General features: G+C 38.7%; 8 protein-coding genes and 1 non-coding gene across 19 annotated transcripts; 4 read left to right on the top strand and 5 right to left on the bottom strand.

Moving 5' to 3' along the window:
* Window positions 1-2,370: 2,370 nt before the first annotated feature.
* On the bottom strand, window positions 2,371-39,262 carry eif4g1b (eukaryotic translation initiation factor 4 gamma, 1b). 8 transcript variants are annotated; one of them, XM_032590634.1, is made up of 33 exons: window positions 39,212-39,262; window positions 33,763-33,819; window positions 33,557-33,678; window positions 32,756-32,842; window positions 32,056-32,088; window positions 29,130-29,150; window positions 28,505-28,693; window positions 28,297-28,396; window positions 23,338-23,474; window positions 17,128-17,220; window positions 15,323-15,413; window positions 14,195-15,187; window positions 14,017-14,105; window positions 13,062-13,239; window positions 12,840-12,973; window positions 12,575-12,700; window positions 12,053-12,472; window positions 11,038-11,184; window positions 10,602-10,838; window positions 10,383-10,487; window positions 7,856-8,149; window positions 7,673-7,784; window positions 7,473-7,578; window positions 7,112-7,365; window positions 6,881-7,008; window positions 6,558-6,730; window positions 6,053-6,178; window positions 5,877-5,958; window positions 5,600-5,698; window positions 5,031-5,162; window positions 4,692-4,773; window positions 4,472-4,612; window positions 2,371-3,802 (listed from the first exon to the last, which is right to left on the bottom strand). In XM_032590634.1, the coding sequence occupies exons 3-33, from the start codon at window positions 33,629-33,631 to the stop codon at window positions 3,621-3,623; spliced, it is 5,166 nt and encodes a 1,721-aa protein (XP_032446525.1). In that variant the 5' UTR covers window positions 33,632-33,678; window positions 33,763-33,819; window positions 39,212-39,262; the 3' UTR covers window positions 2,371-3,620. The 8 variants fall into 8 exon arrangements, with proteins under 8 accessions (XP_032446525.1, XP_032446526.1, XP_032446527.1 ...); XM_032590635.1 differs by having other exon boundaries at window positions 13,062-13,245; window positions 28,306-28,396; XM_032590632.1 differs by having other exon boundaries at window positions 3,621-3,802; window positions 13,062-13,245.
* Window positions 11,259-11,333, bottom strand: LOC116708387 (small nucleolar RNA SNORD66). Its single transcript, XR_004336674.1, has one exon. It is a non-coding gene; the product is annotated as a small nucleolar RNA SNORD66 (small nucleolar RNA).
* A 2,004-nt stretch (window positions 39,263-41,266) lies between the features above and the next one.
* psmd2 (proteasome 26S subunit ubiquitin receptor, non-ATPase 2) lies at window positions 41,267-54,135 on the bottom strand. The gene is made up of 21 exons (XM_032545460.1): window positions 54,013-54,135; window positions 52,279-52,335; window positions 52,024-52,188; window positions 51,377-51,498; window positions 50,589-50,813; window positions 50,327-50,485; window positions 50,020-50,164; window positions 49,718-49,778; window positions 48,812-48,958; window positions 48,583-48,689; window positions 48,157-48,284; window positions 47,316-47,403; window positions 47,068-47,230; window positions 46,849-46,950; window positions 46,592-46,743; window positions 44,910-44,993; window positions 44,502-44,670; window positions 44,199-44,293; window positions 43,967-44,093; window positions 43,723-43,841; window positions 41,267-41,993 (listed from the first exon to the last, which is right to left on the bottom strand). The coding sequence occupies exons 1-21, from the start codon at window positions 54,133-54,135 to the stop codon at window positions 41,811-41,813; spliced, it is 2,721 nt and encodes a 906-aa protein (XP_032401351.1). The 3' UTR covers window positions 41,267-41,810.
* Window positions 54,136-54,632: 497 nt separating this feature from the next.
* prss59 (serine protease 59, putative) lies at window positions 54,633-70,421 on the top strand. Of its 2 annotated transcripts, none has more exons than XM_032545045.1 (9): window positions 54,633-54,893; window positions 56,020-56,201; window positions 57,325-57,557; window positions 59,342-59,477; window positions 61,583-61,706; window positions 65,339-65,540; window positions 66,694-66,784; window positions 67,758-67,960; window positions 68,884-70,421. In XM_032545045.1, exons 1-9 carry the CDS (start codon window positions 54,681-54,683, stop codon window positions 68,988-68,990), a joined length of 1,491 nt encoding a protein of 496 aa, XP_032400936.1. In that variant the 5' UTR covers window positions 54,633-54,680; the 3' UTR covers window positions 68,991-70,421. The 2 variants fall into 2 exon arrangements, with proteins under 2 accessions (XP_032400936.1, XP_032400937.1); XM_032545046.1 differs by having other exon boundaries at window positions 54,634-54,893; window positions 61,583-61,697.
* Window positions 70,422-71,303: 882 nt separating this feature from the next.
* serpine2 (serpin peptidase inhibitor, clade E (nexin, plasminogen activator inhibitor type 1), member 2) lies at window positions 71,304-81,187 on the top strand. Of its 2 annotated transcripts, none has more exons than XM_032545048.1 (9): window positions 71,304-71,534; window positions 74,217-74,486; window positions 74,590-74,817; window positions 76,357-76,554; window positions 79,489-79,684; window positions 79,770-79,867; window positions 80,259-80,345; window positions 80,463-80,546; window positions 80,642-81,187. In XM_032545048.1, exons 2-9 carry the CDS (start codon window positions 74,225-74,227, stop codon window positions 80,677-80,679), a joined length of 1,191 nt encoding a protein of 396 aa, XP_032400939.1. In that variant the 5' UTR covers window positions 71,304-71,534; window positions 74,217-74,224; the 3' UTR covers window positions 80,680-81,187. The 2 variants fall into 2 exon arrangements, with proteins under 2 accessions (XP_032400939.1, XP_032400938.1); XM_032545047.1 differs by having other exon boundaries at window positions 71,305-71,534; window positions 74,208-74,486.
* A 1,646-nt stretch (window positions 81,188-82,833) lies between these two features.
* On the top strand, window positions 82,834-99,492 carry wdfy1 (WD repeat and FYVE domain containing 1). The gene is made up of 12 exons (XM_032590228.1): window positions 82,834-83,049; window positions 84,223-84,290; window positions 84,415-84,488; window positions 84,604-84,658; window positions 88,245-88,395; window positions 88,480-88,592; window positions 92,727-92,853; window positions 94,081-94,186; window positions 94,323-94,424; window positions 94,547-94,677; window positions 94,881-94,989; window positions 96,000-99,492. The coding sequence occupies exons 1-12, from the start codon at window positions 82,913-82,915 to the stop codon at window positions 96,057-96,059; spliced, it is 1,233 nt and encodes a 410-aa protein (XP_032446119.1). The 5' UTR covers window positions 82,834-82,912; the 3' UTR covers window positions 96,060-99,492.
* A 61-nt stretch (window positions 99,493-99,553) lies between these two features.
* dhrs12la (dehydrogenase/reductase 12-like a) lies at window positions 99,554-108,971 on the bottom strand. Of its 2 annotated transcripts, none has more exons than XM_032590229.1 (10): window positions 108,816-108,971; window positions 107,180-107,313; window positions 105,189-105,271; window positions 105,004-105,099; window positions 104,845-104,926; window positions 104,705-104,766; window positions 104,393-104,497; window positions 102,420-102,510; window positions 102,176-102,313; window positions 99,554-100,398 (listed from the first exon to the last, which is right to left on the bottom strand). In XM_032590229.1, exons 1-10 carry the CDS (start codon window positions 108,956-108,958, stop codon window positions 100,283-100,285), a joined length of 1,050 nt encoding a protein of 349 aa, XP_032446120.1. In that variant the 5' UTR covers window positions 108,959-108,971; the 3' UTR covers window positions 99,554-100,282. The 2 variants fall into 2 exon arrangements, with proteins under 2 accessions (XP_032446120.1, XP_032446121.1); XM_032590230.1 differs by having other exon boundaries at window positions 102,176-102,310.
* Window positions 108,972-109,620: 649 nt separating this feature from the next.
* Window positions 109,621-112,832, top strand: ap1s3a (adaptor related protein complex 1 subunit sigma 3a). The gene is made up of 5 exons (XM_032590232.1): window positions 109,621-109,741; window positions 111,150-111,328; window positions 111,514-111,622; window positions 112,229-112,366; window positions 112,446-112,832. Exons 1-5 carry the CDS (start codon window positions 109,739-109,741, stop codon window positions 112,479-112,481), a joined length of 465 nt encoding a protein of 154 aa, XP_032446123.1. The 5' UTR covers window positions 109,621-109,738; the 3' UTR covers window positions 112,482-112,832.
* scg2a (secretogranin II a) lies at window positions 112,640-116,159 on the bottom strand. The gene is made up of 2 exons (XM_032590226.1): window positions 116,027-116,159; window positions 112,640-114,891 (listed from the first exon to the last, which is right to left on the bottom strand). Exon 2 carries the CDS (start codon window positions 114,881-114,883, stop codon window positions 113,012-113,014), a length of 1,872 nt encoding a protein of 623 aa, XP_032446117.1. The 5' UTR covers window positions 114,884-114,891; window positions 116,027-116,159; the 3' UTR covers window positions 112,640-113,011.
* Window positions 116,160-121,896: the final 5,737 nt, after the last annotated feature.

Genomic DNA, 121,896 nt, shown 5'->3' with positions numbered 1-121,896 from the left:
CTGACTCCAGTCCAAGCAGAAACAATCTTTTTGATTAAAAAAGTTACAATTATTTTGAATTGCAAATCTAAATCTGCCTTGGATGTAAATAATTTTGGGTTAACTGTATATACGAATAAAAAATAATCCAGTACACAGTGCAGGCCTAATCATAACATATACACATTTTACAAAAAGGCAGAAAGCAGACCAAATAACTCCATAATTCATAACTCCAGTCTGGTGTGGGCCAGGACTGGTGGAGAAACGCTGAGCTTCCTCTGGGAGTTTACATGAATCAAAGACAAATAGATGGACCTATTAGGTGGAAACACAGGAGTTCAAATCCGAAAATTCACATCTGTCTTATGGGAAAACTGCAACTAAAAAGCTCAGCTTTGCTTATGCACATCATGGGTTGTTTTAGTCAATGGATTATGGAACCCAATGAACGGTTTTGACCACAAAGTGTTTAAACACTTATTAGGCTCACACTGTACCTTAGGGAGTTATGGACGCACAGCCAACAAGTATTCCTGCTTACCATGCTGAAGAATTGACTTTGGTTTAGTAGCAGTTGTCTGACTGGTCTCTGCTCTAGTCCACACTGTGTTGTTGCATCAAGTCAGTTCTGTAACAGCAAACATGCAAACCAAATAAAACTGCAGATGTAGATGAAAACAAGGAAGAAAAAGTTCTCCAATTAAGGGAATGCAAATTGAGGACTGCATGTGAAGAATGGGAACTGAAAACTTACCATTTATTTTAAGAATGTCAGAGTGTAAGCACAGAAGCATAAAACGAGTGGTCCAATAAGTGATTAAGGGCTACAAGTTTGGAATAAATGCTTCATAGTGGTGATGTCATTTGGAAAAACTATTTAATGTCTTTTCCTGCCACAAACCAGCATGATTCAGATACAGGATCTGAATCATGCTACCCAGCTCTTTCTCAGTCTATAGTTTTGTTTCTGTAGCGAAGGAAACGAGCCAGGCGACTGCAACATCATGAGCTACAACTCAGCAAGACTGGTAGAGTGGTCAGTCTTTCCTCTGCCTACATCCCCCAGAATACTGCGTGGTTCTGGATAGTAGTTCAGTGAATATTAATTTTCTTTAACCCAAAGCTTTAGTTTTAGGCCTTAGAAGTTTTGGGTATGTTGAAATATGTTGAAGTTTTTATTTTTATTTTATTTTATTCCTAAATGGGATTTTTCCAATGAATTGGGAGAAACACAGCAAATGTGAAAAATCATATTTTGCAATTTGATATTGAAAAACATGCAGACCACTTCTGCACACCATTGCAGAAGTGGCACCATTGCATTAGAAACACCAACGGTTTCTAATGTTTAAGATTAAAAACACAGGATCAATGCAGCAATTTATACATATAAAAAAACAGCGGTAGTCTAAACTCGTTAGCTGTTGGTTCACAGCTCCTGTTGCGATGGTAATTTTGGCTTCACATCTTCAGAAAATCAAATTAAAATCTGTTAAACTGAAAACTACTGGAGCCAAATGATTGAAACAAAGTAAGGTTTGATTTCTACAAAATGTCACTTCTACAAATGTCTTATGTCCTTCAGAAATAAGCAATTTCTAATAAAACTAGAATTTAAGTCCCCCTTTACATTAAAAGTGAAATATCCTCACCAGAATGACCTTAGGCCAGGGTTGACATGGGTGTAAAATAGCTTTAAGGAGGAAAGAAATGGCTGCACTTAGGAAGAAAATGACAAAACATCTGATTAACCCACAGACTAAATTTGAAATAAAATATACAACATGCCTAATTATATGTAGAACAAACCTAGGTTTTACATTTATGAATTATTGACACATTGTTATAAAGAATAGTGGCACATATGGCTCTTGTAATAATTGTAATTACAATTGCTCAGGCTACTTTCATTTTAGTCTCACGAATAGAAAATTGCACAGCTTGAAGCCCAAAATGTTAAACTCTACAATCAAACTCTCTCTTTCTTGGCCGGCCTTCCTCTTCAACAATCTTTTCCTCAGCCAACTTATAAAGCCAAATGCTAAGGGGATTTTTTTTTTTGGAGTTCCCCAGGAGTTCCAGCAACAATTAGTTCAGTGAGGAACCAAAACACAGGGGTGACGTAACAGACGCTTTGGCCATGTTTTTTCAGACTGGTGGTCCAAGTTAGCTGTTATACAAGCTCTCCCACTGACGGCAACTCTGCAACAAGAACAAATCCAGCATCTTCTTTGCAATCCAGCAATAATTAATAGAAGTTTTTTAGTTTTAGACGCAATGTGGGGCTCAAACCCAAACCTCATGTTTCTCTGCAACAAAATCAAAGGACATAAGCTCCAAGGTTTGAGCAGCAAAAGGAAGAATCATCAGCTTTCAACTGCAACAAGATCCATTTTCATTTTTCTTTAATTAAATATCTTTTTAATAAAGAAAAGCAAAAAAGTATTTACACATTTTCAATTAAACTGTAATCAGTGGGTTGGATAATTACAAGCACCTTCTGCCAGCTGAGGAGAGAAAAATATAAATACAGGGAAAAACTGAAGCTTCATTTCAGAGGAGAGGGGTTACATTAGCATCTTTTCTTTGAAAAAACAGGAAAAACTAGCCATCTTGTATTTACAGAGCTCTCCTGAAATTCCACTCATGGAAGCAACAAAAGGCCTTAGAATTTACAGTTAAACTTTTTTTTTTTCGTATAAGTCCTATCTCAAAGTGATTTTGTTTTCTCTATAAGCTTTATTGAAGTTTTATTTGATATTTTTCTTTTTAAAATCCGATGACAAGCTCTGGAGGGGATTGCAGCTGCAAACCAGCTCTTTCTCAGTCCATGGTTTTGTTTCTGAAGCGAAGGAAACAAGCCAGGCGGCTGCATCGGCAGGTCGGGATGCAGGTTCAGCGGGTCGTTGCAGGAAGCATTGTTATCCTCCCGCCACCAGAGGCGCAATAGAGTCCATCAAATCTTTCCTCAATGATACTGTCCCGTGTCAAGCCTAATGTTCAGAACCGTCGCTGAAATGTCTGAAATGTGCCAGACGTCCCTCGCCGCTTCTCTTTGTAGTTTTGTTATTTTATTATAAAAAAAAAAACACTCGATTCACTCAGCCAACACTGGAAATAACAAAAAGCTACTCATCTACATAAGCCCACCATGCAGATCGGACGCACTGAATGGCTGCGGCCGGCCTACATGATAAAAAATGAATTCATCAAAAATATAGATGGGATCAACATTTCGCTTTTCTCTTTAAACGCTTATTAGGCAAATACGATTTGAATAGTGTTGCTGTGTTGAGGAAAAAGCCATTCGCAAACAAGCTCAAACATCACTACAGCATCTTCAACAGCTTGTAACAATCATCTCTCATATATCCTCTCTATTTAAACCTGTAGTTTTCTTATCAGAAAAAAAGACATTCTGTTGCTGGGGTAATTACAAGAAACCCCAAAAAGAAAAAAAAAAGGAACAAAATAAAATGACCGAATGTTCGATCCATAATACAATCTCTCCCATTTGAAGAATTTTTTTTCTCTTTTTTTCGGTTTATGCAGAAGGTTTTGCCCCATCAGGCGCTTCTGAATCGTCCATGAAACTTTCCCCACCCTTCCAAGGAGCCTCCAGGTTCCCTGAAGCATTCTTAACTGTTATCGGATTCGTCCTCCGCTTCCCGGAGCCACGTGAAGAAGGCAGTGACGGACTTGAGGGCCACTCCCTTGCCCTGCTGCTCGGCGGGGTCTTTGCTCGACTCCCACTTGTAGAAGGCTTCCTCTTTGATCACATCCTCATCGTAAAGGGTGTCGAAGAACATCCGAAGCAAATCTGATGGAGGGTAGACATAAAAAGTTGTCAGAACCAAAAGTGTTGGAAGTTTAACTTTACATTTAGAACTGGGAACAAATATTGGATGCAAAAACATTCATGACCTTGAACCTTTTAGTGTTTAGTCACAAGACAACCACAAATTTATGTGAGGTCAAGTCATGCATAAATGACGTAGAAGTAAAGAAATACAAATCAAGAGTTACAAAACTGGTTAACTCTTGATAAGTTGCAGAAATCCACAGCTCAGGTGATAATGAGGAATTTACTCCATAAATCTGGTAAAAAGGAAACTGCTTATCCTCACTCTGAAAGGTGATGTTAGAGGGCAGAGTTGATGGGAAAACCTGAAACCACTGAAGAATCTATGACAAGACTTGTTCTAAGATGCTTTCAAATGAGCTTGAGCTATTTTTCAAATGATAGGCATCCAAGTTTTGACTCGGGGTGATACAAAATACAAAGTTTCGTCACCCCTTTTAGATTTTTATTTGTGGGGGGAAAAAAAGGATATTTTCCATTCCACTCTACAATTTTGCACAATTTTACAAATCCTTATAAAATCTTTTGAGGTTTGTGGTTGTAATGAGACACAATGTTGAAAAATTAAAGGGGTAGGAATACTTTTGTAAGAATAAGCGGTAATGAAAAATAATTTGAGGAGCTTACTGGCAGGCTGCTCCATCTGCACCATCAGGGCCTGCAGGCCGTAGAGAGCCTGCAGCTCCCTCTGCTCGTCCTTCAGGTACCTCTGCAGCAGTTTGGCCCTCTGCTTGATTACTTCACCGTCCACTTTGTATGGGTTCTCACCTGAAGGGGAAACAAGTTCAGGGGTTGGCTTAGTGGGAATTTAAACTCATCGGCTTGTTTAGAATAGTTCAGTACTCACAGATAATGGCTGACTGACAGACGCAGGTCATCAGTGTCCGGACAAACATGCTAGACGACATTTGTTGCTCATCTAGATTGGCCTACAAAGAGAAATAAATATTCATCCACAGATGAACCAAAGTGATATAAATGCATATTTTGATAGAATAACCCTGCTGACTTAAAATAAAGAAACATGTTCAAAAAACTAAAGTGAAAAATGAATATTTTGGTGGCCCTTCAGGATCAGGGCTCTTTTCTCCACAGCATATTAAAACATAGCAGCATTTACACTACTGTCTTTAAAAACAAGCCAGAGAAGACTAGAACTGAAATCAAGATGATGCTGGACACGAACCTCGATCCAGTCAAAGATCCTCTCATTGTCCGCCTTGTCCTGATGAAGTCTGTCCAGCTGCTTGGTCAGCTCTGCTGAGCTCATCTCCTTCCTGCTCTTCTCCGACTCTTCGCCCAGAGTGAACTCAACGTTCTGCAGAAAGAATAACGTTATGGTCAGCATGCGCTGTCAGGGTTACAGAAGAGTTCGCCTCATGACTCCAGTAGATCGCAGTGGAAACACTGCGAGCTGAAACCACAAACATTAGTCACATAAAATGGTGGAGTTAATAACTCAATGTTTACATATATTACTATGAGGAGCATGAAGTTAAGAGCTAAGACTTACACAGAGATAACCAGTTATCTATTTATATAACCTGATAAGATCCTCAGATCTTCTAAATTATTCAATTACTTTATTATTGAAGCAGTGAACAACAAAGCTGTTCTGAGAAAAAAAAATCAGATCACAAAAGACCATACAAACAGTTTGTGGCTACATGTTAACAAGAAATGCACCATTTAGGTTTTTATCGGCTGATACCAATTTTCTCTGAAGTTTGATGATGATGCACTGATCAGACTAACCTTCTCTGTCACAAACTTGTTAACGTCCACGTCTTCAGGCAGGAAGTCTGTCCACCGAAGGCCAGCTTCTCTCCACATGGTGCCAGCCTTTTTATGGCTCTGGTGAAATCAAGATGCACATGTTTTTTTGAAGTGTAATTAAAGATTTTACCAGGACTATTGTTCATAGATACCACATTGACACCAGTTTACAGTGCTCAATCACCTGTTTTAGTTTACTTTGACCAGTGTATGTTTTTATAGTTCGTACTTCGGAAGGCGTATATGTAGCTCTTACCATTTCTTTGCAAAGTAAAGTGAGGATGTGGACCAGCAGGACTCCAGCTTTGGCCATTGGGATCAAAGGCTTAGAGATCTCCCTGCAGAGGTCAGCAGAACATTAAAAACATTAAAAAATACAACAAAAAAGTCCCAAAGGTTATCAAAAAATATATAAATAAGAGCGGTTTTTACCCGAACAGTTCTCCCATGGGAATGCCCCCCTCATGCAGCATGGGAGTGATCAATTCTGCCAGGTAGAGAAAGATGTGGGGGATGTCTATTGCCATGTCTTCAGCAACCTCCAGAATCTCCTGAAACCTGGAGGCATGAAACACATCACATTGAAATATAAGTTTATTTAAGAGGAAAATAATAAAGCTAAACATTCTAGAATAAGGATGAACTAAGTAAAAGCAAAATTTAACAATCCTCTCTAAATAACTTTAGATTCTGAGGAAATAGTCCAGCTAATGTTTTAGTCGGATCACTTGCAGGAACCAGTCTTGGGTCTTTCAGTTTGGTGGACATCTGTTTTTCCAATTTTTCAAAGCACTCAGCCTCAACTGTCAGTGCATCTCTAATCAACAGAATAAAGCACCATGTTGTGGAACTGAGGTGATCCTTTGCATCTGTTTTATCTGCAGATTTTAAAAATCAAACCGAAATAACTTTAACTGCTAAGCTTCTTCATACGGACCCTTTATAGTACTGTTCTGTTGGGAGGATGCCGGTCTTAATTAGTTGGTGCAGCAACTGGCCCATGTGCTCCCTGGCGATGGTGCTGCGCTCTAGGGTGGACTCCAGTCCGTGCCGTACGAACACAAACAGCAGCTCAGCGCTGTCCATCTCCCGCACACACTGCAGGGCTTCCTGTTGGGACACCCATGAATAGAGCTGATAAGGACATATTTATTTTTTTTACAGCATTTCTAAAATGTAACAGAAGTTAAATTGGAAATATTAAAAGATACAAATGAAGGAATCCAGTTTATATGACAAAGGTGTGCTGTGTTGCAGTACCTTCATGTCGTTGATGTGGAGGTACTCCTCTATGATGGCTGCCGACTTCTTTTCTATCTCGGCAACGGTCAGCGCAGGCTTAGCAGGGGTCTGCTGAGGTGGAGGAGTGGCAGCTGCCTGCCGCTTCACTGTTTATACACAGAACAGACGCATAAATAACCAAAATACTGAATACCGACTTCACTGGCAGAATATCACAGCTTTCTCTCTCATTCTCCAACACATCGTCACCTTGCTCTTTGCTCCTGGCTCTCTCGCCACTGCTTCGGTCTCGCTCTTCGGTCACGCTCGCCACTCGGCGGACCGGATCAGTTGAGCTGCGTTGCTCTCTTTCCCAGCTTCGTTCCTCTTTCTCCCGGCTGAAGCTCCGTTTGGTGACCTGTATCCGGTTTCGGTCATCTCTTCGCTCATCCCTTCTGTCGAAGCGATCGCCACCTCGATCGGAGCGGTCGAAGCGGTCGCTGCGCTCTCGACTCGAGCTGTTTCTGTCCAGATTACAGTTAGAGAAAAATTATACAAACCGCTCAGTCCTACACTGCTCTTGTTATTTAAGTATGAACTAAAGACTTGGGTAGCAGGAACTGTTGCTCACCTCTGAGGAACCCTTCTCTCCAACTCTTGCGATGAGGATGAAGGCTGCTGCAATGCAGAAAACCTATTCAGAGTGCTGGTGGCTGGACGGTTTCCAGACTCTGAACCTGGAGATAAAGTGAACATGAGACAAGAATCCACTTTAAACTTGAACGTACCTCGGATTATTAGATGCAGATGTCCCTTTTATAATCAACATACCAGAATCTGAAGGTTTGGCACTGGTGCCACCACTGCTGCCCTTCCCCCAGCTGCCCCAGGTGCCCTTACCACCGGGGGCGAGTAGCTGATTGTTGAAGTCAAGAACAGGAGTCTGAAAATAAGGGAGCTGATTGTTAAACTTTAGTTGTGGAGCGGCATAAACTTTACAGAGCTTAGACTTACCTTAGTGATTTTACTAAGGCGAGAGGTGTCGATCGGTCGGTTCTTGGAGATGGGGACTGTGTTCCAGCCCTCATCCTGAGGCAGAGCTCCCCGGCCTGGGGTGTGAGGACCACCTCGGCCTCCGGAACCTCTTTCCCCCATTCTGCCTCCTGGGCCTCCTCCACCAGACTCCTTCTTGGAGATGAGAGCCTGCTGCACCTTCATCTGCTCCCGGTGTTCCTCCATCTCAGCCTCTTTGTGGATCTGGTCGATGGTCTTAGGGCCCTGGTCGCCTCTCCGGGGTACCCAGTTGTTCTAAAAGTACAATACAAAGCATTCATAATTTTATAACCAAGCTTTAAACAACAGCAAAGAAGGCTTTGATGCACCCAAATCAGCTTCTATTTAATTTATTAAATTTGACTAAAGAAATATAGCGAGTATTTTTAGAGAAAGTGACTCAAATCTTGTTCTTATAATAAAATTGTTCAATCAAGCACAAAAGTATTTAAAATCAAATGCCCTTTATTTAATCGAGACATGCAAAATATATTTTTTAAAGTTTTGGGTCCACAATGAATAACATTCAACAAAAACCAACAAAATCTGACTAGTTTACTTGCTTAATTTTTATTTGGTCAGTGAGAACTTTTGACTCGTCGATTTTGACCAACGTAACAAAGTTTGGACACTCCTACTCTGGAGCTTTTTCATGCTTAAATTACTATCGCTCTTTACTAAAAAAAACCAACCCATATCATATCTTAACAAGACAGTATGAGTGTTTTTCTGCTTTTTGTTGGCCATTCCTATTGCATCCAAAGACTAGATCATTATGAAAACTGTCGACCCCACATGCCAGACAATTTCAAACCCACAATGTGACCCCCGTCATATTCCAACCACTGGTAGTAGTGTCTAATGAGTCTACAAGCATTCCATGTCTGGTACACTTTATTCACTGTTTTGACTGCCTGTCAGGCAGTCAGAAGACAATGCTTCACTCATGGTGCCGACACTAAAGCTCTCTTTAGTGTCGGAAAGGATATCGGACATTGAAAATACTGTGATAAATTACAGCTGGAAAAGGGGTATGACCACATAAGTTATACTTCAGCATACTCCTTTTCAGACTCATAATCACCGATGTGATGTGTTTTTTTATTGTTTTTGTTTTTGTTTTTTTTTTGTTTGTTTCTTTTTTAAAAGAAATATATTATGTACTTTGTGTCGTTTACACTGTCGGTGAAAGGTTTGTCTGAAATAAACTAAACTAAAAAAAAAAAAAAAAAACTCTAGTGAACCAAATCACATATGCACTGAACCGTTTCTTCTTTTTTTGTCAGTGAGTGTATTTTTTTAATGACTGAATAATAACTTACAAGAAACAAGAGCTCAACCACCTAACCCACCAAGGAGATGAAAAATCCCAGTATTTATATTACAGAGTAAAATGTACCAGTTTGACTTAGAGCTGCTCACTGTGACTTATAAAAGCAGAAAACCTGCAGGTTTTGTAGAACTGAAGATTCAAAACGCTGAACAAATGAAGTGGCTTCACAAAGTCCCTTTCAAATAAACTGGACATCAAAACAAACCAAAACCAGATATAAACAACAATTTATGGTGAGTCCATATAAATATGTCAATACTAATCGGAGGATTAGTTGATTAATCCCATATGAAATTAATCAAAAATGCAAACAGAAAAGATCAGTCTGTTGTCTCAGCCTATGGCACAGAGTAGCTCTGAGTTCGGGAGCTGCCCTGCATTAAAGAGCTGAGAAAAAATATTTCTCTCTAAGCCCTCATATGAGACTTGCACAGATCAGGGCTACAAGACCAGTGCATATGTCTGTAGGACTACATTTAACACCACACACACACAAAAACCAAACAATAATTGCATGTTTGACTCGCATGCAAAATTTTCTTTCAGAGATGCCCTGCTTTCCATTAATCTAACATCAACCTTCCTGTTTAAGCAGAGACATAAGTTCGGCATGCACCACAGCAAATAGTCCATCTGGTTGCAGATTGGATGAAAGATCACATTCAGGATGCACTGATAGTTTTCTGGCCAATCACTGAAAAGCCTGAATTTCCCATTACAGTTTTGGCCGATACTGATGTTTTTGTCTGAAAAGTAGCTAAATATAGCAACAAAATCGCTAAGCTGGCAACATTGGGTTGAGCAAAAGAGGACAGTGGTGTATTTTCAGACCTTTGCAGTGATTAGGACCGGTTTCACGTGCATCAGCTGACTGCTCAAAATGGAGTAAATGGGGTCCGATTTATCAGTGCACCTCTAATCACAATCCATCATGTTCTGAATCCAACAGAGTGATTGTATTATGATTTCCTAAACTGGACCAGAATGATATGTTTAACCAAGTGAACCTATTAGGAATGAACAATAGATTGGGACTAATATCGTTATGCGTTGACCAGAACAAGAGTGTTTATAATCTCACTTAAAAAGAAAAAATAACAACTCATCCAAAAATTTTAAAAAATCAATATTCAGAACGTCTGTGTGATGATTTACCCGTCGGAGGTCCAGCACATCTTGTAACATGAACCGGATCCTGGAGGTGGTCTTCCTCTCCTTTATTATTTTCTCCATCTGATTGAAGTACTGGTCCATCCGAGGCTGAAGAGAGGCAGAGAGGCTTAGTAAGCTAACTATTTTGTTTTCCCCATCAGTATGTATGTTGTGTGAGGAGGTTTGTCAATGTAAATCTTTACTTTGTGTGTTTTCTGTTACCTTGGCTTTCTCAAAGTCCAGATCCTTGCCAATGGTGGACAACAGTCTGCACAGGCACTCCAGTGACTCCTCGTCGTGGTTTTTGAGCAGCTTTACAATGCAGTCGTGCATGATTACCTCTGTGAGCATTTTGAGCTTGAACAGTTCACCGATGAACTTTATGTTCCCGAGCGAGCGCCGCCTGGCCTTGTCTTTAGCGTCTTCCAGCTCCTCGATTAGCCGCTGCTTCACCTCGTCCTGTTGGAAAAACATCAACAGAAAAAAGAGACAGGATAAGAGTGGAACTTTGACAAAGGCTAGCTGCAACTACCTGAGCCTTTAAAATGTTCTTGAGAAACATCACAGCATGTATAAGAATACTTCTTAATAAATCTCTGACATCTATTTGTATCCCTTTAAGTACCTAATGCTTTAAACCATGATCTAGTAACTTTACCCCTGAGGCAGCTTCCAGCTCCTTCTGCTTCTTCTCAAAGATCTCATCATCATCTTTATCCTTCTCAAACTCCTTCTGGCACCGATTTAGCAGCAGCTTGCGGAAATTCACAGTGGCACCAGGCTTATCTGGGGTTATAACTTTCAGCTGAAAAGAGCAGCGACAATAAAGGTTAGAAAAGCAAGAAAAACCAAACCCTAGTTCTGACACTGCCATAGAAGCTCCTCAGTTCCTCAATCCCATCACTTGGATCAGTGGCCCAGACACGTGGCACAAAACAGAGGTCATCACTCGAGCAAAAAAATAATGATATATATGTAGGGCTGCAACTAACAAGTATTTGGGTATTTGAATGTTGTGACGATTAATCAATAAATTGGATAAAATGTTGGCAATTTTTTCAGATTTTCCATTAAGCCATTTAAAACTTTTTACACAATATTAGAAGTACATTTAGAGATTCAAACTAACAAATAATTCAATTCCATTTTTAAACAAAATGCAATAACATAGGATTCCTTCAGTGTACACTTGATAATTTGTAGCAAAGGATGTTCAACACTGTGTCACTTAATGTCAGTACAGTGGAGGATTGATCTATTGATTTGTTTGATTTACCCATTAATAACTGGACACCAAAAGGTGCTTAATAGACAGAATATCGATATCAGCAAATATCTTTTTTGTTGGGTCTGTGTTCTCCAATTTAGGATTAATCAACTACTAAATTATTTGTTGATTATTTGAGTAATCGATTCATCACAATTAATTGTTTCAGTCCTAGATGTGTGACAAGATGTTTTTATTTTAGTGAGACTAAATATTGCTTCTTTCACTACTGAGGTGAAACTACACACTTGATTTACTGAACAGGTGATGTCTTAAGGCAAATCTTTGCCCTGTATTTTATTAAGAGGAATCAAAGTAAAGGGGTTGAAAATAAACAATATACACAAAAAATTGAGAAATAAATGTTTTTGTTTCCTTAACTGCAGGTAAACGTAGCTCTACTTACCCCTGAAAGACAGCGGCACATGTTTGCATAGGCCACTGAAAAGTCTGGCTCGGAGATGGCCTTCTCAAAGGTAAGGTCTATCACTCCCTTTAACCTCTCCTCGGTGTCGACAGTCAGTTCCTGCACCTGCTTCATTAGCTGCTGGAACTTTTGTGGGGTGAGTTTGTTGAGGATACTTCGGACGCGCTTGAACAGTTCCTGCGTTTTCATCTGCTCGGGATCGTTCTCCTGTGGCTCCTGTGGCTCCTCTGGCTCCCGGCTCCGGGTGGTTTTCTTTACTGAAGGTTTCCAGGCCTTTTCCGCCTTGTTGAGCTGAATGTCATCGTTGAGCGACATGCTGGTGATGATCTTCCTCGGCTCTTTCCTCTGGACCTGCTGAGAACGTCGGGGCCCGCCTACTCCAATGCCCATTCCAGGGGGCTGGAGAGGGAGAGAGTTGAACCAACAGAGACACCGTTACACTAAGAGTCTAATAAATTCATGAATGCTTTGATGGGTCACACAGAGAAACTGGTAACTCACAGGTCCTCTGCTTCCTCCTCCCATTCCAGGCCTGCCAAGGTTGGCGAAGGAGGGTGTGAAATCAGGACCACAGTTCATTCCTGGAAGACGACTCGGGTCAAGCTGGCGAAGAGGAGTCTTGTTTGCCTGAATAAAAAGAAAACAAGACTGGTTTATGAAGAGCTTTTGGATAGATATTTTTGAGAAATCTCTCAAATGTAACTTTTATGAAGCTACAGGATGTGAAAACATGCAAAGGCTTAGAGTTAAGGTAAATAGTATGCACCTTGTCTAAGACGACATCGCTGATGGCTGGTAAACCCTCAGGCTTGTTCATACTGGCAGAGATGAACTGGAACCCAAGAAGAAACTCTCTGTCGTATTTCTTCTTCTCTTCTTTGTTAATTGGTTTCCATTGCTCTGAAGCAGAAGAAATAAATCATCAGCTGATTCACCCCAAGCAGTGCTAAACGGGGATCCTCAGTAGCATCAGTGTCCAGAGACCCACCCTCTTTGTACTGGTACTTCTTGTCGGTGCCGGCCGGCTCGATGTTCTCTGCATCCAGCTTGTCCTCTTTATCCTCCCAGGTCAGGTCTGCCTCCTCTTGTGCAGGAGGGGCTGCAGCTGGGGGCTTTGGCTCTGGTGGTGGGGCAGGCGTCGGCTCAGGCTCAGGCTGGTCAACTACCTGCTCCTTGATCAACAAGTCCAATATTAAAATATTAAAATTACTCAAATTTATATCTAGAATAATCCAAGAAAGCAGGTTCACATTGAGCCAAAGTGACTGTTTTCATATTACAGGCATTAATTACTTTGTAGAAAGAGTTTTTTTTCTTATCTGCAACTAGTGGAATTATCCTTGCAAGCAAAAATGTTCATAAATGGTCTGTTTTCTAATACTGAAGGTCTTTGAAAGTGAAACTGTAAAGTGGAAGAATATTGAGCTAAAGATGTCAAAGCATCCTATAATCACATTGCAATCAAATGGTAATGTGACTAAAGAGCACCACTTCTTTTATTGATGTATGATGCCTTCAGGCTTGCTATACCTGTAGTGCCTGGTAACACTAATTGCAGAATAAATGTGCCAGAAGGTAAAATGAAAATGTCAAACAAAACTGAGAGTAAATGCTGCAAGTCGGTGACTCAATGCCATAAACAGAGTTTTCTGAAAATACTTGAACCCCCAATTTGAATCATGAAGTGAACTTGACTGGATTGTAGGGGTTGTCACAATACTAATATTCATGCAGCAAGAATTTGAAGATAATTTATGAATACATAACTTAAAAGTGATCCTTCTCTGTAAACTAGATAACACTAAAATCTATACCAGGCTTACTCAGGACTGCAAAGCTGGTAAACAAATGCAATATGGACAAGCTGCTTTTTCCAGAACTCAATGATCCACCTCAAAAAATATTTTCCACCAATTTAACAACTGAAGTTGCAGTAAACACACCTCCTTAAAGGCATCTAAGAGGTCTCCAACCGCCTCCTTCTTGTTCAGATCCTTCATCTTCCTCTTCTTCTTTGGCACAGACACAGCAGCTGTAGAAAGGAGAACAATCAGGACATAGACATGTTTAGAAGGGCTTTGAGAAGAAGCAAAACAGCTCCAATTTCAGAAAGAGACTGACCTTGCATAGTAGTTTCCACATGGGATGGGGTGACAGTCGGTGGACTGGGAGCCTCCTCCTTCTCCTCTGCTGTGGGAGGAGGAGGAGTAGAGATCGTCTCAGATGTGTTATCAGCTGAGGGAACCGTCTCCGTAGGCAACTGCGTTTCTTCCTTGGTGTCCGTCTGGAGCTGTGGAGCATCTTCCTCAACCTCAGAGACAACCTCGGTAACAACATCCTGTACCTCTGACTTAGAGGGTTTGGTCAGGACAACCGGTTTGGTTGGAACTTCTTCGACAGCGGGAGCAGATGCTAATTGGTCGACAGCAGCGGGCGTGGCCGTAACAGTTTGTTTCTCAGCTGCCTCAGTGGCACAGCTCTGTGTGACAGGCTGCTGACTTACATCGGGCTCAGCAATAGGGCTGTCGTCGCGCTCAGACATGTCGACTGCAGATCCATGGGGGATCTGAGCAGCTGGTAGCGGGAGGCCATTAGGTAAACGCAGGCTGAGCTCCTCAGGCTGAGCAATGGGAGATTCTAAAGTGTCCTCCGAGTGAGTGGGGGGTACAGTAACCGATGACTTCTCAAGCTCCATATCTGCCACACCGTTAGAGCTGGGGGCCTGAGCACTTGAGTCTAAAGAGGCTTGTGTCTCTTCAACTTTAGTCTCTTCCTCTCCGGAGTCCTCCTGTTCTACAACATGGTCTGTGTTTTCTGTTTTACTCTGTGCAGAACAGGTGGGGGAAGGATCAGGAAGGGGTGCAGGGTAGGCAGGGACCTCAGGAGCTGATGGGGGGCTGGGTGTGGGTGCTCTTTGAGGTGAGGGAGCCTCTATCACATCAGCAGCAGGAGCAGAGGGTGAAGGCTTGCTGAGAGGAGGGTGTGTGGATTCGAAGAGTGGAGGGAGGGTAGACACCTTAACAGCAGAGGACGGGGTCTCACTGAGGATGGGATCAACCTTGGGAAGCTCAGGGGTCTGTGACAAAGAAGGTGGTGTAAGTTTCCCTCCGTCATCTAAAATAAATAATAAAAAGTAGGAAAAAGGTTGTTAAAATGTAGAGAAATTATTTTACTCATCAAGTATCGACAATTAAATAATCAGTTATCTGAAGCAGCCCCCAACCCAAACAAGATTGATGTAGCACCTACCTGGTCTAACCAGTGCCGTTATAGCAGCAGCAGAGACACTGTCACCGTTGGCCTGAGGCAACGCTGTATTATCCAATCCAGATATGGCTGTCTGTTGGGGAACACATAATAAAGAAAAGGCGTGATCTCAGCATGGCACGCTTTTCCACTTTAACACAAGAAAAAATATTTTTGGTTTTTCCCTTAGTTAGAAATTTGCAGTGTCTGGTTAAAAGATTTGAAAAAAACAGAAAAACCCAAAACAACGGTCAACATGAAATTGAAGTATATTTGATGAAAAACTCATGATGGCCCCAAGCAAAGTAGAACTTATCTGAAGTACAACCAAAGCAAGCACTAAATATGGTTCATTTTTAACAAACAAAAGTCTAAAAAAAATGTGACTTACATTGTAATTGAATCTCCGTTTACACAAATACTTCTAAATAAATTCCAATGCAACCCACTGCCTTCAGATGGTAAAAAGTGTGCATCTGTGTGGACCCTAATCGTAACAATAATGCAGTTGTTTCACGTTTGGTAGAGAACCTTTTGTTGTGTCCAAGTTGACATGTAGGAGACAAATTAAATTTGTGGAAGGTGCTCTGGTCAGATAACACCACAACTGAAATGTTGGTGGAAAACTCTCAAAACACAACAAACTGAACAAACCATCTTCATTGTGAAACATGGTGGGAGTAGCATCATGCTGTGGGGATGTTTTCTCCCCCCATTCAGTTAGGAAAGCTGGACAGTTAATAAAATGATGAATGGAGCTAAATGGAACCATAGAAGAATACTTGTTTGAGGCTGCAAAAGACTGGAGCCCTCATTTCCTAAACCTACAGCCACAGTAGTGTGGTTAAAATCAATAACCTATTTGATTTAGTCTAGACCTAAACCAAATACAAAATTGGTGTCTGTAACTGATGTTATAGACACTCGTCATGCAATGTGACCGATGGTAAAAATTTCAGCCCCTTTATGTGCAAAGGTAGTAGCTTTATACCTGGAAAGTCATTATCAAAGTATTGACACAGGGCAAAAACTGAATGAGTTTGTTTTGGTGACTTAACTTAGATAATTGAAGTATTATTATACTCATTCATCTTTCAAGTGTTTCAGGTAGCCCTGACCATTCATGTAACTCATGTGAAAAAACATCTGTGCTTGCTGCAACATGTTTAGCATTGAAACAGCATTTTAGGCTTGAATAGTTTTGGTGATAAGCTAACTCCTTTGTTGCACAACTTGAATACAATAGTCTTTTATTATTAATCCCCATTGGATCAGAAAAAGTGGCTTTGTCGTCCATCAAAATCATTTGCGGATGTCACTTGTGCATCTGAATTAAGGGCGTACCGGAAACACAAAACATATGTTCCAGCTCAGAATTTTTGTAGGTAAAAAAGTGAAAAAAAAAAGAAGCAATTATGTTACTATTTTTAACACATTAAAATCTATGTAATTAATCAATCGAAATGAAAGTGATGAAGTCAGGCCCTAGTTTACTTGTAATGGTGAACAAAAATAAAATATTAGAACCTTGTATTTGACACATGTTGCTCCGTCAGATGAAATCCAATGAGACACTAAAATTTTTGCTTGCAACACAAAAAACCTGAAGGTCACATGAATGCTTTTGCAAGCTTGGTAGCAGTAATCTAACCAAATGTGCTGCAGTACTTCCAGCATAGGGTAGAAGTATTAACATAATATACATAGCTGTGAATAGTATGGCAATATCAGTTTTTAGTCTCAACACAAGTTCAGTTTGTACTTCTTTATCTTTCTGACTGAACTCATTGCGTGCTACTTCAGCTCACCTGTGGGGGCGTTGGGGTAGAGCCACTGCGGCCCCCAGACATAATCTCCTCTGTGATGTCCTGGCCTCCTCGGTTAGGATCTCTTATTCTTATCTGTGGAGCAAAAGTAGCAAATTAAGAGCAAAGCATGGCAGGAGGAACACGTGGTAGTTTAAGGGTAAGGAGCTCCTACCCTGTAGGGTTAAGACAAGTCAGAAGAAAGTAGATGAGGAAGTTTTGAGTTTGATCAGAGTATTACAGAGTGACGCCTACAATTACCAGCCCTTTTCTGTGTCGTCTGTTCAGCTCACTCAACAAAATCCACATCTCTGTTCCCATTTTGAACAGATGAAAACCAACTCTTAAGATTGCGTCACAAATTCCTGTGTGGCTCTACTGACTGTGCTTTCAGAGTCAACAGAGAAGCAGTCTGACACTATGAATCTAATCAACTAACCTGAAGCCAAATTGTGAAATTCCACAGCTGGTTTAAACTGGTAGAAAAAGGCATGACTATGCCAAAGGCAAAGCATAATCAGGTGTGACAACAGCAGCCTTGCATGTGCACACACAGACAAGACATACAGAGGGAACAACTAAAGTGAGTGAAAATCTGCTCACTCACACAGCACAAGCCTTTCTGCTTGGCTGCGATCTGTCGATCATGTGGTTTTTGTGAAATCTGACTCATAAAACGAAGCTGAATGCAACCGGACAGAAACTGATCTATAAAAGTTACAACCCCGCTTCTACAACACTTTTGCTCTCTAACCTACTTTTTAATGAAAGTGCAGCAATGTTTACCCAACACTACTGACCTTTACTTGGTCCGGTTTTGTTTGCAAGTCCTTCCCAGAAGCAGTACAAACCCCGGTGGGCCTCTCATCCCAGGGCTGGAGTAGCAGCTCCTGCTGGCTTCATGCTGGACTTTCAACTCCACAAAGCAGGGTGGGGGTTGGACACAAAGTAGTTTTGCCTTGGTTTCACTCGCATAACACACTGCCAGACAAACAGTCCAGCAGAATAGAACCGCATTGAGCCAGGCCTGACTATCTGTAAGCTAGCTAGCAGCCTGATCAGCCCTATGTCCTGAGCTGAACAGAACAGGGAGGGAAAAAAGGGAGAAAGAGACTGGCCTTGTAGAGCTATGGAGCTGGAATGTGCACCCCCGCCCACAAAGACTCACACACAGATAAAAGAGGCCTGAGAGAGGAGGAGGGGCATGGTGCGAATGGGAGGGTTTCCAGTTTAAAAAAAAAGAAAAAAGTTCACGTTATCAAATCAGCAGCAGCTTGCTCAAGAAACTCCCCCCTCCATTTCTTTAACACACCAAGGCTAAAGTCACTCTTCAGATTTCAGTTTCAGCTCACGCCTTCTGGAAGCAGAGGAAACTAGAGGAGGAAGAGGGGGGGATGCCACAGCGGCAGCGGAAGGCTGGAGGGGGAGGAGACCAGTGGCCACGTGGACCTCAGCTATGTGCTGACATGTCCCTCGGCCCCCTCCTTTCAGGACTCTCGGCCAGAGCACGTCCGCAGAAATTTTGAAAAAATTTCTGGAACAACTTTTGCAATGCACATGGTAAATAGCGACATCTAAATAGCTACTTGTGAGTTTAATATGTCAAATATTAAAAAGGCACAAAAAGACCTGACTTCTCATGAGATCAAATTAATTCCGTCTCTTTTATTTTTTTTTATAAGTACGTTTGCCACCACATATAGTAGCACAACTTTGCCAAGTCTGTTTATCCAGTCTTTTGCACAAATATTGTTCAAAGGACTTCAGCACCACCTCCATGAAGCCTTTTAGAAACTGTAGGTGTAGCTCGACAGATTCAAACTGCAGCCATCTCTCCAACAATCAAGTTAGCTCACACGCCTTTTAACATTCCTTTTATTTACCGAGACTAACGGCTGATTGGATTAACTGATAAGGATTGAATCAAATTAAATAGAGAACAGTTCTCCAGAGCCGTATTGCTCAATTCATAGACGAGACCCTTTGTAATGTACCTAACCCTAATAGTATCTATTAGGGTTGTCACAATAATAAATTTTCAAACTCAATGCTAAGAAAAATACTAGGCTTCATAACATTTTCTCAAGGGTTCTTTCAATGTAAGAGCATAAAATATGATTGATTACAATAGGACAATGTTTCTGCATTAGAAAGTTATCAATAAATTTCCCTCTTTAGGGAGAAAATGAGGGCTGAACTGTTACCTGTTTGACAAAACGGTTCACAAGTTCACAGTATTTTTATTACTGCTTGTCTTTAATGTGCCACAGTTTGTCTGTTAATTTGATGTCGATACAAATAAATTTGCAACCGGGGGACAAAAAAGAATCATTCCATAATAAAATTCTGTTTCTAAACAAACATGGATCTGACGCATAGATAACCTATTTTTGCAGTATAAACAGCAACGTGGTCCATGCAGATGTCTTAAGATGCCACTCTGTGCACTTTCTATATTTCTGGTAACTTTGTATATATTTTTTTTATAAATCAACTATTGCAGCAAGGAAGATTCCTACAGGTTTCTGTTTTTTTTTTGCTCCAATTGTCATCTTCAGTTTGGATCCTCCACAGCCTGTGTTATGAGCCACATTAGCTTCAACTACTTTTATAACTGAATGAAAGAGTAATAGTGAAGTTAGCATTGGTTTGTTGCATTGCTCCATTTTTAAATAGCCAACCAAGTCATCAGCTTACTAGCAATTTCCTGTGCTAATTCGGGCCAGAGTAGTACTAAGTGTTGCGTCGTTTTTAACTTTGCATATAGGAATTGCAGTTCGATGGGGGAGCACGAATCAACAGAGACCCATTTTGGGGCTGTCCGTGTCTATGAAGCCAGTGTTTAAACAGACGCTTCAGCTCGTGTCATCTGGGAGTTTTACCACTACACTATTGCAGATACAAGAGCTTTCCTGACATTTTTAAGTTAATTCAAACATCAGTGTCATAGCATTATCATAGCTGGTAGGTAGGAGTTTAGGATTTTTGATTAATCTCACAGTAATCATATTTACACCAGCAACAAAATAGAAAACTATATGATTTTCTACCTCTGATATAACAGCTACTTGCTGAAATAAAATGAGTAAATCATAAAATAAAAATGAATGTACAACAAGTTTGTATCTTGTTTATCTGTTTTATTGGCTTGACCAATAGATTATACACTCGGAAATGCATTTTTTCCAGTTAAGTGAACCCATCATGGCAGTACCACTTCTCAGAAGCCCATTTATGTCATAACTTATGTCCATCTAAAAACCCTGAAAGCATTGAACAAATCAGAAACTGACTTTATATCAGTTTTCACAAGAAAAAGGTCATTTTAATTTTTTTTCCTGAACAACAGAATTACCATTGCAATATATGGGTGATAAGAGTGGGTGACTGAGTGCATGTAAATATTTATGTAGGGTGCCGGTTTGTGAAGTCTCCAAGCTACTCCACAGCACATCTTCTGACTTCGTCTTCCTCGAGGGAGAAATCACCAATGAAACTTAAAAGATTATGCAATCACTGCTTTCATATTGTGTGGACATTGGGTCATGTATTAATTTTTGATTTTAGTGTTTAACATAAAATTTCGTTCCTATTGGTCAATTTTCAGCTGCACCCTTGGCATCTGTCTTTAACATATTCCTATACATTTCTTTACTTCACACACGTAAATGAATAAAATGGTCATATCATTAAGGCTGCAACTAACAATTATTTTAATAATCGATTATTCTGAAGATTAATAGGATTAAAAAAAAATTGACATTCTGTAGATATTTTTAATATAACCACACAAGCAGTTTTGAGGAGTTTTTGAAAAACATTAAAAGACAGCAACAATTAAAATCTTTTTTTAAATAAACATGTTCTTGCCTAAAATGCAACAAAAATATTCCTTTAGTGTACACTTGATAATTTGTATCAAAGAATGCATCTGCAGCTAAAAAAATTATTCTAACATGTGCAAAGATAAGCCTTGTCTGCTTGAATAATAGTAATTGAAAAGCAAAAGGTGCTTTAAGAGGTATTTTTTTAAACGGATTTTGAACCAGGTGAAGACATCTATGTCACTCGAGGAGTTCTGAGGAAAACATATTAAACACTATGCTCCAAAACAGACCCAATTTTGGGTCCTGCAGCACTTCTGCTAACAAGACCAATCTAAGCACATGCTATACAATAACCAATATAGGCATATTGCATATCTATTAATGGGCAAAAGCTCATCTAAATGATAACAAAATTTTCTACCTAAACAACACCCAGCTCAAACACTAAGCATTAAAAAAAAGAAACATAATTAGGCGCTAATTAGATGCCAACGACTCACACCTGGTAAACCAGTGCAACAAGGTCCTGCCCACAAAAACTACCAATCAGATTAAAACCCAGACTCTGCTGTTTCCAACATTACCAGAATCACCATGCTATGTGCAAAACTCACTGAACCAGCAGCCAAAGAAGACAAAAAACTGCTAATTTTGTAGCTAATTTCACTGAGCTAAAAACATAAATTCAGTCCTACCTTTTTTGTGTCACGGTCATAATCCATGTTAGAGTAAATATTTCCACTCAGGGACTGTAATCCATTGTCCTTGTGTCACACTGATGTGATTTCTCACTATTTTAAACTTTTCTGTCTCCATGGACACTGCCTACATATTCAAACACTTCCTTTGTTAAAGCACAGCTGGAGCTTTAGCTCTTTTGTGATTGGTGAATGATGTTGCTATAGGATTTTGTAATCCCCCTGACTCTATTGGCTGTTAGATGTGTCAATCACCCAAATCAACCAATGGGCTGCAGAAGATTTGCCCTGTAGGTTTGGTTTACCAACTCAGTGCTCAATGCTTTTATAACCAGAGTACCCAGGACTGTGCTTTTCAGTAGTAATTCACTCTTATATTGTTTTTAAAAATCACTGTTATTAATTGCAAATAATATTTATAGCAAGACATAGGTTGGGGGAAAAAATGAATAAATAATAAAGAGAGAAATTTGTAATTGCACACATAGTGCCAAAATGTCCAAAAATGGCACATTTGGAATGTTTGACTGGAATTTTATCAATCAATACCATTCTAAAATGTTTATGCTTCATTTTTTGGAATGAAATTTGGTCCAGTAAGTGGTCAGAACCTGTATTGTGAATTGCTAAAGGTTCTGGGTTTCCACTGCATGCTTTTAAGGAAAATCCACATTACGTAATGTATTTTATTAGAATTTCTTATTTTTATTTTTTCACTGTGTTCCATACGTATTTGTTCTTTCTCAGTAATACAAATGTTGATTTTTAGACCTGTAGAGTATTCTCTGGAATATTACCTTCATTTTGATACCTGAACCACTCAAAAACACCTTGTAGTTCCTGATATATATGGAATTCATTTTGGGGGTGTCACTTTTGAGAACTCTCCAAAAAATCTCCAAAAAATGAGGCTCTGTTAGGAAGAGGACAATGCAAAATGTATACATTTTCCATAGTTATGGTTTAATTACCACTCTTTGTTCTTTCAGCAAATGGCCTCTTTGAGTCTGCATACTCCAGTCAACAATTCATCAACTACTAAATTAACTGATCATTTCAATCATCAATTCATCACTTCAGCCCCAATTGTCATTAAAAGCAAGACTAGTAAAAATTATAATACAACATTTAACAACATGTTTATGAAGTTGCAGCTACCACACAAAATATACTGAGAGTGATTCCATTACTTTTTTTGGCCAAAAATCATATATCTTAACATATGTGCATCGATTGCATTAATATGCAACATTTGCATTAATACATATTGTTAATCCACATACTTTTTTTCACCTGTATCTTTTAGTTCAATAACCACTGCAATTTATTCAGAGATGACGACAGTGATACGAGTGTAAAGCATATTACTATCACAATTCTGGAAGTTTCTCATGAGTAGAAAAGACACATCATGATCAAATAATTGCCCTAAAGGAGTTACTGAAGCTTCAGAGTTAGACAGATAAAGCTGATCATTCCAAGTAAACTGAAGAATAACCTTTCAATTTAATGATCAAGCCTGAAATATAATTATTATTATTAACCAAAGGGGAATTCTGTAATGATATAACTTGATTTTCTAGGAAGTGAGTATCAGGATGAAGTTAATCAGGTACCGCAGAGACTAAAAGTCACAATGCTGCAGTTTACAGTGAGGTATGTTTTGTGTTACAGACCACTAACTCTACCTGTTTGCGTTCCCGTTTGGTGGTGATGTGTTGAGAAGGCTGAGGTGGTGCTTGTTGTTGTTGGGGGGCCGGGTTCATAATGACAGGCGCTGCCTGCACAGAGGGAGGGAACTGGGGCTGTGCAGGGTAGTAAGTCCCTGTTGTGGATAAAACAGAAAGAAGAATGTAAACCAACACACACTGACCTAATGTTACAAGAGTAAAACAAGGGTTTGATCCACACAGTATGTGCAGAAACAGTTCCTCTCTCTGTGTTTATAAGCTGCTAGAGAAGTTCAAACCTTTCCTGTTCTTTGTATCTTTAAGGAACTGAGAGAAGATTCATTGAAAACACTTAAATTCTGTTTAAACCCCCCCCCAAAAAACGAAGAAAAAAACCAGAACATTTACGTCAATTTAAATTGACATTGAGGACGCTTTGGACTTAAAACCAAAAAGATACTATCCGAAAGTACAGTGACAATATTCCCAGCACTTCACTTTTTTTTCCACTTTTTGTTATGTTAAAGCCTTATTCCTAAATGAATCAAATACATTTTTCCTCAAAACCCTAAACACAACACCCCTTAGTGACAAGAAAAAGGTTGTTAAAATGTATGAAAAATATATCAAAGATAAATACTATGAAATCATATGAACATACGTATTCACAGCCTTTGCAGATTACTTTGTTGATGCACCTTTGGCAGTAAAACAACCTTATTGAACATGATGCCACAAGCTTAGCATCCATCTTTGGGCAGTCTGGTCCATTTCTTTTTGCAGAACCTGCCCAGGTCCTTCAGGTTGGATGGAAACAGTTGATGAATGGGCACTTTCAAGTCTTCCTCAAGATGGTAAATCAGATTCATATCTCTGTTCTTACTGGCCAGCACAAGGACATTCACAGAGTTAGCCTGAAGCTATTCCTTTGGTGTCTTGGCTTAATGCTTGGGGTTATCGCCCTGCAGACAAATGAACAGCCCAGTATAAGGTTGGGAGCACCTTAGAGCATGTTTTAATTCAAAATACCAGTGAACTGCGGAGATGGAAGAACTCTTCTCTCCACAAAGCAGGGAGGTGACCAGATTCTTGGTCACCTTGATGACTAAGATTCAGTTTTAGGACATCTTGGTGGTCCCAGACTTCTTCCATTTAGCTGATGGAAGTCAGCAGTGGACATATCTATCCATCCCCTTAATAGAAAGGTGTTTGTCTATAATAGTCCACCAATTTATTACATATATTGTTATGGTAAGGCTTTAAATATAAAAGCTGCAACAAACAAGAATAGCAACAGGATAGGAAAGTTTGAGTGAATTAAAAAAAATGGATGAATCCATCAATGAAAACATGCAAGAAAGGAGGGAAGAAAAGATGGATGGAGTGAAAGGAAAAAAAATTAAAATACCAAAAAATGAAAGAAAAAAGGAAGGATGAAAGGAAAAAAGCAAAATAAACAATTAAAACATACTTTAAATAACAGAAGATGGAAAAAAGAAGGAAGGTAAGAGACAAAAAGTGGGAAAAGGAAGTAAAGAAAGAATCAAATTCAAAATATAAATATAAAATATGTATGTATATTTTTCCGTAGATACATAGGCCAGGAAAGTAATTAAATTCAATGCAACACTCCTCTATATTTTGGGTCCATATGTAATAACCTGGACGGAGCACACAGTGGGCAAACAGACAATGATTCAGCAGTCCCTCACTGCTCTGCACAGCTGACCCTCCGTGTTTAAGGCGAGCTATAAGTATCACATTCAGGAAACCTATTTAAAAAACTCTTGCCTGTGAAGCACATTTACCTCCAACCTTCCCCAAAGGTTCCCACAAGTTATAAAACCCTCAACAAACCCCACAACACAAGGCAAACTGCTCAATACCAAACACAGCCATACGGCCATTACCTGGCCTTTTCTCTGGCTTCCGACAGTCCAGCCTCAGAGCGAGAAAAGCAAACTTTAAATCAAAGAGGCCATTCTTCAGGCACAGCAACAGCTAGCTGCCACTCAGTCTCCCTACCCTCCAGCGTGCATTTCAGTCTAACTAACATTACTGAGTCTGCATTGTTGACGAGGAGCAGCACAGCCTAAATATAGTCAAAACCCACACAGTCTCGCGGACGAGTCTGCGCAGGAGAAGGAAAGAAAGTGCAAGAGAGACGTGGCCCATTTACCAGAGGGCGCCAAAAGGTAGAATGACACGATTCTTGGACAGCGTCCGTAAACCATAAAAAAGAAGAGACTGGAGCCCTGACTCTCGTTCTACTGAAGCTTGAATCAGTGGCTCTGTGGGGGAGCGGGATGGGGGATAAGACCTACCCTGAGAGACCTCAGAGTCCTGCTGCTGCTGCGAACCACGGTTCCCCATGTGGAACTCCGACTGAATGCAAAACAGTGTACAAAGAGGGGAAAAAGAGGGGGGTTCTCCTCAAACCCCCTCTCTAAACTTCCTCCAGTTCACTCTACAGGTTCCCTCTCAGACTGATTTCTTCTACTGTTCAGTCCATCCTCCTACAGACAGAGTTGGTTTCTGATTAGCTCCTCCCACTGACCTTCTTAATTCCTCCCTCCCCACCTTCTCCCCCTCTAGGTCCAAAGACTTCCGTACCTCTACACCATGAATGTGTCATCTGATCAGCTGTAGTGACGACATGAAAGCCAACTACACGGGCTGGGCCTGGGGGTGGAGGGGACCTGCTTATCAAACCACTCTTGGCAGGAGGGAGAGTTAAAAATAGCTAAAGCCACGTTAAGATCACTCCACTTTTTTTTTTTTTACAAAGGTTTTTCTTCATTTAAACTTCGGGTATTTAGGTTGTGTCGTCTTGACTGGTGGGGTGAACACCACAGTAAGATAGAAAAAAATAGACTAAGGCCTTCAGGCTAAAGATTGAACCTCTGCTAAACTGGCCTCCAGACAATTTGAAACTTTATAAACGTCATATCAGGCTTCAAAAAAGTTAAACAAAAAGCAAGTTAAAATTAGTTTTGAAGGTAGTAAAAAGTGACTTTTGTACATCACAAGTAAACCAAAATGTGACTTAATAACATAACTGCCAGGCAACCAGAAACAGACACCAACAACAGCCCAATTAATGAGCTATATTACCTTCAGGTGTTATGAAAATGCTGTATATAACACAAACTTAAAAGAAAATTGACTTTGCATCATATCCATATTGGATGCCTTGAAATTAATCTCTGCCTTCCAATCCTTTCCCATACATTCTCCTTTCAGAATGTCATTACAAGACTGCTACTCCATAATGCTGTTTAGGGACATTGTAGTTTGTATGAAAAGCTCAGTAGACTTGCAGTTTCACCAGGTGTTTGCTAATAGCTGCTGGCACTAGTCTGGAGGAACCTAGTAGAGGAATTGTGGGGGAAGGGTGCTCTATTAGAGGGAAGACTGTAGTCTTACCCAAGGCTCCTCCAAGGAGGAGAATTGGGTAACTAGGCGGCACTTCGCGAGACCAGGAATTTGTGCAATTCTGAATGGTTGTCATGGGAGATTAAGGGAACCCTCAAATATGAAAAAAATGAAAGCAACATTCCAGGTATGTTTTTTTATGAGGGAATAACATTATAGCTTACAAAGCTCAAAAAAGTCAATGTTACACAATGCCCCCTTTAATACCTCACACTAAAGGGCTAGGCAAGGAAGAATGGTCCCAAATTCCAGTGATAAACCGTTACAGTTTACCTTTCAGAAGGAGCTATATTGCGCCTTCTAGGTGCCATTAGTTTCTATTCAGGCAGAATAGAAACTAATGGAACACAATATAAATCATTTAATTTTCTAATTAAACCAATCCTCAAATCTGTTCAGATTTGTGCCCAAAGACACATTCACTTTCTGAATGTGTCTTTGGGCACATTCAGAAAGTGGAAATTTTAAGGCTTTTTAATTGTATGCATACAAAGTTTGACTTGTAATTGTTTATCTTAAGCTGATTATAAATATATACAATATCTCAGTAAGGTTGCATTCCATAAACATTCTACATTCATATCATTATTAGAGCAGTTCTGTGGATTGTGAGCAGTCAGATTCAGTCACTGCAGCTTCAAAGGTTAGACCACAATTAGATCATGTGAAATGAAGAGCAAAGAGCAGGACAGTGAGTGATAGGAGGGAAGCCATTTCTACAGGTCTGCATTCACCGCTCTGCTGATGGACTAGTTTCACAAAGACAACACATACCTCGAATGCCTGGCAGCGAGGGGTCAGCAAGTTTGCTGCAAGGCATTATCACTTTCTGTGCTGCATTGACACCCAGTCACCTCTAGATGGTGGGATAGCACAGCAGCAAAGCCTGTATAGCTACAGTGCCTTGCAAAAGTCTTCCTGACCTACAAATTAGGATTTTATAAGATAGTTCAAAACAAAGAAGTTCTTCTATGAAGTAGAAGGAAAATGCTACATGTTTATTCTACATTCTGTATAAACAAAACCAAGTTATTTGTGGTATGCATTTTTATTCGACCCCCCTTTTGTTGCAATTACAGCTGCAACTCTTTTGGAGCATATTTTTTTACCATCGGTTTAAAGCAGAAGTCAATGTTTTGTTAGGTTTGATGGATCCATTTCCAGAAGATGGACTGAACATATCCTGCCAAAACTGGCAAAAAATACGGAAATAAATCAATGGTTTGATAAAGTAATTAATATACAGTATCAAATAATGAATCAAAAACCCTTACAAAATAAGGACTTTCCCCAACTTATTTATTTATGCAGTGTGTTACCAGTGTGTCACCTAATGTTTTCATCATTTAGCAGTATTTGACATAACTCTTATTTTCCATTTCCAAACATATTGTTTAGTTCATTTTTGTTAATCTATTTTCTGTGTTAATAAGACACAATCTACATCAATTTACACATACTCCTTAACCTGACATGTTTTAATCAAGGTACCCCCAGTGACATGTTTGTACGGCAGTCGAGGCCCAGAGCAGAGCCTCTTACCATAAGTACCATATTCAGCAGGGCTGGTGCCTGTGTAGAAACCTGGGGTTCCAGTTGGGACCGAGTATTGCGGCGTGGCCACATATGTTGGAGATCGGTACTGCAAAAAAAAAAAACAACCCACAAAAAAGAACCCAGTAAGATCAAAGAAAAGCATTTGCACGGTATCACTTTCAATGCTGTGAAAATTAAAACTGCGTCTGATTACCTGTCCTATGAAATATGGGCCTTGTGGTGAGCTGGGGAACTGCAACTGTTGTTGGGGGATCATCATCATCTGGGAGCCAGGGCCCGCCTGGTAAACATGGGTGGGTGTCACAGCCCGGGGTGTAGTGCTGGCTGGGACGCCCCGAGGCCCGCTGCTGGGAGGCAGGCTGCCCCTGTTGGTGTAGTAGGGCTGCAAGTGGAATATAGGTGTGCAGGATGAGAAAGGGTGCAACAGTGGAAGGAATGTCAGCAAGAAAAACCTGGGCAACTACAAAAAAGTGTGAAGAGAATAAAAAAAAGAAAGGAAAAACACAAAATCTTTTGTTGTCATTGAAAAACAAAAAATAACTGTGTCATAGACAAGAGAAGCTAACATGTGCAGCTAGGCTAACAGTTTGTGTATAAATATATGGCCAGAATCCAACTGGAAACATATTGGCCCCACCTGTCAGCAGGGATAAAGCAGCTAATACGAGTTCATTCAGAGCCTCCTCATTGACATTCTGCTGCAGGCCTGGAAGCTAACAAACTGACACCAAGCCAATCATGCAAACCCCTGCCAACTATTACACACACATCCTCAACATGAAAACGGGGGGGGGGAAAAAGAGATGAAATCTAGTTACCTGTAGCGACCTGAAGCTTCCCTTCAGCAGCACAAACAGATCAAACACAGAAACACGGCAAACAGAAGGAGTCAGAAGGTGAAAGAAAGAGGATTGAGAAACAGAAAACCTCAATCAGAGCAGAGGAACGGCCCTTTCTGAGGCAAGCAGTGAGCTAACAAAGAACATGCAGAGAACACAATGAACAGTGGATCGCAGTAAACCAAGAGCTCAAAAGAATCCAGGCACTTTAGAAGATGAAGATGGACACTATTTAAAACTTTTTTAGAACTAATAACCAGTGGTTACCCTTTGACAGGATTTTTATACAGTAAAACTTCAGTGAAAACCAGTAAAACAAACATTTGATTTCAAACTGCCTATTTCAATAAGATGCTGAAGTAGAGTCTGACCACAGTACAGAGTAGTTTTAGTGCATTTTTATACATGCATTAAAATGAATACTAAAAATGAACACAAAAAATGGCTCGTTACTGTGAACTTTCTTTCAAAGAATGAATTCAAATGCTTTTGAAACAGCTTTCTTCTGTCAACTGGAGACTGTTTTAGTTCTTTACTTCCTCAAGTTTGCATATTTCCCCGAGTTGTCCAGAGGTGATGCGTCAACAGCTCAGGTCGTGGCGTTTTTAATGAATCACCTGTAGACTACCTAATGAGAAGTCAATCTCTTCGCTGGAGCAGACAGCAGTCAAAACAATGTCAGTCTGGAAAGCCTGGGAGGAATTTTAATGAGGGAATCAAACAAACAGCTTCTTATTGTGATAAAATAATTGATCAAAATATAACATTACATATAACATTCTACTGGAAATTACTGCCACAAGTAATTCTATTAGATTTAGTAAAAGAAATTTATTTGCCATTATTTAAAACAAAACTGTGAGGATATGTTCTCCAGCTGTGACTCGTTTCATCAGTCTAATTTAAACAGGGACCTTTAAATCAGCTTGATTCCATCCTACTATCACTTGTGAATAATACATCAAGATACCTGAACCCTTCCACATAAGACAGACTGACCCCATGGAGTGAGTAGTCCTCCTGTTATTAGATAAGAAGCATGAGGTCAGACTTAGAGGAGCTAATTATTATCCCGGCAGCTTCCCATTCAGCTGCAAACTGCTCCAGAAATGGACGATGAAAGACCCAGCTTTCAGCTTCAAGGCGCAAACAAAACCACATCATCTGCACAAAGCTCATTTGAGACCCAAAGTAAACACACTTGTCTCCATGCCTACACCTGGAGATCCGGCCCATGAACGTCTCATACACAATGGGGAACAAAGAGCAGTTTCCCAAACTTTGACCTTAAAATGCTCACACTTTGAGCTTTTTAGACTATACTGAGCATCCCATAGTTGTCTAGGGTGATGTTGTTTTAAGTCTTCTCCAGTTCAACATGTGGACCAAACCAAAAGGTTTAGTTCACAGTTAAAGACAAAAATGGAACAACTGCGACTGAAGTTGGTGAAATATTTTCATATCTCGCGCTACTTTACATTCTGTAATATTTTATCTTTTTGAAATCAGCGGACTAAAAGTGAAAGAACACAAATAAGTACATTGCCAAACTAAAGAATACCAGTAAGCATAAAAATGTTGCCTACTGTCGAGATATTTCTAAATGGAAACAAATTCTGGTGGATCACCCAAATAGTGAAGCTAAATATTTGATTCAAATGTAAATGTTTAAAAAGGTTTTTAAATTCTACCATTTTGCTCTTTGTAAAGCCACTTTGACAGCAAAACAGCCTGATGTCAGATAACTGGCTGAGGTATTTGCCGAGCCTGCAGCAGGCTATTTAACAAGCTTTTGTTGCCTGATGTTTAATGTAGTGTTCAAAATAAGCACCACCTTAAAAACAGTCACTTTTGGTAATATTCAAGCTATAAGTCTTTTCTGTAGCCAGAAATGCTTTTAAACCAATATATTAATATTTATTTAGTGTAATGGAGGAGTTTAACAGAACTCACTTTAATCAACTAGATGTTTGACAGTGGGAAACAACAGGTGGTTCTCTGCTCTACATAAAACAGATGAAAACTTTGGCACTTTCTCTAGCAACTCAAAGGAAATTTAATAAAGATAGCACATTAGTTGGTGTTCTCGAACCAATGGTATACCTCCCCATGAAGGATGTTAATCAAGGCACTTCTCTAAAAAGGAAACAACTTTAGTTTCATAAAACTTATTTACCCTGAACCCTTTCACAAGGATTTACGCTCGAAGACGGATTCAGGAAATATTTTTCTTCAAATATAACACTATATGTGCGAGAGCTCATGCAACCTTAGTTCAAACTTCCAAACTGAAGATTTGGGAAAATCTCCAAACCACAACCTAAATACCAAGACTGAACTCTAACTTTTAAAAGATGGTAAAGATGTCTGGTTCAAATAAAAAAAATTATCTGAAGTGGAAACTTATTTAATACGGTTTATTTCAAAGTGTTTGGGTTTTCCCAGTTTGAGATATTCCAATTGATTTAATGAATTATTCTTTGATCTTTTGTTCTGTCAGGTTGACTCCAAACCTTCTCCAAGCATCACTTACCACACAGTGTGCTATCGCTAAGATGCCAAACCCTTGCTATTACTAAACACAACTTAAGAAGAAATCTTTTGGTGAAGCTGATAAAGGAGTGTGATCACCGGGATCACACTACTGAACCCATACGAATGTCTGAAGCAACTTTGTCTCTGTTTATAATCTGCGGTTAGAAGTCCTTGCCAGGATTTGAAGTAAATCATGAATTTGTGCAAACATAAAAGCATGAATCGTAGTGTTCCAGTTTTAATGTAATACAAGATTCTGTTCTGGTTTTTTATGTGTTTTATTCGTAAAACAAGGGAAGGGTTAATTCTCAACTCCTTTGTAATCATTTGATTCCCACCACCCGATGTTTGTCAGCTGTGCTGTTAGTACCTGTTGGTGTAAAGGTCGGGGCCCGGGGGCAAACTAGAGGAGGAGGAGAGGCAGACAAGACAGAGGTTAAAGACAGAAGCTCAAAGTTCGTGCATGACTCTCCATTTACAGTTTTCCCCTGTACATTCACATCTGATCTCCAAAACAACAAGAAAAGTGAAAAGCCAACATTCTACTATAAAACATGAGCAGGAAGGTCAGAAAAACCACCACTATTATAACTCCCAACTGTTAACTTCTTTTTAACAAATAAAAACTAGATATCAGATGTCCCCTAGGAGTGATGGATACATATTAATTACCTTAACGCCCCAATTCAGCACCAAGTGAAAAGCACTCCAATTCTACAAAGTCATGCAAGACGAAATGAGCTGTGAAAGAGTTAAATCATGCAGATCGGATCAAAATGAGCTTAGAAGATTAACACCAGAAGTGGTGAGGAAATGTGAGAAGAAGCCATGAGAACATAGACAACCTGAAACATTAAACACATCAGTTCTATACTGTTTGTTCCTTTTATTTCCAATAGAAAGAGAATTATATTGATATATTCCCTGTCTTATGACACTTTTTGACTGAGCAAGCCTTGCTGAAGAAGAGAGAAAAAGCTTGGCTCATTGATGTGAAAGGAAAAGTTATCCTTTCAGGGTTTCAGAAAAGCATCACTATAGGTAAGGGGCAGGTCAGCGGTCAGTCCTACCTGTCGAGGCGGTGGCGTGGGGTTCATCTGTGGAGGTGCTGCGGTTGCGAACACAACAGAAGAAGGCTGCCCAGGGGGGAATGAGGGCTGCAACACAAGGAAATAGACATAAACATGAGAAAAACTGGAAAAGGAAGGCTGCGCTGAAGTTTATGTTCACACTGCAGGTATAATAACCCTCTTTCTTAGATATATTGAAAGAAAATTGATAGAAACATCAATATCTTAGAGCTTCACACAATACGAAATCACAATTGTTTTACCAAGAACTGCTCTTAAAGCCTCTTAAATGATAGATTATTATGAATTTTGTTGCTACCAATGGACAACATTCAGGAAGGAGTTGAACAAACCCAATGTAAGGAGTGAATGCTGCACCTCTGTTAGAATCAGAGAAATGCCTCATAAATCTCTGTTTTTTCTCACAGGTACGCCAAAGATCCAGCACGGCGCCGGAGTGTTATCAGTCCTGAATATTATATTAAAATATAGATGCTCCATTATTTAATTTCATCACAGCTGAGATCAGACGCAGAGTCCACTATGACCTACCCACATCATCAACCCAGCATGCTTTGCACAGGTGAAAACATGGCAACCTCAATAGGCAAAAAATATAGCAAACATGCAAATTTTGAAGTAATTGTGATTTTTTTATAAACCATTAACAGCAACTTTTAGGTTATAATAAAAATTACAATATATTTAGGCCAACATGATCAACTGCTTGGATTTTTTTCTCATCTGATGAACCTCAGTGATATTAAACTCTATGAATTTCATGAGTCCATTGAGACTTACCTGTGAAACACCAGGGGAGGAATCAGGGTGAGGGGCAGAGGGGAGTCCTGTTATAGGCTGTGGTGCTTTATTCATTTCATGGGGTTCTGCATGGGGAGGCAGATGTGGACCTGTGTAAAAGTCTAACAAAATAGAAAACAGAAGGCCTCAGATGGTGCAATAAAAAGGTTAAGATGTGTTAAAAACAACAATAAAAAAAGACTTACATTTATGATTTTCCTTTTAGGTCCAAAGAGTAGTTTCTGTGTGGAAGAATATTTTTCCTGAAAGACAGAAAAACTCATATTAATGACAATGTTCTGGCTTCATGTACATTTTCAACACTTAACAGCATTTAATTACTTGTTTCTCAGTTGATTAAAGAGCAAAAACACCACTGACCACAAACAAGTAGATAAAAAAAATGCCCTATGTTACATTTTTGTGTTTCCAAACACAAACGCTCAAACCTCATGGCTGCAGTGACATGTATTTAACTTTTTAAAAACTGCCTCACTAATTGTGCCTATGAATATGAAACTTCTACTCCAATCTGCTCACCCTCCACCCTTACTGACAAAACAAAAGAAAGCAACAGTGTAAAAGCCATGAGTCATGGTAATATAAGGGTGTTTTTTTTATAGGAAATCACACTGCAGAAGGGACTATAACCCCTGATTTTTTCATAACTATACCCACACAAACAAAAAGAATGGCATGACTACATTTGCTTTTAACTGAGTAATAGTTTCCATTCATTCAGCCAGATGGCATCACCGGCTTAGACAAGACGCTGGTGAAGACATTAACATTTAAGGTTCTGCAGTTATTGATTCAAGCAAGATATAAAGACAGGATAAAACCGTTGAACTGTTGGGGAAGAGAACAAACAGCACCAGTCAAAGTCTAAATCACACTTCCCAGGCCATGTAGGGACTGGAAAGAAAATAAAATATTAAATAAATAAACAGGGCTGAATGGGATCAATAAAAGACAGAAACTGTCTCATGGGCTTTCCTCTGGTGAACTGGAAACCACACAAATAAAACCTATTGGATTTGGAGCACAACGCTAAGCAAACTTGTCTAACCAATTAAACATTTAACCATCAGACATTTATGTATGCAGCACTAAAAAAAAAAAGTTTGAAGAGAAAGTGAAGCAAAGCTCCCACTGCACTCCACATCTCACTGTGCTGCTTTCACACGCCGTCCTGTCATCTGAGCCGCCTCAACATGCGAGCACCACAAGGGTCCAGACACCCCCATTTCAGAAACATGCTCCTCCAGCTATTGCATAAGCATAATGACCCAGTAATGGAGAGTGGCGGAGCACCTGTTTGCTGCAGACAAACTCAGATTAATGCCTCTTCAAATGCAAACATAAATACTACATTGGCCTCGCTGCCTGAGCTGCATTCAGCCACAGTAAAAAATCTTTGCATTAAACCAACTCTGACTGTCCACATTTGACTTTACTTAATTCCTCAGAAAACTTTTCATTTTCATCCCGTTTCAAGCTGAACAATAAAGAGGTCAGTTTTGAACTCAAGATTTCAGTCTTTCTCTGGTCAGTCAGCACACCATACCCCAATTGTGCTGCATTCCTTTTGTATAGCAGTAATATTTTTGAAACAGAGATATGATGGACTAAAAAGCATAAAAGTAATCCTCCTGCAAAAACTGTCTGAAAGCTATCCAAACAGGAGCACAGAGGTGCTTTTATTGCACCTCAAAATTTCAAAGTGATACAACTGCTGTCACAGAAAAAGAGAAGAGAAGGAGTGGAAGAAAGGAGAATGAAAAGAAGAAAAAGAAAACAATAGAAAATCTTGCAATGACGATATCAGGTGCGATAAATCCTTATTTTCTTCTGATGCCATGAGATTACATCCAACTGGCTAAATGTTACATCAGCATGAAAAATGCTAAATCATAACACTGTTATGTTAGTTAACAATGATGGCACTCTCAACACTCCTTTGTGATATGAACATTGCCTTCACTGATACTGGAAAGAAAACATATTGAGCAGCCTTACATCTAACAACAAGCTAATGTGGTAGAGGTGGCGGGTTGCACAAGAAGAAAAAAGAAGCAAAAGCAAAGCTTTATGATATTATGGTGAGCTTGTGTCACATGGATATAAAACGTCTATGTGTCATATTCACTCATTCACACTGGTAAGATTATTGCTTTAAAGAAAACAGCCTGAAGATAATTCATCTCGATTCGGTGATCTTACTGCATCGACATCAGTCATTTGAAACCTCATGTGCAGCGAAGGCTGGACAATGAATAAATAATATATATTGCAATAGACATGTGATCAATATCAATAGATCATGCATCACATGGAATATTAAATAGTTTCACAGAACTACAATACTAAACCGCACAGTATTCTGGGGAATGTAGGCAGAGGAAAGACTTTAGCCACTCAACAGCTAAAACAAGGTTGGTGGCTTCAACTAACTCGCTCATTCAATGGTTACCTAGCAACAACCTGTTGATTAATTTGTGAAGCAGCAGTTTCAGGGTTTCCCACTGTGCCTAAACTGCACAAAAACAAAACAATTGCGTGGTGGAATAACTGGATAAAAAAGGAAAGACCGTGCCACCAGTATGGTAGCATTTCTGATATTTAAAACAAAAATGTATCTATAATTATTGATAGACTGATATGAAACATGTCATTATATATTTTTCAGCCCAATCTGTACTCACTTGGCAGTGAGTACAGATTACTAGTGAGTACAGAATGAAATCCAAGTAAGAGTAGATATGAAGCATTTATTAGGAGAATGAAACTGGGTGGTGACAATAATAAGCCTGTGTTCTTCAGCTAGACCTGACACTTAAAACTTGATGCATTCCAATCAGTACATACTACTCCTGAGCAATAACATTTTTTTTTTTTCTGTGTGCAAGTTATTACTAAGGAAAGATCCCAAGTTTGTTATCAGAACAACCTGTTGATTAATTTGTGAAGCAGCAGTTTCAGGGTTTCCCACTGTGCCTAAACTGCACAAAAACAAAACAATTGTGTGGTGGAATAACTGGATAAAAAAGGAAAGACCGTGCCACCAGTATGGTAGCATTTCAGATATTTAAAACAAAAATGTATCTATAATTATTGATAGACTGATATGAAACATGTCATTATATATTTTTCAGCCCAATCTGTACTCACTTGGCAGTGAGTACACCGCCAAGTACTCACTGTACTTGGCGGTGTGAGTAAGAGTAGATATGAAGCATTTATTAGGAGAATGAAACTGGGTGGTGACAATAATAAGCCTGTGTTCTTCAGCTAGACCTGACACTTAAAACTTGATGCATTCCAATCAGTACATACTACTCCTGAGCAATAACATTTTTTTTTTTTCTGTGTGCAAGTTATTACTAAGGAAAGATCCCAAGTTTGTTATCAGAAGTTTTAGCTTCTGGTCTAGAACCCAAACAATGCAGATAACTTTGTCATTAAGTTTTGGTTTCGTCTTCCTGGCTTTAAAACAACTCCTTCTAGAACTGATGACACAATCAACTCTTCAATAAGTGATCCAATAGAAATCTCAGTTTTGAAATCAGTTCACAGCTCCTGACTCACAGAGCTACAAATACAAAAACAATACCATTATAGTGTTATCTCAACTACTCTGATGAATATAGCCAGCAATCAACAGTGAATAATCTATTTAAGTGAATGACAAACTATTGACACAGTCCACAGTGAAAAGGATTTGCATGCAGTAAACATTATGCCTCGGCAACTAGGCATCACAACACCTGTCATCATATTCCTCCTCTCCCTCCACCATCCTTCAAAGTATTTTGCCAGAGCCCACTCATGCATGAACTCAGGGCATGTGGCAACAAAACTGTGACAGCCTGGTTCTGACACACCATACATTTGTGCTGTGATAAAATCTCTGCTGTGAGATTCTGGTTGAAGCATGCCTGACATCCCTGCATCACAATGGCGGTTGTTTGCCAACAAAGAAAGACATATTTGGGGTAAACATCTCTATATGTTATGCAGAGTAAACAACGTCCATTTTGGACTCACATCTCCTGCTAGTGTCACATGTCTGCAGTGTTGAACATCAGGATCATCACTTCTGCAGCAACAAATAGCTCAAAAACGAACATTTAAGCCTTCTGTTCTCACCAATCTCAGTACATTATGGTTCAAACAACCATCACCAACACGTATTTAATGTAAAGTGAGGGCATAGCTGTGTTATGACACAGGGGCGTGTCTGTCTACGTGCAAGCAATGCGTTACGATGACATCTACTAACGTGCCTTGGCGTTAAATTCATTCATAAGAAGCACTTTTACCAAACATAAGCGCCTGTAAACAAGGAGCAGGAATGCCGGGCTGTTCCGAGCTCTGCTCAGCGCCCGGTTAGCCATCATGCTAACTTTCCTAGGCCCAACCTGGATTCACCACGTGGTTCCTCCCGCTGTTGGCGCGATACGCCGCCCAGCAGCCGGCTTCACGCCAACCACGCCTAGGCCCGTTTTTAGCTATGACAACCATGCGTGTCTCAAAATATGAATCCTGTCAAGCCAAGAATTAGCCAGAGGTGATAATCAATAAAAGATACCACTGACTGAAGTGAAAGCTCTTGATCGGTACTCAGTGTCTTCTCACTGGCGAAATATTAACATGATCAGCGCTGCACATGATAGCACCAGAATCACAAAAGAATAGTGATTGTTTTCTTATTTCGCACCCTAACACACACCTGCCAACGCTGCCAGCCTTTGCAGCAGCGTCCACTGTTGCAATGCTGCAGATGCGGTATCCCAGATGATGCTCAAATGAAATCCAACATTTACAGACTCCTTGTCCTGCTTTGCCCCCGCTCAGAGGGCATCGCAGTTAGCAAAACTTCAAGAACGGTACAAAAGACGATAAATACACTGAAGCTTATTTAAAATACACGTAACATGATATATTTTTTCGTGTTTTATCTTAAAACGAGCGCACAGAACAGTTTGTCTCGTGGACAGATAACAGAGTCGGACTGTGATGTTTGGATTCCTCACCGTAGAAACCACACGTCTCAGATTGCTGGCACCAAAATTGCATGGTAATCAAATGGCTCCGGCTACCAAATCATCACAGGCATGTTCTGGTCTGAAACTGTTCCAGATTTTTGTTTTAAACACAAACTGTGAAACGTATGTCCCTTCACTTTCTGCCACAGCTAAAACAAAAAGGGTACAATCAAAGTGGTTTAACAGCTAGCGATGTAGTATACGGCTGGATAGCTACAGTATAAATAATGCTAAGCACTGATGCTACTGTCAGTCTATTTCTTCGTATATGTAGTGTATAGCACAGATTATCCATCAGGTCACATGAGTAAGGACTCGTACTGGTAGTACGCTGTAGTGCTAGCTTGCTAGTCAGCGTAGCCCCTAGCGAAGAAAGAACACCCACGTCGTCTAGCAAGCAATGCTAACTAGCGCTAGCTAATCCCTGAAAACAGCAGGAGCAGCAGTCAGCACTCTACAAAGTCCCACCACAGAGCAATGTGCCGGGAATAAAACTATGACACTGACATTTAACTTATCCCCAGATAGTCAAAGTCAATATCCTGTGGTAGATATAAGAAGAACTAGATATTTTAATGAAGAATTTGGCCGAGGACCGCGGTGTTACCTTTCTCTCCTTGAGTCCGCAGAGCCGGACGGACGGAAAGCTCCCCGGAAGCCGGTAGCTACTAATTCCGGCCAAAACTAGTCACGTGAAAATGTCCCAGGCAGTAATCATTCATCCGCACTATGGATACTTTCATATCAGCAATAATCTTTCTAATAAGTATTAATGTGCTTAAAACTGAGAAAGTGTCATCTTATGTTTACAGGTTCAAGCTCCAAAGTTTTAATGGAAATTTAAAAGTAAACAAAGGACTTCAGGAAAGTGTTCAAAAATGGTATTCCAAAGATTATTTTGGGATTCAGTCCTTACTTTGGTTAATTTAGTAACTCTTTATGCCTGCCACCGTTTATTAGTTTAATGCAGTTTACACCAATCTGTCAAAATCCAAGTTAGCTGGGATCTCCCTCTTGTCTTCTGGCAAAGTATGTTATACTAATAGAAGAAAGATTTCAAACATGTCTTGTGTATGAAAAGCTTAATTGTATCAGTGACAAAGTTGATACAATTTTGGTTCCTTCGCTGGGATATTACAACTTTGTATTGTGCCAGCCTCATTATAATCAAATCTATTTTGAATGGGATGGCTTTCTACTTTTCTTCAGCTAGTTTTTGAGATAGAAACTATGGTTCCCATATGGATTGGTAAATACTAATCCTTTTTTTAAAAAAAAGCTGCATCCCAAATATGTCAGCAGGTCAGGGACATAAAAAGTAATAATAATATTGAGATTGAAGACAGTATTCTGACTAAGAGATACTGTAAAAATTCAGAGAAAAACATTAGACGTATGAAATTAAACTCAGATTTCTTTTTCTTCAGTGGCCCCAATCTCTCTTTCGTATCCATTGCTTGTCAGGATATCCAGGCAATGGAAACAAGCATAATTTAGAATATGAGCCAGGTATTCCTTCACATTTTTCATTACAAAGTTGCATATTTTTGCAGTCAAATTTCAATATTTTCCTTTCAAATTTGATAGAAGCTGGACATTTAAGTTCAAAATACTAACTTTAAACCTGCTCGTGTCATATCTTATCTGAAGGTTCCACTGGTTTTGTGGCATTTATAGACCAGGTTAAATTAATTTTATAAAAAACTCTGCAACCTTCATTTTTTTTGTAAAAACTTCCTTGCTTGGGTTAAATGTTTTTGCATTTTGACCAGATTTAAGAACCATAAATCCACCGCAGCATAAATTTAAAGTTGTCTAGATCCAATAGTTTGTTAAATTACATTCTGAGATTTATTAATGCTAGTGCTAAGATAAAAAAACTAAGAGTTGAGGTGAATCAAACAAAAAGCACTCAGTTTAAAAATCAATGCACTATTAAACAAAATTAATACTGTTGCTGTTCTTTTTTTAGTCTTGTCTTCCAAATAGTCAATACCTTCATGTTTAGTTTTTCCTTTTATTTCTCCTCTGGGGTGAGCAGCATGGAATCTTGTTTTATCCTGAAAAAAAGAAATCCATAAAAATATTTAGAAAATATTTTTCCCCAAATAAAAAGTTTAACGTAATGTATCATAACTCAAAACACACCTTATCCATTTACATAAGATACCAGTTTCAATTTTAAGCAATGAAACTGATTAATGCACACTTATGAGTAGTACAACATAGAATTTTGAGAATTCAACTAAATTCAGAAGTAGCTTATCCTAAAGGAACACAAAATGCCTTAAATCATATAATCAAAGTACCTTTAAAGACTCGTTGTGGATGCTGTCTGTGGGCAGGAAAGATCACCAGAAGCAGCCAGTCTTGCAACCAATCTGAAAAGGCCCCTGACTAAAAACTGTTGCTCTGAGACAGTCTCAAAATGCAAACAACTCCATATCCAGAAAGCAGAGATAATATTTAACATGTCCTGGACACAACATATTGGCAAGCACAGCTAATCCACCTCATTTGGTTTTTCTGCTCCTCTTTAAATCTTTCTGGTCTTATGGTTAGAGAGATGTTTAAGTTGTGGATATAATCCTGGACAATTATGATTGATGGAACAAATGGTTTAAAAAAAGCTTACATAACAAACTACAAATTCACACAATCATTACATTTCCATAGAGCTGTTTTTATTGTTGATTTAACCTTTTACAGCACTGTAACAAAAGAAAAAACAAACAAAAAAGAAAACAAAAGAGATGTAGAATACATAACTTTAAATGCTCTAGTTACAAAAGTTGGCCAAGGACGTCTGCTAATGAAAATACCTGATGTTCAATCAGGATCGGTTATTCATGACTGAAAACTTTACAGGAGAGTGACACAGGTTCCATCTCAATAAACTGGTCCCAGGTCAGTCAAAGAACTGGGTCAGCATGTGAGGAGGAAGTGGATCAAAATTAAAGCAATGTGAAAACCACTTGGGTTGAAAAGGATGAGGTTCCAATTTATCCTCCTTTTTATAGCGCTCCAACCAAACACACCCCATCCATCCATGTTAAAGAGTGCTGGAGCTGGGCAACAGACAACAAATGATGATGGGCTTGTTTTGAGTCCTTTCAGCAATGCAATCAACAACCAAACAACAACTGCCAATAGCCTCGAAGGACAACCCTCAGACACAAGGAAAGGCCAGAGAAAACGGGTGCAGTCTAGGTCTCGTAGTTGGGGTTCTTGCGGAGGATAACAAATCCCTCCAGGATTGGTGTGACGGGGAGGTATTCCTCTGTGGCCAGCTCCGCCCTCTCGCCGTGAGCCAGCAGAACTGGTGTGGTGTGAGTCTGGAAACCTGTGATGGCCTTGGGTTTGCCTGCCTGACCTACAACATCTACAGCCTGTGGGGAAAAAAAACCAACAAACATGCGATTAATTTTCATTTTCTTCCAACCTCACTGTCCAAAGGTTAGAGTATATCAAGTTTAGAAGCTGGTAAAGGCTTTTGAAAGTGAAGTCATAGATTTTGGTACCAAAAAATATCTTGTTTTATTTAAATCACCAGGAGAACAAATCAGTCCATAGGAGAGATTTGTTTAGAGTATCAGATTAAAATAGAAAGTACTATAAAACAGAAAGTGATATCTAGAAGCTCACTGAAAAAAAAAAAGAACAATCAGAGACTTACTCCCCCTGACCCCCCAAAAAGCACACATTATTCCTAAGCACCAACAACAGCACTCTTTAATTGCATGCTATTACTGATTTAAAGAAGTTAGCTATTGTTGAAATCTGAAACAATACAGCTAAAAGAAAAAATAACAACTATATAAAAAGAAAAGTTTTCTTTTTTTGAAATGCTATTCAGGAAAGATCAATATTGTTCAACAGATAACAGCAAAGCTGAAAACTGGAGCTTTCGACTTGTGTTGTGAAACATTCTCTAAGCCTTTTGGAAATAAGGATTCTCTGAAGGTAACAAACAAAAAGACTGCTGTATAATACACAACCACACCAACAGCTAATATAAAAGGCCAAAGACATTTTGAATTGCCAACTCAAAAATCCTTTAGCCTGTTAAAAAACAAGTTTTATGTCAACTGTTTTCTAACACATCCAGTATGATCTAAATTATGTTTCTAATACAAATAATTAATGATTATTTAATGAATAATCATTTATTATTTATAAGTGATTATGAATAATGAATAAGAAAAAAGGTCTGTGAATTTTAATGGGAAATTGGAATTGGCTAAGTGGTTGTAAGAATGTCAGAAGACAAGTTCATTCCGATTGATCCATCATTTTACAAATTCACAATTACATCATATTCCCACATTGATTAAATCTTAACATTTTACATCATAATCATAGTCTCAACTAACCATCAATTTAAGTAAATTTAAATCACTACTTATGATTCACAGTAAAAAGACAAAATAAATATCTAAGGAACTTATGCACGATCAGGATATTATAGAGGAGACCTGCAGCTGTCTTTTGACAAAATCTTGTTGCAAAGAAGTCTGCTTTACATTACTGATACTGGGTCAATAACACTGAGCATTTTTTTGCCATTGCTTGCAATAACTGCACATCTCCAGAAGGTTTCTTGTTAAAATTTTATGAGGTTTCTCCAAAACCCATACAAAAGGGTCAATAATCTGGGGTCAATAATTTAAATGGCTAATAATTTTGTTCCCTACATTTCTGCTACTGTGCCAAACTAATACTCCACATCTCTATATTTCATAATATACTGTGGCTGACTTGTATTCATACATGCAGATCTTTTCCTAATTTAGTGACACTGCAAACGTTACAACTCTGATGGATTTTATTTGACTGGAAAAACAAAGTTGTGCATAATTTTCTAGTGGAGAGAAAGCAATACTTAGCTTTAAAGTTTAACAAACTGCCTTCAGAATTAACTACACTGCTTTGCAAGATTAAATGTCAGTGAAACTGATTTATGCTGCCTGAAATTAAAGACCAGCTTAATAAGAAACTGTTTGATCTCCTATGAACTTGCATCCTCCCTAAAATAGATTACATCCCTTTCAAAATGTTTACAATTTGAAAACAAATTTTTTTTGTGGGTTTCGAGAGGCTAATTATTCTTGTCTTTACCTGTCCAACTCTAACAGACACAGGCAGCGGTCGCAGCTCCTCATCGAATGTAACCAGCATACGGGGCTGCATGGCAGCAACCAGGCCATAGAGGATGTAGTGAGACTTGCCCAGGATTACTGAAATGCACACAATGAACAACATGGGTTCATTAACACAGACGACTGACAAAAATATTGAATTTTCCACTGCCAACACAGTAACAAATGTGTGTGGAGAACCAAGAGAAAAAAAATAAACTCACTGTTCTTGACGTCAAGGAAGGAAACGAGCACGGTGAGTAGTCCGGCCACGGCAACCTGACTCATCAGCTGCCTGTCACTATGGTAGGGACAGAGTGTGAGTGTGCCTTTGCCCAGGTGAGTCAGACCCTGTGGACGCATTAACAACAAAGGCTCAATAGATATTCACACATACACAGTTTCCTAGAAATCCACTAACGTCTGATGAAGGCTTCACGTTGTTGTGCCACACACCTGTGCCAGTCGGACCATGAAGAGATTGTTGGGATCTTTAGCATGATACTGGGCCAGCTGTCGCAACATGGCTGCCAAGCGGGCATTGTTTGTGCCTAAAGACAGGAATTAAATTCAGCCTATACTACATTTTGAAGGGACTTTATGTAAGAAAATGAAAAAGAGCCAACTTGTAGCTGTATTAAGAGGTATTTTCTGTAAGAAATGTCAAGAATTAAAAGAAAGTCTAAGAAATGATTTCACAGATAATATTAGATAAGCAGATTCTAATATTTTTTAAACACTAATCATGCTGACACATACCACTGCCCACCATGCCCATTGCAAAGATGGAGTTATGGGAAACCTCTGGGTCAGCATCGTGAGAGAACTTGCTGAGGGTGTCCAGGATGTTCAGACGAGGGTTGGACACAGAGATGAGAGCAAGGGCCAGGGGTACTGCTCGCCTCAGGGTGGGCTCTCCATAGCGCAGCTGCAGCAGTGAAACATGAAAACATTAGCATCAATAAGAACAAAAAGTCACAACATTATTTGTCTGGTTTAAACTGATAAAAACAGCAACCCTTAGACTTATCCCAAAATAAAAATATGGTGGAAGTAAAGTGAAGTTTTGACCTAAAGATTAACAGGTATTAGCAGAAATGAGAGAGACATAATAGAACAGACAATAACGTAAAAGGAAGAAGTTATGAAAATATAAATAAAACTGACCAGGTGTCCAAATGTTCGCAGAGCCATTTCCGAACCAATTTCCTCTCCCATCGCAATCAGGGCGATGCCGAGAACAGCAACCCCCTGAAAGGAGAGAAACACATCAACATAAACCTTCTTATTGAAACTCCTGACTTACAGATCCAACAATCCAAAGATGGCGTCCAAAAAATATGAAGTAGTGTCTTGATATTTTTCATTTGATTGCTTGTGTGACCAAAGTGTGACTCGTTCACACAGCCATGAGCACTTCTGCAGCTTTTTCCCCTTCTCCTGTCTCTTTTTCCCATCCAACCCCAGTAATAATCACACTAATATCCACTATTTGCTGTGAATTAATCAATGTCAGTTGTATCTTTCTAATGTGATTGTAATGTAGTAACCAGTCATGTGATTTTTTAAAATCTTAATGTGTGCCAGGCTTTAAAGCTCTATGTATAGAATAAGCTAATCTAAATGTAAATTTTAGATTTACAGGAGGTGGTATAATACTTGTAGCTGGATGTATGTACTTTTTAGAGGAGAAAGCAGCAGCCAGAGGCTTTATGTGAGACAGTATTTCAAAGCAGACTGATAGGCGAAGGCGCTCGCTTCAACAGTCCCCCTCAAGGCTCCTAGAGGCTGTGAAAAGCACCAACAATCGGTCTGATAACACACACACACACACACGCCCACACACAAAGGGGAACCTTGTTCTATGCTTTGAATCATACTGTAAATGGGGATGATACAAGAACTCAAGCCTGTCACTTTATGTGGTTGCTCAAGTGTGAAAATGTCTGATAAAGAGCTGCTTAGACTTGTTGCCTGAAGTCAAACATTCCTTCTGAGATAAGAAATATAGTCACTTTCATCTCTATCACTTCTTATCATGATGCATTTGTGTACCTGTAAAGTGGGAAGTAACTTTTGCATTTGTTAATATTTTATTCTATCGGCAGGAAATAACACAATTTGGAAGATAAAAATGTTGCATGAGTACCTAATGAGGAAATCTTGACATACTCTTTGATGTGGAAGAATGGAGCAATAATAGGAAATATGAATGGAACATTACAGACACAACATACAACAAGAAACTTTTAGAAATTTGTGGAAGTAACTTTTGAAATTGAGCAGCAGTGATGCCTACCATCTATTGAGACGTTCTGCGATGACTGGAATCATCAGAGTATTGATAGATCAACAAGTTAGACAGACTCTGCTGTCATCAAAAAAATCTTCATATTTGTAGGATACAATGCTATATTACAGAGGATCTATTAAGAAAAAAACCCTTTTGGCAAGTTTCTGTACTTCTATTTATGCCTATACTGTTTGTAAAACAGTCCCAACACTACGTCAAAAAACAAAAAACATGTTTCCTACTAATAAGTTAATGTCTCTTGGTGTAGGGAAAATGAGCCGTTTCAGCACTTCCCCGTTACCTAATAACCATGCCAAGAAAAAGATGCCTTTCCTGCAGTCATCCAATAAGTGGAGACAAAAAATCCTGACTTGGTTAAACACATGCAGACTGCAGCCAGCAGTAAGGGAGCACAGAGCATAGACAACAATTTGGAAGAAAATTGTCAGAACGTTTGTTCCGAAAAAAATAACGGAATTGTAAAACGATGTTGATTGAAAACACTTGACGTCAAATTTGGTGTTCAACATAACAGATGACGTCAATAAATACTCACCTGGTGAGAGCCCATATCAGCAGCTGTCTCCTTCTTGTCTTTGTCTTTTTTATCTTTCTTGTCTTTGTCCTCATCCTTGTCTTTGTCCTTGGCTTCATAGTGCTCACTGCAGATATGGAGAAGCTGCTGCACTTTCAGCACATTCCCAGATCCTAGAGGGACAGAAGCAGTTTTTTAGGCTTAATCAGTTGCTATATGGTATATGTATCCACATATTAACACAATAAAAAAAAAAAAAAAGAATAAAGAAAGCTTACCTGCATACGCACAGATGTCCACTAATGTGTTAGCAAAGCTACGGAACGGTTCAGGAACAACCTGCAGAGCTGCCAGGGTCGTCTCAATTGCTTCCCCTTTACCTGAGGACAATAAAATGACCCCCTTTAGTCAGAAGCGTAGTTTAAAAAAGTGATTCAGTCTGCAAATCTTCACAGTTTGCATTCAATCATTTTATTCTCCTCACACTGTGAGCATACCCAGGTGATTGAGTCCCAAACCCAGAGGCAGCCAACGAGCGTAAGTGTCCTTCAGCTCCTGTTCGTTCTTCTCCATGATGGTTTGGACGATGGTGGAGGTCACGTCACCGTTACATGACCCCACCGCTATGATGCCGCACGCCAGTGCTGTCACGCCAACCACCTTCACATTTTACACAAGCACTTCAACGGTACTGAACTGATACCCAGTAAAATAAACGGTGGTCTAAATTGACTTTTAGTTGTACCTCCATGCTTGATTTGGAGTCTCCCATGACAGGAAGAAGCAGGGAGAGGACGTCTTCTCTGTTGGAGCCTGCATAAGCAAGACCCAGTCTGCAAGCAGAGAGAGTAAAAAAAAAAGAAAAAAAGATGTTAATCTGTACATCTACGTTATGCAAGGGCTGGGCGATAAATTGATATCATCGATTAATTAAATTTTTGTTTTTAAAGATTTTGTTTTTGGAAAATCTGGATTCTTTTTCACCAATGCACTCCTGGAGTTTCCATAGTCTAGAGTGATGTCAGCACATTAAAGGCCTACCATCTTGTTAGCTTTGCAGCTTTTATTTATTTGAACTTGGAATTTATGTCAACTCTATGACGGAAGATTAGGGCCAGGCTAAGATTTTTATTTTTTTATTACGAGGAAAGTCATATTACCAGAATAAAGTTGTAATATTAGGAGAATAAAGTAGCAGTTTTATGAGAATTCATTTGAGATAAATAAATAAAAAAATTTAAATGAGGAATCTTGAGCATCAAGTCAAGTTAGACTTTGGCATAGGTTTTACAGCTAATACCTAATCTTTTAACGCGTCAGCATAAAATTATTATCAGTAGTACATCTTTGAAACAATTATGCGATCGTGCTAGATCTTTCTGCTAGTATTATGATTTTATTCGTGCAATTAAATAAAAATGATCATAACCTGCCCCTAATAAGGGATGGTTAAACTATTAGCCACTTTTAAAAATTATTTTCTGTCATCTGTAAATTATTTTTTAGAACAGAAAGCAAGCAAGAAAAAAAAATCTGCTCTGATATGAATAAAAACATAAAATTTCTCCACAGACAGGCAGCCTTACCCAAAGATGGCGCCTATCCTCATGACGTTGCTGTTGTGGAGAACGTAGTCTGAAAGCAGGGCCAGGGCTGGGTCACACTCGTTCCTCACACCAGAGTTCACAATACCACAGGCCAGGAGCGCACCAGACTGCAGAGCACAAAGACAGAAATGACAGTTTATCCATGACGCAGTTTCACTGCTAGTGCCAACATAAAGCCCGGCTGAGCAGGCAGTGCCAAAAACAGATGTGAGGATAATCTGACTGTTTAAGCCACATTCAGACATGCTGTTTAAAGTTGATTCTGATGCCACTTGTAAGTTAAAAGGTTCTAATTTTATAGACTAAATTTGTCAAAATCCTCAATCCCTTTTCAGGTCAATTTTCAAATATATAAATTCAAAACCAAGCCTGTTACAATAAGCAATTGCATGTGCCCCATTATACCTTAATGTAGTCCTCAGAGGAGTAGAGGTATTTGTCAATCTGAGTCAGACCACCGTCCACGTCCCAAAGCAGGATCATACCCAGAGAAGCAGCAGCACTCAGCATGCCTGAGGACATTCAGTTTTTAAAAATTAACAAGCAGCAGCTCAACGAATCTACTAAAGACAATCAGTATTACAACAACAAATGTGAAAAATGTTGTATGTATGCTTGGTGTGTGTTCCTCTACCATGATCTTTGTTCTTGTACAGCCACTTGTTGCCATCATCTGTGAGCAGCTTGTCCTGTCCGAAGGCTGCGTTGACGAAGCCGTTCACAAAGGAAGAGGCCAGGTTCATACGAGCCGAGTCCACCTGGGAGCCGCTGCCGCCAAACCCTGTCACATGTCGCACAGAGGTGAGCAAACACAGAGCGGGTTCAACTGAAAAATAATTCTGATCACATGAAAGAAATGCAGCTTGTTAAATCACAGCTCCAATTGTTTTCATGTTTGATAACTCAAATTTCTAGAGTTCTCAGGGCTTTTCAAGCTAAGGTTTAGAGTAGTATTGGATGGAAAATATTTCTATTTTGTGCTGATTTTCAAATTGGAAAAATAAGCAAGGAAGAGCAGAAAATGGAGGGAATAATGAGTGGATTATTTTCCAGACTTATCTAAACTGAATAGGAGCCCTGACAATTTCTTTTTTAAATGTCAAACAAGCTTCAGGCCCATTTATAATTAATTTATTCCATGAAATTTACACACAGCCTAAATCAAAAGGCAAAAACAAACATGAAAAAAATATTAGCTCTTGTGATTGTTTTATGTAATATTTTTGATGGAATGCCCATAAGAGAGTAATAATAATGGTACAACACATTTTTCAAATTTTCTCATTATTGGGTCACAAACATTTCCTTTTTTGTCTTCATTTTCCAGAAATATGGACATTTGGAAAATGCATTTCGTCCCTTTGCAAGAAACTGTGGTTCTTTAATTTTTCTACAAACAAAACACATTTTGTAGCACTAGCTGATGAGTCAGTTTTCAGAAAGTTGTGTAATGTTTGCAGTTCTTGGCAAATTTTAAGCTGGACAAGCAGTAAACATGGCTCTCTGTTATAGTTGATAAAATACTGGGAGTTAGACTCACTGTTGTTTTCCAGGTGGGTTTTATAGATGTCATCTGGGACTTTGGGTTCCATGATATCCAGCTGGAATAAACAAAACACTTTGTATTAAATAAAAGTCAAACATAAATAGACAAGGTGATTAGCACAGAATCTGATCTCTAACACTAGTCTTCAAATTCTTAGTATCAACCTGCATGTGATTTAAAATCTACAGATTTAAGGTGTATATCTCTTGGAAGTAATGATAAACCACTTCCCAATAAAGTACAAAGAAAAACGTCAGTAACTTTTTATAAAACACGTTGCGGCCACCATCTCCTACCTCTCTGGCCAAGGCCAAGAAGTTGCTGTTGAGCTGAACGTTGGACATGATCTCTGTCAAGTCTTCATAGTCCTCTACGTCTTCATTGAGCTCCAAGAAGACACCGTGACGGCCCAACATAAAAGCCATCTGCTTCTGGATGACTCTGCATGAAAAGGACACAAAAACTACGTATTTAGTACAAATCCACAAAGGCAGGGAGGTTTCATAACAACAAGCTAATATAACAAGTTTTCATTTGATTATTAGTTTTTTATAGCATAGTTATATTTCAGTTGGTCAACAACAAAAAATCCAGTGTCCTTACATGTCTTTGCAGGATGTGAAGATGTTTTCAACCAGCTCCATGTCGTTGAGCATCAGGGCCAGCCGCAGGGCCTCTGGGTAACGGTTAAACTTTCTGAAGATGTTCAAAGCGCACCTCAGCAGGGCGGAGTTTTCTGGCTCAGGAACATAACTCACACAGCTAAAAGAAAGAAAAACAAAAAAGACATGAATCCAAAAGTGAAGACATATATTTCTGAATATTAACTCTGTTTTCTGAGCAAAGAGCGAAAACCTCCGCTAACCTGGTAAGGTACAGGCAGACTTTTCCGTAGGCGTTTTCATCTATGTAGTCCCCCAGCATGTCCAGCCTCTCGATCTCCATCAGTAGGTCACACGCCTCATGCTCTGCGTTGTGAGCCATATTGTAGGGCACAATCTCCTTCACCAGTTTGAGCAGAGTGTCCTGCTGGGCTTTGTCATTCTCCTCCACTTCCTGCCATTCTTTTGCCACCTCACCAGCAAGGTGCCTAACAGAAACAGGAGAGAATTTGAGAATAAGCAATTGTGTTATGACTTGACAAGTCATAACACAATTTTACATAACTTTTAAAATGCTCCTTGTCTTGTACTCTGTACTGCATAGGGAACACCAGAGAAGTGCAAATAATCCAAGTTTTTAAATCTTGTTTCTCTGTGTTTAACTGAAGACTTTCTTTCCATATGTGCAGTGTCAAATATCTGATTAAAATACATAAATATGTTGATATTAATATATGCAAGTAGAAACAACACCTAATTTACTAAGAACAAATTGTTTTGAAACACTGAATGTAGAAAAAGATAAAATAGATTTCTTCTAATTCTTATTTTCTTCTTCAAAACAAACACCACAGCTTTATTATTGACCCAAACAAATGCAATTGGGATTTCCAACATAATAAGCGTTCTAATGACTACCTGATCATCCACAGATGAATAAAACAAAAGGAAAAGCAAAAAGAAACATCACAAAATCTCTGCATTTCTTTTATCTGAAGGTTTTTACATACGTAGTGATTCATATCTGAGAGAACATTATTTATTTATTTACCTGACATATTCATGACCCCAGGAGGCCAGCTCTTCCTGGGAGCCCACCAGACGGTACTTCAGACATTCCCGCTCCCCGCTCATGGTCATGGCCAATACAGACACCACATCTGCACAGAATCGCTGCAACAAAACCAGAAATAAATCATTTACCGAGATCTCTTCAAGTATGAAGATATCAATATCTGCAGCATCATGAAGATTTCAGAGCTGATATCATTGCCCTGTTTTTTTTTTTTGTTTGTTTTACACACACAAATACTACTATGTAATTACATGCATAAGAGTTTAAATTAACTATATGCTGGAATTGTTGGCGCTAGTACTCTCCTCTCACTGTTGTCAGCTTATTAGATGTTCAGCTTTACATGCAAAGTTTAATAGCAATAACAACCCCTATAAACAATCAGCTTCTGTCCTGCACTTATGATCTGTCAGAAATAAGATCAGATTCCTGTGAAGATGCAAAGGAAGCAATAAGACTCATGTTTCACATATAGCAGTTATCTCAAACCAAGACTGAACACAACTGTGCTCAATGTCCCTTGGTGGTGAAAAATAAAAAGTTAATTACAAAACAACAATTATTGGGATCATTTTGATGTTAGAATGAAATATAACCCTACAGAAAGTAAAAACGAGGCTCACCTTATTCTCTCCGGGGATCATGCGCTCGTAGATTTCCTTTAGTTTGCCATAGTGTGGGCGCAGGAATTTCAGGGGCTTTGGTACGGAGGTCATGGAGGTGGTTGAGGAGCGGATTTGTCGCCTCAGCTCTTCTAGCGCTTGACGATACAATGAGGTGTTCTTCTCCTGTTGAGAAAACAAGAAAAAAAAATATTCTCAGCTGAAGATCAAACATCCTAACACACACGCAGAAGAAAAGAAGTTTGGGATACTCACACTCAGCCTCTCCACCATCATCTCCAGATCTTCTTGTAACTGCTTGTCTTCCTCTGACTGAGAAATTGTGACAAAATTAAAAATGTTATTATAAAACATTAAAGAAGATCATTTTACAAAACAGGCAATGAAAGAAAAAGCGTCATAATGGTGCATCCATTGTGATTAATGCAGGAGAGTGACACCGTTTAGAAAAAAAGAAAATACATCCGGTCAGTTATAGTTTTACTTAATGATAAGATAAAATGATTGAGTCTTCATCATCTTTTTAAGTTATCAGTCTAAAAGCACAAAAAGACATAACAGATTCCATCAATAGTCAAAGCTGTGTTTTTACTCTTTATGGCCATGAGAAGAAGCCACAAAAAAAGCTAGTACTACTTTTTAATTTTTAACTTTTCTTTAAAATAGAAAGTACTCCTGAAATAATGCTTTTGTTTCTATTTTTGTGTATATGGTCCGTATCTCAAACTCACATTTTCCTGTGAAAGAGCGTTTTCCTCTCCACTGTTGCTACATGCATGCTCAGTATGAAAGACTGCTACAAACTCAATGACACTATGCAAGTAACTAGAATTAAAATTGAATGTATGTATTGAATGTATTATTGGACTGGTTGGTGCTATATAAATAAACTGAATTTGATTGAATTAAATTAACTCAAATAATTGCTCATCAGCAGCTGTAAACCACTTCTACAAAACCAAGTTTTTGCAGTTTTCTATCCGTACCATACAGGTGTGTGTCAATACCATGCCTAGGAGGTTGAGCCTTGCGATGCATGTCAATATTGTAAAAAACTTAGGAGCTACATCACAAACTCTGTGTACCAAAGACAGTAAAATGTAAAAGTTTAAGAAAGTGAACTAACAACAAAGTCTCTTCTCTATACAACACAAAAAGGCAGGATGACTCAGGTTTGCAAAGCTGCATTTGAATCTACCACAGCAATTTTGGAAAAATGCTATTTGAACAAATGAGACAAAATCAGAGATGTTTGACCATCATGCTCTCTCTGGAAAGTTAATGAAAAATAATCTTAAGTGTTAGAATTGCACGCCTGCTGGATTATTCTAGTTAATAAAATAATTACGTAAATTTTCTGATGAACATATCCGAGTTGACAGTAAGTGTACGTGGTCCGTAAACAGCAGACCACCCAATGGACTGAATATTTGTGGGTGACTTGTCCAATTTTACCCACTTTACTCCGACTTTCATACGCCGTGGAGTTACAAGTCACACGTATGGAAACATATAAACAAAGCAGTAACTAAGGTCAATGTGTTCAATAAACTTAAAATAATTTGACACACAGTTCATTTAATTTAACTTAAGATAAGCTTCATCACAGATGCAGTTCTATCAATACAAAGCACATTTTGCTGTGGGGTTATTGTTTAAACCCAAGCTGCTGTGTCATACAGTAAAGTTTAGCTAGTAGCACAGCTAACACACTAGGAGGGATAATGCTAGGCTAACAGTAGCTAAAGGGCTTGAACTTCAGTCATTTGTCCTGTTACGGCTGTAAGTACATATTAGTGTTAGCTTTTTAAGGGGTATGTTTACAATTCAGAAAACCAAGGTGTTTTAGATGGTATAATTAAATACCAGTGACTATGGCCCGCTATGTCGGTGTTGTCAAAGCTACGGTGACTAAGGCAAATATCTGCTCCAGCCCCTGCGCTTCTAGTTAGCACATTTTCAATGAATCACTGCGCTCCCCAAACTTACTAGTTCTTGTTCCTCCTTCTTTTCTTTTTCTTTCCCAGGGGACTGCTGTCCCTTTTCCTTATCCTTGTCCTTCTCTCCCCCCTTTTCTGTAGGCTTATTATCTTTCTTTTTTGCTTCTTCCATGGTGGTAGCTATCGGTTAGCTAGGGAACTGAGCCGACTGGTAATTGACTTCTTCTGATAAGACGGTACAGCGTCTTTACCCTTGAGCGCCCCTGGTGTTCAGTGGTGAGCTGTCTTTGCTGGTTGTGCTACTTCACGTACCATAAAAAATAGGAACTCACAGTGAATGTAATGTTTACATTCTTGTTATTGAGTTAAGTTTTCTATTTAATGAGCAATTATTGCATCGATCGTGCAATATTTGCTCAACATTTGACTCAAAGACTGAAATTGAAACCACTCATCACCTTTAAACGTTTAATACACAACACACGTTTATAAGATAAAACAAGTGCTTTTGTACAAAAATACACGCAACTTGTTATCAGGTGTCAGCTGTGTTCGCTCGCAAGTTGTATATTGCTGACTTGATTTGTATGTAGGGTGAGAAGCTGAAAATTCCTACGTCTTTTGACAGCACATAAAGCAGCTGCAGTGTTTGTCATATGACTTCATTTTTATGGGTCACATGTTTCAACCTATTTCCTTTATTGTGTTTGTGCCACCATGGCTTTTGAAACGCACTGTTCTTCTCTTTGTAAAGTATTAGCACTCAGTTTTGCACTGTTCAGCCTTGTTGCTGTGGGAGAAGGTCGGTTCAAGGGCTTCAGGAAGTTTGATGTGGTGCAGGATTCCAGCCATGGAGCTATGTCTGAAGAGCTGTGGTTCATCCAGAAACTGGATCACTTCAATGGTGCAGACAGCAGAGTTTGGAAGCAAGTAAGTCCAATTGCTGTCTATTCAAAAATGATATTTACAAGGCGAGGGTTCAACTTCCAGTGGAACAACAGACCTGTACAGTCAGAACTTCAGTAGACTAATTTAGGGGTGCACCGATTGCACCTATATACAGTACAGACCAAAAGTTTGGACACACCTTTTAATTCAATGAGTTCCCTTTATTTTCATGACTACTGACATTGTAGATTCACACTGAAGGCATCAAAACTATGAACAACAAATGTGGAAATATGCACTAAACAAAAAAGTGTAAAACAACTGAAAATACCCCTTATATTCTAGTTTCTTCAAAGTAGCAACCTTTTGCTGTGATTACTGCTTTGCACACACTCTGCATTTTCTTGATGAGCTTCAAAAGGTAGTCACCTGAAATGGTTTTCCCTTCATAGGTGTGCCCTGTCAGGTTAATAAGTGGGATTTCTTGCCTTATAAATAGTCATGAAAATAAAGAAAACCCATTGAATTAGAAAGGTGTGTCCAAACTTTTGGTCTGTACTATATATATATAATGTCACAATACATCTTCAATATTCAAATCATATTCAAAATTGAGTAATAGCCAAGAGACAATGCAAACTTGTTTTATCTGCACATGAGGTAGTTCTCTCAAATGTAAAAAAGTGTTGTTGTCCAAATTGCTAACTTAACTTAGCTAAACAAAGAAAAAAATCTTTTCTTTTTGTCTTTAATTTTTCATGTTTAAAATGCAGACAAAACTTGCACAGCAGGTTATAGATCTGTTGTGCAAGTTATATTCAAAACAGAATATAGATCTGCTTTGAGTCTCCTACCAAAGTTCACAGTAGAAATTTAATTTAAAAAAAATCACAAGATTTGAAGTCAGTTGAGGATAAACTAACAAAACTTAAGATGCCAACTAATGCCCTTAATTTAAGTTTAAAATTTTCTTGTAGTTCAAAAAGATAATGCCCAAATGACATGCAAATGAAGCCAAAAAATGAAAGGACCTCACACTTTATGTTCTCTTTTTGGTCTTTGTAACTATAACATGACAAAGTGAGAAAATGACATACTTTCGCAAGGCAATGCTTGCAAAAGTTTGCACATATGTTGAGGTTCTCATTCCCCACTTTTCCCTTTGCAGAGATATTTTGTAAATGAGGACTTCTACAAGCCTGGAGGTCCAGTGTTTCTAATGATCGGTGGAGAGGGCCCTGCAAACCCAGCGTGGATGAAGGAAGGCACCTGGCTCACCTACGCTCAGAAACTCGGAGCCCTCTGCTTTATGCTCGAACACCGATTCTATGGGAAAAGTCACCCAACAACGTATGTTTTCCACTGATTTATTTGCATGATGTTGAGTTGGTGCGAGTTCTCCAGCTACAACATGAATCAGTTTAGGCTTCAATAAGACAAACACAGAAGTGAAATATAACCCACTTTGCTGAATATAGCAAAGTATATATATATATATATATATATATATAGACTAGCTTGATCAGAATAATTTTCTTACAAAATTAAACACCCAAACTGGAGAAAAGATGGCTGTAGAAACCAATATTTTATCAACTGCACCACTAGGTGGTAGTCCTGCATTTAGATGTCAATGATGCATGCTTGTAGACTGAAGTTCAGGAAACTATAATGTAAATACATGTTCAGATGACTTTCAGATAATTTAGTGTTTAACTTCAAAATAAATTTTAGCTATCTTATATTTTTATCTTGTTGTGAAGCCTTGCTGTGCAGCTATGTACACAGTGTATTTTGGTTTTGACTTAGCAGAAATACTCAAGGCCACTGGGAGCACATGCTGTTCCAAATTCTAATATTTTTCCTCTAATAAAATTTAGAAAACAACATGTTATTTTAACTCACGCTATTATTTTTCTGACATTAAAATTTGTTTGCTTTTCTAAAACATTAAGTATAACCAAAAAAAAAAGCAAAAACAGCATATATCCGTATGCGACATACATTTTCATAGCAGATATCTTCTTTGAGTGTGCCATGTTTTGTAAAGTTGTGCCAAACAGAATTTCAGATTTCCCCGTTTGCCACAATAAAGGCACTGAAGTCTCCGTCTTGTTTGTGCATCTTTTTTAAATTTGTATTGAGGTAGTTGAAGCAGCTGCGAGTGTCTGACAGATCTCCCCTGGAGAATTGTCTGTTTTCAGTGCAGCAGCAGCTCTCCTGAAAAGGGCTTGAAGATCACAGGCATCCATGCTGCCTTTTACATCTGCCACCTGCAGCCAGAGATATTGTTGGATTCATTTAGTTCTCTGATAATCGTACACTATTTTGTGTAGAAGGAAAAAATAAATAAACCTGCTTTTGTTGCTCTTTCAAAGTGAGTGTGTTTTCTTAAGAGAAATTTTAAACTCGTATACTTTCACTTTGTGTTTGTGAATTTGTTCTTTATTTTCTACACTTTTTCTTCATTTAGGGACCTCAGCACAGACAACTTGCGTTTCCTCAGCAGTCGCCAGGCTCTGGCTGACCTTGCACACTTCCGCACTGTGATGGGGGAGAGCAGGGGGCTGACCAACAGGAAGTGGGTGGCGTTCGGCGGGTCGTATCCAGGTTCTCTTGCTACTTGGTTCAGGCTCAAGTACCCTCACCTGGTGCATGCCTCTGTGGCCACGAGTGCACCCGTGTTTGCCACTGTCAACTTTCCAGGTAGGAGGAGATGCCATATGGTGGGGAAGCTTGTAAATACAGGTGCTAAAGGCCAGCCTTATTGCCAATGTTGACAAATTTATTGGCACCTCTATGCCTCACTGAAATGATTCTTCATTTCTCCTGGAATGTGGTTCAGATTAATTAATCTATGGAAGGTAGTGAAGTGAAATTATGATTTAGAGTTTATTTTAAAAATAAATATGCACTTAAACACTACAGTATGTACCATGTTTTAAAAACCTATTTTATTGTGATGCAGAAAGGTCACTTGCCATAAAATCCTAAATATTGTCATGATAATAAATTTGTGATATACTGTGCATCTCTAAAAAATAACTTTTTCTGCTCAACTCAACATCAGTGCAGGGTAGGGCTGATCTATTGATAATTTTGTTATCTACTTATTAATCAGTTAATCCAAGAAAAGTGCTTAATTAGAGATATATTTTTGTACTACAGAATTTTATCCAATTGAAACTATAAAAATGCCACTTGAGAAGTTTTGGGTACAACATGTTAAAGTTTTTTCTTAATCTTAAATGTAAAATGCCGGGCGTGCCGTGGTGGCGTAGGGGATAGCGCAACCCATGTTTGGAGGCCTTGAGGCCTCGACGCGGCCGTCGCAGGTTCGACTCCCAGACCCGACATTATTTGCCGCATGTCTTCTCCTTTCTCCTTCCCCATTTCCTGTCAGCCTACTTTCATATAAGGGACACTAGAGCCCACAAAAGACCCCCTGTAGGGGTAATAAAATAAAAATAAAAAGTAAAATGTCTATATAAGTTTTGTTTTGTTACATATTTTTGTACAGTTTGGGCTTTATTACTGCCCTGATTGTGTTCTTCTTTTAGTAAATTGCCTTTTTTGAGTCTGTATACTTCAGTTAACGATTGATCAATTTCTAAATTAGTTGACAAATATTTCAGTATTTTCAGTAATCAATTCATGATTACTCCAATGAATTGCTTCAGTACTAATCTTCATTATTTGTTAGAAATTAATACTCAGTGACACAAATAACTATTCAACTAAATCCATAATCCATTAAAAGCAAAGTCTGATTTGTGTTGGTGTGATATGTAATTTTGGAGTTTTATTCTTGTTTATTTGTAAAATTTGTGTTTTTATTCAGGCAACAAGCAGGCCAGTTTGTTTTTGACATCTGTGCAAGTTTCATCGTGAGCTGCACAACAACCAAGCCTTCTAGACAAACCATGCACCTCTCTTTATCTGTGTGCGCCTTGTGTTTGGCTAAGCCTGTTGTTTTTCCTTTGAGGCTGCAGATCAGAACGGACCTACTTCCAGGCACTTCCACCTACACTCTCTTGCTATCTTTAAGACACCATTGCACACATTTGACTCAGTCCCTATGACCTGAAGGAAACGCTGAGATGAAACGCACTGAGAGCAGTGAACATCATGTTCTGGGGTTTAATTTTAGTCCCAAAACGGCACCAACCGAGTTGCTCAGCAATATACCCAGCAAGAATTACTTGTAGGGAATTTATTCATAAATCTGGAGTTCCACCTCTGAGCTTTTTGACTTTCATAAGTTGTAGAATTCACCCATCATTTCACTTTTGACCTCACTGAAACCTGTTTAAAGATACACTCTAATGCTTAAAAAGGGTTTGGTTCACACACTGGTTTCAGAATGACTTGAGGCTTTTGCTTTGCCTCAGAAATAGCTGTCTGTTTTTAACTACGGCCGGCGCTCTGTATTATTGTGGTCATGCTGGTTTAAGTGCTCTGCCTTTCTTTCTGCCTTTACGCTTTTCCAGAGTACTTGGAGGTTGTGTGGCGATCGCTGGCCTCAGAAAATGCCGATTGCCCTGTGCTTGTGAAAAAGGCTTCAGATACCCTTGCAGAACGCCTGAAAGACCCGAAAACCTTTGAAAACATCACCAAAGATTTCAAGTACAGTACATTTGTCATGTTAAACTCTATGTTCATCTGTTTGTAGTTCATGAAACCTAAATGGAAATATTTCTTGTTCAACTTCATCTACTTTCAAGGCCTTGTGCTAAAACAGATTTGTCTTTTAATCAAGTTTGTTTTCAATATGTGAAGTGTTGCTGACGTCATCACCTACTGAATTGAAAACTGATCAATAAAGTAAGTAGATAAATAGAGGTTCTGTAATATTGGGCTATATAAAAGTAAAGAAACTAATGAAAAGAAAATATCAGACATATTGTTTTGTTCATGATCGTGGCACTTAGCAAATAGAAACAATTTTGGTAATTTTAATTGACCTGAAACAAAAAAAGTTGGTCTGATTTTAACATTAGGCATTGAGAAAAGAAGGTAATGTTTTTTTATTTTATGTATGCAAATCTCTGATTTCAACTGTGCCTGTTTAATTCAAATTTAAACTGGATCTTACATTGTGTCTCTTAAGGGTAACCTAAAATAAAAATATGTACAGTTAAGCCCAAATTATTCATGACCTGATATATATATAAGCTAAAAGTATAAATTGTATACCAGTAATGTACACTGACTAATTATGAACTAATTTTACCAACAAATTTCTTCTGACTCCTACTTCTATGTTTTTTATTTTAACTCAAAAGACTCACGATGTATTGAAAAGACTTTGTAATTTATATGTTAGGATATTTTCTGTTAGCTTGAGAGGTTAGCATACCTAGCAAAAAGTACCTTCACGATAAGTTTAATCTATTTTTCTCTAGGGTTAATGTAGACTTCGAGTGATTTTAGTGACATATTGGGTAATCCATTCTTCATAGACTACAAATTACTCCAGCATCTATTGTCAGCATTTTCTCAGTCTCTCATTAGTTAATTTTCTCTTTGTAAACTTCTACTCTTTCCTGCTTTAATTGCAGTAGCCTGTGCTATTTTAAAACCATTTTAGTTTGTGTTAGTGACTGTGAGGTCAGACCACACCATGAACAAGCAGAGCTCAATGTCTTCTGTAATGATGCGGTGTGCCCTCCTAAACTAATACGGTCATGGAAACGGAAGAAAACTGGTCTGACCACACAGAAAATCTCTCCTTTGAGCTTCTTGCAGACATGTTCTCATGTCGATAGTAACACACAATGATCACAACAGTGGTCAGGAAGCCTGTCCAGCACCCAGTCCACAGTTGCTTGCAGAACACAGCACTTACGTCAAGACATAATTTTGCACCCATAAACACTCAAAAAATTGTTAGGATAAAGGATTTTTAATTTTTTTGTCATACCACTTAGCTAGCTTGTGGTACAAAATTTGGACTCAGGTCCCAGATCAGGAAAAAAAAAAGATGGATCTTAAATGTAACAGCATAAAGTTGTAATTTTACAATCTATAGCTGTCTTCAGAGATGTTGAGTCCACAGACGCCTTTGGCAGATAAGCCTAAGCAGTAAACGATAACAAAATGTTAATATTCAGACTTTAGTTTTGTTCTCATTGGGAAAGTTGGGCAGAGGTTCCCAAAGTGTGGTTCAGGGGCCATTTGGAGCCATCACTTTGTCTTAGTGTGGACGCTAATTCAAGAATGTTGTATGTCTTGCTCACAACCACAGGGTGTTAATAAGAAGAGCACTTTTCCAGGGTGAGGTATTCAAAAACAAATTTTAAATGGAAAATGTTAGTTATAACAAGAAGCATTTGTTTTTATTAGTCATGTTTATTTTTGCGTGCATTTTCATTTCTTAGTAATTAGGGTCACAATTGCTAATAAGACTAATAAAACAGACTGGCTGGCACCCATTCATTAAACTCGGCTAAATGCAGATTTTTACAGAAAAAGAAACCCATGTGCCTTTATTTGTCATAGTTGGAAACTTGCAGACCAACAAAATAGAAAACTTTTGATTAAAAATAATTGGAAACTATATGCTTCTCTTCTAAACCCAAGATGCTTATTGTCTTTTTTCGTTCTCCTTTCTGATTTTACCCACGTTTTCTTCGCTCTTTAATTTCCACTTTTCTCTGATTTAACTTTTCTTGTTTTTGTTCTCTTCTTCTTTTTCCCTCTGCTCCTTCTCTCTCCTTTTCCCACACCAGTTTATGTTCCACACTGCAGATCCAGTCAGAGATGGACTCTGCCTACTTCCTGGAATCGGTGGCTGGCAACTTCATGGATGTGGTCCAGTATAATGAAGACAACAGAGGATTTGAGGTGAGGGGGGTCGGTAAACCTAAATCTTTCCGTGTTAGTGTATTTATGTCAACACTGTCCTATTAACACTACATTAGAATAACGTTTTAATTTCAATGAATGAATTGCTAAAATAAGTTGGAATTTCTCTGTGTTGTTCTTTTAATGGGGAAAAATTAGCATGTTTAATGCACTGATTCCACAACTAGCCAATAAATAGCCTGTAAGTTTGCTACTCTAGTGACACATCCAGGTCATCGGAGAGGTAGAAATTTGAGCGATTAGATGGAAATAATAGTTTTCTTGAAGTTAGAAAGTCTTTGCTTCAATTCCAGCTTCCTCTTCCACCACATATTGATTTACACTTAACCCTAAGCTCTCTATCAGTCATTATGAATGTGTGCCTAAGTGCTCGATATGACCAGAAAAATTAGTTTGGTCCAGTTATCATTTAAATGACCTGACTGCTATGTTTACTTGGAGTATTTTGAATGAGCGTTTTTCCCAAAAGCAGTCAGTCACCACCGGGGAAATTAAGAAAAACCCAGCTTGCTTCATAGTTGCAATCTGTCTGCAATCTGTGCTCCTAGCCTTACTTTCTCACTGGACAAATCCCCACATAAAACCTCGCTTTGTGAACTGACTTTCAAGCTGAAGACTTTGCTTTAACTACTTTTTTGGGGGGTTGAGAACTTGGGTGGCATCGATACCAGAGTTTGGCGCTCCAAATGAAACGTCTTCTCACTTCGATACACAGCTGGAAGCAGCCGGTCTATGTTTTGTTTCAGACTCTTGTACATATTTCTTGAGCTCAGGCAGAAATGAATAATATCATTGTGAGCTTCATGTCTGAATAAACTAAAAAGGAAACGCGTGCAAAGCAACGTGCAGTTTTAAAGCATTAATTTAATGAATAATCTTTTAAATTTAGAATATCTTAATATAAATCTCCATTGTAATAATTTGTTGAATTACAGCTCTTTTGCCCTCAGTAACGTAGACAGCTGATTGTTGTGGAAAAGTTGAAAAGGTTAAGACTGTTTATAAGGTTGTGACATTGGAAGGAGGGGGACTAGTTAATGATGTCTACAGAGAAGATCTAGCCATAACAAAGTAGCCTTGGTAAAATGTGAAAGCTTTAGTCTAAATAGTCAGCTCACTATTTTTCTTCTCACTATTCACACGATCTGCTCAAACTTGTCCAACATTTTTATGTCATGTCAAAATGAACATTCAGGATGATTTTTCTTCTCTTAGTGTCTTTTTGTCCTCCTGATTACTTATTTCATCCCTTCCCCCCATTTTCTCCCCATTCCATCGCCTCTCTGTCCCCCTGCTGCTTTGACGGGACGTGAGTCCGGTTACCAATAAGCCGATGTGAAAAAGTAACAAAAGCCTCTTTGGTCTCTCTGGTTTCCTGTCGCCCCAAGCCAAAGAGACGCTTGTAAAAGAACTGAGAGGAGCAGTGGGCCGCAGAGTGCACATCGCTAGCTAGCAAGCACAGCCCAGCGTCAACTCTCCACCACAAAGGGCCGGGTGCAGAGCGAGCCACCAGGTTTTAGGTACCGCTGAAGGAATGTGTGGAAGAGAGAGGCGTAACTTAATCATCAGAATCGGCCTGCTGGCTCCCAAACTGCAGGGTTATCAATGGTGTGCTTTATGAACTGTAGCTTTGAGAATAACCTCCAACACTTCCTGTTTTTCCTCAGATAATGATGATGGGTGAATTACTGGTCATTTTTAGTTTCTAGTGCTTTCAGTTTGCACACATGCATTACTGTAATAACTGCCAACTGTTTACTTTCCCAGGCACCTTGGAGTAAATGACACACATTGCTTCAGGCGAGTGTATACCTGGCCGGTCCCTGCCACAGTGCTGGACAGAGAGCCTCTCTGAGGACCATTACGGCCACTATGACAGCTGATCGCCATAGTTACCCAGAATTTGCCAACAGCTGACTTTTACTTTTGTTAACTTTGTTTTAGTTCTTTCCTGCGTTTTTCAATACTCATAACACAATAGCTGGCTTGTAATGTTTCACAATAGACCTCTGATGCAGAAAATATGTCGTAATCAACAGGAAGTGCTTTTCTGTTTAACTTTTAACCTGCAGTTACAGGAAGCTAGTTAATTTCTATTTTTATATTAAAATATCAATGAATCTGTATTGTATATCTGTCTTTCCACAGGGCTCAACCTTTAAATGCATTTTCTAAGTATTACAATAGCCATAGTTGTGTGAAGTATTTCGGCTCAGATTGAGAATTCCAACAACTTTTTTATTTTTCATCTAACAGGCATAGTGAATGCTTTTAGTTATCCTTGATTCTCCTCAAGAACCACAATAAGATTAGTATTTGGCCAGAACCTGAATGTAAACCATCTCTATTGACCAGGTTGGTGTGGACATGCAAAGTATTTTACTCTGGCTCAACTTTGCTTTTGTCATAGAGGTGTTTAAATACTAATGCGTATTCATGTTACAAAAAGAAGGCAACAAGGTTCCTGTTGTGAAGTGCTCTGCTGACCATCCGCAGTTCCTCCTTGAATCTCATTTCACTGATTAGCAGCATTAATACCCTTATTACTACCATTGGTAAAGATATTACAAAAGGCTTAAAAGAAAGTAATCTTATAGCATAATCTCCCTGATTGACTATTTGATTGACTATATATAGATATATATCTACAGTATATACATGTATATATATATATAGAGAGAGAGAGAATATAGGTTTTTATGTTGTTTTTGTTCTTTATTGTGAGGATTTTTGTCATTTAAAAAAAATTATTCAACCAACTCATGTTAGGAAATAATATCTTTAACAAATATCAACACTACCAAAATTGCTTGTACTTTAGCATGAATGTAACAATTTCATCTATTTATTTGTTTGTTCATTTATTCACTAATTTCTTTATTTTTTTTCAATACTGTCACGCTTAGATTTAATGTTTTCACAATTTGACAAGTATTGAAGAACTTTTATTGAATAAAATATATCTTTGTAAAGTAACTTGTTGCTGTTATCCACTACTCAAAATGGGAAAAGCAAGAGAATATGCGACAAGTCAGGCAGATGTGTGTTCATCATCATAAATTAGGAAATGTATGAGAATTGCAACAACGATCGTAATAATCCCATCTACATGTCATCCAGCTTGGTGACAGCTCAGCCAGGCAAGAAAAAACCTGTTAAGTCCACCTTCCCCTTTCATCCATTAGAAATGTACAAGCTCACAAAGACATGAGGCCGAATTATTAAACATATATAAAACAGTATTTCTAGAACTTTTTTCATATAAAGCAAGTCACATGGGTCTTTAATACCTTAATCCAGAGATTAGATGCCAGGATGCCTGTAGTTAGTGTTTTCTTTACTCCTACAAGGAACTGGAGTCTCCAGAAACTATGTAGACAAAATGTCTGTTCTTGAGTTGCTCTACCAGATTCACATAAAATTAAATAATGATGTGAACTTAAAAGCACTGAGTGAGCTAAGGCCGTATGTTTGAAAATACTCCTGTAGCTGTGACTCATCAGCTACAGTCTTTACAGATCACTGCGTATTCAGACACGAGATTATTTTGCCTCACCCTGTCCTTTTATAACATGTACAGTCTCTGTGCCAAATAATCAACTTTTTTTTTTTGTCTACAGGGGGTTTTGGGCACCAACATAACCATTAAGGTGCTGTGTGACGTGATGGGTGACGCCTCACTGGGAGATCCTTACACCCGCTATGTTGCTGTAGCTCGCCTCATGATGGACACGTACTCTGTGAAATGCCTGGATGTCAGCTTCAGTAACTACGTCAGAGACATGACGAATACGTCCTGGGATGGGCCGGCTGCAGGAGGAGGTGGGTGCATCTGCTCTGTGTCATGTAGATTTGTTGCCTTTCACAAGTATTCATGCTTATTAAACTTGTCTACATTGTTTCACATTAAAACAACCAACTTTGATGTGTTTTATTTGAATTTTATGCTAAATAAACACAAAGTAGGACTTAATTAAGATGTGGAAAGGGAATTCACGTTTTTTTTCTTTCTGTATTAATCTGTATTTTATTTTTCATTATTGTCCATCTTCCGTGTAGTATAGCTTCCCCACAGCATGATGCTGCCACCGCCATGTGCTACAGAATAGATGGCGGTAGTTTTCCTTCCACACATCACACTTCACAGGAAGACAAAAAGACTCAACTTTGCTCTCAATATGTGTGCTATGTGGTGGTTGGGTGTCGAAATGTAAACAGAGGGGTATGAATACTTGTAAAATGCATTTTTATATAACAAATGCTCAGGATAAACACGATTTTATACAGGATGTGTGTGTTTTGTACATAACTGCAATGTGATGGTAAAACTTTCCACCAACAGCCAAATGGAGTTGTAAGAGCCTTACTGGAGACATGACTGTTAGGATGTGGTTTTAGTCATTTAGTGAACCAAGATTTGGGTGTAGCTGAAAGTCTTTTTTTAGGAACTGTCTAAATAAGACAACAAGGTTAGTTGTTCCAAAGCCGGAAACCTAAAATGGGATTTCTTTACCATGGAAAATCCTCTAAATAAATCCATGGACAACATTTGCGTCAGCATCTTTGTCTTAAAACACGAATCTGTCTTGAAAATGAAATTTTAGAAATGTGGAATGCTGTAAATCCATGTTTGTGGACAGCCTTAATCTGGAATATTTTTCAGCATTTCATTGGATGTTATTGGCCTCCACTTTGCTTTGTAAGTTGGACAGATTGTTAGAAAAATAAACCGTCCTCCCAGAAGGCCATTGTGATCCAGCCGTATAAACTTCCTCAGCCACCCTTTCAACTTCATCTGAGCTCCTTCCTCTCTTCATTAAGGATGGATGACTAAAAGGACATAGTTGTTGTTTTTTTCTAATAGCCATTAAAGCTAAGCTTTGGTCCGCCTGCTCTCTGTTGTTTCTGCCTCTGTTTCTCAGAACAAAGTTAATATGCAGCAGTGATTAAATTTTTTATGCATATGTGTTGTCAGGGAGACAGTGGGTCTATCAGACCTGCAGTGAATTTGGATTCTACCAGAGCACAGATTCACCGAACCAGCCATTCACCGGTTTCCCTCTGGAGTGAGTGCAGCACACAATGTCTCTATGCCTAATAGGTTCATAATTATGATTCAGTTCAGTGCACCTGCTCACCCAATCACCTTTTATTAGTTATACATCATGCACTGTTTAATGTATTCCTTTCTGGTTTTGAAAAGATGCTGCAATGTTTACAGCGCTTGGCAAAAGCATTCATATCACTTGCACACATTGGATCTTCACATGTTGAAGCATAATAATAATATTTTATATGACAGCATTAACAACATGAAGTGGAGCATATGTGTGAAATAGAAGGGAAATGATGCACAGTTTTCTTAATGTTTTTCACAAGACTAAACATGCAGAATGCATCCACCAACATATCTGCATTTAATCTCTTGAGCCAATATATTATGGAAGCACCTTTAATGGAGACAAAAATATTAAACAGTTTTTGATCGCTCAAGCTCAGAAAGATTGAATGGAGAGTGAATGCCATGGTTTTATATTCTCTAAATATACTTTTACACTTTTGTTGTGGATTGCATGTAGTGTTGTTTTTAGGTTTTGTAGGTATGGACTTGGACTGTGTTAAAGATTTAATATGTGAACTTGTAATCTGAAAACCCCATCCTTTCAACAATGACTTTCCTTTTTGCTTACTTATTGAGGTTCAGTTTATGTAGTGTGCAACTAATAGTTGTTGCATCTACAGGTTCTTTGGATCTCTGCAGCTCCTCCAGAGTTTCCCTGAGTTTATTGGTTTCTTCACTGATTAATTCTCAGTAAAGAAGTGCCACCCTGTCATTTTTAAGTAGAAGTTTATTTCTTGGTAGCTTTTAAGTTGTGCATTGCTTTTTTTTCTTAAAAAGAAAAAAAAGTGTATCGTTTTCCTTCCACATCACAATTATGAACTACTGTCTGTCATATAAAACTCTATCAAAATACACAGTTTCATGAAGTATAACAAGGTTTCCCAGATGCAGAATCTGTTTCTCTTGTTTGAATCCAGTTATCAGGTGAAACAGTGTGCAAGCTTCTACAACATCAGTGCTAAGGAGGTGGCAGAGGCCGTCGCCCAGACCAACGAGTATTACGGCGGCTACGACATCCAGTCCAGCAGAATAGTGTTCCCCAACGGGTCCATCGACCCATGGCATGCTTTGGGGATCACTGCGGACATCACAGCTGAGCTCCCTGCTGTCTTCATTAAAGGTGAGGAAATGCACTTGAATCAGCTACCATGTTGGTATAACGGTACCAACATTATACCAACATGGTATAATGTTGGTATAATGACTGATCAATCTGATTCATTAAGTTAAAATTTAATGAGCTTAAGGAAAAAATAAGAGTTTGAGGTCTGTAGTCGAATTAGTCTTTGGGTCTATTTAGTATTTTCTGCATAAGAAGAAGTGTCAGTGATTCCGTTAATATCCAGTGTAGAATAAAACAATGAAACTCTCCCTAACTAAGGGCCGGGACATTGTTTAAGTCCCTGTGTGCTTTGCATTTTTTATGTGTGTGTAAAGCAGCACTTGTATAGTTTATTTGTGATTCGTGTACCACAATATAAAGGGGAAGGAATCTGGAATATGAGCTATAATTTTCTCTGTAAAAACATTAAGATGATATAAAACTTGGATTTCATTTTTTTCTTCAGTTCTTTGCTGCTTTTTAAAATGATACTCTCACTTTAGAATGACATACTGCATTGTGTTGGTCTGTCTCGCCGACTCTTAAAGAAATACATATGTAAAGTGTGAAATAGTCCAAGGGGATTAACACTTTTCCAAGCCAAAGTATATACTTTGCTTTAAAGACGACAAACTTAGCTTTTTTCATGTACTTATTTTAAAGTATTTTGTGCAGTAGACTCCCCAAGCTCTTTGAAAGTCCCTTAAAGTTAAGACGCTTTCTGCTTTCCAATTTGTTTTCATCTCCTTCTTAATGTTTAAAGAAATGTTCTGTGTTTACCCGTCCCAGAACTGATCTATGAATTGTTAAAGTCAGTAAAAGCCAGTAACTCAGCAGATGAATAAATATTGTCTAAATGTTTTTGGTAACTTCCTTTTAATTTTGCAGCTGAAGTTTTTCTCTGCAGTGCCATTAATGGTCATGTTTTTCTCCTCATGCAGGGACTGCTCACTGTGCTAACATGTATCCAGCAAGGAGCCAAGATCTTCCCCAGCTATCTGAGGCTCGGGATCACGTCTTTCTGCTCCTCCAGCAGTGGTTGAAGTAGTGATTGAAGGCTCCTTTGGCTTTACAAAGCAAACACATCACTTCTGATTTCTGAAATTAAAACTTGATTTCTTACTGTACTGCCAAATTTTCAGCTCCTTGGAGTCTTGTAATGCAACTTTGCACGAGTTTGATTTGGAAAAGTTCTTGTTTTTAATGTGTTAAAATTTTAAATCATTTTTTAAATTATTGATATTAAATTTGAATTATTTTTACCTCTCAGTCCAGTGTATTGTGTGACACTGTAGAAGAAATACATACTGTTTAGCAGTCTGATAACCCCCTGGTAAGGGACAAAAAAGTTGTTGCTCTGTTTTGGTAAATTAAATTTACCACTAAGACATATCTGAAAAGATGTTTACAAAAAAAAACATATTGTTTCATGATATAGTTTGCTTTTTAAATAAAATATGTGGTATCACACTCTACATTGATCAGTCATACCAATATAACTGATCACACTGTTGTTCCATCTCAATGTAATTCAAACTACTGAACATCATTTTGAAGTAGGAAATTTCAGTAGATTTCAAAATGTGGCTTATCACAAAGTTGATCAAAAATAACCAATGCTAAATCATCCTTTGTTTTCTCACTCATTTTGCAATATGAGGAAGGAAGGCAGAGGCAGCATTTTACAGTTGGGACCTGACTCAGTTCTTGTGTTTGATGGGGACACGTGTCCAACCAGCATGCACTAGTACATGTCAAAAAATTAGAATGTTGTGTAAAGGTGCAATATTTCTTGCCAGTCATTTCAGAAAGTAAAACAGTAACTTTATAGATTTATTAAACTGAATAAAATATGTCGAGCTTTTACTTTTTGCAATTTTAATGATTATAGTTTGCAGGTAAAGAAAATCCCAGAATCAGTGTATGAGAACAAAATATCGCATTAGACCAACAAATGTCTAATTTATTGGCTCTTCTGGATTGGATTTTGCCTGACAGTCATTTCAAGGCTGTGCTTCTTCCTTTTGCTGGTGCATATTTTTCTACCACTTTTTTTTTCTTCCACTCAATTTTCTGTTAATATTTTTGTTTCCAGAACTCTGTGAACAACCAACTTCTTCAGCAATGACCTTGTGTGGTTTACTCTCCCTGTGAAGGGTGCCGTATCAGCAGTCTTCACCAATGAATGTCTAACCGATTGACCCAGAATGAGACTATAGGCTCATGAAATCTTTGCAGGTGTTTTGAGTTAATTTGCTGATTAGGGTGAGACATCATGAATTTCCATTGATGATATTTGTCACAGTAGGCTACGCAAATTTTCAGAGACACTGAATTTTGGGTTTTCATTTTCTGTAAACCATAACCTTCAAAAGATTGAAAAAGATTGTATTTTCTGATTATTAAGAGCGTTTCTTTTCTTTCCTGCTCATTAGAAGTGTTCTGTTGCCATCAGGACCATGAACTGTTGCAAAGACTGGATCGGTATGCACTGTTCCCTATTTTTGCCTTTGCCTCATTGTTTCAAATAGGACATTGTGAAAGCCTAGGAAGAAATGATTATCATACAGGACATGTTTATTGTTTGTTCTGGCCATCTCCTGAGATCCAAAACACAGACATACTGACCCAACTCTGCTCTGCATTGTTTGTTTTTACTTCATCCCAGCCAGACATAAAGTTTAGCTCAATATTTTTGGCTTGGAATAAGCCCCTTTATTGGTGCCTTATGCTGTAAGATTGGATTCTTAGCTTTCTTACCCGTAGAATCACACAGAGTTGCTGCAGAAGTTATATATTTAAAGCACATTCCTTCTCAGCCAAGAAAAGTTACTTTGTCCTCTTGAAATCTGTTTTATAGACAGAAATGTTTAAAAGTGAATACAAGATAACACAAATACTGGAACTGTATCAGCATACCAATCAGGTGAATTACAGAGTTGGCAGATACTGATGGTCTGTGTGTGCAAATAGACTGATGGATGATCAAGGTATTTATGAAATTGAAAGATGAAATAAAGTACCTTTTGGGTGTTTTGAGTTTCCCCTGTAGCTATTTTAAAGAATGGATCAGCAGGAGTAAGGAGGTCTCTGTTAGATGTTGAGCTTTGTGTATTGTTTTGTAACCTAACTGTTAAAGTTCTCCACAAATATAGCCCTCATTTGAAAGGTATAATTCGTAGTCTTCGCCATACCGTTTCTTCTTCTTCTTATACGAGTATGTGAGTGACTTTTCCTACTTGGAACCCGGACATTTAATTTCCATGGAACGCAGTATGCTTTTATTTTGGAGGTCTAGTGGAAGTAGTTGTAACACAACTCGTCGTTTGACGCCGTCAGAGAGAGCTCCGCTCCCACTTCGTGCTCGGTTGCTTGACCAGAAGGCGGAGCTCAGGCCAATAAATTCCTCTTTCAAAGCAACGGTGAGCTCAGTTGTAGTGCCCAGGTTAGCGGGGATAAACACACGTTGTTTCTTACGTTATATTACGGTCGAACCATCGTTTCTCGATTGGACTTAAGTTAGTAACGGACCTATATAAGGTTGCAGTATCACCTGGGGTATAAGTCGAAGAAGAAAACCGGCATACGAACGGTAAGGAGAATCGTTTGTTAACTTTGTCCTCTTGAAAATGTTCAGGATATAAAATATATTATAAGTGCCGCGTAAAGGCAGGTTGTTGCTTCAGCTAAAGTGAGCGTATAAAGTTAACTTCTTACTTTTTTCTCGACTTTTAATGTGCTAATTTCTCTATGATTTCAGTCTGCATTTTGCATCGATCAGCTATGTGTTTTAACACTAACCCACAAACGTCTTTTTTTTGTTGTTGTTGTTAAAGCAAACAGTTGCCTATAGACGTGACTTGAATTGTTATTGTTCAAAGAGAAAGTGTGCTCCACCTCCTGAGTAGCTTCTTCGACCCCCCTGCTGTTCTCACGCATTGTTTTAATTAATGGCTTGAAGGATGGTCAGGGTAAGCTGTTAGCCTTTGTAATTTACTGGAGCAAACCCAATTTTTCTGAGAAATTTCCCAGCTTTTATAGGGAATAAACAGGAATTCATTTGGTTTCCCACTACTTCCAGATAACTTCCCTGCCAGAGCTTTACACATAACTAGTCTTATAAAATTTCTGTGATTGATCATATACACGTTTAGTATTTTCTCAATTAGCTGGTGTTTTTCCAATCACAAATCTATAAAGATCTGACATGTTGATACAAAGTTTAGCTAGCTGTAATTTCTCTTTTAAGAACTTTGAAGTTTCTAATTGTCTCATGATTACAAAACATGAGTGTCTTAAAAATAAAAGGGTTCTTTACAATCTCTTAAATAAGAACAATCTCTCTGACTCTGAATCTAAAAGTAAACTCGGTTTTACTTTTAGTCACCACATATTTTCTTTTCTCCTTAATAAAATGGCTTGCATCTTCATTATTTTTTTAACACCTCAAAATACAAAAATGTTCACCATCTTACAAAATCTTCATTTTTCTCCATGATCAATTAAATAACTAGTCTGAGATAATATTTCAGTGGAAAATTATCTGTTTTATACAGCTTAGATTATTATAGCATTCGATAATGTGCTGTAGCTGTGTATGAGTCTTATAAAAAGTCCTTCTGCAATTAGTCATTATTTATATTGGGAGCTGAGGTGATGTCTAACTGTGAGAGTAGAAGGTGTTAAGTGATTGGATGGAAACAGAATTTCCTTATCCTAAAAAGAGAAAATAATGACAGATGGTGTTTTAACAACAATCTTTAGCCTTTTATATTGGTTATTATGTTCAGCATTGTGCAAACATCAGTCTGCATGTGTATTAGATTAGATAGCATTTATTGTCTTTGAACAGAATTCAACGAAATTTTCATTGCAGCTCCCGTGCAAAAGGTCAAATATATACAGTAGAAATAAGCAAACACACAATAATAATAATATATACAACTAAATTAACTAAAGGCACTCAACCATCCAAAGAAGTAGCAGCAGGTCCAATTATGGCAAAGTACAGATAATGTGACAATGTGATAATGTTTTCCCTTTAGAGTAAGTAGACTCTTACCTTATTCTGAGATTTGTAGAAGATTGACATAATTTCTAAATCCTGCATATTTCATGAAACACAATTGGACTCTTCAAAAGCAACTTTAGGTGTAATCTGTTCGCTTTCATTTCATGTGTTGTAGTAGCCTAAATAACCAGCTGGTATATCTTAATTTGCAGGTTGGAGAGAGAGTAAAAATGACATAAGAAGTCTTAGTACTAAGTAGACTAAGAAGCCTACACTTGCTACCTCAAACTGACTATGACGCAATAGGTTTTTCATGACGAAGCAGCCAATCACCGTATTTCCTGGTAAATATCACTTGAAAACGTCATATCTGGTGAGTCTCTTAGAAGAACTATTGGAAAACAAACTGCTTCAGTTGGGAGCTCTGGGCATGTTTTACACACAGCCATGACATATGATCACAGTTCAGACACAACCACCAGACATTATGAAATAGCGGTATTTTAAGTTGTCCTTTTGCAGTGTTTCCATCGAACCAAAAGATTTTCTTTTGTTTAATGTCAATCAATCTATATCATGCACTAAAATATGCATTAGTCAACCTGTTTTGAGTGAAACTTCAAGCACTCTTGGAAAAACTGAACTGGTTTAGGGGCTCAAAGCAGCAGCTTATTTTTATTACTTTTGGGGCTGATCTTGAGTTTCCCATTAAAGGTATCCACTTAAGGGGGCATCATTTAGTTTTTCCTAGAGGAAACATAAATTATCTAAAAGGCAAACAAACCAAGCATGTTGTTACATGTGGGTGTTACACAAGACAAGCAGCAATATTTGCAGTAAAGCTGAGCGTCCGTCCATTGCTCATCACCGGCAGGCATCAAGTCTGGCTCTTGTGACCATATTTACTTTGCTTTAATCAGTGGAGCAGGCTGAAACAGGTTTCCTAAGATGGCCCTAAAGATTTAGTGTAGCCTAGTAAAACATAAAACCTTTTAGTGCAGGTCTGTTCTCATCACTCTGATTCAGCTGTGCTAAGTAAAAGGTTTTGCTCAAAGGACGACGAGGAGCGTATGTGATAATTAACTATTACCGAGAAAACCAGAGTGAGAGTTATGTGAAAGGAATGAGTGGCCATGGAGACTTTGAGGAATGCAAGTTGTGGTACTGTAGATTCATGTTTTATAACAGGTTTGTTCTATGAGGAGCAGCATAATCAAATAACCTCATTCGTTGTTTTTATTTCTCTCCTACAAGGTGCTCCAGAGATCAAAATGAAACGCGTCTCCTTACTTTGCCTGTATGCACTGGTGACCCTTTGCACCCATAAGGGTGTGCTGTCCGCAGCCCCCTCGTATGGCGAACGCGGCTCTGATCTGGGCATACAGGTGTTCCAGCAAGTAGTCCAATCAAAGCCTCTAGAGAACGTGGTGCTTTCACCCCATGGAGTGGCTTCGATCCTCGGCATGCTGCTGCCTGGAGCCCAGGGGGACACAAGGAAGCAAATCATCAGTGCACTGCGTTACAAGAAAAATGGTAAGGAGGGTTTTAGACAGGAATTTAGTGTTGAGCCCTTCATGATCTGAAATCACTATTATTTAATGTCAATCCAAAGATTAAATACACTTGTTGTGCACAGGTCCTTATAAGATGTTGAAGAAGCTGCACAAAAATCTGACCTCCAAGTCAAACCAGGACCTTGTGCAGATTGCCAACGCCATGTTCAGCCACAACAGTTTCCCAATGGAGGAGACCTTTATGGCCACCAATAAAGCAAACTTCCAGTGTGAGAGCCGGAGCCTGGACTTCAGCAACCCCACTGCAGCAGCTGATTATATCAATCATTGGGTCAGCAATAAGACCAAAGGTAGGGGTCATACTCGGTACAGTCCTGTATTCACTGTATTTTGAAGACTCAACGGTGTAGATTATGTCTAAGAAGATTAGTTGCTTTTTTTACAGATCTAATTAGAATTTGCAGTTTTAATGCATTACAATATCTCCTATTAGAGTAAAGTTTGTCTTTAGGGCAGCAACTAATTATTATTTTAGTAATGTATGAAGATTCTGAAGATTTGACAAATTTTATAAAAATGATTGTTGTTTTAATTAATTTTTTTTTTTATTTAAACCCTTAAAACTTTTTTTTTATAATATTAGAAATGCATTAAAAGATGCCAATAAGCAAAACAGGTGAGGCTAAAACTAAGCTACTCGAGGAGTTCTGGGTAGAACATTATTGCACAGATTTTTATTTCTGAAATGCAACATTTTTATATAGATTTTTACAGTTTGGGCTTATTTACTGCTGTGAATGTATTCTTTCAGCAAATATACTTTTTTTTTAAATTTATAATTATTCGATAACTAAATGAGTTTCAGATTATTCCAATAGTCAATTAATCATGATGAATTGATTAATCATTTCAGCCTTAGTTTCCTGTAGGCGTGGCACCCTTTTCAGTTTCAGACTCTTATTTTGAAATGAGAAAGGAAGTAGTACACCAGTTGCTCTGTTGTGTTGACATAGTCCACTATTATTACTGAGCTGTCTACTAATATTGGATTATAGAATAATCCAAGAAGCCACCACTGATGTTAAATCATAATGGCAACATATTATTTGTGGTTTAAAGAAGGTGCAACAACAGATCAGATTTAATTGATGTTTAAGCACTTTAAGTGTTACCATTTCCTTCATAGCTTTTTCTTCTGCTAATGTTAAAGGATACCCAACTCTAAAACTGTAGTTGATGATCTTTGTTTCAAGATCTAAAATCTTTAGACCAATCAAACCTGAACTGGATGATTCTATATTAATTAAGAGACCCGGGCTACAGTTTTGTTGTCCATATCTGGAGTTTATTGACCCTCAAAGGAGTTTGAATCCAGCCTTTAACATCTCTGTGCTTTTTCTGTCTCAAACAGAAAATGCACCATCAAGTCCATCATATTCACAAAAACAGAGATTCTCAAACACATTTTGGAATTTGTATTCTTAAACACTGTGTGTGATTTAGAAAACCTTTTATTTGTGAAAAGCAAAAAAACAGGACAAAACCGGATGTTTAGCAAAATAAGTTTAATTACTTTGAACCCAATAAGTTTTTTTCCTGTCTAGAAAGGCTGGTAGTTACAACACTAGTTTTTAACAGTACTGATCTAACATTTCAGCAATGAGAGTCTTTCAAGTATTACTCATGCCTCTCATTGTTCTGCCTTCATTTATTATTATTTATCATCTCTGGACTATTATTCACAAACCACTCAGAAAACCTTATTTCCTATGAGTCTGCAGTATCACTTCCTCTTCCAACATGATTTGAATACAAAACTGTGTTTTTTTTTCTTTCTTCTTTTTTTTTTTAATCAAACTTTGTTCTTTTACCATTGTGTATTTGGACAGGCCACATCACCAACTTGATCAAAGCGGACATGCTGGATTCGACTCTGACCCGTCTGGTCGCTCTCAACTCGATCTACTTCAAAGGCTCGTGGAAGTCGGGTTTCCAGCCCAACAACACTAAGATGAGGCCTTTCACTGGCGGTGATGGAAATGTATACAAAGTTCCAATGATGTCCCAGCTGACCATCTTTAACATAGGTGAGTGAGCATGCTCAGAAGCAACTGGAGTTCATTATGAAAGGATGACATGCAAACACACTGCAAATGTGCCAAATTGTTTTTTTTTGTTTTTTTTAAATGTGAACCAGGCATAAATGTCCATTTTAGGAGTTCTGGGTAGACTATATTTGCAGGCAAAGAAGTTTTTATTTTTATTTTCAATCTTTAATGCAAAATTCATATATTTTTGTACAATTTTGGTGTAATTAAATTAAACAAGAAGTTGTTTTAGCAAATTGCATTTTTTTTTAAGTCTCTATATTTCTGTTAACAGTTAATCAGTTCCTAGATTAGTTGATTATTTCAAAAATTAATTAATCATGATTAATCTGATTAATTGTATCAGCCCTAATCCTGAAACATTAAATTATTTTGTTGATCTCAACTTGGAGTGGGGAAAAAGTGGCCTTTTATTTTTGAAACCAAATCAGACACCTTGAAAGTATGAATGTACACTTAAGATTTGTTAATTTAATTATTTTCTACAATATTAATTTTATTCTTCTGGTGGAATACCAGACGGGATGTGATTCATGGTCCAGATTATGGTGAGTTGTAAAGAACTGCAGGCTAAGATGTGTCACATGCACAGGATGTTTTTAGTTATGTGTGAAATGCAATGATGCACGAGTCAGTCAACTATATTTAGACATGTCAGAGCTGTGGTGGCACAGTGAGTGCGGGGGATAGATTCTCATCCAGTAACTGTAATAAACTGAGGCCATGTTCATCTGTAAAGCACAAGATTCCCTCATTTCTGCTGTAGATACAACATTCATCACCTTTACAGAGGTTTCCAGAACCCCTGAGCCTTTACAACAACAAACTTCAATGTTTTATCAGCATTTGTTTTGATGGATTGTCAATGGTGAATAACTGTGAAGTAGAAGGAAAGTGTAGTTTATCCAATTAAAAGGAGCAGCACAAAAGAAGATGCCTGTCTGTGGCAGTTTCACTTCCTAGCTGTTTATGTCTGCTTTTATAATTTTTAGAACCTCATTAAAAAAACAAAAGTTTGCAGTTTTGACTCATAAATCTGAGCTTGTGGCATAAGCAAGCTAGTGTTGAGATTTTAATGCCCTTTTGCACCCAAAGTAATGTATCCTTTTAATTTTTGTTGCTTGAGATGCTGACCTTTATAAAAAAAAAAAAAAAAAAAAAAATCTCTCAGCATTGACAGTTGTTGGATGCATTTCCCAGCTCTTGGAGGTTTTCTAAATCATGAAGTTTAAGCATTTAAAATGTAAATTGTTATTCTCATCATAAATCATTGGAAGCTCTTATTAGCCCAGATCACAGTAGAAATATACTTAATTTTCTATAATCGTGAGTGTGGGTATAAAAAGCGAGATTGCAAGAGTTTAACACAGGAGTGTCCAAAGTCGGTCCTGGAGGGCCGGCATCCTGCGTGTTTTAGTTCTCTTCCTGGTTTAATGCACCTGGATCAAATGATGGCTCATTAGAGACCTTAGGAGAACACCGACCTGCTGAGAAGGTTGTTATACCACCAGGGAGAGAAGTAAAACATGCAGGATGCTGGCCCTCCAGAACCGATTTTGGGCACTCCTGGTTTAGCAGGATTCAGAAAATCAGTCAGAGTAAAACTGGAAGTTTAACTTCAATGGCATTAACGTGTTGGGTTAATGTGTTGACCTGCTATAGTTTGTCAAATGAACACAATAAATCAGATGCTGATTTATTTTCAATTTCTCAACTTTTAAGCTGAACCTGGAAGTGAGAAAACTCACTACTTGCACATTTTAGGTGACCTGGTGATGTTTGTTGCAGCAGAGGTTTTAAAGTTGAAAAAGTTAATTTTTACAAGAACACTGGAAGATGGATGTAATTCTCTGCTGGACAGTCAAAGCTCCCATTTTTATAGCAGCTAGGATGATGATATATGTAGGATGTATTATCATGTCATAGGAGTCAGCTGGCTGGAACGGGAGTCGGAACCAAAATTAATGCAAACAGATAAAGCTTCCTGACATTGGGAAATTTTGCGAGTTAAGTATATTAAATCAATTCACATTTTTTCCTCACTCTTTGTTCCCTTTGTTTTTTTGTGACGACTTTATGTCTAACAATAAACATCTTTGATGCTTCATAGATTTGTGCCTTTTTATGACCATTTGTCCTCCACAAGTAAAACTTTCTTTAGCACCTTTCAATATAAAAATCACAAGTGCTTCAACAAACAGAAGAGAAAATACACAAGACAAAATTAAACAACAGATTTAAAGAGATGACGTATATAAAAAAAAATGTTTTGGGACATGAGGATCAATTTATGAAATAGAAGAAAAAAAGGAATTAAATAATAAACTTTGATTTAGAAATCAGTGAAGGTGTGGTTTTGATCCAGACCCATTTTAGTTTCTGGCAGATGTATGTTGGTCCATTCTTTCTGTTTAAATTGTTTTTTTTGTTTGTTTTTGAAGGGATTCTATGCTGGAACTCTCTAAATAGTTTAAAGATCAATCAATCTGTGCTGTGGTAAAAGCCAGACCGTCCTGATTACCTCTTAGAGGCATTTTAAAGTTGGCCTCTTGTGAAAAGAGTCTCTGTTCTTCCACATCGTTCTCTCTTTTTCGTCCCCCAGTGTGACTTTGCTGGGTCTGTGCTGCTAAAATAATTTTGGATCTTTTTCCACGTTTCTACGTCTCATTTACGGATTCCACAGTTTTTCCCCCTCACCCCTCTCTAATTCTACCTGCAAAAATTTTTCCAGGGCTCTAAATAAATGTAGACATAAAGAGGGAGATAATTGCTATTGACAATTTAATTGCCTTCCTTTTAATTGATAATATTCAATTGGAGAAAGCTTTATATTAAGTTTGATAAACCAGTATTCTGTGTTTGTTTTTTGTAATCTGTTTTCAAGCTAACTTTGAAACCTTCTTATGTTCTTAGGCATGGCCACCACTCCTCAGGAGGTCAAATACCGGGTGATTGAGATGCCTTACCATGGCAACACCATCAGCATGCTGATCGCCGTCCCGGTTGATGACGCGCCTCTGTCCAGCATCATTCCACACATCAGCACAGCCACTGTGCAGAGCTGGACCAAGCTCATGCACATGAAGAAAGCTCGCCTGTTCATCCCAAAGTAAGTGCTAAACACAAACACACACACCTGTAACTGTGGCTTTTGGTGACATGAAGAACAACTGCATGGTTCTGTTTGTTTGCAGGTTTTCTGCAGATGCAGAGGTAGACTTGAAAGCGCCTCTCTCTGCGTTGGGAATCTCAGACATGTTCAGTCAGGATGCAGCCGACTTCACACACCTCAGTGAGTGAAAGCCCGACAGTGACGCATACACACTAGTAGAATGAATGTGTTTGAAGCAGGTTGATTTAGGTATGAGTTAGTGTTAAAACCTGAGGAGAAATGTTGCTTAATCACTGCTGAGAGCCAGTAAGAAGTTGAAATAGTCTCACTGCTCAGTGTGAAAACTGAATCATGGTGGGCCTCGGGGAAATGCAGTTTTGAATAAAAGGTTCTAGTGCCACCATGTGGTGCTACAGACAGATCTGTTTTTGAAGTTTTTGGGGGGTTTTTTTAACAAAAAGAATTAGATTGAAACTTTTGCGCTACTGCCATCTTGTGGCTTGATGTACAAACTAATGTAGTACAGCAAGTCATTATTTTGAGGTAAGATGAACTGCTGTTGTCCTCCCAGGTACCGAGCCGGTGTACGTATCCAAGGCCCTGCAGAAATCCAAAATCATTGTAAATGAAGAAGGGACGAAGGCAGCAGCTACCACCAGTAAGTATACCTGATTGGTGTTTTTTCTGATCGGACATACAGTAAATCTGTGTGGTTTACACCCAGTATTGGTTTAAACAGTGCACTAACCTGAGTTGTTGTGGTGTGTGTGTTTAGCTGCTATCTTGATGGCTCGCTCCTCTCCCCCTTGGGTGACTGTGGACAGACCTTTTCTGTTCCTCATCAGACATAACCCAACAGGTTTGCAGTTTTATTCGCAAAACATTGATGAGTGCATTTTAGATTTGCATTAGCAGTATCTGATATTTGTGAACTGTCTTTATTTCTGTTTCCAGGGACCATTCTGTTTATGGGTCAGATCAACCAACCATGAAGCCCACCTTCAGTTCCTGTTAGCTCATCTAGCAGCACCTGATATGCTTACACACTGTCATGCATGAACACACAAGCACACAGATGTGCTGTGGTTGTTGACTTATGAACAATGTGGACATATATTTGTCTTAAGTATTGCTTTTTATGTTGATTTTCTGCAACACATAACATGCTTTCCAACATGTTTTTGCAGACTAAGTTTTCCTGCTGTTTTAATTTTTTGGTGTACTTTTTTGGCTTTATCCCTTTTTTAAATGTCACATGTGTAATTTCTTAACTCTGGAGTATGATGATCTTTTTATTTATGGTGTCTCTGTTTCAGTTTAAACTTTTCTATCTCGAGTCATGTAACTCCGGTTTGCCTGTTTCCCTCTTTCGTTATGGTGATATCAAGACTTAAAGAGTGCATTATTGCCCTTTTTAAAAGTTGTTTTCTCCTTACCGAGAAGATCTTCTGTTCCTTCACATGTGGAAACAAAATTAAACTACATAAATTTATAACGTCAGTCATTTGTGTTGTGCTTTTATTGTGGTAAAACATCTTTGTTGGAAAAGAGCATAATGATTATTTCTCTTGACTGTTTCTTGAGCAATAGCATTAATTAATGCAAAAATATCAGAGAAGACTAAGCCTTAAAATGGTTGGATGATCAAATTGGGAACCGATCACATCTGTACTGAACCGAAGCACAATGACTAAGAGAAACTCTTGTCAGAGAAGCAGAAAAGAAAACTATGCTTCTCAAGCATGGAGAAGCATAGCATCTCTGATTCACTGAGAAAGTATTCGCACTGTAAACTCTTACTGACTCTGTTTCAGTACGATAGACCCACTTGATGTAGTACAATCTGGTGTAAAAGGAAGAGAATTGATGGTTTCAAGCAATTTTTACAAATATAAATCTAAAGTTTAGCATTTGTATTTGGTCTCCTTTAACACCACTAAATTAAGTCTGTCAACTTTCTTCAGAAAGTTATTAGCAAATAACTAATTATTTACTGAATTAGTAAATAAAATTCAACAGTGTTAATCTCAATATAAATGTGTGCAAAACATATGAAGTGGAAAATTAGCAAATCATCCTGAACTAACTGTTTATAAAACATAGAGGTGGGAGCAGAGAAGCTGATGGGAAGATGGATAGAGCTAAATACAGATCAGTCCTGGTAGGAGGAACCTGCTCCAGGCTTCAAAAGATTGCTTACATTTAGGTAAGACAACCTGAAATATACAGCCTGAATACCAACAGACTGGTGTGAAAATACAAATGCACACCACATTTTTGAGATTACTGGCTAAACCAAAAGTTCAAAAACCTGCATACATTGATTCCTTCCATTATGCATTTATGTTCTACTTCGTGATTATCACAAAAAAAAATAAAAACGTTGAAAGTTGAGGTTGTAATGTAACAATATGTGAGAATAGATTAAAGGAGTGAGAATTTTTCTGCAAAACATTGAACATAGAAATTCTTCTAGTCAGTAAAGTCTGACAACAATCAGAGAGGCAGTTCTGGCAAGAAACTGTCAAATGTACCATATTTTATTGCCAATGCTCATTTCTGGTGAAGAGTGTACTCAAACATAGATCCATTTAGCTTTGATCTACTGACTTAGAGGTTTGATAGTTTGATCATAATAGGGTTTTTTTTGTATTTCTTTGTAATGATGTAATCAGAGAAAAATATAGTCCACAAATTCTGGTGATAAATGACAAATTGATAATAAATTAATGAAAATAACTGACTTCCTTATATCATCTTACAAAATTAACACTGAGTAAGTGAACATACATAGACAGCAAATTAAACCTGACCTGAAAATGAGGTTAGAAAGGGGAAGTCTGTGCAATACGTTTGTCAGGGTAATACTTCATTCAGTATGTGACAATTTACAACAAAATAGCTAATAAAACAACTGATCACAACATGTTATGTTGGTAAGTAACAACATAAGACAGTGAGCCCGATTGCTTTTACTGGAAAGTCTGGCAACTATCGTTAAAAACTAGCTGATTTAGTCTATGCTCTGTATCTTTTTTGGCTACAAAAATCCGTGTACTGAATTTGTAGCCTTCTCGGGTAATTACGGTAATCCCGATTGCGCCCTCCAGCAGTCTTTACGGTAATCCTGACAGAGGCTCTGGGTGTCAGCTGATCCTCCTCTGCTGGCGAGCGAGGAGGAAAAATCCTCTGAAGGAAAACAGTGCTTGCTAGGTAGGTGAAACCATGGCTGCAGAAATTCATTCGAGGCCCCAGACCGCTAGACCAGTCCTCCTGAACAAGATCGAGGGACACTCGGACGCGGTTAACGCGGCCGTTTTAATCCCGAAGGAGGATGGAGTGATCACGGTCAGCGAGGACAGGTGAGTCCGAGGAGTCATGCTAACGAGAGCTAGCGGGCTAGGTCTATTTACTGGTTTTTATTACATTGATATCTTGGTGAAAGGAGGGGACTGAAACAGAGAAGGCAGCATTATTGTCCCTCACTGAAACAGCTTTCGTTTGGGAATTGGATAAAGAGCTAACGCTTATCCTCAGTTTAGCTTTAGCGCTAAATAGCAACCTGTTTGTGTTCGTCGCTTTTAAAACAGTTTGAACAGAGATAGTGACTTGGGAAGCTGGCTGTAAATATAAACTCTCCGAACTATCTTCTGCATCTAGTTTTTATGATTTAAAGAGCTTTGGGTACAACATAGTTTGCATAAAAATGTGTAGTAAAATTATATTGTGGTAAACTGATAGACATCACATTGCATATTTGCGATGCTAGTTGATAGTCACAACATTCACAGCTCAGTATTGTCATAATGACAGTGGACTCTGCGTCCTGAACGGAACACACTCCTGATCAGCACCTGAATGCATCACGGTAACAAAAACGCACCGCTTGGTCTCACTTTGACCCGACCTAAATAATCTTAGCAGGGTAGATCCGTAATTTTTCAGTGGATTAGTCTGAGAAACTGTCGCTCTTTATTACAAACAGTAAAGGAAGCAACCCCCCCCTCTCTCCCTTCAGCGTCAGTGGAACAAAACTGAAATCATTTCCGTCACACATCAAACCCACTTGATGTAAGAAAAAAGGAGAAGTTGCGGCTCCGCCATGCAGCAGGTTACTTGATGAAATTGGGTTTTGACTGCTGCTGCTTTAGATAAGACAACAACATTACTGACTTTAGTTGTTTTTGTTGTCTTGGAGGAAGGTAGACATTTTCAAAGAAAATAAGTATGGATTCCAGCCAAAGTCCAGACCTAACACCAACAGAGAATCTATGAGAAGAATGTCGCAGCAAACTGATATACCCAGATATTCTTCAGATAAAGGATGAACTTTTTTTCAGCTGTTGTGGAATGTTTAGCTTTGTTTAGATTACCAAAGATAAACATTCTCAGAAAGACTCGCTGCTGTAATTACAGTAAAAAGTGGTTCTCTGGGGGTTTCAGTCTTAATTTTTATTATTCTTGCTGTGAATGTTTTGTCTTGGGTCTCAGCAGATTGGTTTAGACTGATCTGTTTCTGCACGTTTTGCCTTCAGGACCATCCGAGTGTGGCTGAAAAGGGACAGTGGTCAGTACTGGCCAAGCATCTACCACACAGTCTCCTGTAAGTATGGCCTTCATTTTATTGAGAGAAACAATTAATTAGGCTTATGAATGCATGTGCAAGCAAAACACCACTGCAGCTATTTTCCTCCTCAATGCTCATGTCTGCTTCTTTATCCCCGCAGCGCCTTGCTCTTGCATGTCATACCACCATGACAGCAGACGCATCTTCATTGGTCAGGACAATGGAGCAGTTGTGGTGAGTGAGCTCAAACTCTACTCGACAGTGGAGGACAATGTTGTTTAAATTTAAATCTTTGTTTCAATGTTTATTTGATGTGATGTTTTTTATGCCTTTGTGCTTGTTCTTGTAGGAATTTCTCATCTCTGAAGATTTCAACAAAATGAACCACGTTAAAACATACCCAGGTGAGGACAGAAAAAGAATAAGTTAGGCTCGTTGTGATTGAAGAAAATAAAAAAGATGTCAATGAATGTAATTGAGAAGTTAAACAAAATGAATCCAGGGTATTTTGTTGTGTGATTACAGTAAACCCTCGTTTTTCGCGAGGGTTGCGTTCCGAAAAGAACCCGTGACGGGCGAAATCCCTGAAGTAGTTACCTTTATTTTTTACAATTATTATACGGCATAATTAAATACTCTACATTGAAACCAAAGAACAAAACCTGTTTTCAGGCCCAAGCATGTTTTAAACAAATAGAACGCTTTCTTACAAATAACTACAGTAAAATAATCATTTTAATCATCAGTACAAAGTACAGTAGGACAAATTGTGACTCGCGTATGCCACTGTGCCTCTGACTGTGACACTGTGGCCTGACTCCGGTCTCTGGTGTCTTTTTTTCCTGAAGTCTGTGGTGCAGGTGTGTTTTTTCGGTAGAAGAACATTGTTATCGGTAGTTGTTGTCGCTCTTTTTTTTCTTCTGGGCAAAAACATTTACCAAAATTTGCCAAGCTGTATTACGTATATTTAAATACCGTAACGTTATTGGCACACAGGTAGAGAAGAAGCGCGGAGACTGTTTAGCCAATCAGGACGCAGAATACAATGTACTGTGAAAAAAAACTGCACAAAAACATCCACAAAGCAGCAAGGCCGTGAAAGGTGAACCGCGTTATAGCGAGGGTTCACTGTATTCGACATATCAGATTAATTTCACCTCTTATGGTGGAGTTTCTCTGTTCAGTTTTTTTGGACCACTATTCCCTCTGGTTTTGCATGCCGTGCAGCTGGAAAGATTTTTGCTGTAATTTTGAACAGTTGATGCTCAACTATAGCGACGAGGTATTGTTTTTACAACTGACATCAGCTTATTATTAGCATCTCAGAAGCTCCAATAACACTTTAACTACAACTCGAAAAATCAGAGTAGTTGAAAAGGAGGCTTCATGGATGCAGAGAGAGAAGGAGGAGGTTAAATCCTGAACATCAACATCTCTCAGCTTTGTAACCAAACGGCCAGACGGAGATTTAAAGAGGAGCGGCAAAAGCAAATGAGGTGGATTAGAATGGTTTCATTCAGAAACATCATTTATGCTGCCTGAATATTGAGCTGTTTGATTGTCATGGCAGTCATGGGACCGTCATACAGCAACTCTGACTATTTGAAGATACTTAGATGATGCGAGTTACAACCACATTCATTTTTGCCTTTGGGATAAATAAAGTATTTTTGAATTTTAATTTAAAGCCTTGGCAAAAATCAGATTTTAGAAAGACACGCATGTCATAGAGAACTCTTACAAGCAACAAATAAATGAATATTTTACTGCAGTAGCATAAAATACGCAAAATTCCTCCTTTAATTTGAAAACATTTATCCAGTAAACCTAAGCGTTTAAGTTGTGTAAGTTTTAAGATTCTCACTGACACAAGAGTGGTGGATGATTCTCATTTAGTTTCCACACAATGACTGTTTTTTTGAGATTGAAAATAGATCAAACTAATTGAATTAGTTTTTCTCAGAAGGCTGGAAAACATGGAGAAGGGATGTTCAGGGTTGGCTTTGTTGTGTGAAGCGGTTTAATCTTTTGTCCTAAAATGTGTCATTTGAAGTCATTTTACAGTTCTCCAAACATATTTTCTCTGCCTGACAGAAATGGCTCTTTCCACGCTGAAGGTGTTCCCTTACTCTTTGCATGATGGGTAAATGGGTTGACGTTATTGACAGCTTTTAACTTATTGAAATCTCCAAGTAAAATTCCAATAATGCAACATAATTTAATGTAAAAGTGCTGCTTTCTGTTGGCATTTGGGGAATCTACATTACCCTATCTGGGAAGAAATTATAAACCAACCACTTTTTTGTCATTTATTCCAGTTTCTTCTCAAGATCATTGCTCCTGTGATCTGATTTATTTAGAAATCCCAGTTTGAAGGTCAGTCTGTTCTTTGGAGAGTAAATGTCTCTCCACTTGTCACAACTTCCGACAAGTCCAAGCAGCAAAATCCGCATGACTCACAGTGAGATTAGATAAGATGCGGGATGTGACCATGCCTACTGATATTTGAACACACATCTGGTGACTTTGTATTGACAAGCTGTCATTTTAATTCAGTGGAGAAAAAAAGAGGCTCTTTTAGATCCACCAACAGATTTTAGACTGAAATTAGACAAGTTTGGAGATTAAATGTCCTGCTGAATATCTGGACAAACACTTCAAAAAATAACTCATGTAGGTAATAGAAGCAACAACTCACAGCCTCTAGATATAACAACTAATTATTAATCTAGGAAAGTTTGAGGAAGTAGAGACAACTCCCTTCTTTGCTTTGCTGATAAAGTGTAATAGTGTGTTTAAAAATAAATAGCATGATACACTTTATGTTCCTTGTGGTAATTACTGTTAAAAATGTGATATTAGCTCCCACTAGCTCACAAAAAGTGCATATTTGCAGAGTTTTGGTTTGAAAACAAAGCTTTCGATATTTACTGCAAACTGTTCTGAAGTTTTCACCTCTGGATAAATCCAGATTTCCAAGCACTGGGCACACATTAGTCATGAAACCTCAACTTAAGTTGGTACATCTGGATTTAATTTGCTTGAATGATTAAAGTGCTTAATCATAATTTCTAAGATGATACATTTAGAGTCTACTGGGTTCACTTGCTTGTTTATCAGAATTTATGTAGGTCTTCATTTTAAATATCCATGATTTTGAACATGATTTTTATTCCTATAAAGCGCTGAAATGCTCCTCGTATAATAGAAATAATATGAAATAGTTGAATGAGGTTTTTTAATCGGTTTGTGAAACTTTACTTTTTCTACAATAAACTAAGCATGTAGAGTTGTAATAAAAGTAAACTTTTGTAGTAACAGCTTTTGTAAATTTCTTGGTTTTAAAAAGATGTAAAAAAAAAATGTATTTGTTTCTTTTCCATTATCTGAGACTAGAAAACAAACATTATAGTCTATTATCAGCAACAAGAACAGAATATCGGCCACTCTTTCTTAACCGTTTTTGAAGAATTGGCACAGCAAAGTTTGCTGTATAGCAAAAGTATCTGTTTTATGTGGTGATTGTAAGTCCTGTCCAATAAATCTTTATCTTTTTGCAAAGACAAGAGCTAACGTAGGCATTGTACTAGAGGGCTATCTTACTTAAATTTAGTTGGAAAATCTGGTTGCGCAATATACATTTGGGTGTGTTATAATAAATGTTCTACATTATTACCTGACTTTGGTATTGGTCAATATGTAAGTCTGACAAACTGGGTTCAACTTGAAGGGAATCCAAAGATCAAGAACAATGAACATACCAAATAGCCAGGAGAGAGAAGCATAGCAACACAATACAGACTGCTACAGGAGATTTTTCTGCACATAACCTTTAGCATCTACTACAACTCTTTGAAGAAATTTATGTAATACTAGTTATAACATTTATTTTCCTTCTGGGGTTTATAAAGTATTTTTTGAATTGAATTGAAATCTAATGTCATTTGCCTGTTTAGTACTTATGTGTTGGTGTTTGTTCTTATCCTGAAGCCCACCAGAACCGTGTGTCGGGTATGGTATTCTCCCTGGAGAGCGAGTGGGTGGTGAGCACAGGCCATGACAAGAGCGTTAGCTGGATGTGCACCCAGAGCGGCAGCATGTTGGGGAGACACTACTTCACCTCCTGGGCCTCCTGCCTCCAGTATCCTTCCGTCACACGCTCTCTGTTTGATGTGTAAGCCGTATCAAAACGTAGCGCTCGTTCAGACCCTGACTCCTCGCTCAGATACGATTACGAGACGCAGCACGCCTTCATCGGTGATTACTCCGGACAGATCACTTTGCTGAAATTGGAGAAGCAGACGTACTCCACCATCACGACTCTGAAGGGCCACGAAGGTAAAAAGACAGGTTTATTAAAGGTGAATCATTGGGCATTGAAACAGCTGCTCCCGTAGTTGTAATAGTGATCATTTTTTTTAATACATTAAAAAATAATAATGCAAATCAGCTTTTAGCTGCTTCTGTAGATTTCAAATTAATGTTAAATGATGGAAATGTAATTGTTTTCAAATATTCAAAGATTGAAAGACATGTTCATAGCCTTGATGTTACAGCTTTGATGAGAAAATGTTTATTTCAGTGGTTAAAGAGTTTACTTAGACTTGTAAAGAATGACTTGTGAACATCTCTCGGTACTGCTACATTGCACAAAGGTATGGAGGGTGTGGGAGGACTAATAAAAAGCAAAAAAAAAAAAAAATCTTTTAACTGCTTCAACTTCACCTCAGGTCAGTAGTTTGAAGGTTAAAAACTTAAAGACCTGGCTGTGTTTCACAGTGGACAGAGCAGACAAAGCAGCGAAATGGCCTGACCTCAGCTCCATTTCAAAGCTCTATGCTTCATAGCTGGTAATGTTCCAGTTCAATTGAACTCTTCTGACATAAAGACTGGGCAAATATCCAGCCACAGTTTTCTCAGAACCTGAGTTAAGACTGAAAGAAATCAGTGATTTAAAACTGCAGAACATATATAATCATTCCAGAGTTCCAAAAAATTACCAATCATCTGAAATTATTTACATGTAGGCCTCTTATTGTTATTTACAACTTTATAATACTCTTATATGTGTTTGTAATGCATCAAAGTAAAGGTGCAGTTTATTCTAATCTTAAATCCTTTTTAATATATATATTTAAAAAAACATGTTTCACAAGTTTTTTTCCGTTTTAATCCATACAAAAATTGGTTCCTAAAAAAACAAAAGGGGCTGAAATACAGTAATAGTCAGTAGTTTTCAAAAACCTCAAGGGCAACTTAGGAAAACTCAGATCAGCTCATAAAATTTGGCTTCTGTAGAAATATTGAACTGTAATTGAATGCTTCTGTTTAAGAATTACAAGATTTTTTTTTAAAAAGTGGAAGCTGGAAAGTCTCATATTTCCAAATGAACTGTGTAGCAAACCCTGAATTATTTATTTAAAGTTACTGTGATCCATAGCATAGAGCTTTTGTTGTTTTTTTGCCTCTCATTATGACTTGAATCAAGGAAAATGCTGAACAATGGGCCATTCCTCATGAGGTTATTTAAAGACTAAACTGAGCTGCTTGGAAAGATTAAGGAAGTGAGACACAGATTCAACAGATTCAATAATCCAACTAATGCAGTTGGATTAATGAATCTAGTTGTTTTATTAAATATAAAAAAGGCAAATTTAATAATCCAGCTGCAGTGTGTATCCATGATCAGGAACAAAAAGCAACAAGCTGGTGGGGATGATGTGTAAAAGCTGGAAAAGCCACAGCAAAAGGAAAGAAAGACAAATCTATTCCACTCACCCAACTTTGACAAAACCTTTGCAATCTTTATTTTGGAATGGAGTCTGCATACATTATGTTGGACATTAAACTGAGTTGCCAAATCTTAATGGAGAACAAGAAGCACCCCCACCCACTCAAGTACAGATTCCTTTTTGGACGAGAATGATGGAAAATACCATCAGACATGCTCCTCTGCAAACTCCCACAGCGGCTTGTTTTCAGCTTCGATCTGGCAACCGTGCCGTTCTCATGCTCATCAAGGCGCTCAGTGACCATCTCAGCTCTTCAGATGGGGACTGTTGTCACTGTGAAAAATTGTCCCTCATCCAGATAAATAGGCATAATAAAGAACAAACGCATGACTCAGATGAGATTTTGTTCTGGGTTCTTGTGACAAATGGGAATAAATGGGCGACCAGGATGCTTCGCTGTGTGAAACCGACACTTCCAAGAGTTCTGCTCCAGGCTTGGATCAAACATGAGCTTGTTAAAAAGCAAGTGGAGGCCTGACTCATGTGACCAGATGAAAGTCTAATATTGTCAGAAAGCTGATTCTTACCACAACCATATTGCCCACTCTTCAGTCAGATGGACTCTCATGTTGCCATGTGCTCCGATGACACAAAACTATCCCAGCGTTAAACCTCCGTCTCTCCTTCTGATCCAGACATGTGCTTTGATGTCTCTGACAATGCATGCTAATTGGACAGCTGCTGAATTATTTTAATGAGCCGATTTCAGAGCTCAAGCTGTACACACACTCTGCAACAAATATTTAGTAGGAATTATGAGGCTGGCAAAATATATAGAAAGATTAGACCTGATGTCTCTTGTCTGAAACTCTCCCTGAAACTTTAGTTTTTAAAAAAAAATTTGTTTCATGGTGGTCCATTTCTGTATTAGTTAAAATTAGTCATGTTGACTCATTAAATGTTAAATGTCGATTATGCAGTCCCTCCAGGAAGTTGCGATCACAACTATTAATGCAAATGCAGTCATCATTTGCAAACTTTGTGAGGACTTGCAATCTTCAGAAGTCATCACAACTTTACAGCAAATCTGGCCAACCACCTTAATGTTTCTATATTATCTGCTTTTCTTGCCAATCAAAATGCTTTTTTTGCCAGGACTTTGTAAGGATTTGCTTCTACTGTGCACACAATCATGGGCGTAGCTGACACAGTTTCTGTATCTTTTCATGTAGATAATACTACCCAAATAATGATTAGTTAATCCATGTCAGTGTATCATATTAAGCTTGGTAACAAGAATATTAATGTTGCTGTTACCTACTTTTCGTTCCTTGCTATTTAGTTAATGCCAGGGTTAAACCCAATCCTCTTTAATTTCTGTGGAGAAGTTGTACCCACTGCTACTTTCCTCATATTTAAAATAAATCTTTATTGTCACAATAGAAAGAACAGAGTCAGGGAGGAGACAGTAGGCCAGCAGCAGGATGATAATGCAGGGCCTTCTCAGGTAAGGAGGGATTAGAACTTGATGAGAAAAGGGGAAGGAAAAGTGCAGCAATTTCAACTGTTATGCAAGACCAGGTTTTGGCAAAATAAAGCTTAAAAAGTTTGCAACTTTGACCGCAACTGTTTTTTTTTTTTTTTTAAAGATGCTGCAAAATCAATAATTTTAGGTTGCAGCAATCACAATAAAAACATCGCAACATCCTGGAGGGACTGATTATGGACTAAAAATATGAAACAACTGGTAAGACTGCCAAAAAAACCTCGAAGATGTTTGTACTGCTTTCTTGTTTTATTGTGTACAGCTGACAACTTGCTGCAACTCCCCTCATAGTAAGCAATTTCCCCAGCTTTACTTAACTCCAAAACATTACCCAAGGCACTATGCAGTGATGCTTTGAAAAGGAGCTGGATCACAGGATCCTTTCTGCCATGCAAATCAGACCACCAGCCACAGGCTGCTTCTCATCATATGACTGCTGCAAGAGTTAAAGAGTCTTGATCATCTCTGATGAACTATTTATGAATGGCCAGATTTTGGTTTGCAGCAGTGATCATTTTCTGCGATTTTTAATTTCGGGGGTCTCCAACCCGCAGCTCCAGAGCCACAAGTGGCTCTTTGGACCTTCCACAATTGCTTTGACTAAAAATAATTAAGAACCAACTAATGTCGTTAAATATAGGTGTACAAGCAATTGAATATTTTTGCAGTTTTCCATCTTTTTCATGATATAATTGCAAAGTACCACTAATATATAATTAGGTCAGTTTTTTAATCTTGTCATAATGTTGGCATCTATTGTGCTTTTGTCACATCATTTCCCACAAATACCAACAAATGTTTCTAGTCCCTTGTCTGAAAAGTTTTATGCTTTTTTATTTTTAAACTTGATAATAAAAATGAAATAATAGTTCTTTAAAAATAACAAATGTCCTACACTAGATCCATCCATTCATTGTCTGCTGGCAATAAATATAATAAAAATTCATCAGAAATTATGAGCTGCCTGTTTTCATGTAACATTTGTAGCACTAAACTTTTTTTTTTTTTTGACTGGACTGCCAGCAAAAATGCTCCGATTTGTAAAGCTTGCGCTCCTTTGCTTTGATAGGAGCTGCTTGCAGTACTCCCAGTAAACACTGGGTGGTGCCAGCGGGTCAGATCATAAATCTTTTCCTGAATAAGCTTCTGGAAACCAATTGAAGCCACCTAACATCAGATGTTAACGTTTTGCAGGTAGTATAGGATCTTTGTGGTGGGACCCTGTCCAGCGGCTGCTTTTTTCAGGGGCCTCAGACCACAGCATCATCATGTGGGACATCGGGGGCCGCAAGGGACGGACACTTCTCCTGCAGGGACATCAGTAAGTTCCTCTGTAGTCTACACAAGTTCATTACGACTGAATCTTCTTTGGATCTGCAAAGGGTGGCCAAAGAAATGCTGGTCTGTGATCAAGATTGTAAAAAAAAAAAAAATCACCTTTACTTCTCTGATTTTATCATTTCTTTGATCAGGTTTTATGATTACAGAGTCTGTAACACTAATATCCGAAGCGTCTTCTTCAAAGGCGAATCCCCTTGGAGTCGGTTACTGTTGTCTCCAGGCACTAACTTATTTTTGTTTTTACATCTCAGTCTTCATAAATATTTCATCACCTCCCTGCCTGCCTGTCTGTTACAGACATTATCAAACAAAGCCTGTCAGCACTGATGAACACCAAGGAAAAGGCCATGGTGAATTCTGACATTCTGTAGCAGGATTTGCAGATAGTTTGGTCAAAGATAAAAGTTAGATGAGTAATTTCTGCAGAAATATGTTTTATCTGTAGTTGAATTTAATTGGTTTAGATGTTTGTCCTTTTTCTGCCATTTCATTCATGACATTGCATTCTGAAATGTTGCCACTAGATGTCAGTAAATTCTTCCCTTTGAAAAAAAATAAACAAGGCTATTTTTAACCGTTGAGTTGATTTGCATAATGTGCCATTTTAAGGTTTCATAAAGCATGTATGTTTCAGGGTTTGTGTGAAATGAGCAGTAATCCATTGATCACACTGATTGTCAACAATCAGCTTGTAGGGATATTGGATGTGTCTATGTTTTTACATGTGCATAATTTAAGATGACTCATCCATCAAGATGGGGGATATGAGAATTTTTGTTTCTTTGGAAACCTACAAACAACAATTTTCTTGGGATTTTATGAAATTGACTAACACAAAGTAGTTGAATACAGAAATAGAAGGAGAATGACTTTGCTTTTGACATTTGCATACCGTTATTTTCAGTTCTTGAAAATGAGTAAATACTTTATAAAGCCACCTTTTTATCCTTAAAGAGCCGTTATGTTAAAAATGGACATCACACTTCTCTGATTTATTTATTTTACTTTTGCAGCTATGTATGCCTTACCTTCCACTGCTTTGTGTTGGCCTTTCACATAACATCCCATCAAAACACATATGAAGTTTGTGTTTGTATTAAGACAAAATCTGACTATATATTTTTGCGAGCCACTGTACGCCTACTTTAAAACCTTAAAATTCTGTGAATTAGCGGTAGAAAATAATCCAAGCCTCCGTCTCCCTCAGTGAGCGTGTGCAGGCGCTGCGTTATCTCCAGTTCACAAGGCAGCTGCTGTCGTGCTCAGCCGATGGAGGCATTGCAGTGTGGAACATGGACACACAGAGAGAGGAGGTTTGCATCACTGTTGCAGCACTGACAATTATCTTTTTCATGGTTTGAGGAAATGTTTCTTTTATTTTCCTTTTATGTTCTTATGGTTAGTTTTTTGTGTTTAATGCTTAGACTTATTGCGCATGTGTCTGTGCAGGCACCTCAGTGGTTAGACAGTGACTCCTGTCAGAAGTGTGAGCAGCCTTTCTTCTGGAACATCAAGCAGATGTGGGACACAAAGACCTTGGGACTTAGACAGGTACCAACCACAGTGTCTCACAGGGGACGGGAGGCTCCAGTCACAGTCATAAATCCTGTGACTGGAGGATTTATGACCTCCAGTGTGTTTGTTGTGTGTGTGTGTATGTTTGTTGTGTGCAGCACCACTGCAGGAAGTGCGGGAAGGCTGTGTGTGGGAAATGCAGCTCTAAACGCTCCACCTTCCCGATCATGGGCTTTGAGTTCCCGGTGCGAGTGTGCGACGCCTGCTTCGATACCATCAAAGAAGAAGAGTAAGCGTAGGCTTTCTCTAAATGTGTTTGTGTTATCATTCTGTTCGGCCGCGATTAAAAATGCTGTCATCGTGTGTGTGTGTGTGGGTGTGTGTGTGGGGGTGTGCGGGTGTGTGTGTGTGTGTGTTCGTGGGTGTGTGTGTGTGTGTGGGGGTGGGTGGGTGTGCGTGTGGGTGTGTGCGTGTGCGTGTGTGTGTGTGCAGCCGAACACCGTTGGCCACGTTCCACGAGGGGAAACACAACATCGCCCACATGGACATGGACCCATCCAGAGGCCTGATGGTCACTTGTGGAAGCGACCGCATTGTTAAGGTCAACAACAGAGCTTTGATACCAGATGATTCATGCGTGTGCTGGCTCTGTTTGGAACAGAGCGCCTTTGAGCCGATACTGAAGCTAAAACTAAAACTCAACCCTAGCTTTAGAAATTTAGATGTAGTAATGAGAAATCAAGAATTTACACAGGTTAGAATTAAGTAATCTCTGGACCGAGATGGAAATTATACTAAATTATGAACTCACCTTCTTAAAGGTGCAGTATGTAACTTTTATAAAGAAATGTTTTATATATATTTGTTAAAATGGTTACTATGTTGTCACATTTTAATAAGAGACAGAGCATCTGTGAAAAGACTGAGCTCCTCCATCTCCTTCCTACAACCAATCAGAGCCAGAAGGAGTATCTTAGCGCTGTCAATTATCCTCATGTATGCGTTACTCAAGGTGCTAATGGAGGAGAAATAACTTGCCTTTAAAATGTAACCAAAGTTGTATTTGCATCACTTTTACATTTAAAAAATGTTGAACTAGTTATTACTGCAGAAAATTGTCCTACATCTAAGCCTGGGGATTTAGGCACCCATTATTAAACTTGTAATGAAAATATTTAGGTTAGCTGAGCTTCAATTTACCTGCAAACGCTCCCAAGAAATAAAACTAGACTCAATAATTACTTTTCCACTTCCAAACCAATGTGGACTGTATCTATAAAATGATAATAATTCTGCACATCTTGATACAAGTTGGCGATTTCTTTAGGCCACACACCCTCCCTCATTACACAAACACACATCACCTGCTACATTTAAAGCCATCAACTATTCAAGTTTATCCAGCTTGAAGTTGAAAAACATGCCTAACAGTGATAATCAGGCCAAAAGGCTCAGTTGCTGAATAATTGTGCACGCAGTGTAGTTTTGTTATCTCTGCATCACACTCATGGTTTTTCTGTTTAATTGGGATTATTGTCTAAGTAATGAATCCGATCAATGATCATGTCTCGCTTTATGCTTTCCTGACACTAATGATGTCCATCTCCACAGATCTGGGACATGACACAGGTGGTTGGCAGTAGCTTAGCAACAGGTTTTTCCCCTCGCTGATTGGCCCAGCTCTCTACATGGTACCCTCGCCTGGCTCGAGTCCTCCCCCACTCTCTCAGTGTCATGGAAACCCCTCTGTACAGCCCACCTCGCCTTCGCGCCTGGGGTCCGCCACTCCAGCCAGGCCTGCTCTGGGTGAACGTGTGTGAGCCCCTCCACATCTCTTTGTCTTCTTGTAACATATTTTGCTACCTGTCAGTCTGACTGATTTAGACTGTTGCTCTGATCTCAAACTGAACCCTAAGCACAATGAAAGATGTATATGTGTGTGTGCGTGCATGTGTGTTCTGTTTTCTCCTGGGGGAGGAACGGTATTGCTATTAGTGTTTACACTGAATATATCCGATGCTTTTTTTTTTGTTGATAAAAGTCCTTTTTTTTATGATTACACCGTAAAGCTAGTGTTCACCATTGCTGACCTGCCATAGCTGTAAATATGAGCTCCCGCTACCTGCTTAATCCCAGGCTACTTTAAAGAAATATTCACCTGTAAATTCTTCTCCTTTCTGCGTGTAGTGGATGCTTAAAATGTTTTCTGATTTCTTTTTCACTAGCTGGCCTTAAGTCACTATCTCAGGAGCTTTTCCCATCAGTAAATCGTCACCGGTTGGGCTTGGATGATGTCAGTCGTAATGGTTCCTAAACTTTAATCTGAAGAAAGTTACTAAAATGGCCTCCTGACGGGGTAAGGGTCGTCTGTGATGTAGTTGTCAGATGTTTGCTAGGCAGCAGCTAACCCAGCCTCCACCATTTGGGAGGTGATGATTGGTTTCTGTAGTAACCAGCGAAGTCAGCAGCAGCATCGGGTTGCAGGTCTGCACTCAAGCTTGTGGGATTACCTTCAGAGATCATGATTTTTCAGTTTAGGATGTTAAAGTGTAAATTTTCTCACAGGTGGAGGTGAATTAGACAAACGGCACACTGAGGTTCTGGATGAGTAGGCCAGACTAAATGTAGCCCCAGCTGCTGAGATGTTGACTTGTTCCTGGTCACATCTGAATTCTTGTAAAGGCCTTAAAAATAAAGAAGACCCACTAAAAGCCTTCTGAGCAGTTCTTCAGCACGTACGACTGTTCATTTTCACCATCCCTCCTCAGTTGTTCCCTCCTCACACACATTTGTGCATCAGAGATGTCTCTTTGCACTGAATTGCACAAGTAAATCTTTGTCTTTATTCCCCCCATTTGTACGTTTGGATGCAGGAGTGCAACTTTCCTGTGAATAACAGCTGGAATCATCTAATTCTAGACTAAAGCTTGCCTTATTTGTAAGTGGAAGACGATCAGAAACATTCTGCTGGAGTGGATTCATATTCCAGTTTTTGGAATCATTAGTGTATATTTATATTTGCAGTAAAATATAATATGTGTAACCTCTGTCGGTTTTGTTTTCTGTGCCCATAAGACATCTTGATTCCCGTGTAACACGTTAAAACCAGTTCCTCCCTCACTTCCAAAGCGCATCATGCAGACTTGGTGTAAAGATGAGCCACGTTATCAAATCCTGTCAGCCGTTTCATGTGAACATGGATAGGATGGTTTTGTTAATAAAGTGACAGCAGACACTTGATCAGTGAATGCTTAGGTGTTTCATGTTGTTATGATTGAGTTATCCCAACACTCCGGTGTTTTTTTTCTGTTTGATTTGTTCTTTTACTTTTGTTTTTAAAATGTTAGCAAACTAGCAGATCATATGTATGTTTTTCATCCCATTGGTGGATATTGGGTTTCAAGGATGAGACATGTCTTAAAACTAATTTGCATGATGTATTTATTATTGTAGCCACTGTTTGTAGTAAGGTGGCAGGTATTTCTTCTTCGAACATACTAATGGACAAGTTTTTCCTCAAAGCTAAAGTAGGTAGTATCTTATCAATTGGCTTCTTCATTTAATATAAATCCAAATCAGATGGTCCCGGTTAAAGCTAATGGTTTGTTCAAGAGTTCATGACATCAAACATCTTGAAATACTCAGATCTCAAAAACACCAGTTTTGTTTTTGTGAAGGCTATATGCTGAGCCTTTTTAAACCTTCATAATGTTTGCTTTGGGAGTTATTCATACAGAAACCGATGATCGGATCATCATTTAAAGGTTCATGGAGGTAGAAACCCCAATGATGTTCCTGTTTGAAACGTATTCAGACAAGTAGTTGCAGTGTATCTGACCAGAGTCAGTGACAGATAAAATAAAATTCTAGCTATATGTTATATATTCTTATATAGAAGTGAACTTATGTAAACATGACATTCAGGAAATTGGAGATGTTTTGAGATGGTAGAAGTCTGGTCTTTGGTCCTCTCTGACTAGTCATTAGCTTCAGCCTCTGAGAGCAATTAATCTGGATTAAGATTAAATGAGTGTGGCAAGAGAGTTGCACACTGCAGGTAAGATATTATTTATTAATAACCTTTCAACAAGACCTCACTTCAAAGTCCTTCAGCTCCCCTTCAAAGGACACTGAAGACTTTCACCTGTTGAACCCTTTTATCTCTGCCACATGCTGAAGGGGAATTGCATTAGGTTCATCAGAGCTTTTCATAAAAACAGCACTGTGCTACATATATATATACTATATATATATATATATATATATATATATATATATAGACAGACACCCACAGAACAGTCAGTGGAGTTTATAAATGGTGAACCTGTGGCTGTGAAGTTAAAAGAAAGAACTCTAAATGATCCATCTTTGAGTAGAAACTAAGATCTACAGTTTAATATCTGCCTCACATCAGTCATTTCATCTATTATTAATCATTGCATTGACTGAGGTAGACTTAAAATGCCCTTTCACGGCATAAAGACTCTTAGTGTGTCTAAGCTCTTTTCACGCATGCAGAGAATCTGTATTCAGAACTCGTGAAAGGATCTTTTAGCTCATTTCACAAAGTATCAGAAGAGGCTCCTCATAGAGCACAATGGAGGATCATTAGCAAAGCTACGGTACAATCTGGAGCCTGAAAAGCCTCTTTCAGTCATTACTTATCGGGTCCTTGGCAGATGTGTGGGATGCTAAAGGAATGATCGATGCTGAGATTTGCTGTTTGCGGAAATAGCTCAAGGAATAGATCTTGAGATTGCTCGTGCGTCTCAGGAAGGAAGCAGTGGATTTAGTCGCGTTATCAGTAGTTTATGTCCTCTGTCACATAACGGAACAGTCACCTCTCTCATCATCTTTAGCTCAAGAATCGTGTTATCCTTTCTGTTTTTCCCCCTCCACAATTCATAAAATGTAACATAATTCTCTCTTGAAGCTACTCGTGATACTTGCCATTCCAAGAAGGTTGTTGTTAATGTACATCTGCAAATAACTGTATTTTTAAATGCTTTTGTTGATATTTCAGAACTGACTTGGGTCTCCATGTGCTCTGAAAGCAGAGCACTGAAGAGCATAAATCACACTTAATAAAGATGTTTGATATGTTTGACTGCTGTTTGCTTTGTTTTTTTACTAGGAAAAATCCAATCAAACAGCAACACACAAAACATTTTGTAAGTTCGTTTTATTGACGCATGAGTTAACAGGAAAGTTATAGGAAGGGTAAAAAGGTTTTTCAAAGGTGCTGATATCAAGTCACAGATTTGTAAATATGTTGCATATGTCGAGTGATGCTGCTGCGCTTATTGAGAGAACGCTTCACCACCAGCCTGGGTTCGCCTTGCACTGTACTGTAGCTCCACAACACAACATGGCACACACACGGGTTACTTACAGGGGTGTTAGATGCACATCACTGGACACATGCATGAGACAGAAACACCAGCGTGATGCTGAACCCATGGCTGGTGAGCGAACACATAAATGTAACGTTGGCCGCATCAGATTCCCATCTGATTGACATTAATAAAGTCACAGTTATAGTTTTGCGTTTGGGCTTTAATCATCGCTCTCAGCTGCAGATATGAAACCAGCATCACTGTCAAAACATTTCTGCACTATAAAATATAAAGTCCTGAAAAAAAAGCTAAGCTTACAATTAGTTATAAAGCGTTACCAATCTGCAAATCCCTCGGTTATTTCTAAATTCAGTCTGCTACTGTTAGGGTGGATTTCCAAAATGCTCCTTAGCACTTTAAGCATCTCTTCTTTTTATATCCCACATCAAATGATACCAACAGAGGTGCTCTGGATAACGTAGATGTACTTCCTGTCCAGCCTCAACCAATAGGAGCTGATGGTGTTAGTGCTGCTGGTCTCTCTGGGGTGGTTCTGGCTCAGTGGGGCTGAAACGTCTTGGCCAGATCCTCCAGGAGCGCCACGAGCTTCTGCTCCTCCAGGGGGGAGCTGTGGGTCCAGGCCAGGGGCAAGTGGGTGGGCACCACCTTTCGGTCTGGGTACACACACAAGCAGCATTGACTCTATGTGCGATCCAGGCGTGTTTTTTTTTTTTTTTTGTCATACAGTAGTTTTAGGCTTTTACAGGCCTTTATATATATATATATATATATATATATATATAGTCACATATAATTCAGGTTTTTTTCAAATACAATTCAAACATAATGTTTATTCAGATACTTGAAAAGGAGGTAGGCAGAAAAAAACACTTATTTGATCCGACCCCCTTTTTTATCTTACTTTACACATTATTCTTTATTTAAAGAAAATAAATCTTATCTACAATAAATTACAATATGTTTTTTTTATGTTTGTTAGATTAAAAGTACATTTTGAAAATAACTTTCTTTACATTTTTTTTATTAATATTAAATGCCATATTTTAATTAAATGTACGTGGAAAGACATAATAGAAATGAAGGCTTAGACTGATCAATCTGTGTGGAATTTTGTATAATGTGATATACTTGTGATATACAGTACTTACTGAAACAAACTTTTCAATGATATTCAAATTTATTGAACTAAGACTATGTCAATTCTGACTACATTCTTCTACTGAGTAATTTTAGCAGTCCTCAATATGAAAGAAAGAAGGAAAAAAGCTCTGGGCAGCTTTTAGACAATGTTGAACTTTTGAAGGGTACAGAATGAACATCATGACAAAAAACATAGTCTGGATCTGTCTGAACATTACTGATGTGTTCTGACTGATGTCTCTTTATCTGATCATCACTGTGTCCAGTACTAAAACTATCATCCTTGCTACAACTAACTGAACTGGACAAGGAAAAATGAGAAGAAGTTGCGTTAATGATAACATCCCTACCTTTCCCTTCAGCTTTTTACACAAATGTCTTTAAACCACAAGGCTAGCAAAGCACCTTAGCTGTTCTCAGAGACTGAGACCACAAAACAAAATCCTTAAAAAATTAGAGCGTAGAAAACTTTTTTCAGTAAGGAGGTTTGATCATTTTAATGGTGTTGGCTCATCTAAAATGCTGCTGCCAGCATCTTGACCAATGTCAGGAAAATGGATTCAAATACAGCAATCCTCAAATCACTGCATTGGCACCTTGTTTGACAAATGATGGAGTGTAAAATCTTGTTGGATGGTCTATAAGGAGCTAAATGGCTCCTTATAAAGACCTTGATACATTCAGGTCTTTATAGACCACCCACCAAGGTAGTCCCTTGGTTGGAAAAACAGTACTTAGAGCCAGTGGAAAAAGGCTATTTTTATCACTTTGTGCCATACAAATAAATCCAAATAGTCATGTCCCATTCAACTAAGTGTTGCTGTTATTTTGTTGCTATTATTGATATGAAATAATGAATATCTTTCAACTCAAACTCAACTACCGCTATATATAATGGCCTCATTATACATCTTATAGAAACATGAGTGCGCCATGTTTTTGTCAGAGCTGAAGTGTGTTTCCTGTTAGGCCAGAAGCTCTCAGAGACCAATGGGGGCTTTGTGAAGGTGCGTTTGTTCACGATCATAGAGGCACTGTACTCTCTGGCAGTACCTGGCACCAAAACCAGCCCACTCCAGCTGCAGTGGACTCATGCCAAATGTGTACACAAATACACACACTATACACACCATCCCACCCACAAGTGACAAACACTTTTCCCAGACTGATCTACTCTTTTCATCCTTCAAACAGCTTTTTGTTTGTCCTCGGGAATTAATTTAGTACTTCTGAAGGCTTTTGTAAAGACCTTTAAAAAAGGCCTGCATGCATGTAACTATGGCAACATACCCTGATAGAAGCGTCCGCTCGGGTTTGTGGTAGCAGCCTCGGAGATGGCGAGCCACACTACTGTGTCGGCCCCCTGATCTGGGGTCCGGAGGCTATCCTTCATGGAGCGATGGAAGTCCGGCATAGCATTGGCCACTGCTGCAAGAGACAGATACAAATACAGAACACACAGATGGCAATGGTGATTGGTTGTCAATGCACACGTGGAACATGGATGCTCAAAGTTCTTAGTGGGCGAGTTAACCTGGAGTGTTCACCCAGCCAGGATGCATGACGGAGAAGTGGATGTTAGCGTGAGTCTTTGCCAGCTGCTCTGTCATCACCACCTGCTGCCTCTGGGAGACAAGCACGTTTGCATGTTTGTTAAAGTAACGAACCATGCTGGTTACCATAACCCAGATCAATTTACTGCGCTGATCATAGACTTGTCAGAAATTTCCAAAGCTCAAGAATGACAAAGAATGAAAGGTTAACTCTACATCAGAGGAAGCATTTAGATAAGCTAATCAGGAAGGTGCAGGTGACTGAAGACAGAAGGACTCTGGCTGAAATAACATCACTGATGGCGAGTGTCTCCCAGTCTGCATGAATCTGTTGCTGAAACGGAGAGCTCCTTCAGTGACAGACTGCTGCGTCCTGGGTGCACAAAGGAGAATTATCGTAGATCCTTCCTTCCGGTAGCCGTTAGACTTTATGACCAACAAACTCCCAACTAACTCAATAAGTGTTCAGGTTTTTGCATAGTTTGGACTGATTCTGAGTAACATTCCTGTTGGTATCTGCACATCTTTGCTGTTGCACAGTTTTTATTGTCACTTATTGTAACTCTTTTAATGCTCAAATACACCTGCACATTTCAAACATTTTTAAATCAACCTATTCAACTGAACATTCCTTTGGACCGGAATACTAGAACTGCATAATAGTTTTTTAAAATTTTGTTTCTCTATTCGTCTTGTTTTTATTTGTTTATATTGTATGTTTGAGTGAACCTACTTGCTTTGATTGTCTGTCTCTGTGCTGCGGTTGCAAGAAAATTTACCCATTGTGGCTCAATAAAATTAATCTCTATTCTATTCCATAATCTTCAGATCTTTGCTAAAGGCCAAGCAGTAAAATTAGTTACTTCATCTTTTTATTATACTGATTTGATATGTTTTGAAACAGTTTAAATCAGTTTTTTTATCTTGTCAAAATAGTATACTCAGTGCATACCCAATTATGTATACAGTATACAGTGGATGACAAGAGTAGAAACCCCTGTTAAAGTGTCAGCTTTTTTATTACAAAAGTATAAGACCATGATAAATCAATTACATCTTTTCATCTCAACTAAAATGACAATTTGCTACAGGAAAAATACACCACCTTTTTAAAATAACACCTTTTAATTCAATATTAGCTGCAAGAGTTCAATGCAGAACCAGATCTGAAACTGATTCTATGACTTACAAAGACATTTAGTTTCGCTCTGGGATTACTGAAGTAATTGTAATTGAATTTGAACAGAATTATGGAGGAGGGTTGTAAGAAAGTAGCACTGTGCATCACCAAAAGTGAAACATGGTGGTGGCAGCATCATGCTTTGGCCTGCTTTTATTTAGACTTTAGATTTTATTGTCCCAAAGGGGAAATTCTTCTCCACAAACCAGTCCCTGCACGTCAACTTTTTTTTTCTTAAAATAGGTAAGATTATATTGAACTGTTAGAATGCTAAAGTAGATGCATTTCCTTTTATGTTTAGCATCAGAGCTAGCCTAGCTGCTTATCTACATAAACAGAAAATGCGTGAGGTTCCCTGAAGGACAAGAAGCACTCTTCCAATCTGACAGATTTAGAGAACATTTCCAAAAAATACAGTACAGACCAAAAGTTTGGACACAACTGTGTGTCCAAACTTTTGGTCTGTACTGTATATTAAACACAAAGTCAGAGATCAACAAGGCAATCAGTTTATATTTTGGCAATTTACCAGCAACATTATGCCATAATCGCTTACTAGAAAACTGTGAAAAAAGCTCCCTTTTTTTTTAGCTTGATAAATGATAATGATAGTGAACAGCTGCGATATCATCAGTGACTGTGGTTTACATTTCTAAAAGAATAAATGAATGTTAGTGCTGTGTGTTACAGAAGAGTCAGAAGAGTGAGAACACCTACAGAGCCTCAAACCTGTCAGATGACACTGATCTGCAGGTTTTAGTGCTCAGCTCTTACTTTGTGCTGGGCGTAGACCATGGTTCCGTCAAAGCGGCCTCTCTCAGACTGCAGGTTTCCTATCCTGAGTTTCTGCACCAGCATCCCACCCGATGACACGGTGATCTGCACACACAGGAACAAAGAGAAAGGCTAAAAGCTCATGTTCAAGTGAGCTGAGCTGCAATCTTTAATATTCAGATTTTTGATTATTCACTTTGTGGTGTGTCAAGTATTGAACATTTTTTCTAGCAAAAATATAACAGATGTGGCTGCAAATGTGGTTTTTATTACAAAAAATATCTGCATCATTAAAATTCTGGTCAAACTCACCACTCTGGGATCTGTGCTCTTCTCCAGGAGGGGAATCAGACTCTTGGTCAAAATGTACACCCCTGGAAGTTAACAGCATGCTCCATAACTATCCCCAACTCAACATTTTCCCCACGCCTCATACTCGGCCTTTGACTTACCGAGGACGTTGACAGCGAAGCTCTTCTCCAGTCCTTCGGCGTTCACATCCCGCTGACTCATGATGGAACCTGCATTATTGATCTGAGCAGATTAAAATGAATAAGGTCATCATTTGCTGGGGATAAAATGAGAGATCTGACATTGTGAAGTTGTATTACCAGCACATTGAGAGCCTTGAACTTCCTCTTGAAGCCCTCGGCAAACTCCCACACCTTCTTTGTCTCAGATAAGTCCAGGATGTGGACATAGATCTCCTGCAACAGAGTCAGCCGTTTGGGAAAATATCATTCTAGCAATTGATCTGTGGCATTGTTTTGATGGATAGAAGCGAGTAACACTTTACTTTATTTCCCGTCTCCTTGACGATGTCCGCCCTGGCCTCCTCAGCTTTATCCTTGTTCCTGCACACCATGTGGATCGTCCCTCCTGTGACAAAGATCACATTCCTGAGTCTATATGCAACCAAAATTAACAATGGGGAAAGAAATGCTAACAAGCTAACAGTAGAAATGCCACAAGAACAATGAAATAGCATTACCTAATATTGTATATCCATAAAAATAAACTAAAATGTACACAAAAGTGAAAAATGTGGTATTAAGTAGGCTACTGATACTACAAAGACAGTAACACACAGAAGCAAACCAAGTCCATCTTCGAGTCAGCCTGACCACAAATCATTTGAGTATTTTGATCTTGGAGATGGAGTGTATTTGCCTTTCTGCTTTATGATTTCACATAGAGCGAAAAAGAAGAAATTGAACAGAATGTTGGCTAACTCAGCAATTTCTTGTAAACATGCTACATAAATAAACTTGAACCTGAACTTGAACCTGAATCAATTTCTGGAGCAGCTGAGACAGTGCACACAATAAAATCTCAAATCGCATGGGTAATGTACAAGAACACATTCTTACTTGATGCCTTCCTGCAGATATTAATTTTACTGAAGCCCAGCAGTCTGGAGATTTAACATTTGAAGCTTGCAGCATGAGTGTCTCTTTAACTATTTTGTCAGGGTTTTATGAATGCAACACCTTCATTCCGCGTCACATCGATTATCAAAGTTGTCCAAAAACAAAAAGTACTGAGAACTTGCTGTATTATTTGGCTGACGCTACAGAGACTCATCTGCAACACATAATTTGTCCCAACAAGAGTTTCAACAACGCAACCTGATGTTTTAAAATAAATATCTAACTCAACACACACTCCAGTAAACTCATGTTTTACTCCTGCTAGCAATGTTTTCATGTGGAGTAGTTTGCTGAAGTGTTAAGCTAACATATGTAGCATGTTTCCAGTCTGTTTTGATAAGGCTCATTCAGAATGTGGCTCGTAAGATATTTCAATGAACTTTAAGTTAATTTATGTGTGACATTTAGAGAAAAACAAATTTGCCCTCCTTCATAAATGTAGCGCTTTGTTTGGAACCATATTTTACTAGCTAGTGTTTCAGCTATGGAGAGCCATCTGGGCAAAATCCACAGAGCAGGTAACTTTACACTGGCATACAAACAGGAGTCAATAGTCTTTCTTTTATAGATAATAGCATCAATTTAAAAGGGTAAAACGACTTGTTTTTATCAGTCCAATCGACAAAATAACACATTATGCAAAACACATGCATATTAGTACAGGTAAAAAATAACATTAAATTCGCTAGTTTGAAGATTTAAGATTTAAGAGTATAAAAGTACTAAAGCACTTTTATACTGATGTGTTGGGTTCCACTTTCTTTAATGTTAGTTTTTAAGAAGGTTTACTGATCTGCAATTACACTGAAATTAAAAATGATTTAGACTCAAGATATAATTGCATCTGTTGCCTGCTGAATGGTTTATCACATCTACATGACAAGCCCTTTATTAAATAGAAACTCTACCAGAACACACAATTTAGTATATTTAAGTTGCTATTTTATATATCAATAGGTATACATTCATTTAAGTATTCTACTGAGCTTGGATAAGTCTATGTACATTCATGAATAAAGCATCATGTAGAATTAACAACTTTAACACAAGGTCATTTATTTTTGTGCATAATTTACTGTGAAGGGAATCTAAAGTTATGTTGTTCATTTTATTTTCCTTTTCTTTTTTTTCCCTGTGTGGGTTCTTTTTTTATTTAGCTCATAAAATATATTGTTCAGGCTGATGAAAGTAAGACAAATATATGACTCGAACTACCCAGGAGAAAAACTGATACTTGCTCACCCTCCACTGTAATCTAGAGTATCGCTAATCTTAAAACCAGATCAGCATTTTTTGTTTCGCTGTGCTTGTATCTAAGTTGATTTGCTGCGATGCTGGGAAGCAACAAGTACAATACCTCTTTTGGCAATAGCCATGGCAGTAGCTTTTCCGATGCCACTGTTGGCTCCGGTTATCATGAAGGAGCGTCCGGCCACGGACACCTCCAGGTCCTTCTCCACAAATCGCTTGGATGCTGACAGGTGGCCATTCCTGCAACAGATCACAAATCACTGTATGAAATTTCTATAAGACAGATCTGCCTTATGGCTCTATATTATATCTCTGCCTAACTTCCCAGCAGACAGGTATGTGTCTGTGCTTTCAGGTCAGAAAGGTCAGTGTAGGCCAGGCTGCTTACTGTAGGCCCTTCATAGTGTTACTGTACAGATACAATGAAGGAGCGTGTGCCTTGGGGCTTTGGGGTGAGACTCTTCTGTGGTGACAACAGCACTGGTTCAAGTGCGTGTTCAAAAGCATGTGTGGCACCAAGAACCTCAATTAGCCCCATTGTCCCTGAAGCCATTGTTAATGGCGCCTGAAGGGGGACATGCCGGGGCTGAGGGCGCTAAGGTTAAATGCTCCCTCTGTTCGATGGTGTCATGCAGAGAGCTATTAGCGCAGGGTCAGAGCGGGTTGCCGGGCAGGAAAGATAACACAGAACAAAGGGAAGTAGGGAAACAATCACAAAAGAATCACTTCAGACAACTTGGCATGCTGTATACTGACGTGGAAAGATGCCCTGGGGCTGGGATAGATCAAATAGTACTAATAAAGCTCTCAGAGAACCTGTTTGTGGTTGAATAAGTGATCCATGCAGCTCCATAGCTCCTGCTAAGTCACTGTTATTTTTGGTTTGATTCAAGCAAACATGACATTTAAACATCTACTTCTATTGTCGCAGTATGTTCAGTGATGCTGTTGCATTCAAAGGCTGAAAACTGAATCAGAAAACAAGCAAAGGTCAAGTTCTCACATGAGTTTGAAAAAGTGGCCCTCACTCCTTTCAATATTACTCATGGTAATAATACCATGAGTGGCTACATAGCAGGAAGCAAAAGTTTTCCCCAGTTTATTTTAAAACAAATTAGGTATCATTCACAAATGAGTGTTTTAACTAAGTATTCCAACATTCCAGATATCAGAATAAAGAACAAATAGAAACATTGAATTCCTAAATCTGAATTAGTGTTTGACAGTTCTTTTAAAAAATATCAATGTATGTATTTTTCTAACCAACTCTGGACCTTCAGCTCTGATCTCTCACTATTTTATAAAACAAAAGTCAAATAAATGAATAAACAGAAGAAAAGAAATAGTAAACACAGCAAGGACGTACATCAATAATAATACCATTATAATAATAACTTACTGACATTCAAAGAAAAATATCTGTAAATTACATATCTTCGATAGATTATATATATTTACCTACACAATATAACTCTTAGTACAATGTATAGACGTAAAATTAGACAATTTGAAATCTTGAATGGCAAAAGTTACATTTGTGGACCACATGGGGACCCTTTCCTTTTGTCAAAGCCAACATCTGAATGCTTCATCATATCATTTGCAGCTAAAAGTCCAACATGATCTGAAAACAGTCAGCAGCCTAAATGGACTTCCACCTGTCGAGATGCACAGCTGAGCAGCAGCAGCTCACACTTCCAATATCTAAAACGCAGATGAACAAAACTGGGTCAGTAACTTACTTAGTGAACTCGGTCAGTCCTTTGAGGAACCAGGCGGAGTTGCGGTACAGAGACATGCTGCTGCTCTGGAAGCTTCTCTGACCGCTTCTGTCCTCTTGTTTTACTCTGGACCAGACCCACGTGTAGCTCCGCTGAATAAACATCTCCAAAGCACAACTCCAGCGGACCCCCAGCGGCAGCAGGAAGACATGCATTCATTCAGCTGGAAGAAGAGCTTCACAAAGTCAAACACCTTCAGTAATATTTTTTATTTCTTAAAAAAAAAAGAAGAAAGAAATTAGAATATGCTCACAATGTCTCTCAATATGGGAAATGGGGTCATTAAAATTCAAATAATTAGTTTTTATTTATTTTAGATAGATAGATAGATAGATAGATAGATAGATAGATAGATAGATAGATAGATAGATAGATAGATAGATAGATAGATAGATAGATAGATAGATAGATAGATAGATAGATAGATAGATAGATAGATAGATAGATAGATAGATAGATAGATAGATAGATAGATAGAAACTCCTTCCACTCCTCTGGTTGCCGTCGTCGAGAAAGTTGGTAAAAATGCACTTTAAAACAGTTGCAACATGAACGAAATGTGTGGAGATTTTAATAACATTCAGAAAATTTACATAGTTTATCCGTTAGCTTTCATCTCCTGCATGTAATTAACTGTGATTCGCACACTCCGTCCACTCGGTGTGCCGGTGTGTAAATGGTGCGGACCCTCTGAGACTCCACGGCAGCCAGTCAGACGCTGGAGCGCAGCTGGGTGCGGCTGTGACTGGACAAGGTGTGCACGCTTTGATTTATGAAAAGACAAACAGTAACGCACTGAGTGCGCATGTACAGAAGCACTAAATATCAGGACAAGGTGCATCGCCAGTCTACCCTGTTTCGTAGCTTTATAGCTGTTTTATCAAATGGTGAGTATCAGGAAACTTTGTTTCCTATTTCTACTTTTGTATAGGTATGACGTATAGCTTAAATTCGTGTTGTTTGCTGTTTGGGAAGTAAAAACTTGATGTTGATGGAGGTTACTTTACTTTGTGATCTATGAATGGAACTCGTGTGATAGGTAAACCTTACTAAATGTGACTTTAAACAAACACACAAACAAAAAACATCTAATTCCTTCGAAGTGCAATATTTCTTCCTGGCAAATAAATATTAAATGATCGTCAGTCCTCAGATATTTGCATAACCAGTAGCTTACAAATGTTAGCGTCATTTTGAAATCAAGAGTTTGCTGTAAAGATATTGCTATAGTCCACATGTTGAGGTTTATTGTGTTGCACTGAGCCTGCAGCTGCACCTTGGGGCAAAGCTCTCATTAATTACCCTTGCACAACCCAAGCCTTGTATTTACTGTGCCATAGCACTCAGAGGTGATTTACATGCGCTGTTTCCCAGGTGATCCTCCCTTTATGTACCTGGTTGTGCAAACGCTGTCTGATTGTGGTTTCCGTGTCTAGAGAGCGTATTGCTGAATGTTTGACTTTAAGTGAGCATGTTGATGGCAGCTTTAACAGCCATCAGCAGCAGTGCACTCTAAGCACTGCTGTGTAAAAACATCCCTCTTTGAATGATTGTGTTATTGGGTCAAATATAATAGACAGGGTCGGGTTATGGATTTGACCCAGCATTCTGGGTCATGGTCTTCAACATGAAAAATGGGTTCAAGTACTTACCTCTATATTTAGAGATTTTAAAAAAAGAATAACAAATAACTGGAATAACTAAGTAACACAAATAACAGCTATAAATCTATCAATTTTCCTGTAACTTATCAGTTGTGGTATTAAAACTGCATCATCCTTTTAACGCTCCAGTTTAAAAGCCAGGATACTTTAGCCAGTTCTAAAGTAACTTTACTGTGTTTGTTGTAAACAAGCCGAAAGCCTGCAATCCTGCTTTTTCAATCAAGTAATTGACAGAGTGCAGCAACAGGTGGAGGAAAGTTAGTTTTGTTACTCTGTGACACCCAGAGAAAACTCTGGTAAGTCTTTCACTGTCTCTCGCATCTCATTAGTAAGACTTTAAATGACAAAATAATAGTAGAATAGACTTAGGCACTTTTACACAATGCTACAAATCACATTTTGATACATACTTTGGTTTTATTACATACTGCACATGCTAAAATGTTTATTTTGGTTGAACCAAACAAACTGGGTCACAAACTCTAACCTGGCATTTGATCAAACTTATGTCCCAAAAGCAAATGTCCTGCCTTTGGGTTAAAGAAGTAATCCAATAGTTTTTTATGTGTACTTGCATTAGTTTACACCATTAAATAAAGTAAACTCCTCCTCCGATTGTACCCATTTCCAGTTGCGTTTCCTGTTGCTGTTCAGTCGCCAAGGAAAACTCCGACTGCAGAAATGGTTCGTGCCGACATCAGAACGGGAGAGGAAGAAGGTGATCCGTGACATGATAATGTTGGTGCTGCCCCGTCAGCCTCGTACCTGCAACTTCCTCCAATGGAAGGACCTAAAGATTGTTTACAAAAGGTGGCAGCACAAGACACAACATGACATACATCTACTAGCTTTATATTCAACAGACAAAACACTCCTACAAAACCCTGATACTTTATGTTCTCTCAATATTAATATATTTGTATGATTTGTCTTTTTAGCACCAACTATCGAGGCACCATTTGAATGCTTTGGTAATTTCTTGTTTCTGATTGCAGATATGCCAGCCTGTATTTCTGTGCTGGTCTGGAGGAGCATGATAATGAACTTCTTGCTTTGGAGGTGCTGCACCGATATGTTGAGCTGCTGGATAAATACTTTGGTAATGTAAGTTGTCCCTTCATTCAGGGGTTGTGAGTTACTCTGCTGAGATGACTTAAGTTGCTGCTCTGCTTTCAATCACGTGAAGCTCAAAATTCTTCCAATAGGATTTCTGTTCATACACAGAAGGGAACATTGCGCATTTTAATGCACAGCAAAACACAAAGAGAAATTGATTAAATTGTCTAAATTACTTGAGTTCAAGTAAAGAAATTACAAACTTTTGGGAAAAGAAAACTCCTTTTAAGTGAGCTTTGAGAAGACCAAGAGTTTGATGAGGCAACATATCTATCATTAAAACGCTGCCATCAAGCCAAACTTAAGGAATTTAGGTGTTGCTTTTGACCAAATTATGTTTTCTTGAATGTCTGTTTCCTTTGACATTAAATAAGTTTTTGTCAAAAAAAAAAAAAGACAAATCGTGTAGATAATGACTGATTTGTAAAAGCAATGAAAACATCCAAGGGGCAAATCACTTCTTAAACACACTGTATATTTTGTATCATTTTGAAATACTGACTTTATCTTTCATGCTTCTGCTTGCATTACTGGATTGTTAAAGTCACAAACTCCCATTAGAGGATCCTCAAACCAAAACATTTGTCACCTTAGGTGTGTGAGTTGGACATCATCTTCAACTTTGAGAAGGCCTATTTCATCCTGGATGAATTCCTCATGGGTGGAGAGGTTTTAGAAACGTCCAAATTTGCAGTGAATGTGTCTATGGAGCAGGCTGACACGCTACAAGAGGTACTATAACCTTTACCAAAACATCATCCCATGTTGCTTTCATTTTTGCTTATCAAAAGCATTTGTTCTGCATCCACAGACAATGGAGGAATATATGAGCAAACCTGCCTACTGAGTCATGAGAGGATGAGGATGTTGATGAAAATGTATTAGTACTGTGATCCTGAAGGCTCATTTTTATTCATCTGAGAGTTCTGAGAAAGATGGTGTGTTCAGGTGTGTGTGCTGTGTATTGGTGAGTAAATGGAGAAACACAACACAGTAAGGAAAAAATAAAGTCAATGCTTTATTAACCTCAGGAATGTCACATATGACCACAATTAAGAAAGAATTACGAAAAACACACAGGAATCTAAGGAACTGAACACTGGCTGTGACTGTCTCTGTAGGGGTGTGTGTGTGTGTGTGTGTAATGGCTGGTGAAACATTTACTGTATGTATCGCCAAGCAACAAATTTGTATTCAGCAAAACATCAAATGAAAGTCTGAACACTAATTTTTACCAATAAATAAGAACTTTTTTTAAACCTACAGAGCAGTGTAAGTTGTGTGTGTTTAATTCTTCAAAATACTTTATTTTCACTTCCCCCCACCATCACCTAAACAATATATATTTAAATATGAATCTGTATCAACCCCCTTTGATTATATTCCTTTTGGAGTTTTGGCTTCACTTTCTTCTGTCTCTGGGTTCAGGTAACTCAGCACTTTCATCACAGCTTCATTCTCCACTCTCTGACTTTGTGTCCCTCCGTCCCTCTCTGCGTCTTCTGACTGTCTCTTTTCTTTTGGGCTTTTCTCCGTGTCCATCAGGTCAAAGTATTCCTCGATGGCCTTTTCTAAGGAGCCCGTTGTGCTCTGTCCGACTTCCTCTCTTTTTTGGGTGGCCTTGTTGTTGCTTAAAGCAGGTTTGGGATACCGTGCCAGCATCTGAGCTGCTAAATAAGCTGCCAGCTCATCCTCGTCCACCGTGTCGCCGTAGTCATCTCTGAACGTGTTGGGAAGGCGCCGTTGCGTGGGAGCGGATTCCCTCAGACGCCCGGCAGGCTGTGTGTGAAGTTGTGACAGGGAGCTCTTGTGCTGCCTCTGCTTTCTGGCAGGAGCTGGCTCCTCCTCGCCGCCCATGCCCAGTATTTTGAGGATCTCCTCTGTTCTCAGCTCTTCTGGGGTCTTTCTCACATAAGATGATGGGCGTACATTGTAGAATTTAACTGCAGGAGTTGCTTTCTTGAAAGAAAACCTGCTCTCTGCTTGCGGTAGTTGATTACTTTTTCTCAGTTTGCCTTGATTCATTTGGTGTCTGGGTCTGAGCAAGTCCATCAGGTCTTCGGGTGGGATCTGGTATTTTTGGGAGATAGTGAGGAGCTGATAGATGACTCGTGGGTCGATATTGTCTTGGTACTGATTCTGAGGCAGCCTCCTCTCTATCCTCCCGCCCTCTTCCTCGGCTAGTTCTCGTTTTTGCTCCTCTTCCTCTGTTTTTTCAAGCACTTTGAGGAGGTAATAGTCCACCAAGTTGGCCACATCATCTGCATCACTCGATCTTTTCACTGGAAAGCTGTCTTCGCCTTCATCTTCATCATCCTCTTCAACTTCTTTGTCATTGTCATCAGTGTAATCAAGCCCTCGGTCAACGTCATGGTTACTGTCCATCTCCTCTTCTTCCTCCTCCTCATCCTGTCCGTCCATTGGACCCCAGTCTATGAGATCTCTGTCTCCATCATCATCATATGCTGCATTCCTCAAGTTAAACACATCTTCATCTTCTTCTGCGTTGTCTTCTCCCATGTCATCGCCTTCATCTTGTCGCTTTTGCAGGATCTTTGCGCCTGTCAACTTGTCCAGCTCATCAAACACGGACTGCAGCGTGGCCAAGTTCTGAGGCGTGTACTTCTCTTCCACATTCTCTTTGGTGCGTTTGAAGGGACTCTCACGTCTGGGACCTTCTCCATCCTCTTCCTTGCCACCCTCACCTTCTTCCTCATCCTCAAACAACAAAGGCAGCTTCTTGTGAGGTGTGACACCTTTTTGTTTCTGTGGCATTCTGGGATAACTCGTGCCCATTCCCTCTGGACCTGGGCGAAGCAGAGCTGGCCTGGCAGCTTTCTCCGTCTGCTGGAGAGTGCTTAGCACAGCCTGGAGCAACTCTTCGCTCTTATCCTTCTTTCTCTCATCCTCCTGCTCTTCCTGCTCGTCTTGGCTCTGTGTGGGGTTGGAAGCCAGCCTCAAGATGGCACGCAGCTTCTCAGCATCATCCATATGGCTGATATCACGCTCTGTAGCTTGGGGAGCTCTTTGGTGGAGACTTTCAATGTACTCCAATGCTTTCAGCATATCTGTGTCAGGTGCCTGGAGCACATCTCCTTCCTGTGAGTCAGGTTCGCTTCCCCGTAGCCTGTGGTCTCGGATCGAGGCCCCGATGACACCAGTGAAAGTGAGGAAGAGGGAGATCAAGAGCGGGCAGGCTAAATAGATGAGAAACGGCCTGTAAGGTGAGGTCTGAAGGAGTGACGGCATGGTGACGTCTGCAGGAGGAAGATAAACAAGTGCATGTCAGCACTGACCTTTATGCATTACAACTAGCGCCAGGTTCACAAGCTACACTGCTCTGGCAGGGGTCTGTTGTCTTTTTTAATTATTCCTGATTAAAAATGTTTATCCCACTGACTGCATAACAAAAAACTGAAAAAGGTGTTCTCCCTAGAACATTATAATTATCATTATAATGAAATCAATATATACTTTGAAGCTATTTCTTTTTTTTTTACCTTTTATTTTGGTTTTAAAATGAGTATCTTTTTAGTCAAACTATTTGTTTTGCCATTTAATAAATCTAGAAAATTATACTGAAAATAATAGTTTTGTGAATAATATGTTTCTGCATCACTGTATTTACATAAGAACCCGCCTGTTGGTGTCATTTGAGCCTCATACTAGGATGCAGTCGCCTCGTTTCCAGTAGCAGCAGCGGCGGTATTCAGCTCCCGTACAAATCCTATTAGCCGTCAACTTGCTGCTCTCCGGGAGTCACGTCGCCGTTGTCAAGGGAACCCGGTAAAGACTGATGTTCCCATGAAACCTCTCCTTCACCCTGGATCAACCTCCCAACATCCAGATGTAGTTGTTTTTAATCCACCTATGTAGCTTCTTACCCAAGATAAAGTGTCCTGAACTTCACGTACATTATTATTATTATTATTATTATTATTATTATTATTATTACAGGAGACAATCTTTAGCAGTTTTTGTTATATTTGTTTCCTAATTCTATTCTTTTTTTTTTTTTTTTTACACTGCCGCACTAAACTTACCGGAAAGCTCTTCTTTTTTCTTTTGTTTTATTAAACATATATTTTTGTTTGATAGTCAGCTTTCAGTAGACAGCGCGCAAACGTTGCATATAAAATTATCTAAATGGACCGCGAGAAGAACAGCGTCTTGCGTGCGACAACAATATAACCTCCTCGCCCGAGCATATGTGGCGGAGCCTCAGGTTGGAAAACAGCTCTCGCAATGCAATATTGTATTTATTTACTTATTTTTCTTATCATGAAATAGAACAAATGAGCGCTTATTTAACTTAAGATTAACATTAACATTTAGAGTATTTAGTGTAGACCAGAGTTGGTTATGCCGTTATTAAACAACAACCGGACCTACCTTGTGTTCTTAGTTTGTGTTGAGGCTCGTGAGTGAGTTGAGCATCTCTCTGCCTCGCGCTTGGAGTCTGGTTTCAGCACCGCGGACAGCTCCTCGTGCCATTAGAGGTGTCACCTGACTCGTGCGTCACTAGATACGCAACTCTCTCTCTCTCTTATTTGTGTTTTTTATGTGTGCGCGCCCGCGAGTGCACCCACACAAAAGGCACCCCCTCGACGCACGCGCGCTGTTCGCTTGAGTCAGCCAAACAAAGCCTCACTTTCTCTGGTGTGAGAAGAGTTTCGCTCATACAGCCGCCACCTCTCCTGTCGCAACTCATAGTGAAATGAATAATAACAGGACTATATTTAGAACTAAATGTCTCTTTGAAGGTGAGAGTTACAAAGCAGTTTTTAGAAGCGCTAAAGTTAAAAGACAATTGAACTCCTGTTGCTATATTTGACGCAGAGGTGAGAATATTAAAGAGCTGGTGAACGCTTACAAGGAACTGGTGTTTTTATTTTTAAACCTGAACAAACTGATTGTAGTTATGGCATCACAGTGTGTGTATGGCAGAGGCCTTGACGTTACCCTGTCATTGACTGATGTTGTGTCTCTGCTGCAGCGCAGAGGGACAGACGCAGTTAAAGTCCGCCGATGACTCACACATGGACTTCGCCAAAGCCCGAGACGGGCGGGGTGACAGAAGGACTGCAGAGACGTGTGTGCGTGCGTGTGCGTGCGTGCGGGGGTGTGCGTAAGAAAGTATTTTGTGTGTAAGTCAGATAGAATATACTTTTGCCGACAGCCACTGAACTCTACTCTCTATTTTTGGCTGCCTGTCAAATCTTGTCAACTAAGCAGATGCGTGTGTATGTGTGTGTAAATTTGCAGTTTCATTCATAAATCTGGTTGCTGGATTTGATCACAGCTCCAGCTATCCTCCACTGACCTTATCTGATAGTCTGATGCTTGCGACTTAGTCCTGTTCGCAGCATATGTAGCTGATGGACAAGCAGAGAGAATGAGTGGAAGAAAAACAGTTATAGGATTAAAAAGCCTTGAGACTGTGGTGAGTTTCACCTTCCAGCAGAATAATGATATCACGCATAAATTCAGAGCCATGGTGCAGTAGTTAAGATAAAAAAGATATTTATGTTCACAGTGATTTTCCCGCCAAAGCAATAATGTTTGAACTATTCTGAAAGGAAAAAATGGGCAAAAATTGCAGTCAGCAGACGTAAAATCAAAACTTTTCAGAGTTTTAAAGTCTCCTTCCATTAAGAAACAAATTTAGCAAGAAAATAGTTTTAAAAGGTCAGCCACAATTTCTAGTTTTAGCTGCAAAAACAACATGAGGAAAGAAGCTTTTACTTTAAGAGAGGAGGGGAAATGACAGCTGAGTCATGGAAGAAAATCCTTTCAGACTCATTATGGGACTTTAAAGGCTTAGTCTTGTTACATTCAAACATTTATCTGGATTTTTAGAAACAAGGCACAGAAACAGCAAAGCTTACTTTTCCACCGTGGTTACTCAGGGAGAAAAATAAACCAGAATAAAATACTTCTTTTTAGGCTGAGTACAGTTCTCTGCTTAGTTTTCCCTCTTACATACACATACTGTAAACACGTGTACTGCACCATTTTTGTACTGATATGGCCTGCGCCGTCAGGCTAATTGCCTAAGGATGTGTTCCAGGCAGCAGTACTGGTAAACAGAAACCAATTACAGCTGCCTTCCACCCACATGTCCACTAAAAAAGACAGAAGACTTTCAGGTTAAATTAACTTCCTAACAATTACCAACATCATTTTCCCCCCATTTTGTGGAGTAAATGTTTGGTGTCAGTCCTTTCTGGGATGGTGAATTTGAAACTGTTACCGGAATGGCAAAAACAAAGAAAGATGCAGGTTTGAACACATTTACGCCATTTGTGTGTTGTTCTAGCAGGTTTAATTCATCTAACTGGGATTTTATTTATGTAAAAATCAATACAGAAGGACAGCATCTGAAAAGTGTGGTGTGTATTTATGTTAAGCCTAATTTCCTCTGAGAATAAACATCACCGTAAGACCAAGAAACACAGTAGGGGGTATGTTGTTGGAAAATCTAAAGTACAATTACATCTCACAGATCTCTGTTCAATCATTTGTCAGAAATCAAAAGACTATGGCACAACTGCAAATCTAAAGATAAATGTCCAGCTAAACTGAAAAGTTGGATGAGTTCACTATTAATTAGAGAAGCAGCTAACAGCGCCGTGACAACTGTGGAAAGCTGCAAAATCCACAGCGCAGGTGAGAAAATATTTCAGCAGAAAAGCATACTCCATAAATATGGCATTAATGGAAATCATGAAGAAGAATCCCCATTTGTAGTTCCCCATAAGGCATGTAGGGGGCACACCAAAATATGGAAGTGTGTGTTCTGGTCTGATGAGCCATCCCCATGGTGACATGATGATGGCAGCATCATGCTGTGTAGATGCTTGTCTTTAGCATTTGAAGGTAGATGAAGCAAAATCCAGAACATTTTATAAGAAGGATGTTTTCATCAAACAACCAGATCTCCAGTGGAATGGTTCAGTTCAAAAGCATATTTGTGAGTTCGAATGGTACAATAAATGTCTGATAGAAGTCAAATTTGACCCTCTCCATCCAGACTGACTGCGGTTAAGGTATTTTTGCAAAAAACAATAAAAAAATGTCTATCATGTAAAATCTCAACAAAACACATCAGTAGGTTGTGAGAACAAAACAGGAAAACCTTCAAAGTATGTGGAACCTTTCGCAAGACACTGTGTGATATGTTCGAGTGTGTCATTTTGTTTTTATTAAAACACATGGAAATTTCTCTTTGGAAGTGTTTTTTCCAAACATTAGCTGATCACTCCCACTGAACTGGCTTCTCCTCTTCCTACCTTCCATCTCCATGTGTTTGTCCCCCGACGTCAAACCTGCGGCTCTTCATCCATTTTAACTTGGCCTGCCGGCCAATAATCCTGCGTCGTAGCTCAGGCTGTCAGGCTCTTGGCAGGCACCTTGTAGAGACAGAGTGATGCAGGGCGGTAGAGGGAGTGGTTGTGAATGGAGGTTTGACGTCAGCCTCTTCCCTCCACTCCACATTAGTATGGGTTTGTGTGTCTGGGAGTGATCGATGCTTGGTCACCATTTTGCTCCTGTAGGTTTTTGTTAAAACTTATGATCTACAGCCTGTCTCAGAGTCCCTTCGAAATGACATAACACACCGGGTCAGATATGAAAAATGTTTTTTAGTCATGTTTTTACCTTTCTCTGAAAAGATGAAAATAATCAAGTCAATAGATTCTGAAAATAGCTTGTTTATGTCGTCACATCTGTCTGCTGTACAGAGAAAAGGACAAACACAAAGAGTCCCATTTATATCTAACATCGTTCCCATCCCAAAAAAAACCCATATTGCGATGGCTTGTTTTAATTTATTTCCACCAGACATTGTTGTATATGAGTTCAAATCCATAATTGTGCTGCGTTTTTGTATATTTTTCTCCCTGTTCAGATGAAAATAGGGAGCCCACTGTAGGTCAAAAATAATTTGTATATCCACAGGAGCATGAGTCACTCCGACTTTCTGTGCAGAATGCAGCAGAACCAATTAAGGCACTTTAGCTTCTTATGGAAATCTAAATGAAATGGACCTGACTTGTGTCACGCATAAAGAATCACAAGAGGACCTAGGGCTTAAATTCATCCTTTATAACAGGATGTGAAAGTTTAACCAGGTTCTGTTCCTCTCCCCACCTACTTTTATTTCACTATTTATAGCTGCAGCAATATAACATAACACCGGGTTAGAAATATATATATTTTGATTCGGTGGGCAAGACAAAAAATATTTAATTGCATTTACCTTTTCATTATTAAGGTAATTATTTGTTAACTGTAACATTTTGCGTATTTTTAGACTTAAATGTCAATTTCATACACACGTACGCACACACAATCTTCAAGTGACAGTTTATTTTATGTCAATATCTATTTATGTTACCTTTCATGGTGTTTTATTACATAATGCATTGATTTTTTTTGGCATTAGAGTGACATTGTCACTTTCACTTCTCCTCACTTGTCAACTATCCACATGTGCCCATCAGCAGCTACTTCCTGTTAGCCAGAGAGTTGTCTTAACTCAACTGTGAGCTTGCAAACTTGTAAGCAGAGCCCACAGTGCAAGAGAACAAAGCAGCTTCTTAGGGCCCCCAAACCACCAGGGACCTCCCATAAATATTTAAATTTTAAGAACATTAAATGTTTACATTTGTTTATTGAGAATGTGGATACGAATAGATTTGATTCGAAGGATCTTACCAAGCAGCTGAAGTGAACAGTCGATAATCTTGATGTTTACATATAGTATCATGATCAAGTTAGCTATAGGTCAATATGAACAGGGCTTGCAGTGGAAAATAACTCTGAAGTGTGTTGAAGCACATACCACTCCGGATTGTGCATAGATCAGTTGTTGAGAGACTGAAAAGTTGGGAATTTTGAAGCTGTAGCTCAAATGAAAAATGTGTTTTCCACACTGTCAAAAATAAGTCTTGTCGTTGTATTTACCAGGACAGGAAGAGGAAGAAGAAAACGTGAGCAGCAGCTCATAGCAACCAATAAAAACGTTCTTATCTAAAAGTAAATATACAAGTTTATGAGAACGTTATAGGATGGACTGGAAAGGTCATATTTTATCATTGAAGATTTGGAGCAACCCTCTGAAGAAAAGTTAGTTTATCCACAGAGACTGAAACAGGAAGATGAATTTCAAGGTTTATCCTGCTAGAACCTGCAGAACTGCTGCACACTCACTGCTGGACCCGACGTACCTCCACTCACCTTACGCCCTATAAGATGTCACAAAGAGAGCTGCTAACTGGGTAAGGCTGAGCTCACAAAGTGAGTTTGTCTGCTCTATGCACTGCATTGAGTGTGTAAACAGTCCCAAGCTGCACACAATGCACACAGAATAAGGAAATGAGGCCAACAGGAAGACGAAAAATTAGATTTATGGATGTGGATAAAGAGGGCATGAAGTTTGTTGGTGTGAGGATTCAGAGGACAGGACTAAATGGAGACAGTTAGTTAACTGTAGCAGGGAGAGAAAAGGTAAAAGAAAAGAAGAAGAAATACAATACTATGTTAGGAAATATAACATAAAAAATTTAACTCTTGACTGTAGGATGAGGGAAGTAACCCTCAGCAATTGAAGAATACAAACTATTCACCTCAAACTTTGTTTTGCATTGATTTTTGCCACCTCCCTTGAAGTCATGAACCTGGATACAAACACAATCAAATTAATAAGTTTTTTGTACAAGTTAAAAGAAGAATTTTATATTTCTGAAGTCCTGCAGTGGATATCCATATTTAATCAGTCAGTATTGTTGAAAAGTTGCTTATGAAAAGGAATACACACCTCCGGTCATGAATTTTAACAGCTACAGAACAGACAGAATACAGATTTTATGGATCTCAGATCAATATTTGCTAAGTTAGAGCAAAAACTGTGTAAAAAAGTTCCTTCACTGTGTTTTTTTAATGTTTCTTTGTCAAGTCATTAATCGTTGTGGTGAATGATGAATGAAAAACTGAGCCATTTAAATATCTGAATTGGGAGTAGATTTTTTTAGGTCTCCCAAATTCCCTCTAACAGCTCATTTTTTTTTCTTTCGAAAATTTTTTATTGTTACTGTAAACATTAAAAAATTACATTATTGCAGTTATACAGAAATTTTTTAAGAACTTACAAAATCATCAGTTCAGACTAAAAGAAGCTAAGAACAAGAATATAAAATACAAAATCTCTGTGGGTTAAAAGTTGAGCAGGACCGGGGTGACTCCTTCCAAAGTCCGGGGCC

Source organism: Xiphophorus hellerii, chromosome 18 (assembly GCF_003331165.1).
Source record: "Xiphophorus hellerii strain 12219 chromosome 18, Xiphophorus_hellerii-4.1, whole genome shotgun sequence".
NCBI lineage: Eukaryota > Metazoa > Chordata > Actinopteri > Cyprinodontiformes > Poeciliidae > Xiphophorus > Xiphophorus hellerii.
Note: the sequence above shows the minus strand (reverse complement) of the source record. Positions and strands in the feature narration are given on the sequence as shown.

What these genes read in the sequence shown, in the direction of transcription:
- eif4g1b (XM_032590632.1), bottom strand. Translation starts at nt 33,631, where the DNA reads ATGAATAAAGCACCACAGCCTATAACAGGACTCCCCTCTGCCCCTCAC. An exon ending in ATGTGCTGGACCTCCGACGG is followed by an intron (nt 8,150 to 10,382) that starts GTAAATCATCAC and finishes TTGTACTTTTAG; the next exon opens with AACAACTGGGTACCCCGGAG. An exon ending in GCCTTAGTAAAATCACTAAG is followed by an intron (nt 7,785 to 7,855) that starts GTAAGTCTAAGC and finishes CCTTATTTTCAG; the next exon opens with ACTCCTGTTCTTGACTTCAA.
- psmd2 (XM_032545460.1), bottom strand. Translation starts at nt 54,135, where the DNA reads ATGGAAGAAGCAAAAAAGAAAGATAATAAGCCTACAGAAAAGGGGGGA. An exon ending in TGGGGTCATGAATATGTCAG is followed by an intron (nt 50,814 to 51,376) that starts GTAAATAAATAA and finishes TGTTTCTGTTAG; the next exon opens with GCACCTTGCTGGTGAGGTGG. An exon ending in CTGATATGGGCTCTCACCAG is followed by an intron (nt 44,994 to 46,591) that starts GTGAGTATTTAT and finishes CTCTCCTTTCAG; the next exon opens with GGGGTTGCTGTTCTCGGCAT.
- prss59 (XM_032545045.1), top strand. Translation starts at nt 54,681, where the DNA reads ATGGCTTTTGAAACGCACTGTTCTTCTCTTTGTAAAGTATTAGCACTC. An exon ending in GAGGATTTGAGGTGAGGGGG is followed by an intron (nt 61,707 to 65,338) that starts GTCGGTAAACCT and finishes TTTTGTCTACAG; the next exon opens with GGGGTTTTGGGCACCAACAT. An exon ending in TTCACCGGTTTCCCTCTGGA is followed by an intron (nt 66,785 to 67,757) that starts GTGAGTGCAGCA and finishes GTTTGAATCCAG; the next exon opens with TTATCAGGTGAAACAGTGTG.
- serpine2 (XM_032545048.1), top strand. Translation starts at nt 74,225, where the DNA reads ATGAAACGCGTCTCCTTACTTTGCCTGTATGCACTGGTGACCCTTTGC. An exon ending in GGTCAGCAATAAGACCAAAG is followed by an intron (nt 74,818 to 76,356) that starts GTAGGGGTCATA and finishes GTATTTGGACAG; the next exon opens with GCCACATCACCAACTTGATC. An exon ending in CATCAGACATAACCCAACAG is followed by an intron (nt 80,547 to 80,641) that starts GTTTGCAGTTTT and finishes TTCTGTTTCCAG; the next exon opens with GGACCATTCTGTTTATGGGT.
- wdfy1 (XM_032590228.1), top strand. Translation starts at nt 82,913, where the DNA reads ATGGCTGCAGAAATTCATTCGAGGCCCCAGACCGCTAGACCAGTCCTC. An exon ending in TCCTGGGCCTCCTGCCTCCA is followed by an intron (nt 88,396 to 88,479) that starts GTATCCTTCCGT and finishes CTCCTCGCTCAG; the next exon opens with ATACGATTACGAGACGCAGC. An exon ending in GAAGCGACCGCATTGTTAAG is followed by an intron (nt 94,990 to 95,999) that starts GTCAACAACAGA and finishes CCATCTCCACAG; the next exon opens with ATCTGGGACATGACACAGGT.
- dhrs12la (XM_032590229.1), bottom strand. Translation starts at nt 108,958, where the DNA reads ATGTTTATTCAGCGGAGCTACACGTGGGTCTGGTCCAGAGTAAAACAA. An exon ending in CATGGCTATTGCCAAAAGAG is followed by an intron (nt 105,272 to 107,179) that starts GTATTGTACTTG and finishes TCTTTGTCACAG; the next exon opens with GAGGGACGATCCACATGGTG. An exon ending in TCAAGGCTCTCAATGTGCTG is followed by an intron (nt 104,927 to 105,003) that starts GTAATACAACTT and finishes TAATCTGCTCAG; the next exon opens with ATCAATAATGCAGGTTCCAT.
- ap1s3a (XM_032590232.1), top strand. An exon ending in TGGATAAATACTTTGGTAAT is followed by an intron (nt 111,623 to 112,228) that starts GTAAGTTGTCCC and finishes TTGTCACCTTAG; the next exon opens with GTGTGTGAGTTGGACATCAT. An exon ending in AGGCTGACACGCTACAAGAG is followed by an intron (nt 112,367 to 112,445) that starts GTACTATAACCT and finishes CTGCATCCACAG; the next exon opens with ACAATGGAGGAATATATGAG.
- scg2a (XM_032590226.1), bottom strand. Translation starts at nt 114,883, where the DNA reads ATGCCGTCACTCCTTCAGACCTCACCTTACAGGCCGTTTCTCATCTAT.